This window comes from Staurois parvus, unplaced genomic scaffold (assembly GCF_062004578.1).
Source record: "Staurois parvus isolate SC_StPar_1 unplaced genomic scaffold, SC_StPar_1.0 ptg000609l, whole genome shotgun sequence".
Taxonomy (NCBI): domain Eukaryota; kingdom Metazoa; phylum Chordata; class Amphibia; order Anura; family Ranidae; genus Staurois; species Staurois parvus.
In genome coordinates, this window is record NW_028318405.1 from 802,007 (window position 1) to 946,185 (window position 144,179).

The 144,179-nt window shown below is 42.7% G+C and overlaps 4 protein-coding genes, 1 non-coding gene and 1 pseudogene across 5 annotated transcripts; 4 read left to right on the top strand and 2 right to left on the bottom strand.

The window, feature by feature from the left end:
• Positions 1-15,715: 15,715 nt before the first annotated feature.
• On the bottom strand, positions 15,716-30,654 carry LOC149449639 (olfactory receptor 5AP2-like). Its single transcript, XM_089693004.1, has 3 exons — positions 29,737-30,654; positions 26,581-26,702; positions 15,716-16,283 (listed from the first exon to the last, which is right to left on the bottom strand). Exons 1-3 carry the CDS (start codon positions 30,646-30,648, stop codon positions 15,716-15,718), a joined length of 1,602 nt encoding a protein of 533 aa, XP_089549130.1. The 5' UTR covers positions 30,649-30,654.
• Positions 30,655-42,954: 12,300 nt separating this feature from the next.
• LOC149449640 (U6 spliceosomal RNA) lies at positions 42,955-43,062 on the bottom strand. Its single transcript, XR_016315385.1, has one exon. It is a non-coding gene; the product is annotated as a U6 spliceosomal RNA (small nuclear RNA).
• A 27,408-nt stretch (positions 43,063-70,470) lies between these two features.
• On the top strand, positions 70,471-71,418 carry LOC149449641 (olfactory receptor 5AP2-like; annotated as a pseudogene).
• Positions 71,419-88,511: 17,093 nt separating this feature from the next.
• Positions 88,512-92,400, top strand: LOC149449642 (olfactory receptor 5AR1-like). Its single transcript, XM_089693005.1, has 2 exons — positions 88,512-89,416; positions 92,355-92,400. The coding sequence occupies exons 1-2, from the start codon at positions 88,512-88,514 to the stop codon at positions 92,398-92,400; spliced, it is 951 nt and encodes a 316-aa protein (XP_089549131.1).
• Positions 92,401-102,490: 10,090 nt separating this feature from the next.
• Positions 102,491-103,738, top strand: LOC149449643 (olfactory receptor 5AP2-like). The gene is made up of 2 exons (XM_089693006.1): positions 102,491-103,399; positions 103,700-103,738. The coding sequence occupies exons 1-2, from the start codon at positions 102,491-102,493 to the stop codon at positions 103,736-103,738; spliced, it is 948 nt and encodes a 315-aa protein (XP_089549132.1).
• Positions 103,739-122,274: 18,536 nt separating this feature from the next.
• On the top strand, positions 122,275-123,233 carry LOC149449644 (olfactory receptor 8U3-like). The gene has a single exon (XM_089692978.1). The coding sequence runs from the start codon at positions 122,275-122,277 to the stop codon at positions 123,226-123,228; it is 954 nt and encodes a 317-aa protein (XP_089549104.1). The 3' UTR covers positions 123,229-123,233.
• Positions 123,234-144,179: the final 20,946 nt, after the last annotated feature.

The window sequence follows — 144,179 nt, forward strand, 5'->3', positions numbered from 1 at the left end:
CCTGTGCCCTGCTGATACCCTGTCCTCTGCCCAGCTGACCCCTGTACACTGCCCTGCTGACACCCTGTCCTCAACCCTGCTGCCCCCTGTATACTGTACCCACAAACTAAAGGCCTCTGTGCACTGCCCTACAGATGGCTGACTCTATCCTCTGCCCTGCTGATACTCTGTCCTCTGCCCTGCTGACTGCTGTACACTGCCCTGCTGACACCCTGTCCTCTGCCCTGCTGACCCCTTTACACTGTACTTACAAACTAAAGGCCTCTGTGCACTGCCCTACAAATGGCTGACTCTGTCCTCTGCCCTGCTGACCGCTGTACACTGCCTTGCTGACACCCTGTCCTCTGCCCTGCTGACCCCTTTACACTGTACCCACAAACTAAAGGCTTTTGTGCAATGCCCTGCAAATGGCTGACTCTATCCTCTGCCCTGCTGATACCCTGTCCTCTGCCCAGCTGACCCCTGTACACTGCCCTGCTGACACCCTGTCCTCTGCCCTGCTGACACCCTGTCCTCTGCCCTGCTGATACCCTGTCCTCTGCCCTGCTGCCCCCATATAGGCTAAAATGGGAACTTGATTGTAACACAGTGTTTTCGGATGACAATTGGGACACCATGATGGATAACATTTGTGTACGGAACACTCATAGATGTACAGGTGTAACAATAATCCACAAAACTAACCCACACTTTTCAGATATGGAAACATAGGACATATATGCCTTGAGATGATACTTTTGTCTTGCACTTCATAGTCCTGTTATTTGAGCTCTCCCTACATAGAGACTAGTGTATACCGTATTTATCTAAATTACATATTGTTATCAGTACTGCTATGGTTATATCTTTTGCATCTGCCTTACTGTGGGACTTCGTTTCATGATGATCTACAATTTAATCGAATGTCCTGATCCCGTCTGCGTTACGGGAGAACATGTAAGAGGATGTGCACCGACTGCGATCCGTATCTGTCTATGACTTGTTTTGCCTTTCATACTTTAATAAAACTTTTTTGGAAAAAAAAAAAAAAACATTTGTAGGGACTCTTGATCTCTTTCTGTTCGAGAGACGGCCCTTAAGGTTCTTACCCGTCGGTACTATACCCCGTCTAGGCTTCATGTTATGTTCCCAGGTGTTTCACTCCTCTGTTTTAGGTGTTGTGGCCTATATGGAACTCTTGTACACATGTTTTGGGATTGTCCTGGTCTATCCCTGATATGGTGTAAGATTTCAGAGGTAGCATCTGCATTGGCGCATTCTCCCATTGTTCTATCCCTGCAGGTGTGTTTACTAGGTTTCGCCCATTCCAGGGGTTCCCACTGGTCTGTTGAGATTAATTCATACTATCTGTGTATCTACCCTATGGGTGATAGCTCTGCATTGGAAATCACCTGTGGTTTTTTGGCCTCTGTATTACAGAGAATTGATACGGTTATGCTCATGGAACGTATATATTATACTTTAATGGATAGGATGTGTTTATTTGAAATTAAATGGGATAGTTGGAAGTTACATCGTCATTTATTGCTGGACTGAATATTTGCGGATGTTACTAATTGTATATTACGCTGTTGATATGCTATGTTGCAATGTCACTTATGTGCTTGGTTCTCGCTTTCTGATTGTCTTTACTTAATCTACATTCATTTGTCTCTTTATATCACTGCTAACTGTGACATAATTGGTAAATTGATGTTCCTTTCTTTCTTTTCAATAAAAAAAGTTTGTAAACAAAAAAAAAAGAATGTATGTGGAATACTAAATAAACAGATAAAATAAAATAATTGAAAAATAACAAAGAATCTGAGCTACTAAAAGAAAAACATGTCTACTGGTAGGGTCACCAGGTAATACTATTATATTATGCATGAAAAAACAAAAACAAAGACTGCTTTGTTACTGCTACTGTGATTTCAGAGTATATTTGGACATTTAACTGCCAAAATTATTAAGAAAAACTCTAAAACTTCTGTCTGGTATATACAGTATCCCTGATGATGTCAAATGGTACGTGACGAAACGCGTGGGGAGGAGTCAGATGACGTCAGCGCTTCTACACTCTTCTGACAGGCAGGGTCTTGCTCTCCATTGTTTGATTCTGTCCGCTGCTTTATGCATTTTTAATACCAATATCATGTGAGTTTATATGCTTTAATCAATATTTGCCTTTTAATGAAGCCTACTGCACTATGGTCTACTTTGTGGTTGTCAAGCTTCATTCACAGGGTTGGCTGTACTGAAATTGGGGGCCATTTGTGAAGGTCCAGTGGTGATTCATAAGGGGAAGAGTGCACAGAGGAGCAAGTTATGTTACCCCCACTAATAGGGGAGATGCTTTGTTTGACCGGTGTCCACATACAGGTCCATGTGAGAAGGTGAGAGTCCACCTGGAAGTCTATGTTCATTGTGGTGATTCACATTTATTGAAGATTTACAGCACTGGGATTTTGGGTGCAATCTCCAGCAGGATATTTTTTTATTTGGATTTTTTTAACAATTGCATTTATTTATATGTTTCATCATTTTTGTTGGGACTATCAGTCACATTTTTGTTTTGTATATTTACATGTATTGATTTATGCTAGCAGCGCGACACTTTCATTTGTTTTAGTTTGTTTTCTATGTTTACACACATAACACGTGTTTGCAGCAGCTCATCTATTATTATTATTATTCTCATTATTTGGGTAAAACAAATCTAAATGCCAAAGCACAATTTTGCACCGTTGACCTGTGTTAGTAAAACCGTACATATCATCACAGCTGCTTTGTACATCCAGGTGAATTATACTGCATTTTTTTTTTCAGTACAAATTGGGCTTTCATTTGGTGGTAAATAGTAATGGATATCTCCTGGTTTTTTTTTATTATCAAAGGAAAACTGGCCCAAAATAGTAAAAAAATAAAAATATATGTTTTTTATTTAGCTGTGTGCTTCTTGTTACGACCATAACCTACCACCAATGAACAACCCAAAATAAATTCTCCAGCTCTTGACGATCGCAGCGATACCATATACAGTGGGGCAAAAAAGTATTTAGTCAGCCACCAATTGTGCAAGTTCTCCCACTTACAAAGATGAGAGAGGCCTGTAATTGGCATCATAGGTAGACCTCAACTATGAGAGACAAAATGAGAAAACAAATCCAGACAATCACATTGGCTGATCTGGAAAGAATTTATTTGCAAATTATGGTGGAAAATAAGTATTTGGTCACCTACAAACAAGCAAGATTTCTGGCTCTCACAGACCTGTACCTTCTTCTTTAAGAGGCTCCTCTGTCCTGCACTCATTACCTGTATCAATGGCACCTGTTTGAACTTGTTATCAGTATAAAAGACACCTGTCCACAACCTCAAACAGTCACACTCCAAACTCCACTATGGTGAAGACCAAAGAGCTGTTGAAGGACACCAGAAACAAAATTGTAGACCTGCACCAGGCTGGGAAGACTGAATCTGCAATAGGCAAGCAGCTTGGTGTGAACAAATCAACTGTGGAAGCAATAATTAGAAAATGGAAGATATACAAGACCACTGATAATCTCCCTCCATCTGGGGCTCCACGCAAGATCTCACCCCGTGGGGTCAAAATGATCACAAGAACGGTGAGCAAAAATCCCAGGACCACATGGGGGGACCTAGTGAATGACCTGCAGAGAGCTGGGACCAACGTAACAAAGGCTACCATCAGTAACACACTACGCCGCCAGGGACTCAGATCCTGCAGTGCCAGACGTGTCCCCCTGCTTAAGGCCAGTACATGTCCGGGCCCGTCTGAAGTTTGCTAGAGAGCATTTGGATGATCCAGAAGAGGATTGGGAGAATGTCATATGGTCAGATGAAACCAAAATAGAACTGTTTGGTAGAAACACAACTCGTCGTGTTTGGAGGAGAGAGAATGCTGAGTTGCATCCAAAGAACACCATACCTACTGTGAAGCATGGGGGTGGCAACATCATGCTTTGGGGCTGTTTCTTCGCAAAGGGACCAGGACGACTGATCCATGTACAGGACAGAATGAATGGGGCCATGTATCGTGAGATTTTGAGTGCAAACCTCTTTCCATCAGCAAGGGCATTGAAGATGAAACGTGGCTGGGTCTTCCAACATGACAATGATCCCAAACATACCGCCCGGGCAACGAAGGAGTGGCTTCGTAAGAAGCATTTCAAGGTCCTGGAGTGGCCTAGCCAGTCTCCAGATCTCAACCCCATAGAAAACCTTTGGAGGGAGTTGAAAGTCCGTGTTGCCCAGCGACAGCCCCAAAACATCACTGCTCTAGAGGAGATCTGCATGAAGGATGGGCCAACATACCAGCAACAGTGTGTGCCAACCTTGTGAAGACTTCCAGGAAACGTCTGACCTCTGTCATTGCCAACAAAGGATATATAACAAAGTATTGACATGAACTTTTGATATTGACCAAATACTTATTTTCCACCATAATTTGCAAATAAATTCTTTCCAGATCAGCCAATGTGATTGTCTGGATTTGTTTTCTTATTTTGTCTCTCATAGTTGAGGTCTACCTATGATGCCAATTACAGGCCTCTCTCATCTTTGTAAGTGGGAGAACTTGCACAATTGGTGGGGGACTAAATACTTTTTTGCCCCACTGTATGTGTGTTATTTGTTGTTTGTACCCTTAGTGCACATTTTGTTTTTGTGGTTTTTTTTTTACCTAAAACACACTGACGCTGATACTGATATTGACACTAACTGACACTGATATCATTTTTTTTTTAATCCTGACCTTTGACCCTGACCTTTTGACTTTGACCCTGACCTTGACCCAAACAATAACCCTGGCACTGAACTAGATCAAACCTTGATCTAGGTATGTTTTTCTTTATTATTTTATTTTTTAATATTTATTTATCTTTGTTATAAAAAAAAAACATTTTTTTCCCCTCTATGCCAAGAGTTAGAAAGATACAATGCGTCTCTCTTCTCCATTCATAGAGAGAGAAAAAAAACAAGGGGGCCGGGCTGCACAGTGACTGATCACTGTGATAGCCAATCAGAGGCTATCACAGCGATCATGTGACCCAGAATCGGGAGTCCCGGGTCCCGATCGTTAGAACAGGACTTGGGGCTCTCAGTGACACCGCGGTCTTTGTGCTGGGAGCGCGCCGAGCACAAAGACAGGTACGCAAATATGCGGCCCCATGGAAAAAAGCCCAATTCTGTGAGGCCGCATATTTGTGTGATGTCGGCATCAAGGGGGTACAGTATGTATTTTAACGGTGTATGTATCTGTGTGCCTGGAGTTTAAGATTTAAGACTTCATTGATGTTTTGCATTTTATTATTTATCTTGTCTTATTGAATGTATTATTTATTATTAAATTACATTTTTATTTAATTACCTCAAACATGTTCCAAGCTGTGATCCATGTAGTCGCTCTTCTCATTGGCGTACACAAGGGTCTATCCATCTTCTCACCTCTACAAATGCATTCTTTTTATATAAAACTCCATTTCCCGAGAGCCTAAATCTCTATAGCTTCAGACAAATCATTAATTGGTGTAAATTAAGAGCTAGCCAATTACCAGTTTTTTTTTTCTTTGTTTGTTCACACATTGCGCAAAGCAATGAGCTATAGAAACTGGCCTTTGTGTCAGCATAAAACAAACATTTACAGGTGAATATAATAAAATACATTTTTGTAAAAATTATATTAATGTCAAATCATATTATTGTGAATGAATGATATAATATAATGATATATATAATGATATGATATAATGATATATATAACCCTGTGTATACTCATTAACTTAATAGAATTATAAGGTGCAGTATAATCCAAAAAATAGACAATAATTGCAATCAAAGTGACCAAATATTATACCGTGACATACATAAAGTGCAAAAAGTCCCAAAAAGTGAAAAAATTATGATGCACAAAAAATAAAAATAAAAAAATATATATAACATCCAGATTTTTCAATTCTTCAACTTTATATTGCGTGCTCATATAAATGGTGCCAAATATTATACCGCAACATACATAAAGTGCAAAAAGTCCCAAAAAGTGAAAAAATTAAGATGCACAAAAAATAAAAATAAAAAAATATATATAACATCCAAATTTTTCAATTCTTCAACTTTATATTGCGTGCTCATATAAATGGTGCCAAATGTTATACCGTGACATACATAAAGTGCAAAAAGTCCCAAAAAGTGAAAAAATTAAGATGCACAAAAAATAAAAAAATATATATAACATCCAGATTTTTCAATTCTTCAACTTTATATTGCGTGCTCATATAAATGGTGCCAAATATTATACCGCAACATACATAAAGTGCAAAAAGTCCCAAAAAATGCAAAAAATTAAGACGCACAAAAAATAAAAATAAAAAATAAAAATAAAAAAAATATATAATATCCAGATTTTTCAATTCTTCAACTTTATATTGCGTGCTCATAAACGTGGTGCCAATCTATCCGTCACCTTCTGGTGTGTGCGCTCACCTCACAAATTCGACCCTCAAGGAGTCATAGAGCAATCAATATCACCGGATGATCCCAGGCTGGATGGATCACTCCCTTTAAATGGACACAGGAACAACTCCCACCGAAATCCAACAAATGGTCAAACACACCTTTAAGGGGTCTTCAAATGGCTCAAAAAGAAGTCAGAAAAAGAACTTCCATAGTGTAGTAATTATGATATTTATTGTTAAAAAGATTCAATGCCAAAGGGCTACTCACATTAAAAACAAGGGAGACCCATCAAGCATGTACTGTGTAACCCACAGTCAGGTGTACATACTAGGAGTCCCAAGATAACGATTGCCGTCCTTACGTAATGACGTCACCAAGCACAGTTCCAAATTGCATGACAAGTTGCACCCTATTGTCGGTAATGGAACTGTTCAAATCGGTGCAACTCCAATGGTGCTGCATCAATTTGGAAAACAGGTTCCTTCACTTTTTTTGCGACTTGCATAGACATCTGTGCATGAAGTCGCATAGATGTCAGACAAGTTGCTCCTGAAATCGTGCTCATCTGCTGCTTTGGAATCGTGCGACTTTGCTAGATTTCAAAGTCGGATTCAGTGTGTACCAGGGCTAATACACATACTCAAGTAAATACATTGTCTAAGGCTGAAGTCTCCAAACTTTCTAAGCAAAGGGCTAGTTTACTGTCCTTCAAGCTTTGGAGGGGGGGGCAGCCTGCAGCCAGTGAAAGTAGAAAATGACCCGACATCAATTCCCCATCATTGGGAGTAATAGTGCCTGATTGTTGGTATCAATGGAAGGAATAGTGCCCCATCAGTGGTATCAATGGGAGGTATAGTGCCCCATCAGTGGTATCAGTGGAAGGAGTAGTGCCCCATCATTGGTGTCAGTGGGAGGAATAGTGCCCCATCATTGGTATCAGTGGGAGAAATAGTGTCCCATCATTGGTATCAGTGAGAGGAATAGTGCCCCATCATTGGTATCAGTGGGAGAAATAGTGCCCCATCATTGGTGTCAGTGGGAGGAATAGTGCCCCATCATTGGTATCAGTGGGAGGAATAGTGCCCCATCATTGGTGTCAGTGGGAGGAATAGTGCCCCATCATTGGTGTCAGTGGGAGGAATAGTGCCCCATCATTGGTATCAGTGGGAGGAATAGTGCCCCATCATTGGTATCAGTGGGAGGAATAGTGCCCCATCATTGGTATCAGTGGGAGGAATAGTGCCCCATCATTGGTGTCAGTGGGAGGAATAGTGCCCCATCATTGGTATCAGTGGGAGGAATAGTGCCCCATCATTGGTATCAGTGGGAGGAATAGTGCCCCATCATTGGTGTCAGTGGGAGGAATAGTGCCCCATCATTGGTGTCAGTGGGAGGAATAGTGCCCCATCATTGGTATCAGTGGGAGGAATAGTGCCCCATCATTGGTATCAGTGGGAGGAATAGTGCCCCATCATTGGTGTCAGTAGGAGGAATAGTGCCCCATCATTGGTGTCTGTGGGAGGAATAGTGCCCCATCATTGATGTCAGCGGGAGAAATAGTGCCACATAATTGATGTCAGTAGAAGCAATTGTGCTCTATTATTGGTGTCAGTAGGAGGAATAGTGCCCCATCACTGGTATCAGTGGGAGGAATAGAGCCCCATTATTGTTGTCAGTGGGATGAATAGTGCCCCATCATTGGTGTCAGTGGGAGGAATAGTGTCCCATCATTGAGCACAGGTGTGTCCGGCTGTCAGGTGCTCCAGCATGTGAGAGGGGAGTGTGGTAAAATCTTTCCCAGGCCTTCTGGCTCCTTACTGGGGAAGCCATGAAGGCCAGCTGGGCTTCTCCTGCTGGGAGCTCGCAGCCATCCTTTGGGCTGCCAGGTGACATGTCTGCCTCAGTACAAGCCAGGGATGCTGATCTATCGGCCCCGGGTGAAGATGAAGGTGCAGAGTCCATTCAGGAGAGAGTGGTGGCTGGGATTAAGGTCCTGAATAAGAAGCAAAACAAGCGCTACAAACTGAGAGCGGAGTTGAAGCGACTGAGAAAGCAGCATGAGAGTATGTACAGCCGGAACCGTGATCCATGAATACTGAAGTCCAGCTGGCTAAGTTCCGGGTGGAACACCAGGAAACCATTGTGATCATGATGGAAGAGAGAGATGGGCCTTTCAAGGAGAAGTTTTCGAATGAGAGAAGGTTTGCAAGGATGGCAAAGATGGAGGTGGAAGAGGAGACCCTCGGTTCTGACCCCCTGCCCCCTCAGGGTAAGGTAAGCAGCCCTATGCCTTCTCAGGAGGCATTTTGAGGGTGATCCAGTCAATGGAGTCTCCAATGTGGGGGAATCAGCTGGTGTTTGATGGTGAGGACATCCCTGACAACGGGCCTGATAAGGTAAAGCCTATCAAGCCCCAAACTGTGAATAAGACAGCATTAGTTGCTGTGTTAAATGGCACAAAGACAGACTGTTTGCCTAGTGACACACAGCCTGGTGTCCCCATGTCCAGAAAGGCTTTGATGGATGGTGTTATAAGTCAGCAAAACGTGCATTTAAAAAAAAAAAAAAATTTTTGCAGAGGGACTACAAGTGCCAGCAGAACCCATTAACCCTTCTTTGGCCAAATCCAAAGCTGCTTGCCAAGTCACAGCTGCTGAACAAGGTTCTATAGTGCAGCATCAGTGACCCGTGGTATTTCAGTGGAGACTGTGGCTACACCTGATGAAAGGGTTAATGTATGTGTGATGGACAATGCCGGTGCAGGTGTGATGAACAATCCTACCAGCTCAGATCAATCTGTGAATATTAATGTGCAGACTAGTGCTCTATCAGTGTGGGGCCTTGGTCCTGATAAGCCTACCTTTGGTCATATGGTAGGCTGTGCCATCAAGCCAGGGCTGCAGTCAAAGGGGAACTCCACTTTCAAGCAAGTTGTTCCACCAAAAACCACCACTTTGAGTACCCCAGGGTCGGGTCTAGGATCTCTGGCCTCTGCCGGGGGTCCAAGGTGAAATGTCATCATACTTAAATGGGAAGGGGGTGCAGTCCCTCCAGCAAGGCGAGTGGTGATGGATTTGACCTTGGGAATGGGGTTCAGGGCAAATGACCTCTATACCCTCATTCATGTAGCTGGGAGCCAGGAGTCAGAGGGTCTGGACCTTTTTTGGGAACGGTATGAGGCTCAGTGCAGATCAAGCCCCGAATGGGAAGGTCTGGCACCAGTTGCTGTCTCACAGAGGTCAACCGTGAAAAAAATAACCATCATCCTCAGTAATAAGAGTGTTCCTGCTCGGGATCTAGAGGTCTGGTTGAGACATTATGGGGAGCTTTTGACAAAACCGGATAAAATTCATGATGAACGCAACATCTGGACTGGGGGTTGGTCAGTGACAGTCATATTGGCCAGGGATAGGAACGTTGTCCATCACCTGCCCTCGTCTGCTTTTATAAGGAGGGACAGGATGACTATTTTCTATCCTGGTCAGCAAAAACTGTGTCACTGGTGTGGAGAAAAGGGGCACTTTAGCTCCTCCTGTTCAGCTTTGATATGTTCAACGTGTCGGGGTAAGGGTCATGTAGCCAAGGACTGCACCCAGATAAGGTGCAACCTGTGCCTACGTCTTGGCCACCCCTACAGCCAATGTCCTGAGGCTTGGCACAATACAAGGGGGAAAAAGTCCTCTTTTATGGTGGGACTTTAACGGCACAATTTACTTGTATGATAAATTTCAACAATTCAAAAGAGATTTTTTATATAAAAACAGTATGACATTTTATTTTTACAATCTTCAAAAATAAATATAAAGCTACAATACATATTGCGGCGGTGTCATCAGAGATGGTATTGCAAATCTAATCATGGATCATGCATGGTTTGCATTTGACGTGTTTTGAGATCAATAAAAATCTCTTCTTCAGAAGTGATCAAGAAGGCATGAAGTATGATTCCATGTGAAGTAAAAACCGCCATAAAATATTAAGAACAAATTGTTATGTGAACACAACTATGGATTTCTCATATACCTCAGGCAAAAATGATGAAACAAAAAATAAAAAAAAAACTGAAACCAGTGGATGAAGTGCCGCCCAAACGCTTCCTGAAGGGCCCCGCCCAAATGCACCATCAACAAGATTACCTGCTGGTTGGTACTGATAGGGCAGTGCTACTCTGAGTGTGAAGCAATGACCATAAGGAATGAGAAAGTGTTGATGACCAGGTCTATCCAAAGAAGCTTGCTTGATGGCTATGGGCTTGGCACATTGTGGAGAAAGAGGGGATGGATGAGCTCTTGAGGCTGAACAGGATGGAGGGTGAGGCCCCTGGTGTAACATCCTCCTCTCCGGTGACTGACTCCCCTGGTTCTGTTCAGGATCCCTCCCCAGTTCCACTGGCCACCTCTCCTGTGTCTGTAAGTATTCCTTCTGTTCCTGTCTCTGTCTCCCCCCAACCTACTGTGCCTGCTCCCCTTGTGTCAGAACCTTCCAAATCTGTGCCCACTGAGTCAGTTATCCCCTGTGAGTCTTCTCCTCTCAAGTCTGACTTGAAGGAAGGTCCACCCCCCCCCACCAGGAATGGTGGAGGGTGGCAAAAATTGTGCTGCCATCTCTTTTGATAAGAAGTCTTCTGTGAAGAATTCTAAAAAAAGCAAGAGATGAGAGCATCTCTGAGTCTGACTGGCAGTACTTAGAGGGGAGAAGGAAGGTTGTGAGGCAGAAGAGGCGGGCGGTGGGGACGGAACAGGGATGGGAAGCTCCAGTGCTCCAACCAATTTTCCAATTTAGATATTTCCTCATCAGGCACTTCTTCTGAATGTATCTCAGAATTTGAAATGGAGTTTGAGGAAGCCTCAAGAAAGAGAGAGGCTTCTGGTGATGAGCAGCAGAGGGGAGCTAAGAAGCAATCCACCCAATAACCCAAATGGCGGTTCCCCCTCCACTAAAAGTGGCAACAATAAATGTCGCCAGCATTAAGTCGGTAAGAGCTCGTTCTATGGCCTTCTTTTTGTTCAGCCAATTAGATGCTGAAATTTTATTTTTTGCAAGAGACTAGGCTCACTTCCTTGGCAGAGATTCATATGGCCAAGAGAGAGTGGAGGTCCATCTTGCTGGTCTCTTCCAGCTGAGCCTTACAGCGGTGTGGCAGTGTTGTTTAAAACCGGCATGGTAACTGTCATTATTGAGGTGGAGATTGAGAGATGTATGGTCTTAGACATCCTTGTGGGAGGACAGGACCTGCGCCTAATTAATGTTTATGGAGCGCACACAAAGTGGGACAGGAAATGCCTTTTTACAAGGATCAAGCCATTTCTTTTACATCCCAGCAAGTGGTTTTTGGAGGTGACTATAATACTGTCACTAGGCCCAAGGATAGGAAGGACTTCAAAGACAAGCTTGGATATGATAGCATTTTTTTGAATAGTATGGTTAGGGATGCTGGTCTTGTGGATGTGCACATTAAGCACCTCCCAGACAACACAGGGTTCACCTTTTCATCGAGGTAATAGCCAGAATAGGATAGATGTTTTTTTTTTAAAGGAGACCTCTGCTTTCTCTCCCCCAGTGGTGCAGGCAGTAGAGTTCTCTGATCACTGTATGCTATCTGTGGTCTTGAATGCTTTAGACTCCCCTCGGTGGGGCAAGATTGAATTCGACTCTCCTCGAGGAAGAACACATTAGACAATCCTTTGAGGAATTCTTTCAGGCACAGGTGACCATCCTGGACTTTTGTAGCAGCAAGGCTGAGTGTTGGGACCAAAAAGAGCATCGCTGGATTCTTCAGGGGCCTAGCTAATAGAAAGCAATAGAATAGAAAGCAGTTTGATAGACACCATAATCTACCAAAGGTTGTGGAGGAAGCTGAATATTCTTGTCTCGAGAGGAGGAGATTTTGGGGCAATCTCTGAGGTGAAACTCCTCCTCAGGAAGTGTCAATATGACAAACATGCCTCTTTGGTTTTGGAGAGGGGCTATGGGAAGTACCAACCTTACCAGAACTGCAAACAAGGTGTAGCAGTTAAGACAGTCGTTGGCCTTAAGGATAGTACAGGTTCCTTGACAAAGTCCAGGTCAGGGATCCTGGAGGTCGTGGGGTCCTTTTATGCTGAACTTCTTTGTAGGAAAGAGCTTAATCAAGGCAAGATGGAAAGCATTTTGGACTCTACTCCAGGTCTAAATGGTGGAGATATTCCATTGATAAATTTTACATGGGGAGACTGGATATAGTGAATGCAGGGTCCGGGGAGACTGGAAATAGTGAATGCAGAGTCCGGGGAGACCAGATATAGTGAATGCAGTGTCTGGGGAGACCGGATATAGTGAATGCAGGGTCTGGGGAGACCAGATATAGTGAATGCGGGGTCTGGGGAGAGCGGATATAGTGAATGCGGGGTCTGGGGAGAGCGGATATAGTGAATGCGTGGTCCAGGAAGAGCGGATATAGTGAATGCGGGGTCCAGGGAGAGCAGATATAGTGAATGCGGGGTCCGGGAAGAGCGGAGATAGTGAATGCGGGGTCCGGGGAGAGCGGATACAGTGAATGCAGGGTCCAGGGAGAGCGGATATAGTGAATGCGGGGACCGGGGAGAGCGGATATAGTGAATGCGGGGTCTGGGGAGAGCGGATATAGTGAATGCGGGGTCTGGGGAGAGCGGATATAGTGAATGCGGGGTCCGGGGAGAGCGGATATAGTGTATGCAGCGTCCGGGGAGAGCGGATATAGTGTATGCAGGGTCCTGGGTTTAGTAACACTGTAAGCTCCCGAAGATTTTACCCCCTTCCTGACCAGCCCATTTCTTTGCTATATAGCACTGCGGCTTTTTTTTTTAATTTTTTGCTAAATAAACAAAAAACTGATAATTTTGAAAAACAATGTCTTTTACTTTCTGTTATAAAACATATCCAATAAAATTCATGAATTCAGACCAAAATGTATTCTGCTACATGTCTGGGATCCTCTCAGAGACCTTGGCTTTGTTCCTGACCATGCTCCTATCTACCCCCTGGCTTGCCTCTCCATGTATGACCTTGGCTTCCATCCCGACTATGCTTCTTCAATCTGGTCTTGCTAGTCTGACCCCTCTTCTATTTTTTTTTTATTAACTTTCCTTTTATTTGATTGTCCAGTAAAAAAAAACATTTTAATTACAAAAAAATATTTCATATATACATCCATTTTACCTCAACATTAGCCCCACCCCCACCCACCTACCCACCCTCCCCTCAACCCAATGACCCCATCCATATCCTCCTTCCTAATCTATATCTTCTCTTCTAATTATCTGTCTATATCTGAATCTACTCACTCTCAGATTCTCCATTAAAGCTCTCTTCTACCTCTCCCTCAGCTCCAACCAATTCAGTGTATCTTTTAGAGGTTTTAAATTTTGACCAACTATACCACTTTTTCCTACATTTTTCTAATTGTTCCTCCTTTATGTGATATAATGCTTCCATCCTACAGATATTTTCTACTCTATTTATCCATTCGTTAATTTTTTGTGCTTCCTGAACCTGCCAAAACTTGTGGATTAAACCCTTAGCTGCACTGATTAGGTGATAAAGTACCCTGTTTTTATATAGTTTCACTGAGGGCTCAAAAATATATAATAGACACCTCCACAGATCTCTCTGTACAGTCATCCCACATATTTCCTGAGTGTATTGAATTATTTCCTTCCAGTACTCCTGTATTTTCGGGAAATCCCAGCATAAGTGTTCCATTGTTCCCTTTTCTCCACATCCCCTCCAGCACAAAGGTGAGGTATTTACTTGTTGCTTGTGTGCTACACTTGGTGTAATATACCATCTAGCCAGATATTTGTAATTCATTCCCACTGTGCTCATATTTATCACCTCGTGGTGTGTTAATTTAAAAATTGTAATAGTTTGTTGTGCATTCAATTCTGTTTCAAGCTCCTTTTCCCATTTTTCCAAGAACCCCGGAGGATCAGTTCCTTCCATAACCATGAGGATCTTATATATCCTAGAGGTGGCTCGTTTTGGGGCCATATTCTCATTTAACAAATTTTCAAGTGGATACATGTCCTCCGACATCCTCAGTGGTTGTGGAAGCCTTGAAACAGAATGATTTAATTGACAATTAATCTTTTTTCTTCTTTAACTGTGCAGTTTCCCTTCATTCAATATATCCTTCAAACATGCATTATTATCTTTTATCCATTTCCCAGAAATATTATCCTTTCCTGGGGGGAAATACTCTGTTCCCACCAATGGAGTCAATATTGAATTATATTCCCATCCTTTTTGCCTATACATTCTATCCCAAATACTCAAAACTTTCCTTGTCAGTGAACTAGTGTTTACATCCAATGTGCGAAACTTATGTGATATCCAAACCATATTCTCTAACTGTGTCTTACTTAAAATTTCTTCCATATTTACCCATCTCTTCGCTTGTGAATTAAATGTCCAGTCTACTATTCCTGATAAAATCACTGCTAGGTAATAGTTCCTCACATTAGTCAATCCCAAACCTGCATTCCCTTTTGGTCTACTCAGGACCTCATAACTGATTCTCGGCTTCTTATTCGCCCATATGAACCTGTATATCATCTTCTTTAGTATCCCAAAAAAATACCCTAGAAGGTGAACCGGATGCATGTGGAACTTATACAGAATTTTTGGCACAATCACCATCTTTATCAGATTTATACGCCCTATCCAAGAGGCTCCTCCTTTTGAAAGTCTCCTCATCTCCTCCCTAATTTCATTTATTAAGGGGACATAGTTTGCCTGATATAGACCTTTTATTGAGGGGGTTCATTTTACTCCCAAATAGATATTTCCTTTTCCCTCCAGATAAATGGGAACTCTTTTTGTAAGCTCAACTTCTCTGACATTGAAAGATTGATAGTTAAAATTTCTGACTTTACCAAATTTATTTTCCAATTTGATAGCTCACTGTACTGTTTTAATACTCTCATTAGATTAGGCAATGTTATTCTAGGATTAACCATATAAAACAACATATCTGTATATGCAGCTACTTTATGTTCTACTTCACATATCTTTATTCCTGCTACACCTACACATTTCCAGGTTGCAAGGACAGAAAAATATCAAGGGAGAAAGGGGGCATCCTTGCCTATTGCCATTGTACATTCTAAAAAACTAAGAGAGGGATTCATTAACCTTAACAGCCGCTGATGGAGTGTTATACAACCCTTTTATCCATTTTACCATTTTAGACCCTATTCCTAGTGCCTCTAGCGCATCAAACATAAATCCCCAATTAACCCTATCAAAAGCCTTTTCGGCATAAATCAATAGGAGTATTGCCAGAACTTTCTCTATTAGCTCTTTGTACAAGAATCAAGGATCTCAAAACATTATCTCTACCTTCTCTTCCAGGGATGAAGCCCACCTGAACAAGATGTACCCATTCCGGCATCAGATCCTTCAGTCTCATTGTCAGTTCTTTAGAATATAGTTGTGTGTCTATATTTAATAAAGATATAGGTCTGTAGCTGGCAGACTGTGAGCTATCATTCCCTTCTTTAAGGATAATCGCTATATGAGCTTGCAAAGACTCCTCCCTCATTTCCAAACCCTCGCCAAGTGCCTTCATATAGCTGCACATTTTTGGAACAAGAAGATCTCTAAATTTTTTAAAGTATCCCACTGTGTATCCGTCCAGGCCTGGGCTTTTATCTCCAACCGTGTTCTTTAGGGCTAAGTTAATTACCTCCAGAGTGATAGTTCTCTCAAGGGCCACTAATTTTTCTTCCGCTAATCTTGGCAACTCATCTGACCCCTCTTCTGCCTCAGGTGCCATCTTTCTTGTGATGGCTGCCTTGGTTCTGCTACATCTCCAAGAGCAATAGAGATCTTGACAGACCAGCTGATGGCTATCCAGTGGACTCCAGCAGATCTACCTAAATGGCACCCATACGTCTTTGAGCCTTGCACTCCCTGTTCTCACCTACAGGGGTGCTCAGCTGAAAGAGAAGCCCCCTCGTCAAGTCTGTCTCCAACCAGGTAAATGACACCTATGATTGACAGCTCTGTCTAGTGGCCATAATGCAGTATTTTCCTGAAAAACCTCAAACAAGAAAATACTGCACTATGACCACAAATGGAGCTGATGATCCTAAGAAATAAACATATTAAACACATTATAGTGATTATTCCCGACATCTGAGCGAATTTCTTTATAAATAGACCCCTTAATGTAGTACATATCAAATTCGAATCAATCCCTCCTTCACTTATGATATTGTGAGACAGATTTAATAGACATGAGAAGTCTAACAGTCTATGGAAAAAGCTACTCCGCAGTCAGGAGGTACGGCAGCTGTATCATTTGCCTTACCTGGCTGATGGGAGCAAGATAAATAGGCTTGCCTCGGGGGAGTTCTGTCTATTAGAATTCTGTGGGCTCTGTCCAGTCACCTCATCTTTTCAATTTCCTTGATGCTGGGTAACTGGGTGCCAGTAATGTTCTGTGTAGTTATTACCCACTGAAGAACTTTACGGTCCATACCTGTGCACATTCCACGCCACATGTCACAATACTCTCTACTGACCCTCTTTAGAAGCCAAAAAGGACCTGTTGTAGAAGTTTGGCCTTCTTAAGTTTTCCTAAGAAGAACAACAGTTGAGGAGCTTTCCCACCCAAGGCAGAATTATGAGCTGTCCATGAATGGTCTTATGTAATACTTCTTCCCAAAAATCTGAAGTTGCTTACCAGTTCCACCTCCGTTCCATTGATAAATAGAGGAATGTGTAACTTATTGTCTTTATTCCTGAAGTTAGCAGCTAGCTCCTTAGTAAGGATGAGTTCTTACTGACCCGAGTTCAGTTCAAGCAGGATTTGGAAAACATCGAAGATATCCAGATTCCGAACCCAATGAAATCATTGTGAGCCAAATTTATCACATAAAAACACCCATTTTCTGGGCTAATAGACAAGAACATGTAAAAAACAGCATGGGGGTGGGAACTTCCCTGAGGAATATTGTATGTACCGATGCAAACATTTTTTTTAATATAAAAATGATCCATTTGACTAGGAGCAGTGATTTTTTTAGATGTCTAAAGTGAAACATTAAAAATGCCTAATTCCTTTTTGGTGCCAACGGTATGCAGATATGCAGCCTATCAGCAGCTGGGTCTTGACATCGAGCAGCCACATATTTGCATACCAAAAGTAAAAAAAATATATGCTGAGAGTGCATGCCCTACACAATCCCGACATATTTACTGGCGCCTCACCAGCACCTTTCCGATCACGTTGAGGATGGTGGAAAGACAGCACTAGACCCGCAGGTGCACTCCACTAGTATTGTTACTAGAGATGAGCGAATTATTCAAAAATTCGATTCGGCTGATTCGCCGAATTTGAGGAAGAAATTCGATTCGATGCGAATTTATTCGCTACGAATTCAACTTATAAAAAGGCTTTCTAGGCTTCAGAGAGCCTTTATATTAGTGCAGAACACTGTACCTTTAATTTAAATGCCCTTGGAGATGAGGAAGGAGAAGGAGAAGGAGAAGGATGAGAAGAAGGAGAAGGATGAGAAGAAGGAGAAGGATGAGAAGAAGGAGAAGGATGAGAAGAAGGAGAAGGAGAAGGATGAGAAGAAGGAGAAGGATGAGAAGAAGAAGAAGGATGAGAAGAAGGAGAAGGATGAGAAGAAGGAGAAGGAGAAGGATGAGAAGAAGGAGAAGGATGAGAAGAAGGATGAGAAGAAGGAGAAGGATGAGAAGAAGGATGAGAAGAAGGAGAAGGATGAGAAGAAGAAGGATGAGAAGAAGAAGAAGGATGAGAAGAAGGAGAAGGATGAGAAGAAGAAGAAGGAGAAGGAGAAGGAGAAGGAGAAGGATGAGAAGAAGGAGAAGGATGAGAAGAAGGAGAAGGAGAAGGATGAGAAGAAGGAGAAGGAGAAGGATGAGAAGAAGGAGAAGGATGAGAAGAAGGAGAAGGATGAGAAGAAGGAGAAGGATGAGAAGAAGGAGAAGGAGAAGGATGAGAAGAAGGAGAAGGATGAGAAGAAGAAGAAGGATGAGAAGAAGGAGAAGGAGAAGGATGAGAAGAAGGAGAAGGATGAGAAGAAGGAGAAGGAGAAGGATGAGAAGAAGGAGAAGGATGAGAAGAAGGATGAGAAGAAGGATGAGAAGGAGAAGGATGAGAAGAAGAAGAAGGATGAGAAGAAGAAGAAGGATGAGAAGAAGGAGAAGGATGAGAAGAAGAAGAAGGATGAGAAGAAGAAGAAGGAGAAGGATGAGAAGAAGGAGAAGGAGAAGGATGAGAAGAAGGAGAAGGAGAAGGATGAGAAGAAGGAGAAGGAGAAGGATGAGAAGAAGGAGAAGGATGAGAAGAAGGAGAAGGATGAGAAGAAGGAGAAGGATGAGAAGAAGGAGAAGGATGAGGAGAAGAAGGAGAAGGAGAAGGATGAGAAGAAGGAGAAGGATGAGAAGAAGGAGAAGGAGAAGGATGAGAAGAAGGAGAAGGAGAAGGATGAGAAAAAGGAGAAGGATGAGAAGAAGGAGAAGGAGAAGGATGAGAAGAAGGAGAAGGATGAGAAGAAGGAGAAGGATGAGAAGAAGGATGAGAAGAAGGAGAAGGATGAGAAGAAGGATGAGAAGGAGAAGGATGAGAAGAAGGAGAAGGATGAGAAGAAGAAGAAGGATGAGAAGAAGAAGAAGGATGAGAAGAAGAAGAAGGATGAGAAGAAGAAGAAGGATGAGAAGAAGGAGAAGGATGAGAAGAAGAAGAAGGATGAGAAGAAGAAGAAGGATGAGAAGAAGGAGAAGGATGAGAAGAAGGAGAAGGATGAGAAGAAGGAGAAGGATGAGAAGAAGGAGAAGGATGAGAAGAAGGAGAAGGATGAGAAGAAGGAGAAGGATGAGAAGAAGGAGAAGGATGAGAAGAAGGAGAAGGATGAGAAGAAGGAGAAGGATGAGAAGAAGGAGAAGGATGAGAAGAAGAAGAAGGATGAGAAGAAGGAGAAGGATGAGAAGAAGAAGAAGGATGAGAAGAAGAAGAAGAAGGATGAGAAGAAGAAGAAGGATGAGAAGAAGGAGAAGGATGAGAAGAAGAAGAAGGATGAGAAGAAGAAGAAGGATGAGAAAAAGGAGAATTCCAAGCCGGTAAAAAGTGTATCTGCAGAGCTCCGCTATTTCTTAGCGGAGCTCTGCAGATACACTTAGCGGAGCTCTGCAGATACACTTTTTGCCGGCTTGGAATTCTTCTTATTTTCATCCTACTTCTTCTTCTTCTTCATCCTCATCCTCATCCTCAGAAGAAGAAGAAGAGGATGAGGATGAGGATGAAGAAGAAGAAGAAGAAGAAGAAGAAGTAGGATGAAAATAAGAAGAATTCCAAGCCGGCAAAAAGTGTATCTGCAGAGCTCCGCTAAGTGTATCTGCAGAGCTCCGCTATTTCTGACAGTTCTCTGACATTCACTCCATACAGCGGTTGAAACATTGTATCTATTTGTTTCCATAAATGGAAACAAATAGATACAATGTTTCAACCGCTGTATGGAGTGAATGTCAGAGAACTGTCAGAAATAGGCTATTTCTGACAGTTCTCTGACATTCACTCCATACAGCGGTTGAAACATTGTATCTATTTGTTTCCATAAATGGAAACAAATAGATACAATGTTTCAACCGCTGTATGGAGTGAATGTCAGAGAACTGTCAGAAATAGCGGAGCTCTGCAGATACACTTAGCGGAGCTCTGCAGATACACTTTTTGCCGGCTTGGAATTCTTCTTATTTTCATCCTACTTCTTCTTCTTCATCCTCATCCTCATCCTCAGAAGAAACAAATAGATACAATGTTTCAACCGCTGTATGGAGTGAATGTCAGAGAACTGTCAGAAATAGCGGAGCTCTGCAGATACACTTAGCGGAGCTCTGCAGATACACTTTTTGCCGGCTTGGAATTCTTCTTATTTTCATCCTACTTCTTCTTCTTCTTCTTCTTCATCCTCATCCTCTTCTTCTTCTTCTGAGGATGAGGATGAGGATGAAGAAGAAGAAGTAGGATGAAAATAAGAAGAATTCCAAGCCGGCAAAAAGTGTATCTGCAGAGCTCCGCTAAGTGTATCTGCAGAGCTCCGCTATTTCTGACAGTTCTCTGACATTCACTCCATACAGCGGTTGAAACATTGTATCTATTTGTTTCCATTTATGGAAACAAATAGAAACAATGTTTCAACCGCTGTAAATGTGAATGTCAGAGAACTGTCAGAAATAGAGGAGCTCTGCAGATACACTTTTTGCCGGCTTGGAATTCTTCTTATTTTCATCCTACTTCTTCTTCTTCTTCTTCATCCTCATCCTCAGAAGAAGAAGAAGAATGAAAAGAAGAAGAAGTAGAATGAAAAGAAGAATGAAAAGAAGAAGAAGAATGAAAAGAAGAAGAAGAAGAATGAAAAGAAGAATGAGAAGAATGAAAAGATTCTTCTTCTTCTTCTTTTCATTCTTCTTTTCATTCTTCTTCTTCTTTTCATTCTTCTTCTTCTTCTTTTCATTCTTCTTTTCATTCTTCTTTTCATTCTTCTCATTCTTCTTTTCATTCTTCTTCTCATTCTTCTTTTCATTCTTCTTCTTCTTTTCATTCTTCTTTTCATTCTTCTCATTCTTCTTTTCATTCTTCTTTTCATTCTTCTTCTCATTCTTCTTTTCATGAAGAAGAAAAGAAGAATGAGAAGAATGAAAAGAAGAAGAAGAAGAAGAAGAAGAAGAATGAGAAGAAGAATGAGAAGAAGAATGAGAAGAAGAATGAAAAGAAGAATGAAAAGAAGAATGAGAAGAATGAAAAGAAGGAAAAGAAGAATGAAAAGAAGATGAAAGAAAAGAAGAAGAAGAATGAAAAGAAGAATGAAAAGAAGAAGAATGAAAAGAAGAAGAAGAAGAATGAAAAGAAGAATGAAAAGAAGAAGAAGAATGAAAAGAAGAAGAAGAAGAATGAAAAGAAAAAGAAGAAGAATGAAAAGAAGAATGAAAAGAAGAAGAATGAAAAGAAGAAGAAGAAGAATGAAAAGAAGAAGAAGAATGAAAAGAAGAATGAGAAGAATGAAAAGAAGAAGAAGAAGAATGAAAAGAAGAATGAAAAGAAGAAGAAGAATGAAAAGAAGAATGAAAAGAAGAAGAATGAAAAGAAGAATGAAAAGAAGAATGAGAAGAATGAAAAGATTCTTTTTCTTCTTCTTTTCATTCTTCTTTTCATTCTTATTCTTCTTTTCATTCTTCTTCTTCTTCTTTTCATTCTTCTTTTCATTCTTCTCATTCTTCTTCTCATTCTTCTTTTCATTCTTCTTCTCATTCTTCTTTTCATTCTTCTTCTTTTCATTCTTCTTCTTCTTCTTTTCATTCTTCTTTTCATTCTTCTCATTCTTCTTTTCATTCTTCTCATTCTTCTTCTCATTCTTCTTTTCATTCTTCTTCTCATTCTTCTTTTCATTCTTCTTCTTCTTTTCATTCTTCTTTTCATTCTTCTCATTCTTCTTTTCATTCTTCTTTTCATTCTTCTTCTCATTCTTCTTTTCATTCTTCTTCTTCTTTTCATTCTTCTTTTCATTCTTCTTCTCATTCTTCTTTTCATGAAGAAGAAAAGAAGAATGAGAAGAATGAAAAGAATGAAAAGAAGAAGAATGAAAAGAAGAATGAGAAGAAGAATGAAAAGAAGAATGAAAAGAAGAATGAGAAGAATGAAAAGAAGAATGAGAAGAATGAAAAGAAGAAGAAGAAGAATGAAAAGAAGAAGAAGAATGAAACGAAGAAGAATGAAAAGAAGAAGAAGAATGAAAAGAAGAATGAAAAGAAGAAGAATGAAAAGGAGAAGAAGAAGAATGAAAAGAAGAAGAAAAAGAATGAAAAGAAGAAGAATGAAAAGAAGAAGAAGAAGAATGAAAAGAAGAATGAGAAGAATGAAAAGAAGAATGAAAAGAAGAAGAAGAAGAATGAAAAGAAGAATGAAAAGAAGAAGAAGAATGAAAAGAAGAAGAATGAAAAGAAGAAGAAGAATGAAAAGAAGAAGAAGAAGAAGAATGAAAAGAAGAATGAAAAGAAGAATGAGAAGAATGAAAAGATTCTTCTTCTTCTTCTTCTTTTTATTCTTCTTTTCATTCTTCTTCTTCTTTTCATTCTTCTTCTTTTCATTCTTCTTTTCATTCTTCTCATTCTTCTTTTCATTCTTCTCATTCTTCTTCTCATTCTTCTTTTCATTCTTCTTCTCATTCTTCTTTTCATTCTTCTCATTCTTTTCATTCTTCTTTTCATTCTTCTCATTCTTCTTTTCATTCTTCTTTTCATTCTTCTTTTCATTCTTCTTCTCATTCTTCTTTTCATTCTTCTTCTTCTTTTCATTCTTCTTTTCATTCTTCTTCTTCTTCTTTTCATTCTTCTTCTTCTTCTTCTTTTCATTCTTCTTTTCATTCTTCTCATTCTTCTTTTCATTCTTCTCATTCTTCTTCTCATTCTTCTTTTCATTCTTCTCATTCTTCTTTTCATTCTTCTTCTTCTTTTCATTCTTCTCATTCTTCTTTTCATTCTTCTTTTCATTCTTCTTCTCATTCTTCTTTTCATGAAGAAGAAAAGAAGAATGAGAAGAATGAAAAGAAGAATGAAAAGAAGAAGAAGAATGAAAAGAAGAAGAAGAAGAATGAAAAGAAGAAGAAGAATGAAAAGAAGAAGAAGAAGAAGAATGAAAAGAAGAATGAAAAGAAGAATGAGAAGAATGAAAAGATTCTTCTTCTTCTTTTTATTCTTCTTTTCATTCTTCTTCTTCTTTTCATTCTTCTTCTTTTCATTCTTCTTTTCATTCTTCTCATTCTTCTTTTCATTCTTCTCATTCTTCTTCTCATTCTTCTTTTCATTCTTCTTCTCATTCTTCTTTTCATTCTTCTTTTCATTCTTCTCATTCTTCTTTTCATTCTTCTTTTCATTCTTTTCATTCTTCTTCTCATTCTTCTTTTCATTCTTCTTCTTCTTTTCATTCTTCTTTTCATTCTTCTTCTTCTTCTTTTCATTCTTCTTCTTCTTCTTCTTTTCATTCTTCTTTTCATTCTTCTCATTCTTCTTTTCATTCTTCTCATTCTTCTTCTCATTCTTCTTTTCATTCTTCTCATTCTTCTTTTCATTCTTCTTCTTCTTTTCATTCTTCTCATTCTTCTTTTCATTCTTCTTTTCATTCTTCTTCTCATTCTTCTTTTCATGAAGAAGAAAAGAAGAATGAGAAGAATGAAAAGAAGAATGAAAAGAAGAAGAAGAATGAAAAGTAGAAGAAGAAGAAGAATGAAAAGAAGAATGAAAAGAAGAATGAGAAGAATGAAAAGATTCTTCTTCTTCTTCTTTTCATTCTTCTTCTTCTTTTCATTCTTCTTCTTTTCATTCTTCTTTTCATTCTTCTCATTCTTCTTTTCATTCTTCTCATTCTTCTTCTCATTCTTCTTTTCATTCTTCTTCTCATTCTTCTTTTCATTCTTCTTCTTCTTTTCATTCTTCTCATTCTTCTTTTCATTCTTCTTTTCATTCTTCTTCTCATTCTTCTTTTCATTGTTCTTCTTCTTTTCATTCTTCTTTTCATTCTTCTTCTTCTTCTTCTTTTCATTCTTCTTCTTCTTCTTCTTTTCATTCTTCTTTTCATTCTTCTTTTCATTCTTCTCATTCTTCTTTTCATTCTTCTCATTCTTCTTCTCATTCTTCTTTTCATTCTTCTCATTCTTCTTTTCATTCTTCTTCTTCTTTTCATTCTTCTCATTCTTCTTTTCATGAAGAAGAAAAGAAGAATGAGAAGAATGAAAAGAAGAATGAAAAGAAGAAGTATTCCAGTACAGCAAAAAGTGTATCTGCAGAGAGCTCCGCTATTTCTGACAGTTCTCTGACAGTTCCTTCACATTTACAGCGGTTGAAACATTGTATCTATTTATTTCCGAATAAAAACATCTGTATCCTAAATGGAAACAAATAGATACAATGTTTCAACCGCTGTAAATGTGAAGGAACTGTCAGAGAACTGTCAGAAATAGCGGAGCTCTCTGCAGGGACACTTTTGCCGGCTGATCGGGAAAAATCCGATTCGCGCACCCGAAGTATGCTAATATTCGGAATCGCCGCGATTCGAATTTTTCCTGAAATTCGAAACGAATTCCACTTCGCCTGGTTCGATTCGCTCATCTCTAATTGTTACCATAAAGTCAGTGTGCTGCACAGGGGTGGACTGACAACTCATGGGGCCCCCGAGGCAATAGGGGATCGTGGGGCCCCTGTGTCCTTGCCCAAAATGAAAAAGGCCTATGACAAAGGTACCAGGGGCATCTCATGGGGCCCCCTACTGACCCCGTGCCCTCGGGCAGTGCCTGAGTTTCCAAATGGTGAGTCTGCCCCTGGTGCTGCAAAATACATAGCAGACCCTTGGAGGGGTCAGTGTGCTGCAAAATACATAGAAGACCCTTGGAGGGGTCAGTGTGCTGCAAAATACATAGAAGACCCTTGGAGGGGTCAGTGTGCTTCAAAAAAAACAAAGAGTCCAGAAAGGAAATGTCATTTGCCAGCTATTTAATGTCTTGCAGTCCGGGGCAATTATGAGATTTTTCACATACATATTAAAATCAGCATTTTCTTACTAGATAATTACTTGGAACCCCCAAACATTATATATTTTCTGACAGCAGAGGCCCTAAATAATAAAATGAGGGTAGTTGCAATTTTTCATATCAAGTAATATATGCAAAGCCAATTTTCAGGACAAAATAAATGTAAATGAATTTTAATGCACACAGACACCAATGTAATACTCATTTTTTTTTTAGAATATAAGTAATGATGTTGCATCGAGTAAATAGATACCAAACATGTCAAGATTATAAAACACCTGCAAAATGGTGACAAACTATGGTACCTAGAAGTTCCAAAGGTGATGCTTTCAAGACCTTAACAAGTAGTCAGTTTGGTGTTAATCATGAATTATGCAATTATTGTTTCACTCCAATGTTCAGAGATACTGAACATGTGTGGAAAAATCACTTACTGTACTTATGTGTGTCGGGCCAATGTGTGTGTGTGTGTGTGTGTGTGTGTGTGTGTGTGTGTGTATATGGGTGGGGGGGGAACACTTTTTAATTTTTTTTTTATTAACTTAAATTAACTTGAATTAAAAAAATTTCTATCACAAGGGGGCAAATAAGGTTTGAGTGACAGTGAATCCTCAGTATTTAGCAATCACCATCAGGACTGTCAGATGGAAATCTGGCACTCAGTTGCTAAATCTACTATAAGGATGGTGTATGCAGTACTTACACCTAGGTGTAAGTGTGATATTGTATTTTTCTCATTAAAAATACTTGTTTTTAACACATTCCATCTTTGCTTGTATCTTTCTCCATAAGCTGGATCACCACTGATCTATACTAGGAGCTGCAGGAATCAATGGTTCTCTCACTATGGGCTTTATGGACATTTAAGACTTGTGAAGTTTGCAGCTTATATTATATTGGCTACTTTTTATATGTTTTATGTTTCATTATATTCTCTATTTTTCATACACTGCTCAAAAAAAATTAAAGGAACACTATTTAATCAGAGTATAACATCAATTAAATGAAACTCCTGGGTCAGTTAGCAGAGGGGGTTGTTAATCAGTTTCAGCTGCTTTGGTGTTAATGAAATTAACAACAGATGCATTAGATGGGCAACAATAAGACGACCCCCAAAACAGGAATGGTTTTACAGGTGGACACCACTGATATTTTTTCCCTACTCATCTTTTCTGACTGTTTTTCACTAGTTTTGCATTTGGGTAGGGTCAGTGTCACTACTGGTAGCATGAGGTGATAACTGGACCCTACAGAGGTTGCACAGGCAGTCCAACTCCTCCAGGATGGCACATCAATATGTACCATTGCCATAAGATTTGCAGTTACTCTAGGAGAGATGGACAAGGCCATAGAAGGTCCTTAACCCATCAGCAGGACTGGTATCTGCTCCTTTGTGCAAGGAGGAACAGGATGAGCACTGCCAGAGCCTTACAAAATGACCTCCAGCAACCCAGTGGTGTGAATGTCTCTGACCAAACAATTAGGAACAGACTTCATGATGGTGGCCTGAGGGTCCCGATGTCCTCTAGTGGGCCCTGTGCTCACTGCCCGGCACCTTAGAGCTCGATTGACGTTTGCAATTGAACACCAGATTTGGCAGGTCCACCACTGGCACCCTGTGCTTTTCACAGATGAGAGCAGGTTCACCCTGAGCACATGTGACAGATGTGAAAGAATCTGGAGAAGCCGTGGAGAACGTTCTGCTGCCTGTAACATTGTTCAGCATGACCGTTTTGGTGGTGGGTCAGTGATGGTCTGGGGAGGCCTATCCATGGAGGGACACACAGACCTCTACAGGCTAGACAATGGCACCCTGACTGCCATTAGGTATCTGGATGAAATCCTTGGACCCATTGTCAGACCCTACGCTGGTGCAGTGAGTCCTGGGTTCCTCCTGGTGCATAACAATGCCCAGCCTCATGTGGCAAGAGTATGCAGGCAGCTCCTGGAGGATGAAGGAATTGATACCACTGAATGGCCCCCACGCTCGCCTGACCTAAATCCAGTAGAACACCTCTGGGATGTCATGTTTCAGTCCATCCGACACCGCCAGGTTGCACCTCAGACTGTCCAGGAGCTCAGTGATGCCCTGGTCCAGATCTGGGAGGAAATCCCCCAGGACACCATCCGTGGTCTCATTAGGAGCATGCCCGGAAGTTGTCAGGCATGCATACAAGCACGTGGGGCCATACAAACTACTGAGGACCATTCTGAGTTGCTGTAATGAAATTTCAGCAAAATGGACTCACCTGCTGCATCATTTTCTCACTTTGATTTTCGGGGTGTCTCTGAATTCAGTCCGCTGTAGGTCGATAATTTTCATTTCCATCAAACGATGGGACATCCTTACATTCCTAACACATTACCCCATCCATGTCAGTATAGACATCCAGAAGGAGATTGTTCCCCATTGAGATCTGATGAGTTTTCAAAGTGTTCCTTTCATTTTTTTTGAGCTGTGTACATGCAATGGCCCAGAGAAATGTGAGGGTTTCCATTATAAGTGGATGCAGTGAGGGTTTCTTCTAGTTCATAGGGCTCTGGCAGGGATGACCCCAGTGTAAGGTAAGCAACAAGTTTACAAAAAAAAAAAAAAGACTCCTCCATGTGTCTAGGACACTGTCCTCATCCCCAGCAAAGACATGGAGGATGTATTATAGGGTCAGGTTGCACCTCAGACTGTCCAGGAGCTCAGTGATGCCCTGGTCCAGATCTGGGATGAAATCCACCAGGACACCATCCGTGGTCTCATTAGGAGCATGCCCGGATGTTGTCAGGCATGCATACAAGCACGTGGGGGCCATACAAACTACTGAGGACCATTCTGAGTTGCTGCAATGAAATTTCATCAAAATGGACTCACCTGCTGCATAATTTTTTCCCTTTGATTTTCGGGGTGTCTTTGAATTCAGTCCTCTGTAGGTCGATCATTTTCATTTCCACCAAACAATGGGGCATCCTTACATTTCTAACACATCACCCCGTCCATGTCACTATAGAGATCCAGCAGGAGATTTTCCCCCATTGAGATCTGATGGGTTTTCAAAGTGTTCCTTTCATTTTTTTGAGCAGTGTATATAAATCAAACCTGTGACCTTTGATCAGAATATGACATCAGTTAAGGAAAGCATATAACTTTATTTAAAAAATGTATTTCTAAATAATCTCTTATTACCCTCAGTTAACCCATAACAGCCTCTACATAGCTTTTTTCTTTTTTTTTTTTTTTTTCATTTGCAACTAATTTTACCATGTTTCGAAAAGAAACATCATTTTAGTGTCCTTTGAAATTAAACACATTGTAGAATTTTATGAACACTATAACTACTTAAAACAAATAGACAACACTGGTCTAAATAGAAAAAAACACTTTATTTAATGTGAATATGACACAGCTACTGTATGTCTATAAATAACGCTCAAAGTGAATATCAAACACACAAAATACAGTGCTGAAATGGAGAGATGGAGATTGAGGGCTGTGTCTTTAATCTCCTTTCTCTGTCTCAAAGGTGAAACATCAGAGGTCTGTTTAGACCCTCTATATTTCACAAAAGCACCCCAACAGGGCTCCTAAAAAATTGGAAGAAAAAAAATAATAACATTATACAAATAGAATAAAATGGTAAAAAAAAATAATTAAAAAATGAAATAACTAAGTTAAAGAAAACTACTGACCTCATCCACTGCCCTACTGACCACATCCACTGCATTTCTGGCAAAGTCCACTGCCATACTGACACTGTCCACTGCTCTACTGACTGACACCATTCACAGTTCTACGGACACTAGCGGCAGGATCGCAATGGTCGCATTTGCGTCCAGGCCCTAGCGTTCTGCCACCATGGGGGGGCCTAAGAAAGCAGGAAGGGGACTCACTGCAAAACATGTGAAAGGGTCCCATTGCCAGACTGTAATAAAGGACCCTGAGATAGGAGTAAAGGTCCCCGGAATCAGTGGGAAGGGCCTTGAGCTCAGAAGGAAGGGCCCCAACCTGGGGTCAGGGGGGCCCATCATGGTTTGTTTCTGCAGGGCCACGAAGGTTCTAGCTACACCACTGCACCAAGTGTTTTTTCTCAAGTGCTTGAGTTGTTACACCAAAAAGTGCTCCCTCGTCCACAATCAAGGGTTGCACTTACCAGATCCATATGCCTATCTAGGAACAGATTAGGCAGACAAGGCCCATGGCAGGTGCTAAGACTATTGTCCACCATTTCCTCAGCTCTCCCTTCACAGGTTCATAGACTGCAAGTAAACGGGCACGTCAAACAAGATTTCCAGTGGAGAATGTACTCAGCAGCAGGATGTTGTGATCCACCAGCCAGCCCCTCAAATCCTCAGACTTCTCACAACCCTTCCGCTGCTTAAGAGACACAGATCCAAAGCTCTTCCCAGCATCAGGCTCTACCCTCAACGTTTCGTTTGTAAAGGGGCAATGCTGCTCTGTAATATATGAGACCAGGGGCAGACTGACAACTCATGGGGCCCCCTGGGCAATAGGGGATCATGGGGCCCCTGTGTCCTTGCCCAAACTCAAAAAAGCCTATGAAAAAGGTACCAAGGGCATCTCATGGGGCCCCCTACTGACCACAGGCCCTCCAGGCAGTGCCCGAGTTTCCAAATGGTCAGTCTGCCCCTGTATGAGACTAGCATTGAGCATGTCTAATGGAATGTCTACAATGTTTTATATACATCAGCAACACTTTTTTACCGCTTTTAAAATGAGCCTTTTTACCTCTTGGTTCCTCAGGCTGTAGATGATAGGGTTCAGCATTGGTGTTACTACTGAATAAAAAATAGAAGCCACCTTATCCTGCTTACTGAGGACTCGAGTGTCAGAACGTAGATATATAAAGAAAATAGTCAAGAAATAGATAGAAGAACATATGAGATGTGAGGAACATGTGTTAAAGGCTTTCAGTCTGACCTGCACGGACTTCATCTGTAGAATGGACAAAATTATGAGCGTGTATGAGACCAGCATTGCTACACAAGAACATATGCCTAAAGTGCTTACAAAGAAAAATGTAACAATGTCACACCGATGTGTACCGGAGCAGGACAACTTAAGTACTGGAGGTATCTCACAGTAGAAATGCTCTATGAAGTTAGACCCACAATACTCGAGACTAAATAAACAGCTGGTTTGTGCTGCTGACTGGAAAAAGCCAACAGCGAAAGACAGGAGGACCAGTCCAGTGCATTTAGGTTTGGTCATTATTAAAGCATAGCGGAGAGGGTGGCAGATAGCTGCATATCGGTCATACGCCATGCTTGACAGAAGTACAACTTCAACACCTGCCAAAGCAGCATAGAAGTATACTTGAAAGGCACAACCAATGAATGAAATTGACTTCTTTGATGAAATGAGGTCAACCAAAATTTTAGGAGTTATGGTAGAGGAGTACAAGAGGTCCACCAAAGAGAGGTAATTCAGGAAATAGTACATTGGAGTATGAAGACTAGAAAACACTTGGATAATAGCCATCATCCCAACATTACCCATTATGGTGACCACATATACAGCCAAAAAGAATAGAAAAAGGAACGGAATGAGGTTCTTGTCATTAGTTAGTCCAGCCAATTCAAACATGGTCAGTTGAGTCTTGTTCATGGCGATCATATGATCTTTGATGTTGTTCTCTACAATAAAAATGTAGAAACCATAAAAAGTCAAAGCTCACATCTATGAATCATGGGTCAAGTGAATTTGTTAAACAACTAAACTATCTCTCCGAGCATAGAGGTCATCCACTTGTATGGGTTCTTAAGAGCTGGTGTTTTCTTTACATGTAGCGCACCCCTGAAAGAGCTGGTGATGAACCTGTTTTCTTTCCCCCTAATTACACACACAGCCAGACACACAAGCATTTTCTCCACTCTCCATGCTCAAATGAACAGTTTATGGGTATCTTTTTTTTGGGGGGGTTTTATTGGATGGGGTGAAGGGAGCATGGGATACTGAACACTTTGAGGACTCCTCTCTAGATTACTTGAGATGGACAGAAACCATGTCCCACAAAGTCTCTAATGCTGATGGTGACTAAAGCTTGTCTTCAAAGGACCAAAAGTTACATACAGTCACTATTTTCCAGCAATCGGGTTATCTACTCACATGGCCACGGATCATCGGTTCCCTCTTTCTGATATCCACAAGGCTCATCTCAGTGAGGGGGATTCAGACTCTTGCCAATGAGTTTCTCTAGACCCAAACTGATTCAAGGACTGGGCTTGCAAATAGACCCTCCAGCTAAGGCTTTTACCTAGGACCTTAATGTCTTCTGAAGGACACCTCCGATATTCCTGTCCCAGGGGCAGAGCCCTTACACAGGGAACTCCTCCAGCAGGACTGGACCCAGGAACTCTGCTGCTTCTATCTCAGGTCCCCTACTATTTATGGGCTCTGCAACCACCTACTGGGCACACCTCACCAGGGATTGGTTGCAGACCCATAAATATTCAGACTGCTTACTCTGTTCTTCCTCCCACTATATTTTGAGAATCCTCTAGAATACAGGGGAAAGCAATTGGAGCAGCATCATGTGAGACACTGGACAGACCCAAAAAATCAACCCCCCTGCTCCACTGAGCTAACTAAATTTTCCTAACAACTTACACTGCTCTAGGAGGGCACTACATACTTTAGGTATATGAATATATGAAACTTCTATACAGTTATGGGATGTTAATATTGAAAATTATTTGCCTGTTTAGGACAAGGTGACAGAATCTCCTGACAGCTAATCTTTACCACTCCCTTATACTTACTTGGCTATACCACCAATCCATCCTCTGTGAAGCACTTGGGAAATACCTGGTGCATTGAGCTGTATAGGAGAGCATATGACCTCTTCTTTCCTTCTAGGATACAGTGCTCAGGTCTGAGTGATGAATTACAAGGCCCAGACATGTCACATGAGGAAAGCATGAAGCCATTCCTACAGACACACTCCACGGTCTTGTGGAAAGCCTTCTCAGAAATGTGGAGGCTTTTTGAGCTACACATGGGAGCCAACTTCACACTAATTTATCCCATGGTTTTAAAATGAGATATTACCCCTCACCTATCGGGCACTTATACCCCCTTCCTGCCCAGGCCAATTTCCAGCTTTCAGCGCTGTCACACTTTGAATGACAATTGCACAGTCATGCAACACTGTACCCATATGAAATTGTTATAATTTTTTTTAAACAGATAGAGCTTTCTTTTGGTGGTATTTAATCCCCTCTGGGTTTTCTATTTTTTGCTAAACAAACCAAAAACCACTGAAAATTTTGAAAAAAAAAAGTTTTTTCTTAGTTTTTGTTATACAATTTTGTAAATAAGTGATTTTTTTCCTTCACTGATGTGCGCTAATGAGGCTGCACTGATGTGCACTGATAGGCTGCACTTATGGACACTGATAGGTGGCACTGATGGGCACTGATGAGGAGGCACTGGTAGGTGGCACTGATGGGCATTGACAGGCTTCACTGATGGGCATTGACAGGCATCACTCAAATATGGCACTGACTGGCACTGTTAGGTGGCACTGACTGGCACTATTAGGTGGCACTGACTGGCACTGTTAGGCAGCACTGATAGGCAGCACTGATGGGCACTGGTGCGCACTCATAGGCGGCACTGACTGGCACTGGTAAACAGCGCTGACTTGCACTGATTGGCAGTACTTATAGGTAGCACTGACTGGCATTGATAGGTGGCAGTGACTGGCACTGATAGGTGGCAGTGAAAGGCAGCTCAGATACCTGGATAGGTTCTCCACCTAACTGGCACTGATATGTGGCATTGATGTGGCACTGATGGGTACTGGCAGGTGGCATTGATGAGCACTGACAGCTGGCACTGTCTGGCAACGTCAGGTGCATTGCTTTGACCAATCACAATGTACTGTCGGAGCACGGACGGCCCATGTTCGAGTCGAACTTAGGTTTGACTCAAGCATGAAGCCCATCCCTAATGGTCAGGTGTCCACAAATGTTGGATATATTGTGTGTGTATACAGTATATGGAGTAAATACAGTATACTATGGTGCTCTGGCATACTATAAGAAAGGTTATGTGTCATCCAGACAAGTTGAGGGGCTCCTGGATGCTTGTGTCATACAAAGAAAACTAGATTTTCAGTTTTCTCAAAGATTAGTAACAATTGAGTCCTGTCCGTGATACTTTTTTTATTTGCACTAACATACAATTTTGAGGACAAGCTTTCGGGGAATGTACTTTCGTACTCAAGTACTGCTAGACCTGAAGAAGGGGACATTCCCCGAAAGCTTGTCCTCAAAATTTTATGTTCGTGCAAATAAAAAAAGTATCACAGAAAGTATTCAATTGTTCCTGTCGCCAATGCACTAATATGGCTACAATCACCTCAAGCTCAAAGGTTAGTAGAACCCAATCAAGATCCTGGAGACTTCCTAGAGACTTGAAAGGGATGAAGTCTTCAAGTACACTGATTGTGCAGGTGCGTGTAGGGTGTTTGTTAGCGAGATGACTAGTGTTCGGGAATCCACCATCTCCAGGAGTCCATGAGGCTGCAAAAACCTATGGCTCCACGCACACGGGGCGTTTTAATAACGCTGGTAATGTTAGCTGTGTAAAATCACGTTAAAAACTTGAGTTTTTCAGCGATTTTTAGCGTTTTTGTATTAGCATTTTTTTTTGCGTTTTTTCACAATTGCATTTTTTAGAGGTTATTTTTAGCCCCCCAAAATTTTTTGGGGGTCAAATAAAGTACCAATTTACCTCGTTTTACCATGTTTAAACCCGTTTTTCAGCATTAGAGCATTTTTACAGCTAAAAAACTCCTCTAGAAACCCACTAGTTCTGGGGTTATTTTTCCAGGCAAAAAGCGCCCCTGCCAAAAGAAGTTGATTACAGTCTATGTGTATATGGAGCAGGGGCGGACTGACAACTCATGGGGCCCCCGGGCAATAGGGGATCATGGGGCCCCTGTGTCCTTGCCCACACTCAAAAAAGCCTATAAAAAAGGTACCAGGGGGATCTCATGGGGCCCCCTACTGACCCTGGGCCCTCGGGCAGTGCCCGACTGCTCGAATGGTCAGTACGCCCCTGATATGGACACAAAGGATAACATGCTGGGGGGTTTACTGGCTGTAGAAAAAAAGTCACATGCCAAAAAAAGCCACTGTAAAAACGTCCCGTGTGCATGAGGACTTAATTAAAGATTTGTCAAGTGGCGGTGTTCTTGAACCTGCTACACTTGAGCTGAACCCCACAATAAATGAAAAAATATTTATTTTATGTTTTTCTCAGTACAGATTCTGATGTCCTATTACAGTCCTATAGACAAATGCACACACACAGACAAATCCATTCAAAAGTGAATTATCTTACCAGTATATTATTAGTGTTTGAGCACCTAGAAGAAACCCAGACTAACAAGGAACCTACATTGTATTCCAAATACCAACCTTATGCATATATAGTCCTGATGGGTATGTAGTCTTGAGACCCCCATAATGCTTGCAGTTACATTAAGCACTTAGAGCCATCGTATAATATAAATATAAGATAAACTCCTTTTGTGAACTCAGCTCTCTTAGCACACTTGGGTGAACAGTTGACAGCGCACAATGGTGCTTCACCGTTTTGTCTGTTGAGAAACTTAATAATGTCAATTTTTATTTAATTTGCTTTAAGTTGAACATAATTGCAACCATCCGACTCTATGTAGTACTGGAAGAAAACAAAGTCATAGATCTTATGGTTTACATCTTAATTGCACTACAAAGATGACCAATTTTGTAGAATTTGCCTGTGTTTATTAAACAAAGGTGTGGCATTATCAGGGATACACTCATTTTAAAGATGCAATTTGTTTCACAGTATATACAGTGAAGGAAATGCATATTTGCTCCCCTGCTGATTTTGATTGTTTGCCCACTCACAAAGAAATGATCGGTCTAATAATCGAATGTTCGGTGTATTGCAACACTGAGAGACAGAATAGCAACAACACATTCAAAAGAAATGCATGTCTAACAAATGTTCATGGGAAAATGAGTATTTGATCCCCTATCATTCAGCAGGGTTTCTGGCTACCAGGTGTCTTTCATACAGGTAACAAGCTGAGATTAGAAGCAGTCTCTTAAAGGGAGTGCTGCTAATTTCATTTTGTTACCTGTATAAAAGACACCTGTCCACAGGCGCAATCAAACAATACGATTCCAAACTCTCCACCATGGCAAAGACCAAAGAGCTGTCCAAGGATGTCATGGACAAGATTGTAGACCTGCACAAGGCTGGACTGGGCTACCAAACTATGGCCAAGCAGCTTGGTGAGAAGGTGACAACAGTTGGTGCAATCATTCGCAAATGGAAGAAACACAAAACAATTGTCAGTCTCCCTAGGTCTGGTGCACCATGCAAGATCTCACCTCGTGGAGTGTCAATGTTCATGAGAACAGTGAGGAATCATCCCAGAACTACACTTGAGAATCTTGTCAATGATGTCCAGGCAGCTGGGACCACAGTCACCAAGAAAACAATTGGTAACACACTACGCCGACAAGGATTGAAATCCTGCAGTGCCCACAAGGTCCCTCTGTTCAAGAAGGACATGTCCAGGCCCATCAGAAGTTTGCCACTGAACATCTGAATGATGCCAAGGAGGACTGGTTGAAAGTGTTGTGCTCAGATGGGACCAAAATCGAGCTCTTTGGCATCAACTCAACTCACTGTGTTTGGAGAAGGAAGAATGCTGCCTATGACCCCAAGAACACCATCCCAACTATCAAATGTGGTGGTGGAAACTATCTGCTTTGAGGTTGTTTTTCTGCTAAGGGGACAGGACAACTGCACTGCATCAAATGGACGATTGACGGGGCAATGTACCGTCAAATCTTGGGTGAGAACCTTCTTCCCTCAGCCAGGGCTTTGAAAATGGGTCATGGATGGGTGTTCCAGCATGACAATGACCCAAAACACACGGCCAAGGCAACAAAGGAGTGGCTCAAGAAGAAGCACATTAAGGTCCTGGAGTGGCCTAGCCAGTCTCCACACCTTAATCTGACTGAAAATCTGTGGAGGGAGCTGAATTTCGAGTTGCCAAACATCAGCCACCAAACCTTATTGACTTTGAGAGGATCTGCCAAGAGGAGTGGGCCAAAATCCCTCCTGAGATGTGTGCAAACCTGGTGGCCAACTCCAGGAAACGTTTGACCTCTGTGATTGCCAACAAGGGATTTGCCACCAAGTAGTAAGTCATGTTTTGTGAAGGGGATCAAATCCTTATTTCGCTAATGAACATGCAGATCAGTCATCATTTGTTAGACGCATTTCTGCTGAATGTTTTGTTGCTATTCTGTCTCTCAGTGTTACAATACACCGAACATTCGATTTTTAGACCGATCATTTCTTTGTGAGTGGGCGAACATTCAGCATCAGCAGGGGAGCAAATACTCATTTCCTTTGCTATGTGTGTATATATACAGTGTATGTGTGTGTATATGTATATATGTATATATATATATATATATATATATATATATATAAAAACAAACTTTACATGTTATGATGATATTCTTACCTGTAAGGCTTACCACTATTCATACATCACATACAGTATGAAGTCATGTACATCTTGACTTCTAAGGGCTTAGTTTTTATAAAATCCCTTTTCCCCTTGGAAATGGTTTCTATTTGCTCCAGAGAGCTTCAGAAACAATGTAAATTAGAAACAAACCAATTAGCAAACAATTTTACTTGTTGCGTATATTATTCTTAGAACATAATTGGAAATACCATTACAAACAATAAGTTAAAAAATATATACTGTATACAATATATACAATTCTATCTATGTATTAGAAAAAAACATTGTAAACTCTTCATATACATATTCATCACCTGGTTTCTTCTTAGTGGGAATGAACAAAAACTTGCAGTTTACGATTTTCCAAAATTTAGGAAAAGTTCAGTTGATTATTGATTATCCCAATATGATGGCCATGTCAACACACCTTGGTTGGTCAAGTTTAGGAACAATAGTCACTTTCTTGACCTGCTGATCACGTCACATTTCAAAAAAACGGGGGGCCATTTTTTTTTTGTGTGCAGCTCAAAAAAGGACAAGAAGCCAAAAAAAAATCCTTTCTTTTAACAAATTTAAAAAAATGTAATTTCTTTTGTGCTTCTTCTCTATCAACCTAAAGAAAAAATTCAAGAAAAATTTTTTGTGATGAATTTCTTTGGGTATTAATTGATTTTTTTTTTAACATGCAATAATGAAATATAGCAAAAATAATGCCAAAAAAAAGGGGAAAATGAACTGTTTAAAATATTTTTGTTGCTATTTTTCCTTTAGTCTCAAATAAACAAAATTAAACAAAAACATGAAAAAAAGATATTTATGAAAAAACTGTATTTTAGAAAAGAAAACATTTTAAAACTCTCTTTTTACTAATTTTACCTAACAGTTCTGGTGTTGCCAAGTAAAATTAGTGGGCAACTTAGGCAACAGTTTTTGGAAAATGTGAAAATGTCAGTTTTTCACTGTAAAATCAAGTTTGCAGAAATTCAGGAATCAACCCTAATTTGGACCCTATTAATCAATAGGGGAGATTTACTAAAACTGGTGCACACAAAATCTGGAGCAGCTGTGCATGGTAGCCAATCAGCTTCTAACTTCAGCTTGTTCAACTAAGTTTTGACAATAAAACCTGGAGGCTGATTGGTTTCTATGCAGGGTTGTACTGGATTTTGCACTCTCCAGTTTTTTTTAAATTCTTTATTTAAAGCTACAGATTATATTACAATAATATAGACAGTCACATTCCTTAATGCACAAAAATGCCAATAGATATCTAACATGTACAATATTATTGTACATAATTAGAAATTAAAACATACACCATATTGCCAAAAGTATTGGTCCAGCCCTCCAAATCATGTGATTCAGGTGTTCCAATCACCTCCATGGCTACAGGTGTATAAATTCATCACCTAGGCATGCAGACTGCTTCTACAAACATTTGTGAAAGAATGGGTCGCTCTCAGGAGCTCAGTGACTCCAAGTGTGGTCATGTGATAGGTTGGCACCCGTGCAATAAGTCCATACATGAGATTTCCTGGCTACAAAGTATTCCACGCTCAACTGTTAGTGGTGTTATAACAAAGTGGAAGCAACTGGGGACAGTAACTGAGAGAGGGGTCAGTGCATGCTGAAGCACACAGTGTGCAGAAGTCACCAACTGTCTGCAGAGTCAAGACCTCCAAACTTGGTGTGGCCTTCAGATGAGCACAACAACAGTGCATAGAGAGCTTCATGGAATGGGTTTCCATGGCCGAGCAACTGCATCCAAGCCTTCCATCACCAAGTGCATGTCTGGGTTTGGCAGTTGCCAGGAGAATGGTACTTGCCTGACTGCGTTGTGTCAAGTGTAAAGTTTGGTGGAGGGGAATTATGGTGTTGGGTTGTTTTTCAGGGGTTGGGCTTGGCCCCCTAGTTCCAGTGAAGGGAACATCAAACCAAGACATTTTGGACAATTTCAAGCTCCCAACTTTGTGGGAAGAGTTTGGGGATGGCCCCTTCCTGGTCCAACATGACTGCATGGCAGTGCACAAAGCAAGGTCCATAAAGACATGGATGAGCATATTTGAGGTGGGGGAACTTGACTGCCCTGCACAAAGTCCTGACCTCAACGTGATAGAACATATTTGGAATAAATTAAAGCTAGACTGTGAGCCAGACCTTCTCATCCGACATCAGTGCCCGACCTCACAAATGTGCTTCTGGAAGAATGGTCAAACCTTCCCATAGACACCCTCCTAAACCTTGCGGATGTCCTTCCCAGAAAAGTTGAAGCTGTTATAGCTGCAAAGGGCGGGGCCAACTCAATATTGAACCCTACGGACTAAGACTGGGAGGCCATTAAAGTTCATGTGTGTGTAAAGGCAGGCGGACCAATACTTTTGGAAACGTAGTGTATATTCAGTGAATATGTTCAGCTCAATACCTTGGAATACTTTACCAATTGGAACTACCAAATTCAAATATATTTATATAGTAATAGGAAATGTATGTAGTTGGCAGACATGTGGTTGCAGTGTTCCACCAAGTGTTTTTTTTTTTCTTTTAAAAGAACCTAAGAGGAATTAGAATAAAAAGAATTTAAAAAAATAGAGAAAAGAAAAAGGAAAATGCAGTGTCCATTATATTACTACTAATACATCTACGAGTTTGCAGAAAAGTCTGATATCTCACAGACAACGTAAAGTGAGTCCACTGGAGTCACATTTTTTTAAAAGCAAGCTTCCTGTCTTCTCAACTATATCTTCAACTCACCTGATATAATTTACTGTTCTAATCCAATGACACATGGTGGGGGGAAGGGGATTTCCAATGGCTGGTACACAAGCCCTAGCCACGGAGGTGTCTCACTAGAGAATAGCGATATTTATGTTCGGAGAGAGGGCAAAGGTGTAACAAACAGGCTGATCGGTCATAAACAAGGGAAAAGCCCGTAAGATCCTTGATCAAAGCACATACACCCTGCCTGTAAGGACAAATTCAAGGGAAAGTCCAAAAAAGTATAATAAAGCATTCCCCTTTCTTCGCCACATAGCCAACAAGTGGGGTCACCAGCAGGACATGCTCAATGTAATTTCCTGCTTCTATAAATTGATGGAATATGGAGCCATATAGCCCTGGTGAAAAATCTGGTTTTCCAATCCCCGGCATCAAAGGTGATGTTGATGAAGAATTTATCACCCTGGGGCTAGTCCTATGAGTAATTTTGTAAGTGGTGCCCAGAATAGGATGGCCTTTTACTTGGGTGGGGCATCCTTTATGAAGCCATGGAAGTGCCCTAAGTGGTATAGGGGACATATACTGTTCAAGGCGAATTCAACTCTTCATGTGATTATAATTATACCAATCCAGGATCCGAGATATATGTGTGACCTGGTAATACCATACTGCATCTAGGAATCCTATACCCCCGCAACATTTAGGCAGCAATAAGTGTGTCTACCCAGGGGCGGACTGACAACTCATGGGGCCCCCGGGCAATAGGGGATCATGGGGCCCCTGTGTCCTTGCCCAAACTCAAAAAACCCTATGAAAAAGGTACCAGGGGCATCTCATGGGGCCCCCTACTGACCCTGGGCCCTCGGGCAGTGCCCGAGTTTCCAAATGGTCAGTCCGCCCCTGTGTCTACCCTAATCCTGGGCAGGCAGTCAGCCCATAGAAATTGTTTGAGTTCACGTTAAATTTGTCGAAGAAAATTAGTCGGTACTGTCACTGTAAGGGTTTGGAATAGATATAGTAACAATCAAGGAACTATATTCATGTTTAAAATGCAAAGTCTACCCAACCAAGTATGCGAAAGATGATGCCAGCGCAGGAAATCACATCTGATACTAGAAAACAATTGTGGAAAATTACTCTGAAATGTATTAGCTAAAGAATGTGTAAAACAAATCCCTATATACAATACTTAAGCTTCCCCATCGCCCATTTGAATGAGGGAAGCTCAATTTCAAAGTAGGTAGTCTAACTGCAGGAATTGTGAGGTTCAATACTTTAGATTTTGCAAGAATTATAATTTGACAATTACGAATAGAAAGCCAGTTCTTTGATTAAATTGGGTATAGATGTTTCTGGTCTGGTAACAAAAAAAGTAAGTCATGTGCATATGCAGCTACTTTATTAGACATCCTTCTAGCTCATATGCCTGTAATATCCAGATTAAGTCTGATGTGTTTTAACAGCGGCTCCAAGGTAAGTGTCACGTACCTGATAGAAGTAAGAACTGACGGGGTCGGCATCTCCAGCCCAGACCCCACTGAAGGTGGAACAGATGGTGCCAAAGGGACAGGAGGAACACGAGTGCCTGCAAATGTTGATTGCAGAATTTGCGTCTGGAGGTTTAAACTTGGTAAATCAATCAGGGCATCTGGTGAGGAACAGAGGAGATGCAGGAACGACCAGCTGAGGTTAAAGGAGCATTCCACCGGAACTGCAAGATGTGGATGCATGGCTTGCCAGAACTTCTAACAAGCGTGAGGCTGGAACACACCGTGACAACCGGAGCTGAAATGATAGATAGCCAGGGCAAGCACTCAGCAGGACTATAGAGCCAAACTGGAGCCATAAGCGTAGCCAGAGTGATAGCGAGGGTCAGCAACGAGCAGGCGATGAGGTACATCAGACAGGAACATGGTCAGGAGGAAGCCAGGATCCGAAACTGATGAGGAGAAGCATAAACAGGATCCAAGAGTAGGTCAATGGCAAGTCGGGTCAGTAACGGATAACACACAGAATACCGCAGGACACAAGGAAATAGCTGAAGACCAGTCAGCACTAACAGAGAGTAAGAGCCTCCTTTAAATAGTCCATCTAGTGCCAGAAACTGTGGACACGCTCCCACGTGAGTGCACACGTGAGCCTATGCTCATTCTTATTAGCAATGCGCCTGTGCTCATTTCTATGCGCAATGTTTTAGTTCTATGCGCCAGTCACTGTACAGGAGTTCCCTTACAGCAGTGTTTCTCAACTCCAGACCTCATGGACCCCCAACAGGTCATGTTTTCAGGATTTCCCTCAGATGAAACAGCTGTGGTAATTACTAAGGCAGTGAAACTGATCAAATCACCTGTGCAAAATAATGGAAATCCTGAAAACATGACCTGTTGGGGGTCCATGAGGACTGGAGTTGAGAAACACTGCCTTACAGTGAGTATAAAAATAAGAGGTGAGAGGAGGCACCCCTGGCGGGTAGCATTTGACAGGGCACAATTGGTAGATAGGCCACCATTAGAATTAACTGCAGCTTTTGGATGATCATACAAGGCATCTATCCACTTCATCGCATTTGCACCAATCCCAATGTATTGGACAGTACACCTCATAAATCTCCAACTCACCATTAAATGCCTTCTTGGCATTAATAGTTAAAAGGAGTACAACAAGTAAAGTGGGATTGCAAAAATGGAGAGGATTAAGTAATGTTATCCCTCGCCCTCAGACTGGTCCAAATGGATAACACTCTCCAAAAAAAGGTAAAAGTCTTAATGCTAATATTTTTGTAAACAAATAAAATCGATGTTCAAGAAAGAAATCAGCCTGTAGCTGGTACAGAGTGGGGGATCTCTAGTTTTGGAAGAACAGTAATATGCACTTCATAAGTAAATGGTGAGCGCGAGAGATTTGGAGCTGCTTGCACTAAAAGGGGAGTGACAAAAACCCAAAATATAAATAGACAGAACAGTGCAGCACATAAAACATATGTCAAGAATATGTGCAAATAAATATATGCTGACCAAAATAAATAAATAAATCAAATATTATAAATCAATATTAATATACAAATAATGCACATTAAAGTTCCAAGTGCAGTGATATAACAAAAGGCCTCCTGATAACAGTCCTATAAAAATCTCCAGCTGAATACAAAACAGTGCTCCTCTCTTGTTCAAGGTCCTCCACCACCATGCACTCACCAGAAAACCAACTGATCAATAGCCCATAGTTCAACAAATAGGGAACCTCCATCTCTCACTCCTCAAAACCAGATCAACTAGGGACCTAAAGGAAAACGCTCAGCACACAGAGCCCGGAGGATCATGTATAGTGTAGTATTTAATGAATATAAAATAGTTACAAACGATAAACAATCTTCCAAGTGGAAATAAAACAAACAGTCGTGGTTGGCCCGACCAAGATGGCCACTGATCTGGAACTCGGAAATGGCGGCATGAAGTCAGCACATAGGCTCCACCCCTGTTTTATTTCGTATGCACATGAGAGGTGTCCTTTGGGAGCGGTTGCTCCTGCAATGTGGAATTGAAAGTAGACACAAATTTAGGGGCCAACATTTGTTGAAACATCTTACAATAAAGTAATATAAAACTGTCAGGGTTTGGCGCTTTGCCTGTCGGCATACTTTTTAAAATTTTTATTTTAAAAATATAAAACGCTTCACGAATTTGAGTGTCATCCTTGCGTAGGGGCCATACTAATCTTCTCTGTATCATTCCAATTTTTAGTATATGTGCTGCCAAAGCAAGCACACCCGACGGCATACTTTTGAGTGCCAATTGAAAATCCTCCCCTGAAATGTGTATGTTGAGCACTGGTTTTTCAGCTCATGATAATTTTTGTAAAGCAGAGTCTGCAAGATATTTACCTGTGAGATTTTTTTCTTTCAATCAAAGAAAGATGAGGCAATGCATCTTAAAGATTATATACTGTAACTCAGAATAGAAATCTTTAAAACAATTTGCAGTTTCTGAAGATTTGGCATATTTATAACTTGTGGAGGAGACAATCCATAGGAGTAAAAACCTGTAAGGAAGGAGTATGAAGAGGACCCGCAAAAATTTGTCCTGCCTTATTTCCAAATTCATAGAAAAGGCACCTACTGTAGAGTAATTTTGTTAGCCTTTTTTGACCAATATATTTTGTGATTCCCTAGAATGACGATTCTGCTGTTTTACAAGTCTACAAGTGGACATAGATCCTTTCTTGATCGATGATCATTATTTGTAGTCGTTGGAGGCCCCCCTCTGTCCATCCAGATACGATTGACCTATATTTTGCATGAGCCATCTGGGAATGTGCTGGTATCATCAACTGATAATTGCTGTTAAACTTTTTCTTTATTTATTTTGCTTTCTGTATAATACTGCATGACTACATATTGATTATATGTTTTCAGTTCTGTCTTTGCTTGCTGTAGGAATTTGTGTTTTGTTTTTCCCTGAAGAAGCGGGCCTTGTCCCGTGAAACGTGTTGGATTTTTGAAACAAATGCCCACTCATGGTTCCAAGTGGAAACTACATGTCTATATTTTCATTAACACCTATGATACTATATGTTTAGGTGTTCTATATAAACCCATATACAATTACGTTTCCATTGTTAGCTATGTGTCATCATGTCTATCCTTGTCTACAGCTTAGCCTTCATGTCCTGAGGCTTTAGTTGTTGGTTGTATGTAGCTGATGCCCATGACAATCCTTTGCGCCTAAGACATCAGCAGCATTTATTGTGGCCAGGTCTCATTTATTGTATTTTATTTTATGATTTTCTATGTATTTGTCTGATTATTATTATGCTCCACCTCTTGGTGGTTTTTTTAACCTAAAAAAAGGTGTTCAATTTTACAAACTGTTATTACATTTTTGTTGAATTCATGTTTATTGATATGGTTTGGTACCTCTAAAGTCCCACTAGCGTTTCTTGGTTAGGGGCTTATTTAATACTATTGTATCTTCACCGCTAGCTGCACCACCTGTGACTTTTTATGTTGGACTTCAGGGATATGAATACGTGAAATTAATTAAGTCAAAGTTAAATTTACAATATTCATTTTTATGTCTGGAATCCAGCCTAATGAAAGTTCCCCGAATAGAACATTTATGTGCTTCCCAAAACTGAAAGTGGCCTTTCATCAGTGGACTCATTCACTTTGAAAAGGTTCAACTTGAAGTTCCACCCGAAAACTTTCATCCTGTTGGACACTTTCATTGTTCACATTGAGTAGTTTGTAAGGAAGAAACTTTGTTGCACACTAGGGAGAATAATAGGAAGCAGAAAATCCGTACAGGTGATGACCACCCCAATAGAGCAGAAAAATACCAAAAAGCTTCCTAGTGCCCCATCCTCAAAAATGTATATAGAAAATGTATTGCCAAACACAGTGCGGCCAAACTGGCAGATTCTTTAGGCACAGCGAGAGACCAGACAATAATGTAGATACAACAATTTATTGACATAAAAGGATCATATGACAATGTCAGTACATACATAGCCCCCCTAAAAAAGCAACAAGGGGGAATAAAAATAGGTTGCATAATTACTCCCTTACATGTACCATTGTCACCTAGAATGTTCGTTTCAAATATAGAGTAAGAAGTCAGAGCATGGTCAACGCGTTTCGCCTGTAAATTCGGCTTTCTCAGGACTGTAACTTCTGTATAAGGGAGAGCAGTACTAGTGTATATAAAATATAAAAATTATGTTTAGACACAATTATACAATAACTTGCAAAAAGGAAAAAAAACTGTATAATAGGCAAGAACAATATTTATTGGGCTTACATAGGAGCGCGGCAACCAACAGTAAACAGTCTAGGGTGCGAACATAGGAGACCGGAATACAGAATAAATAAGAGACCCAAAGACCAGATAGCATATAAATGAAACCTATACATAGAAACACATAGCACCACCAGCAAGTAATATATTTATTTAAGTCTATCAAATAACTGAACTAAATATAGGAGCCAATACTCACAATAATCAACCAGGCCCACATATAGCAGAAACAGAAGAGACTCAATACGTAAGAGTTGGAGGAAAAATAGACTAGGGCTCATAAAAGCATTGACAGGCCTAAAAAGAACAATCGCATGTCAGTAAACTAGACCAAATTGGGGCCATATATTATCTATCAAAAAAGCCACACACTTACTGGTCTAGTGGAGTAACAATAAGAAGCTGGTATAAAAAGGGAGGCGAACCAGATTTTTTATACATTGTCATATGATCCTTCTATGTCAATAAATTGTTGTATCTGCATTATTGTCTGGTCTCTCACTGTGCCTAAAAAATCCAACAGTTTGGCCGTACCTATTGTGTCCAGCAACACATTTTTTTATATACATTTTTTAGGATGTGGCACTAGGAAGCTCTATGGTATTTTTCTGTTAGGTTGTAAGGAAAATAGGACAGACAAAGTGATTGGGGTATTTTTAGATACAATCATAGGCTCAATGGTAGTCTCCACTACTTCCTCAAGAAATGCATGGGAGATTAGAAAATAATAAATCCTCGAATAGGATTAATGTACTGAAGAAAAGTACTGTATGGGTAATCCGGTGTATTGTGATGTTGAAGTTGGCATACATCTCCTAGCTAAGCCTCATGTCAGTATTTCTGTGCTCAAAGCGGTACATTTTTTTGCATGGAAATATGTCTTTTTTTTATTGTAGGCCTGTAATTTTTAGGAATAACTCACTGAAATCTGTCCGAACAAGAGTCTATTAAACATCCCGGGTATAATAAAACTTGAAACATAAAATCATAAATTATAATATAATAAATAATCATAAAAAATAATAATAGGGGGCGTGGCTTGGCGCCGAGCGGAATGGCCGCATAATACAGGAGCTCCCGCCGGCCGGATCGGATTGCCAGACAGCGCGGTCGGGAGGGGTAAGATAGTCCCCTCTCATCATGGGGAAACACGACCGGACGCTCTCCGGCACCCGATCGCGATCCCCAAGGGGCCACAAGCCAGCTGGGAGACACATTAAGGAGCTCTTTAGCTCCCAGGCTCAGAGAGCAGGGCCGCAGCCACCTCAATCTCTCTCTCAATCCCCCTCTCCCCCTCCCTCTGCAGCCTCAGCCTCAGCCTCTGACACAGGCTGCTCTTCCTGCATGGCTATGCAGGCTGGACGTGACACAGTGCCACAGCATGATCTCTCTCCTGCCACACAGTCCTTGTCCCTCAAAGATTTACATGCTGTGGCCTCTGATATAAAGGCCTCTCTGGCTACTACCCTGACCACTGCCCTACATGATTTAAGGGAAGACATCCGCGCAATGGGCTCAAGACTGGCTCAGGTAGAAACGGTCTCCAGTAGCAACAAGAATGCTATACTCCACTTACAGCGACAGTCAGGGGTCCACACTGCGACTATCAGAGAGTTCTACAGGCAGATTGAAGACTTGGATAACCGTGGCCGTAGACATAACATTAGACTCCGCGGTGTACCAGAATCTGTGGAAAACCCTGATATACCTAAGGCGGTGACAACCATCTTTAACGACCTTCTGGGTCGCCCGCCGGCGACCCCTATTGAGATCGAGCGTGCACACAGAGCAAGTCGGCCCAGGGGGAGCGATGTGGATCCACCCAGAGATATCATTTGCTGCATTGTTAACTTCCCGCTCAAGGAAGATATACTTCGATGCGCTAGGATCAGAAGACATCTGTCATACGAAGGAGCGGATATACAACTGTACCAGGATTTATCCAGCATGACCCTACAACAAAGGCGAGCTTTGAGGCCACTACTGGAGTCGCTCCGTTCCCATAATATTCTATACAGATGGAGATTTCCGTTTTGCCTTTCAGCTCGGGTTGGTGACCACACATATGACTTGAGAATTCCTGAAGATCTACCATCTTTTTGCTCGTCACTGAATATCCCATTGATCGACCTGCCTGATTGGCAGGGGTCTCTGAGAGGGCTTCCGACCCTGACCCCAGATTCAGCAGATGGTGCAATGGACTGGCAGGGCCACTCCCTTCGTAGAAGACGGACTGTCCCTTCGACTCCTCCAAGACCTCCCATTGGAGGCGCGGTGGCCGCTTCTAGCCCATCGACCTCCCCCGCGCACAGAAAGCAACGGCACGAGCCTTAAACGGCTCCCGCTCCCCTTCCATCGGGCCACTTCTGTGTAATTTTTTTCAGCTGCCTGTGGTTCATTATATTTCTTCTGTTGTTCCCATGGCCTTCCCTAAGGAACTCCGAATGCCTCCTCTCTCACAACTTGTTTTGCGCTGGACTCCCTTCCCAGTTGACACGTCATTTTTTAGCTCTTTGGGGAATCTACGCCTCTGGACTCTGACCAGCACCCACTAAGGGAAAGACGCCCTGCAGGTGTCTCCACTGTACCCCTGCCTCATTGGTTCTAGAACCTGCTGCGAGTGATAATCGGTTGCTCCGGTGTGGATTTCTTGATCCTCGGCTCGCCCGCTACTGCTGAGATTTGGCTCCCCGGATCCCCCAGCTGAACTTCTGTCCCCTCCTCACCTGGAACCCGCCCAGTGAACTGTTCGCTCAAGTATCCGCCTTAGTGGTCAGCTTCCGGATTGTCCGCCCACCTTTTGCCGCATCCTCTTCGTACCCAAGGGTCCTCATCCTGCCTCAACGTCTGACGCTCTGTTATCTTTGAAGAAGCTCCCAGCTGAACTCAGCCTCTCCCTGGTGTTCTGTGATCGGCTATGCCCAGTTGATTTCTTCAGTGCTGGCGCAAGAGGGCTGAGTATTTTATGCACTGTATTTGGGTCTGTGGAGGTGGGCGGGTGGCGGGATGGGGGGTGGGTTTGTGGTTGGGTGTGGTGGGGGGAGTTTGTGGGGTGGTTCCTGGGGTTAATGCTTCTTCCCTGTGGTTGGATGACTGAGCATCCCCTTCCCTGCTTCCTATAGGGTTGTCCCGCCTGGCCTTGCCTTCTTCTCATTGGGTTATTCCTGTTTCCTGCTCTTGCTGTCAAGCGGCTTCTAGGGATAATAGCTTGGGCGGGGTCCCCTTGAGGTTCATTTCCCCTTTTGCTCTAAGGATCTTAGTGGCCGTGCGGTTGTGGGGGAGGTGATGCTCGTCCCTTTTGTGATGATGGGGGCATTGATTATATTACTTATAAACATTTGCAGTATAGGGTCAGTGTTTTGTTTAGTATCGGCTTCACTGGTGTTGACCCTGGGATGTTTAGTCTGTATTTGCTAACCACTTGGGGTTCCATTGTGTTTCTCATTGTTAATGCCTGATTTTCGTTTGTTTTGCCTCTGCTAACCCGTTGATAACTTTGTTTTTTGTTAAGGAGATGCTTGCAATACTCGTCTTGGCCCTCCACTCTTCTACATTTGTCTTCCCTCGTTTCAGGCCTTGAGACCGTCTCCACATTCTCCAACCCTTCCCTTATATATGGGTTCTGGAGTTAACCAGACACTCGGGCTTGGACAGCGTGGAGACGGTTTTTTGACCTGATTTATGCCTCTCCGAATTTATTCCTGTGCCAGCCTGCGCTTTAGTGCCCCACACATGACTTACACTTTGCCACTTCATGAAGTTGGTATGCGACCCTTCCTACGTGCGTTTTTTCTAGAACGTCCTAAACCTTCTGTCACTACCAACCTCCTCCCGCCTCTTCACATATTTTCTCACCTGATTCCATATTTTGGCGTGACCACCGGCCGGCGGTGGCGTTTCTTCTCGTTTCGGCGTCCTCCTCGTTCCCCACACAGTGGGCTCTGTGAGCTCCTACTGATCGTCTATACGGCGCGTTTCACTATATAGTTTGTTTCCATTTCTTGCTTCTCTCTCTTCTCTTTCTCTTTCCACCTCCTTCTTACTTTCTTTCCTAGTTATCTTCCCCCCCCCCCCTTTTTTTTTTTTTTTTCTTCTCATAGGGAACAGCGGGTCTCTTCCCCAAGCCGTTTATTTTTTCCACTTTTTCTTCTTATTCTCCCCCCCCCCTTTTTTGGTTTTGTTTTGTTTTTTTTGTTTTTTTTTTTTCCCTTCCCTTTCCCCTCATCCCTAGTGCATTTTACTGACGGGTTACCATGTCGGCCTCCACCTCAGTCTCAGGATCATTGTCCTTGAAATGCCTTTCACTCAATGCCAAGGGCCTGAACGTGCCCGAGAAGCGTTCCATGTTGCTCTCCTACGTGCGTAAACAAAAAGCGGATGTGGTCTTTCTCCAAGAGACGCACTTTCGCCAGGATTCTATACCCAAACTTTTCAATTTCCATTTCCCTACAGTTATCCATGCTACTGACCCTCTAGCCAAATCAAAGGGTGTTGCCATCTTACTCGCTAGACATTGTCCTTTCTCGGTGTCGGACTCCCTTGTTGATCCAGAAGGCAGATACCTGTTTGTAAAGGGTTTTTGTGCTAAGCGACCTGTTACACTGGCCAATGTATATGCTCCTAACACCAAGCAGGTTTCTTTCATGCGCTCAATTACCACCGCCCTGGCTGGGTTCCAATCCGGAATGTTGATTTTAGGGGGCGACTTGAATGTCCCACTTAGCCCGCTGTTAGACTCCTCTTCAGGTAGCTCCTTTCTGCCGTTCAAGGCCCTTAAGCAAATACGCACACAACTACAACATCTACAATTGCATGATTCCTGGAGAACCCTTCACCCGTCGGTGAAAGACTACACATTTTACGCTGCTCCCCATAATAAATATTCCAGGATAGATTATTTCTTCCTGTCGCAATCGGATCTCCCACTCCTCCATGCTGCTTCGATAGAACCTATGGTTCTTTCAGACCATCACCCCATCACCATGATCTTGCGGTTCCCTGATGTGTTCATTCGCTCGAAATTTTGGCGCCTGGATGCTTCCCTTCTTGCAGATCCCGCTATTTTACAGGAGATACGCTCCAATCTGACGGAATATTTTTCCCTAAATTCCTCTCCTGATATCTCCCCCCTTACGCTGTGGGAAGCCCACAAGTGTGTTATCCGTGGCTTCCTCATTGCAGCGGCGACAAAGCGCAAAAGAGATAGACAAGAACATTTGAAATTCCTCAAGGGCAGGATACACTCCTTGGAGAGGGCGTATAAACGGTCTCTGGCCACGTCGACCTTATCTGAGCTAACGAGTCTACGCTCACAACTTCTTACTGAACTGGGTAGGGTGGTTAAGAAACGATTCATTCTTTCACAAAAGCTGTATTATGAATTTGCTAAAAGAGTGGGAAGTTTCTCGCCAGAGCTCTCCGTGAACAAAGATCCAGCATGACGGTGCACAGAATTAGGGGTTCTGATGGCACTATGGCCACATCTAACCCTGACATTGCCACCCACTTCGAACAATTTTACACTTCCTTATATAATCTCCCTCCGGAACATCCCCCTCTGCCCACTGACAATTCCAGGGCCTCCCTGATTTCCGAGTTTCTCCGCCGTCACGGCCCGGCGGCCCTCTCGGAGGACTTGGCTGCATCGTTGGAAACAGACCTGACACTGAATGAGGTGCAGTGTGCTTTGCAACGGATGAAACCGGGTAAGAGTCCGGGCCCGGACGGCTTTTCGGCGGCCTATTACAAATCTTTCCTTGACATCCTGGGTACCCCTTTCCTATCGGCATTCAACACTTTCTCTCAAGACCCTCCACCTAAAAATCGCCTTCTGGAAGCCCATATCACAGTTATTCCTAAAGGTGACAAAGATGCCACACAGGTTTCTAATTATAGACCCATCTCCCTGCTGAATGTGGACATTAAAATCTTTGCGAAAATCCTTGCCAATCGACTTCTTCCTCTGCTCCCCTCCTTGATCCATTTGGACCAAGTTGGATTTATCCCGGGTAGGGAGGCCAGGGATAATACCATTAAGGCCCTCAACCTCCAACATTGGCTCTGTAAATCTAACTTTCCCGGTTTCTTCCTTTCCCTGGATGCGGAGAAGGCCTTTGATAGGATCGCCTGGGACTATTTGCAGGAGTCTTTGGTGCAATTGGGTCTGGGTGAGAAGATGCTCAATTTTATAATAACCCTGTATTCAGGCCCTACTGCGCGTGTCCGGGTCAATGGCCATTTGTCAAACTCTTTTCCTTTGGGCAACGGTACGCGTCAGGGTTGCCCCCTTTCTCCACTCTTGTTCGTCCTTTCCTTGGAGCCCCTTCTACGGAAGTTGCGCTCTAACCCCGACATCAAAGGAATTGCGGTCTCGGATAAGGAATATAAGCTTGCGGCTTACGCGGACGATATTCTTCTTTTCCTTGCCGAACCGCATATTACTCTGCCAAATTTACTAAAGGACTTTGCATTTTTTCATTATTTGTCGAACTTTAAGATTAACTTTTCCAAGTCTTTCGCTCTCAACATCACCTTGCCATCGGAAGTAGTTTCTGATTGTGAGTCGCGTTTCCCGTTTCATTGGGAAAGGGACTCACTTTCTTATTTAGGTGTGCAGCTTACCCGCAACCCTGATGATTTATATGCTAAGAACTTTTTACCCACTCTTCGTTCTCTCCAAGGGGATCTGAATAAATGGCACCGTCCTTGCTTTTCGTGGTTCGGAAGAGCTGCGATAATTAAAATGAACATCCTTCCTCGCCTTCTCTACCTCTTTCAAACTCTGCCCATCCACATACCGCTTGCCTTCTTCACATCCTGTAGGAGGCTCTGTTCTCTATTCCTATGGAACCATAAACGCCCGCGCATTGCTTATTCCCAACTGATTCTCCCTAAACTTAGTGGTGGTATTAGCCTTCCTGACCTTCACCGTTACTATTTGGCGTGCCAGCTCTGCCGTGTAGTGGATTGGCATGTCCACTCTGCTTCTAAAGACTGGGTGCAACTAGAACACGCCTTCTCGTCCGCACCCCTGATTTCGATCCCTTGGCTGCCGCTGAAGCATACGCCTCAGGTCCTTCTTAGTCACCCTTTGGTAGGCCCTACCCTGAAAGCCTTCCGCTATACCTGCAAATCAGCATCTATTTCTGCGTCTCCGAATTGTCTCACTTCCATCCGACTCAACCCTGACTTTCCCCCTGGAATGCACAAGAACTTTCTATCTGAACATTGGCCGCATGATCAAATTTTGGCCAAACACTTTCTCCACGAAGGCAAGATGAAATCACTCCACGAACTGCGTGACAGCTTGGGTACCCGCGATTTTCCTCTCTGGGTTTATTTGCAAATACGGCATTATCTGCTCTCGCATAAACCTTTCCGTGATTGGACCCGCCCTCTTACCCCTTTTGAGGATATTTGCTCGAAAGGAGAACCGCGTAAGCATTTGATTTCAGAAATTTACCCTCTCTTAATTGAGAATAGGGCCTATAACTCCCTGCCCTCCTGTCAGGCCTGGAATAGAGATTTGGATGATAATTTGGCGGATTCCGACTGGGCACGTGTATTCAAATATTCTCATAAATGCTCCCTTAATGTCTCGACGCAGGAAAACGGTTACAAATTGGTGTCGAGGTGGTATCGCACCCCTTCACGAATTTCTCATTTCAATCCTTCTTATCCCAATACCTGTTGGAGGTGTGGGGCTGCGGACGGATCATTTTTACACATCTGGTGGTCCTGTTCGAGGATTCAACCGTTCTGGAAAGAGGTCCATAGGATTGTAGTATCGGTGACGACCGTGCCTCTGGATCTGTCTCCGGCCCAGTTTCTCCTCCATCATTCCTCCCTTCCGGAGAGACAATATCATAGATCTTTGGCCATGCACATGGTCAACGCGGCCAGACTCTGCCTTCCCGTCCTTTGGGGCTCTTCTCGCCCCCCCTCTGTTCGTGATTGGCTTGTCCGTGTGGGTAAAATGGCAGACATGGAGGAACTAATTGCGTCGGCCCTTGACACTCCCACTAAATTTTCCCACATTTGGGCCTGCTGGATCTACTTCACAACTACTCCTACGTACAGGTCTCTTATGGACCATCAGGTCTGACTTGGTCCGGCTTTCCTGCTGATGTTACTTCTTTACAGTAGTTTTTGTGATAGGCACTGAGACTCTTTTCGACAATGTATCCCTTCCCACGTGACTCTGGCGTTAGCTTAACTCCTATCCCCATGCATGAGTAACCCCAGATATTGCTGTCATTACTCACCCCATATGTTCCCCCCCCCCCCCCCCCACTATTAATTTATTTTGCAAATTTTTTTTTTTTTCCTTTTTTTTTTTTTTTTTTTCTTCACCTTCCACCCCCATCCCTCTCTTTCTGTTTCTATCACTTTTCTCTCTATTTTCCTTTCTCTCTTTTCTCCTTTCTCTTTTCTTCTCGCCTCTCGCTTTGCTATGCTACCTGGAACACTAGACATGCCATCCTATCACTCTCCCCACTTCCATCAACGGCTCCTACCGCAATATATGCCGATTTTGTAACTCTCCACCTTGCCATAAGTTTTTTGTCCAATTCCTACGTTCAGATGCCATGACCACTCTTCCTATCGCTACAGCCCTGCTTGGCGAAGCACGAGCGCAGGGGATATTATAAGATGCAATTACACCCCATACTATACTATATTGGCTCCGGTTTGTTGCAAGCATTACCTTATTGTAGTCGGGTTTTGTATTATTGCATTATCATTATCTGTATTCTCTTGTTTGAGTTACTGCTGTATTGCTGTAGGTTGTGCCTGCTGTTTCGCTTAGGCACCCTGTACATGTCTTTTGTACCATTATGTTCTCTCTTAATAAAGGCTTTCTTTTTGGAAAAAAAAAAAAAAAATAATAATAATAATAATAATACATTTAATTCAATAATGGCATCAAACCAAAAACACTGAAATGTGAAATATAGCGCCAAGTTCGCACATCACTGAGCAAAGTCACAGAATCGTTTTCAGTGTCTGATGAGGAATTTCCCCACGAATCATTATCACTCAATTCTGCAAGTGGTTCTGATTTACTATCGCTGTTCTCTAGCCGGTCTAAAACCGCTTTTGACCTAAAGGGACGCTTTTTGGACGCCATAGACGTTTCTCAGTTTCCAGGCAGAAAGAACAGTAAAAATGCAGGCAGGGCGCCGGACAAAGCACTCGGGACAAAATGTATGTGAAATGGTTTGATACAGGAATGTTATACTATGTGATTTTAGTGAATATCACTTTTAACATTTTTTAATTTCCAGCCAGTTCCGGCCCCAGTACGTCCTCGCAGGGAACGGAACCCGGAAAACGGATTCCTGCATCGGCCGGAGGACATTGCCGGGGACACTGCAGGGGGGACATCGCAGGAGCTCAGGACAAGGTAAGTGCTGGAGGGATCCTGGAGCAATGCTGCAGAGTATTCCCGAGTGTAGCTCGGGGTTACCGCTTCTGGTACTGAAACTTTACCCCAAGCTACACTCGGGAATACCTCCAGGGGGGGTTAAATCCTGCTAAATAAGCATATGAAAAATGCCAGGAACCCCTGCAGGAGTCTACCAGGTGGTCTAAAGCCAGATTGAAATCCCCACCCAAGATGATATTCCTTGTGGTAAAATGGCAAAGATCAGCTAAACAAGACTCCAAAAAAAGTTAGCTGAGATGTGTTATGACAATATACATTGGCCAGCATAACATCCTGTTCGCCAGCCTTACCAGGTAGAAAAAGATATCTACCTTGAGGATCAGAAAGTTGTTCCTCCAGCATCCATGGCAAGTTTCTAGCCAGCACAATCAAAACCCAGCTGATTTATGATTTTCAGAGCAACTCTGATAGGAGACAGGATATCTTACATCCCTAAATGAAAATATCACATATCTATGAAATATCACACTTTCGAAAGCCCCTGACAAACTTAACCATGCACACGATACAAGAACAAAAATGGAGCAAAAGAAGCTCCATACAATAGAGACAGTATAAGAGGAGGTAGAAAGAGAAAAATTAGGAGGCAAAGAGGGAATTTAAGATGTGTACTAAATAAGGGGGTAGTGTCTTAACCACAGAAAGAAGTAGACGCTATTTGCTGGACCATCATCAAAAATCATGCCAAAAATTTACAAAATAGAACCAAAGGACAAATTTGCCTTTACTACAATAGGGGACCCCAAAAAATTAATGTCAATATTTTTTTTTTTCTCAAACATCCCTTTGCTATAAAGGTAATGAATTAAATTCTCGGTGATCATCTCCATCCACCATGAAATAATTGAGTAAATATTACTTCGAAAGAACAAGTAATAATATGTATATTACAGTGGCTCCAAAAACACACAACACTTGCAGAAATGGTCATTCAGTGACCATGCCCAAACCCACCATTATGACAAATCAAATTGTGAATATAATTGTTCCCAATATAAGAACAGGCAAATATCCCTGGCTATAGGTCAATGACAAACACTAAATCGCCAAAAGGTGAGAAAAAAAAAAAAAAAAGGGAGTCTCCCATCCTCTGATTATATACCTATATATTCAATCCATTCAGGATCCACTAATGACTACAAATGGGCAATCCTTGGACAGAAGCTAACACTAGTGAACCAGAACAAAACAAAAGTTCACAATCCCTTAACTCAGAGGGGGCCTGTAACTAGTAAAGTCAAGTAGGCCTTCAACTCTGTGGCCTGATGGACGTTTAGCAGATGAGTTCCTAAAGCCAGCTACTCTGTGCACCCTGTCCAATTCAATAGAGTCATCAACTGGCTTCTCCAGAACTTTATTCAAGATCTTCAAGACCATAAATATAGAGATTGGGACTTGTGGTGGTCTCATATGAAAAAGTACATGAAAAGGTTGTGGGGGTGTCTTTTGCAAATCTGAATTCATTTTAATGAAAATTCATATTAAAACAGAAACTAAAGGATGTATTCCTTAATGGCACATGAAATGATTCCTTAAAAAGCCAATTAGTTTGTTTCTCAATGAAAATCAATAATGATATGCTCTGGGATGGGTGAGAATTGCTCCCATGGTAAAGCAATATCTTATATAAAGGATTTCCCGAGAACAGAATCCTAACGTCAGAGAGATGGGAATTCAGAAGTGAGGAAATGACGCAGCAATTGGTAATCAAACATGGATTATCTATTGTTCAGTTTTGAAACAGAATGAAGACAATTTCCATCATGATGCCCCAGAGTTTTAGCTGCTGCAGTATTTTTTAAATTGTTATCAAAGGGAAAGTACAGTGTAGTTTTAGTGAGCACATATTTGGTGTTATAAAGGCTCTATTTTTTATTATTATTATTATTATACAGGATTTATATTGCGCCAACGGTTTGCACAGCGCTTTACAAAATGACGGCAGACATTACAGTTACAATACGATTTGGCACAAGAGGAAACAGAGGGCTTGGCTCCTTAGAGCTTACAATCTAGGAGGAAGAGTTGAGTGATACAAAAGGTAATAGCTGTGGGGAATGAGCTTACATAGTTACATAGTTAGTCTGGCTGAAAAAAAGACAAAAGCCCATCAAGTTCAACCATTAAAAAGTCATAATCCTACACCCACAGTTGATCCAGAGGAAGGCAAAAAAAAAAACAGCAAAGCACGATCCAATTTGCTCTTACAGGGGAAAAAATTCCTTCCTGATCCCCCGAGAGGCAATCGGATATTCCCTGGATCAACGTCACCTATAAATGTTCTATCCAGTTATATTCTGTGTATCCAAGAAAGGATCCAGGACTTTCCTACAGCAATCCACTGAGCTGGCCACAACCAACTCTTGAGGGAGTCTATTCCACATTTTCACAGATCTTACTGTGAAGAAACCTTTCCGTATTTGGAGATTACATTTCTTTTCCTCCAGACGTAAAGAGCACCCCCTTGTCCTCTGTGATGACCTCAGGGGGAATAACTCTACACCGAGTTCACTATGTGAACCACTGATGTATTTATACATGGAGATCATATCCCCCCTTATGTATTATACATGGTGGTCATATCCCCCCTTATGTATTATACATGGAGATCATATCCCCCTCTTATGTATTATACATGGAGATCATATCCCCCTTATGTATTATACATGGAGATCATATCCCCCCTTATGTATTATACATGGAGATCATATCCCCCCTTATGTATTATACATGGAGATCATATCCCCCCCTTATGTATTATACATGGAGATCATATCCCCCCTTATGTATTATACATGGAGATCATTTCCCCCCTTATGTATTATACATGGAGATCATATCCCCCCTTATGTATTATACATGGAGATCATATCCCCCCTTATGTATCATACATGGAGATCATATCCCCCCTTATGTATTATACATGGAGATCATATCCCCCCTTATATATTATACATGGAGATCATATCCCCCCTTATGTATTATACATGGAGATCATATCCCCCTTATGTATTATACATGGTGATCATATCCCCCCCTTATGTATTATACATGGAGATCATATCGCCCCTTATGTATTATACATGGAGATCATACCCCCCCTTATGTATTATACATGGTGATCATATCCCCCCTTATGTATTATACATGGAGATCATATCCCCCCTTATGTATTATACATGGAGATCATACCCCCCCTTATGTATTATACATGGTGATCATATCCCCCTTATGTATTATACATGGAGATCATATCGCCCCTTATGTATTATACATGGAGATCATATCCCCCCTTATGTATTATACATGGAGATCATATCGCCCCTTATGTATTATACATGGAGATCATATCCCCCTTATGTATTATACATGGTGATCATATCCCCCCTTATGTATTATACATGGAGATCATATCCCCCCTTATGTATTATACATGGTGATCATATCCCCCCTAATGTATTATACATGGAGATCATGTCCCTTATGTATAATACATGGAGATCATATCCCCCCTTATGTATTATACATGGTGATCATATCCCCCTTATGTATTATACATGGAGATCATATCCCCCCTTATGTATTATACATGGAGATCATATCGCCCCTTATGTATTATACATGGAGATCATATCCCCCCTTATGTATTATACATGGAGATCATATCGCCCCTTATGTATTATACATGGAGATCATATCCCCCCTTATGTATTATACATGGAGATCATATCCCCCCCTTATGTATTATACATGGAGATCATATCCCCCCTTATGTATTATACATGGTGATCATATCCCCCCTTATGTATTATACATGGAGATCATATCCCCCCTTATGTATTATACATGGTGATCATATCCCCCTTATGTATTATACATGGAGATCATATCCCCCCTTATGTATTATACATGGAGATCATATCGCCCCTTATGTATTATACATGGAGATCATACCCCCCCTTATGTATTATACATGGTGATCATATCCCCCCTTATGTATTATACATGGAGATCATTTCCCCCCTTATGTATTATACATGGAGATCATATCGCCCCTTATGTATTATACATGGAGATCATATCCCCCCTTATGTATTATACATGGAGATCATATCGCCCCTTATGTATTATACATGGAGATCATATCCCCCCTTATGTATTATACATGGAGATCATATCCCCCCCTTATGTATTATACATGGAGATCATATCCCCCCTTATGTATTATACATGGAGATCATATACCCCTTTATGTATTATTCATTGAGATCATATCCCCCCTTATGTACTATACATGGAGATCATATCCCCTCTTATGTATTATACATGGAGATCATATCCCCCCCTTATGTATTATACATGGAGATCATATCCCCCCCTTATGTATTATACATGGAGATCATATCCCCCCTTATGTATTATACATGGTGATCATATCCCCCCTTATGTATTATACATGGAGATCATATCCCCCCTTATGTATTATACATGGTGATCATATCCCCCCTTATGTATTATACATGGAGATCATATCCCCCCTTATGTATTATACATGGAGATCATATCCCCCTTATGTATTATACATGGAGATCATATCCCCCCTTATGTATTATACATGGAGATCATATACCCCTTTATGTATTATTCATTGAGATCATATCCCCCCTTATGTACTATACATGGAGATCATATCCCCTCTTATGTATTATACATGGAGATCATATCCCCCCCTTATGTATTATACATGGAGATCATATCCCCCCCTTATGTATTATACATGGAGATCATATCCCCCCTTATGTATTATACATGGTGATCATATCCCCCCTTATGTATTATACATGGAGATCATATCCCCCCTTATGTATTATACATGGTGATCATATCCCCCCTTATGTATTATACATGGAGATCATATCCCCCCTTATGTATTATACATGGAGATCATATCCCCCTTATGTATTATACATGGAGATCATATCCCCCCTTATATATTATACATGGAGAGCATATCCCCCCCCTATGTATTATACATGGAGAGCATATCCCCCCCTTATGTATTATACATGGAGAGCATATCCCCCCCTTATGTATTATACATGGAGATCATATCCCCCCTTATGTATTATACATGGTGATCATATCCCCCTTATGTATTATACATGGAGATCATATCCCCCCTTATGTATAATACTTGGAGATCATATCCCCCCTTATGTATTATACATGGTGATCATATCCCCCTTATGTATTATACATGGAGATCATATCGCCCCTTATGTATTATACATGGAGATCATATCCCCCCTTATGTATTATACATGGAGATCATATCGCCCCTTATGTATTATACATGGAGATCATATCCCCCCTTATGTATTATACATGGAGATCATATCCCCCCTTATGTATTATACATGGAGATCATATCCCCCCCTTATGTATTATACATGGAGATCATATCCCCCCTTATGTTTTATACATGGAGATCATTTCCCCCCTTATGTATTATACATGGAGATCATATCCCCCTTATGTATTATACATGGAGATCATATCCCCCCTTATGTATTATACATGGTGATAATATCCCCCCTTATGTATTATACATGGAGATCATATCCCCCCTTATGTATTATACATGGAGATCATATCCCCCCCTTATGTATTATACATGGAGATCATATCGCCCCTTATGTATTATACATGGAGATCATACCCCCCCTTATGTATTATACATGGTGATCATATCCCCCCTTATGTATTATACATGGAGATCATATCCCCCCTTATGTATTATACATGGAGATCATATCCCCCCCTTATGTATTATACATGGAGAGCATATCCCCCCCTTATGTATTATACATGGAGATCATATCCCCCTTATGTATTATACATGGTGATCATATCCCCCCTTATGTATTATACATGGAGATCATATCCCCCCTTATGTATTATACATGGAGATCATATCCCCCCTTATGTATTATACATGGAGATCATATCCCCCCTTATGTATTATACATGGTGATCATATCCCCCCTTATGTATTATACATGGAGATCATATCGCCCCTTATGTATTATACATGGAGATCATATCCCCCCTTATGTATTATACATGGAGATCATATCCCCCCTTATGTATTATACATGGTGATCATATCCCTCCTTATGTATTATACATGGAGATCATATCCCCCTTATGTATTATACATGGAGATCATATCCCCCTTATGTATTATACATGGAGATCATATCCCCCTTATGTATTATACATGGAGATCATATCCCCCCTTATGTATTATACATGGAGATCATATCCCCCCCTTATGTATTATACATGGAGATCATATCCCCCCTTATGTATTATACATGGTGATCATATCCCCCCTTATGTATTATACATGGAGATCATATCCCCCCTTATGTATTATACATGGAGATCATATCGCCCCTTATGTATTATACATGGAGATCATATCCCCCCTTATGTATTATACATGGAGATCATATCGTCCCTTATGTATTATACATGGAGATCATATCCCCCCTTATGTATTATACATGGAGATCATATCCCCCCCTTATGTATTATAAATGGAGATCATATCCCCCCTTATGTATTATACATGGAGATCATATCCCCCCCTTATGTATTATACATGGAGATCATATACCCCCTTATGTATTATACATGGTGATCATATCCCCCTTATGTATTATACATGGAGATCATATCCCCCCCTTATGTATTATACATGGAGATCATATCCCCCCTTATGTATTATACATGGTGATCATATCCCCCCTTATGTATTATACATGGAGATCATATCCCCCCTTATGTATTATACATGGAGATCATATCGCCCCTTATGTATTATACATGGAGATCATATCCCCCTTATGTATTATACATGGAGATCATATCCCCCTTATGTATTATACATGGAGATCATATCCCCCTTATGTATTATACATGGAGATCATATCACCCCTTATGTATTATACATGGAGATCATATCCCCCCTTATGTATTATACATGGAGATCATATCCCCCCCTTATGTATTATACATGGAGATCATATCCCCCCTTATGTATTATACATGGTGATCATATCCCCCTTATGTATTATACATGGAGATCATATCCCCCCTTATGTACTATACATGGAGATCATATCCCCTCTTATGTATTATACATGGAGATCATATCCCCCCTTATGTATTATACATGGTGATCATATCCCCCCTTATGTATTATACATGGAGATCATATCCCCCCTTATGTATTATACATGGTGATCATATCCCCCTTATGTATTATACATGGAGATCATATCCCCCCTTATATATTATACATGGAGAGCATATCCCCCCCTTATGTATTATACATGGAGAGCATATCCCCCCCTTATGTATTATACATGGAGATCATATCCCCCTTATGTATTATACATGGTGATCATATCCCCCCTTATGTATTATACATGGAGATCATATCCCCTCTTATGTATTATACATGGAGATCATATCTCCCCCTTATGTATTATACATGGAGATCATATCCCCCCTTATGTATTATACATGGAGATCATATCCCCCTTATGTATTATACATGGAGATCATATCCCCCCTTATGTATTATACATGGAGATCATATCCCCCCTTATGTATTATACATGGAGATCATATCCCCCCTTATGTATTATACATGGTGATCATATCCCCCCTTATGTATTATACATGGTGATCATATCCCCCCTTATATATTATACATGGAGATCATATCCCCCTTATGTATTATACATGGAGATCATATCCCCCCCTTATGTATTATATATGGAGATTATATCCCCCCTTATGTATTATACATGGAGATCATATCCCCCCTTATGTATAATACATGGAGATCATATCCCCCCTTATGTATTATACATGAAGATCATATCCCCCTTATGTATTATACATGGAGATCATATCCCCCCCTTATGTATTATACATGGAGATCATATCCCCCTTATGTATTATACATAGAGATCATATCCCCCCTTATGTATTATACATGGAGATCATATCCCCCCTTATGTATTATACATGGAGATCATATCGCCCCTTATGTATTATACATGGAGATCATATCCCCCCTTATGTATTATACATGGAGATCATATCGCCCCTTATGTATTATACATGGAGATCATATCCCCCCTTATGTATTATACATGGAGATCATATCCCCCCCTTATGTATTATACATGGAGATCATATCCCCCCTTGTGTATTATACATGGTGATCATATCCCCCCTTATGTATTATACATGGAGATCATATACCCCTTTATGTATTATTCATTGAGATCATATCCCCCCTTATGTACTATACATGGAGATCATATCCCCTCTTATGTATTATACATGGAGATCATATCCCCCCCTTATGTATTATACATGGAGATCATATCCCCCCCTTATGTATTATACATGGAGATCATATCCCCCCTTATGTATTATACATGGTGATCATATCCCCCCTTATGTATTATACATGGAGATCATATCCCCCCTTATGTATTATACATGGTGATCATATCCCCCCTTATGTATTATACATGGAGATCATATCCCCCCTTATGTATTATACATGGTGATCATATCCCCCTTATGTATTATACATGGAGATCATATCCCCCCTTATATATTATACATGGAGAGCATATCCCCCCCTTATGTATTATACATGGAGAGCATATCCCCCCCTTATGTATTATACATGGAGATCATATCCCCCTTATGTATTATACATGGTGATCATATCCCCCCTTATGTATTATACATGGAGATCATATCCCCCTTATGTATTATACATGGAGATCATATCCCCCCTTATGTATTATACATGGAGATCATATCCCCCCTTATGTATTATATATGGAGATCATATCCCCCCTTATGTATTATACATGGAGATCATATCCCCCCTTATGTATTATACATGGTGATCATATCCCCCCTTATGTATTATACATGGAGATCATATCCCCCTTATGTATTATACATGGAGATCATATCCCCCCCTTATGTATTATATATGGAGATTATATCCCCCCTTATGTATTATACATGGAGATCATATCCCCCCTTATGTATTATACATGGAGATCATATCCCCCCTTATGTATTATACATGAAGATCATATCCCCCCTTATGTATTATACATGGAGATCATATCCCCCCTTATGTATTATACATGAAGATCATATCCCCCCTTATGTATTATACATGGAGATCATATCCCCCCCTTATGTATTATACATGGAGATCATATCCCCCTTATGTATTATACATAGAGATCATATCCCCCCTTATGTATTATACATGGAGATCATATCCTCCCTTATGTATTATACATGGAGATCATACCCCCCCTTATGTATTATACATGGAGATCATATCCCCCCCTTATGTATTATACATGGAGATCATATCCCCCTTATGTATTATACATGGAGATCATATCCCCCCTTATGTATTATACATGGAGATCATATCCCCCCTTATGTATTATACATGGAGATCATATCCCCCCTTATGTATTATACATGGAGATCATATCCCCCCTTATGTATTATACATGGAGATCATATCCCCCCTTATGTATTATACATGGAGATCATATCCCCTCTTATGTATTATATATGGAGATCATATCCCCCTTATGTATTATACATGGAGATCATATACCCCCTTATGTATTATACATGGAGATCATATCGCCCCTTATGTATTATACATGGAGATCATATCCCCCCTTATGTATTATACATGGAGATCATATCCCCCCTTATGTATTATACATGGTGATCATATCCCCCTTATGTATTATACATGGAGATCATATCCCTCTTATGTATTATACATGGGGGATGTGAACTTGAAGGGGCCACCCTACACACAACAATCACCCCAGAAAAGTCCCAGACTTTTTTTTGGAGCGGAGCACGGTGCGTTCCTGAAGTTTTTGGTGTGTTTGGAGCACTTGGAGTCCCTTTAACATGTAATGACAACACAAACATGATGCACATTTGCAGCATGTTTCTGAAACGCATGGCAAAGCATGCATTTTCTGTGCAGATCGCTGTGCGTTCGGAAACACAGATGTGAATGGGGCCTCTTTGTTCTAGGTAAACACAATTTCACTTTCAGGCCCCATTCACACCGAGAGTAGCGGGAGCACATGTTTTGGCTAGTTTTTCCAGTGACACACATAGGGCGGCCCATTGATTTCAATGGACCGCGCTGCATGTGGCAAAGTAGCTCATGGGACATTTTGGCATGATGCGAGTTACACCTTTTTTGCTGCACATTTTGCAGCATTTGTCACCCATTATTTTCATGTGCCAAGACACGTACTTGTTTCTGTATTTGGTGTGTCGTTAACAATGATGACACTGAACTAGTTAATTTTAGGTGTATAAATGTGGCCATACTATCTACAATCTGATTGTACAATCTCCTTTAGATTTACCAAAACAATATAATAGTAGGACATACCATCTATCCAATCACTCTGTATCCAATCAAGCAGGTCCTTGCACTACATCAGAGGTGTTCCATGGAGTTCATGCGGTCTGAGCTCGTCTGAAGGGGCGCTGGGGTAGCCAGGCAAATGGGGAGAGATCCCGGGGATGCTGTGAAAATATAGTTGATGGGTGGAGGGTGCGTAATAATGAGGTCAGTGCAGGTTGGGCGTGCTAATGAGGTCAGCTGGTAATCTGCTTCTGGGGTCCTACTAGCTTCTCTGTCCTCTGTCTACATTCCAGGAATTGAAAAAGCCTTCTAAGAAATTTACCAAAGGCTAAGGTAAGTCCTTGTTCTCCAGATCAGACAGAGCTTGAATATTTTTGAAAACGGAGGTACATTATTGGTGCATAGGGGAGCTGGATTGTATTAAAAGTGAACTCAGCCTTTAAAAACAACTTGCCTACAGGGCACTTTTACCCCCTTCCTGCCCAGGCCAATTTTCAGCTTTCAGCGCTGTCGCACTTTGAATGACAATTGCGCGATCATGCAACACTGTACCCAAATTACATTTTTATCATTTTTTCACACACACAGAGGTTTCCTTTGGTGGTATTTAATTCTCCTTGGGGGTTTTATTTTTTGCACTATAAACAAAAAAAGAGCAAAACATTTGAAAAAAAATCATTTTTCTTTGTTTCTATTATAAAATTATAAAAGCAGGTAATTTTTCTCCTTCACTGATGTGTGTTGATGAGACTGCACTGATAGGAAGCACCGATGACCACTGATGAGGTGGCATGGATAGGCAGCACCGATGGGCACTTATAGGCTGCACTGATGAGGTGGCACTCAAAGGGCATTGATGAGGAGGCACTGATGATGCTGCACTGATGGGCACTGATAGGCTGCACTGATGGGCGACACTGACGGGTGGCGCTGACTGATGGCACTGACTGACAGCACTGACTGGTGGCACTGATGGGTGCAACTGCTGGGCAGCACTGATGCGTGGCACTGATGGGAGGCACTGTTGGGCACTAGTGAGTGGCACTGCTGGGCACCAGTGGATGGTACTGCTGGGCAGCACTGATGATCAGTGCCGATCTGCTCTATGACAGCTGTCAGTTATTGGCAGTACTTTCCTCATGCTGTAACTATGTGAGGAAAGTGCTGCCGATAACCAGCAACTGTATTTACTCTGTGATCTGCTGTGTCATTGGACACAGCTGATCACATAATAAAAGGCCACTATGATTGTCCCTTTACCTCATCATGTGTTCAGCTGTGTCCGTAGGACACAGCGATCACAGCGATCACTTGGTGCACGCCGCTGGAGGGCGCACGGGAGGGCGCTTTTCTGGGAGGACGTCCCAGAACTGGACAATCATGCTCTAGCCATCATTCGACTATAGCGTGGTTAGCAAGTGGTAAAGGTCTGTACACATGCCGCAGCTGTGATGCTCCAAATATTAAACAACATGCAATATTCGGACAAATGTGACCCATTTGAGTGTATGGGGATGTGCAGTAGTCCCTGAGAAAGTGCTGCAAGCCTGTACTAGAATCTCTTGCTCTGTAATACTCTTCAAAAGACAGCCAGGTGAATGGGTATTTTCTAGCTGGGGTCTGAAGAGGTTCACTTAGAGGGGACCAAGAGCTCCTCACAGAGACTTTGTTACTGGTCCTTGAAGAGATTGATGCCACTCTGGAGGGATTAGGAAGTCCAGGATCCTACATTTTGTGAGGTTTGTCCTCAGAGTTATTAGTGTCAGGTCAAGGTGGGCATTCCATGTGGCCCCAGAGCCTATCCAAGCTATTTATCACCAAATAAAACAACAAAAACAAGCCCATGGATGGGTTACTGACTCTGAATGAAAGTTGGAAATATGTGTAGCCTGATCATGCAAGAAAAAAAGGGGACCCAAAACCAGCGGCTCTCAAGGGGGTAGTGCTACATATTTATGCACTGGTTTATGGTACATGCTTTTAAAATAATTATTCACACTGGAACTGGACAATGGAGCAAAAATAACAATGGGGGAATATTTTTGGCCATGGTTATAAAAAGAAGATTGATCCAGACAAATGTGCTTAGGTTTGATTACTTTCACTGCTCACTTAGAATTAACAAATCGACAGATCTTGCTTCCTTGAAAATTAGAACATTTGGCCAAAAATCTGCCATTTTGGCAAACTACATTAGAATTAATAGGAAAAATGAAACTGGGTTGTATTGTGATGTTTTTAAGGTGCACAGGATGCCAGGAATGGGTCTGGATGGCATTTTTCCCCCACTATTTGGGCTGTCGTCCTTTTTAAGGGTCATGGTTTGAAGACATTATAAAGTACTCAGGGGTTCTCACCCATACAGGGTGAAGAGTTCCAGGGTAGTCCGGTTGGAGAGGAGAGGGCTAATTTGTAATACTCTCTGATTTGGTAAGTCCTCATTATGGACTCAAAATTTTCAAGGTTCGAAGAGTTTTGGGAAGGAAGAACCTCCAAACCCTGGCTATGGAGGCAAACCACATGAGAGGGAGGATTAACAAGCAGCAGAAAGGAAGCAGCAGAGGTCTGTAAGGTAGTGTGCAGTGGTTCACAGCTGCCAACAAGGGTGGACTCACTGAATAACTGATACTCTGATTTTACTGAACTCCTTTGGCTTGTCACGTACCCCAAAAACAGGTGAGAACCCTAAACCCCAGTGTGGGAACAAGAAACTGGCAGGGAGTTGTTTGGGTTTCTTTATGACAGGAATGTGAATTGTTTGCTTTTCTTTTGCTGAAGAAAGCAATTTGTATTTACCTGTCTTGAAGAGACCAGTAAAGAATATTTACTTTTACAAGTGGCTTGCTGGTGACAAAGGATACATGGGGTTGTATATGACTCCCAAGCAGGGGCGGACTGACCATTTGGAAACTCAGGCACTGCCCGAGGGCCCGGGGTCAGTGTGGGGCGCCATGAGATGCCCCTGGTACCTTTTTCATAGGCTTTTTTGAGTTTTGGCAAGGACACAGGGGCCCCATGATCCCCTATTGCTTGGGGGCCCCATGAGTTGTCAGTCCACCCCTTCTCCCAAGGGTTATGGAATCTACTATGGAAGTTGACCTACATCAGTCTCATTATTTTACATCTTTTTACAAAAAGAAATCCATCATTCCAAATCTCTCTCCTTTCTGTATCCGGCCAACTGTCCTAGTTTAGTCACCATTGAATTTTTTTGTTTGCATTTAATTTTTTTTTTGTTTTCAGAGTTTGTCTTCCTTTACATTTTAAAACCTCCTGAAAATTTGAATGTTAGGTTAAAGAATAAAAAAGTTTTTGCTGACAGGACTCAATTTTTGTTGGCAAAAAGTAAACATTGCCAGCTGAAAAAAAGTAAAAAAAAAACTGACATAACATAAATTCAAAGAATACAAAATGAAATGTAATAAACTAAACTACCCAAAATGTAAAAAAAAATAAAAAAAATCCTAATTTAAATAAAAAAAATGTCAAGTATATTTTTTTAAGCAACACAATGAGTGAAATTAAAGTGGTGGTAAAGAGCATCCATTACAAAAAAAATCCCCTGCAAGGTAAAGACATAATGTGCTAGTGTAAGGGTGTGGAGGCATGGATAAATACTGATGTATAATGTTAAACTGTAATATGCCTGCAATATGCTCTTTGGTCAGTAGATAGCAGCAAAGTACAAGAATTGATTTTGCAGTGACGTTTGCTAAGACAAAATAAATGCTTATTTACCCTATAAAGTTTAATGAATGCTAATTTGGGGGTTGAGTAGGACCCTCAGAAGGGTCATAGTGAACTGTAAATATAGGTTTGAGGCTGCAGTTAAGAAATTGCTTACTGCATCACAAACTCTATGGGAAGGGGAGGAGTTCCTGTGCAGAGGAGGAAGTGAGGGAGTCTGTGTCTGGCTGGTGTATGCTGAGGACGTCTGGAGAATCTGTGTGGGGCCTGGAAGAGGATTTACAGCTCACAGTAGAGTCTGGCGACGGCACCTAGGGAAGATTCACCGCGATGAGACCGGGAAACAAGTGACTGTATGGTCCGGTTCTGGAGTGGATCAGTGGATCAGGAAAAAGCACCAAGAGCCTGCCAAGGAACTGTAAGTGCGGCTTTACTGCAGCACATCGCACCACGTGTGTTCAGTGACATTTTGGATATACCAGAAAGCTACAAGAGACATACTCCACTTTCCTTTGGATTACAAATAGTATTGCGCAATACTTAGGGTGCACCCCAACGTTATATCTTGCTCAGGAACATTCAGGCGCAGCCAGGCTGCTTTCTGGACATTGGGGAAAAGTCTGCAGGTATGGGGTTAGTGTTAGACAGTATTATTCTTACTGTACGGTTCTGCGCTGTTATCATTCTGTTTGTGTGCTGAACTACTTGTTCACTATAACTGTTCAGTAAACGTAATTGTTGTAAAAGAACCGCTGTCTGTGTGGCATCGTGTACCCTCTGAATCTGTGGGCCAAGCCCTCGGTTTTCCTTCACTAGTAGGCATCGCATACTAGCACATTATGCAAAATTTACCCTAAAATGAAGCCCTCCAGTGGTGCGCTGTCACTGCTGTAGAGGCTTCCATCTTCCCCCATCTTCCTTCCGGGTTCGTGAGCCCTGGCCATCTGACTGGCTGGGACGCGATGATGATGCATGGGAGGTTTGGGACACGGCACAGGGTGCCCGAAGGAACGTCACAGATATGTCATTCCCTTAGAGCGCATGTGCCGGCTTAAAAAAAAACTTGCATATATCCTAAATGGTGCACGTTTAGGAGATATTCATTTTACCTACATGTAAGCTTTATATAAATAAAAAATATACAAAGTGGGTATTCTTCCACTTTAAAGGGCACATTTTAAAGCATAAAGCAAGTGGCATTTTCCAAGCATTCACTGCATGGGAATCAAACAATGAAATTTAAAACAAATACATCAGGTAGGCACATCTTTCGTGAATGTTTGAAACCACTCCACTTCTCTCTAGCTGGAAATATGATGTTAAATATTGAGGAACACTAATGCAACCATTTTGTTTTCTCACAAAAACAGCTGCACTGCTGGAAATATACAGCAAGAACACCTTTACAGAGAGAAATGAGATGGCAATCATTCTCTTTTTCTTCTGAAAATTATAGTTACCTGGTTATCATGAGGATACAATGTCTTCAATGCATCCTGATGTGGAACAAGTATACTGACCAAAGATGTTTACTTTCTACATTCTACTGACCGAGAAGGTAATGAAGCTACAGTCAGCTAGATAATTATTCTTTTTTCTTTTATAAAGAGGTTGGCTTTGACAGCCAATGGATTTCTCTCGGCATAGGTTTCATGAAAAAAAAAAACATATCCATATTATCCAACTTTTAAGTTCATTAAGGAAGAGCTCAATGGCTATGGAAAACAACACACATGTGGCAATGTTTGTTTTTTCTGGACTAACCGATAATGCTAAACTCGTCCCGTTCCTCTTCGCTTTTTTCTTGGTGGTGTACCTTGTGACCATAGTCGGAAACATTGGCTTAATTATTCTTGTCCTTGTTGCCTCCAACCTCCACACTCCAATGTATTACTTCTTGAGTTTCCTCTCTACTGTTGACCTCTTCTACTCTACAGCTATCACTCCGAAAATGTTGTCTGACCTTCCATCCATCAAGAAGACCATCTCGTTTATTGGTTGTGCCATCCAATTTTTCTTTTTTGCTGGCCTTGCAGGAACTGATGTTCTCCTACTCTCCAGTATGTCATACCACGGCTACTCTGCTATCTGCCACCCTCTTCACTACGTTTCCATCATGACCAAAAGAAAATGCTTGATTCTTGTCAGTCTGTCGTTTTCCATGGGCTTCTTCCAGTCAGCTATGCAGACCAGATGCTTGTTCAGTCTCCAGTACTGTGGACCGAATCTTATAGACCATTTCTACTGTGACGCCCCTCCCTTACTCCAATTGTCTTGCTCTAAAACACTTCATTGCAACATGTTAACTATTCTCTCTGTCGGTTGGTATGGTCTTTATCCACTTTTAACAATCCTGGTCTCTTATGTTTTTATCTTTACCACCATATTACGTATAAAATCTTCTGAGGGATGACAGAAAGATTTCAGTACTTGTTCATCCCATCTCATGTGGGCCAGCGTCTTCTTTGTTTCAGTTTTCATTACTTATTTGCGCTCACCTTCCAGTGCCCTGAAAAAAAGAGACAAAGTGCCCTCTGTGTTTTATTCAGTAATGACCCCAATGTTGAACCCTCTTATCTACAGCTTGAGGAACCAAGAGGTGAAAAGGGCCATCATGCAAGCAATACATAGTATGTCACAATTAATTAGAACTTGATAAATGTTTAAGGTTAAAATATATATTTTTTAATTGTATATGGCATGGGGTAACCCATGCTAGCTTGTTACTGCTGTGTGTGTCCCCTGGGGAGAATAACACTTTGTGTCCTGAAAACCAATATCACTATGACAGAAAATGATAAGGAATCCAAAACTTTACACTTGTCAATGAAACAAGAGAAACAAAGGAAATCTCCCAATAGGGACCCCTTTTCAAATGACAACTGACCCTTTAGAGGAGGATTTCCCCAAACTTTCTCCTGTCTCTGGGACAGGAAGTAAAGAAATCTCCCAAATAAGATTGGTAAAAAATAAAAAGAAAAGGAAAATATTCTTTCGATAACCTTTAAGATTGTTAGTCTTTCTTGCATATTTAATAACAAATGTAATTTACAGTTAGAAGCAGCAAAAATGGAATGAGGATAGGACTGCTTTCTTAAAATTTTGTTTTTATGGGTTGTTTTTTTTTTTTTTTTTTGAACCCTCTTTTCTACAGCTTGAGAAAGGCCATCATGCAAGAAAAAAATAATATTTCATATGTAATTAGAATGCTATAAATGTTTAGGTTTTTGAGTATGTATTTTTTAGGTTTGGGTAGCAGGGGAAGGTTACAACCCACATCAGGTTGTTTTTGTTGTCTGTGTCCCCATTAGGGTAAGTATTAAATGAAGGCAAATAGAATATTTACTTTGTGAGAAAAGTTTTTATCTTGCAATCTTCCCCCGAGTCTAGTGAATGGGGTTTTCCCTTGATTTCCCTTTGCAAAGCATACACCATCAGTGCAAGAAAAAAAATTGTTTGCACATGATTGGATGATGAAAGTCAGTGAGGTTTTACCTCATTCATTAACCTCTTCGCGCCAGCGCCTCCTGGCCCTTTAAGGGTTTCAGAAGCCGGGAGGCGGGGTGGGGTTTAGGGTCATGTGACCACTGTGACACCTCGTCACGGTGGTCACATGATCGGGAAAGGTCGCGATCGAAAGAAGAGATCCGGACATTTCCTTGAGTACCGGACATGTGTGCTGGGAGCACGCAGGGCGCACGCTCTCAGCACATATGTCTTTTTTTAATAGAACGCAAATGTGCGGCCGCTCGGCGTCTAGGCCCAGACGCCAGGAGGACGCACATTTGCATTCGGCCGGCATGAAGAGGTTAAGCTCTAGGGAAAGTTCCCTTAAACAAGGGAAAATAAACCCCTATGTGTCCTGGTAACCAATGGAACAGAAATTGATGAGCCATCCCACATTTTACAGTCATCACTGAAACCGGAAGTTAGGGGAAATCTTCCAATAGGGACACCTGTTCAAATGACAGGAAGTAAAGAAATCTCCAAAAAAGACAGCTAAAAAAAATTACAAATAAAAAAATAAAATATTTAATAAGTTTTATCTAAGGATAAACAATTAGTTGTTATTCTTTCTTTTGTACCCAACACAGGCTCAAAAAAGTGTGCAGAAATTTTACGAAATTGTGCAGAATGGTTTTTGGAAACTCATAGTGGTCTGGTCTGATGAGTTGATGGATCCAAAAGCAGCCTGGGGCATGTCTTTTAAAAATTGTACCAGGTGCATTAAGGTTGAGGGGTGGGACCCTGTGGCAATGGCACTAGAGTTGTACAGTAAGGGACCAACAGCCTTTGAAGTAGCCTTTGGTCCCAAATCTGAACTACCAAAATAATACTGACAGTTGGGCTGGGATCTGGCTATCCAAATTCATAAAATTTGGTAGGAAAGAAAACATTAGGATTAACTCTAGATCTCACTTCCCGTATTTCTAAGGAGTGGCCCTCCAGTGGAATAATATTTGTAGAACAAGAATTGATATGGCCTTACACAAATAAATGCTTTATAAAATGCCCTGCCAGCCTCAAAAATATAGGAGGGGACAGCACCTAAACAGCAAACAAAATTGTTTCTAACCAATACAAAAAGGTAGTCCTAGAAAGGACTGTTGAGTCTATGCACTGTGAACCAAGGGAATTACACACTAATATGTACCCCACCACACTGCACACACAACAGTAACAGAACTCAACACAGTAAAGCACAGTAGGACACATTTTATAGCAGAGGCCAGGAAGAACATTATTGGTCATTGGCTTCTATGAGGGTGAAAGGACACATTACTTTGTCATTTTTTCCAAACCATGAATGACTTGGCTTTGCCTTGAACTTGATTGAGCCCAAAGCTCAACTACTGTATACCCAACAACATACATATCAGATTTCACAGGAATTAGCAGCCACTAACCCCCCAGCAACACAGGAGAAGGACTGAGTGAGTAGACCTGCACCCCCTGGGCCAGATAGGGGAAGGAGCGTTCTGGCGGGAAACTGGATTAGCTGTCTACCCAGGACTGTCCTCCCTTACCCTCCCTGGAGGTATTCCCGAGTGTAGCTCGGGGTAAAGTTTCAGCACCACAAGTGGTAACCCCGAGCTACACTCAGGAATACACTGCAGCGTTGCTCCGGGATCTCTTCTTCACTTACCTTGTCCTGCGCTCCCGCGATGTCCCTCCTGCAGTGTCCCCGGCAATGTCTTCCGGCCGATGCTGGCATCTGTCTTCCGGGTTCCGTTCCCTGCAACGTCGGGGAACGGAACGGCTGGAAATTTAAAAATGTCAAAAAGTGACAATTACGAAATACACTAAAATCACATAGTATTCCATTACTGTATCAAACCATTTCACATACATTTTGTCCCGAGTGCTTTGTCCGGCGCCCTGCCTGCATTTTTACTGTTCTTTCTGCCTGGAAACTGAGAAACGTCCATGGCGTCCAAAAAGCGTCCCTTTAGGTCAAAAGCGGTGTTAGACCGGCTAGAGAACAGCGATAGTAAATCAGAACCACTTGCAGAATTGAGTGATAATGATTCGTGGGGGAAATTCCTCATCAGACACTGAAAACGATTCTGCGACTTTGCTCAGCGATGTGCGAACTTGGCGCTATATTTCACATTTCAGTGTTTTTGGTTTGATTATATTATTGAATTAAATGTATTATTATTATTTTTTATGATTATTTATTAAATTATAATTTATGATTTCGTGTTTCAAATTTTATCCTCCCCGGGATGTTTACTAGACTCTTGTTCGGACAGATTTCAGTGAATTATTCCTAAAAATTACAGGCCTACAATAAAAAAAATACATATTTCCATGCACAAAAATGTACCGCTTTGAGCACAGAAATACTGACATAATCAGACCGCTAGGGAGGCTACAGTGACAGGCACTGGATCCCCTGCTCAGGTATTCCCCTGGAACAGCAGAATTAAGAGAATCTAGGGTCTATCGGTGGTACAGCCAGAGATGCTGCCTAGCTCTCCAAGAAGAGGATTTTTAGTCCGCAGTTTTGTATATAGTTCAGGAAGCTGTCCTTGGTTTCACAGTTCCATTGGGCATCCCGTATACCCCTTACCCTATTCAAGTTACAATCCCCTTATAAAAATCCAAAAACAAGCTCAAGGACTGGTTACTGTCTCCTGAATGCAAGTCTGAATGGAAAATGTGTGTTGCCTGATTGTGCAAGACTATAGAGGGACCCAAAGCTTCTGCAACTCCTAAGGGAGTAGTGCTACATATCTAACTATGGACTTTGTATCCAGGGGCGGACTGACAACTCATGGGGCCCCCGGGCAATAGGGGATCATGGGGCCCCTGTGTCCTTGCCCAAACTCAAAAAAGCCTATGAAAAAGGTACCAGGGGCATCTCATGGGGCCCCCTACTGACCCCGGGCCCTCGGGCAGTGCCCGAGTTTCCAAATGGTCAGTCCGCCCTTGTTTGTATCTCTCTGTCCTGAATCTGGACAATGTTTATAGGACATTCCGTCTTTGACAGCTTCTACAGTTGCTATATTTATACAGTAACTGCTGGCTATCATATTGACAGCTGGGAATTGCCTGCAGGTCTAAGAGAAACAGAAAGACTTGACCGTTTATACTTGCCCTGTGTGTTTTGAGGACTTTTCTATGATGAGTGTAGAGTGCCCACAACTGCTGAAACATGCCTACACAAAAGGTTGAAAAAAATGGAACTTGACCTATTTCTGTCATCAGTCTTCTATGTGTCTATAGGAGGGTCAGGGGTACCAAATCTGAGTTCAATTTAATATTTTCTCACACTACTCTTAGTGGTGGGATTAACACATGAAACACAAACTAATGGATGTAATCCCTAATGTTACATTAAATTAATACACAAGAAACCAGTTAGTACCGGCCTGGTCTGTTGATGAAAATAATGATATGCTCTGGGATGGATGAGAATTGTTCCCAAGGTTCAGCAATATATTTTAAAAAGGTTCCAGACTCTCACGAACAGATTTCTATCACCAGATAGGTGGAAATTCAGGAGAGGTGAGGAAATAAAACATCTAATGGTAACCAGGCATAGATTATTTATTGTTCAGTTTTATTTTCGAGTCCATCACGAGGCACCAGTTTAAAGGTCACGTATAGAGTATTTTTAATAAAACATATTTTAGCAATGCAGCATTTACCTGAAAGTAGTTTTTGATATGGCACTTTTTTAAAATTGTGTGCTTCTTTTGTAAAAAAAATGTAGAGAATTAAAATAAGCCTAGGGCTACACAGCAATGGCATGTCTCGTAACCTAATATACGTAAATCAGTGTCCCAAAAATTCTTAAACTCCTAAACCCTGTGAAAAACACTTTAATCTTTGAAAGTATAAATTTATTAATAAATATCCTTCTTAGTGTTCATATAAACAATCAAAAATATCAAAATAAAGTCCATAAATTATTTCTTCCAAAAAAACTCACCATGTAAATCCAGTATGTGCCGTATACCTCAAAATAAAAGAAAACTCAATAGTGTATTATCCTCACATTAACTTCATCCAAATCCCACAATTAGTTATTACATTACATTACATCGAGTTTATATAGCGCCAAAGGGTTTGCTCAGCGCTGTACAATAGAGGGGGGACAATACATGAAACAGTACAGTAACTACAAACAGCACACGAGGGGTTAGAGGGCCCTACTCTTTCGAGCTTAGGAGTTATACCAAAAAACCTTGTAAATCTCATGCAAAAAAATGCATAAAATGTGCAAACACATTAGATGTGTACACTGAGTGTTCACAGAAGTACTATATAGCAGGGGTGGACTGACAACTCATGGGGCCCCCGGGCAATAGGGGATCATGGGGCCCCGGTGTCCTTGCCCAAACTCAAAAAAGCCTATGAAAAAGGGTACCAGGGGCATCTCATAGGGCCCCCTACTGACCCCGTGCCCTCGGTCAGTGCCCGAGTTTCCAAATGGTCAGTCCGCCCCTGCTATATAGTAATAATACACAGAGTGGTTCACTATCACGTGTTTCACAGGTCACCACGTGTTTGCACGTTTTATGCGTTTTTTGCATGAAATTTACAACATTTTTGGGTATAAGTAATTGTGGGATTTGGATGAATTTAATGTGAGGATAATACACTATTGAGTTTTCTTTTATTTTGAGGTATACGGCACATACTGGATTTACATGGGGAGTTTTTTTGGAAGAAATCATTTATGTCTTGTAACCTCTTCATGATGGAAGGTAAAAAAATCTTAACACCTCAACACAGTTTGTGCAATTTTGGCATATATTCGTAAAGCTGTACATGACTAGTGCACCAGAGATAGGTTCATCCAGACCCCACTACACCACCATTACCCTTCCATACCAATCCCCTTTACTTACTATACTTACAGAAAACATAACACCATTTTTGGAGTAAAATGGCCAACACAGCCTTTTATTAACAAATCAAGTTTAAACACATCAACCATTCCTTATAACAGAAACATAAAGAGTTGTTGTTGGTCTTTGAAGGCACCCCCAAAATGATCCAAAATGCACCTGCGGACAACCATATTGCACTAGGCCTCCAGCCGCAACCAACCAGCTTGGAGACAACCATACCGTCCGCAGTGCAGCACCACCACCTTCCAGTTAAACCTTGGTTAACTGGAATGTCCCCGGGCACACCATACCAATAATGGGTCCCACACCATTTTTGTACCTCCAAGATAAGAACCGCCTCCAAAGACCAACCACCGCCCCCCCCGGGAGGAACACAATACTCACCAAACAGGGAGGATGGGAGGGAAACTCTCTCTCCTACGTCCAGCTCCGACTGCCGCCCCTCACCAGGACACCCCACCCTAAGGTGCAGAAGACCCCACCTACACTCTCCCTCTACCAACCAGATCCCCCAGCTCTCCTTTACCAACCCCCTAATACTATCATTAACCCTTACACGTCTTCCTTCCCACTCTGGGCCTAGTCATGCCTGCCCTGCGCTAATTCTTTTCTTCTTTTCCCGCTACAGGCATTTCTTTACAACTACTTAGTGTATCTAGGAGAATTATACCTTCATTCGGTGCTAAATGGTAATGGGTATCTCCTGATTTTTTTTTATTTAAAGGAAAATTGACTCAAAATAATTCAAATAAAAATATATATTTAAATTTACCTACATACAGGTGCATCTCAATAAGTTAATTTATTTCAGTAATTCAGTTCAGTTCAAAAAGTGAAACTTGTATATTATGTAAAGTAGATTCATTACACATAGAGTGATATATTTCAAGCACTTCTTTTAATTTTGACAATTATGGTTCACAGCTAGTAAAACCCCAAAATTCAGTATCTCAGAAAAGGTGAATATTGTGAACTGTAGTTTTTTGGTGATATTGTGGGCATGCGCCATTTTAAGACATGGGATGTTTGGTATCAATTTACTTGATACAACCTCATATTTTTTTTTTCCCATAAATTTTTTATTGAGTTCAACAGCATAAAACAAATGCCAACAAGGCGCAGTAGCATAAGGTACAGAAAAAGAAAAAAGGCGATCAATGACATTAAGCAGGTATGGCAATACCAAAAAACAGGCATATCAGGGAACAAGGAATGTTTTGTATAAAAAATAAAAAGAGAAGGGAGAGCGTATCAGCACGTCCTAGTTCAAAGGTCGGGAGATGGATTAGAAGTAGCTGTAGAACCACCTCAATAGCGACTGAAAAGGAGCCTATCAAGTTATAACCTGCTTACACTCAAAGAACATTGCCCAACTAAGAACCGACTGTCATGAAAAAGAGAAGCAAAAACGGAGAGAAGAAAAGTTAGATAGCAAAGTAGTAAAAGTGAGGGAAGAGAGAAGGAAGAAAGAGAGAAAAAAAAGGGGGGGGGAGAAAAAAAGGATCAGAGGAAAGGATGGGGAGGGAGGGGTAAAGGAAAGGACCAACTGCTCGCGTCATGTTCCGACCCCCCGCAAGAACGAGTGCATGCACACGGGAGCGTGTCCACAGTTTCTGGCCCCAGGCGGGCTATTTAAGGGAGGCTCTTACTCTTTGTCAGTGCTGACTGGTCTTCAGCTATTTCCTTGTGTCCTGCTGCATCCTGTGTGTTACCCATTGCTGACCTGGCTTGCCATTGACGCTGGGTCCTGTTAATGCTTCTGCTCAAGGGTGTCTGATCCTTGCTTACTCCTGACAATGTTCCTGTCTGATGTTTTGGTAGCTCATCGCCTGCTTATTACTGGCCCTGGCTACCCCCTGACTACTCTTCTGTCTCCAGGTCAGCTTTACAGTCCTGCTGAGTGCTTGCCCTGGCTGTCTATTATATCAGCTCCAATTCTCATGGTGTGTTCCAGCCTCAAGCTTGTAAGAAGTTTCGGCATGAAACACACCCAGATCTTGCAGTCCCAGTGGCGTGCTCCTTTAACCTCAGCTGGTCATTCCTGCATCTTCTCTGTCCCTGGCCCAATGCCCTGCCAGATCTACTGAGTTCACACCTCCAGCCACAAGTTCTGCAATCAACATCTGCAGGCATTCATGTTCCTCATGTCCCTCGGCATCATCTGTTCCACCTTCAGTGGGGCCTGGTTTGGAGATACAAGAGAGGCTGACCACGCCAATTCATACTTCTACCAGGTACATGACAGGAGGTAAGGACGAGGGGCATAGAGGACTGTGGTTACACCAAGAAGGAGTGAGAAAGGGGAGACACACTAGACAGGGGTAGTTAGATCTCTTACCCCAGAGTGAGAGTGCAATGGGGAAAAGGGATGTATAGGGAGGAATGAAAGGCTAGGTTAAGACATGGTGAGAAGAAAAAAGGGGAGAGGAGGGAGACGTCAGGGGCAGACTTGATGGTTGGTGATCCTTGGAGCTGGATAGGGGATAAAGCTACACATTTTCCAGGGTGGAGGGGTCCCGAGAGGGATTATGTGGGGTTAGATCAGAGAAGAATTGCTTATATTCCTCTTTAAAAGTGAAATCTATCCAGGGAAACTATGTGGCTCTAATGTGAACTAATTAGGTCTTCATACATTAAATCCATTACTGTATGGTTGGTGGAGAAGAGGACTTCTATAAGGCTGGGATACAGGAGTGTGCAGAATTAATTGGATGCAATATAACTGATTTTTTATTGACTTGCAGAAGAACTTTTGAAGGTTCCTTGGGAATACAGTGATCAGCACATTTTTGATGTGTATTAGTTAGGGGCCAGAGGTAATGGTAGAACTGAATAATCTGGAAAGGACCTAAAGAGGGAAAGTTACGTTGTATTAAGTGAACTAGTCAGGTCTTCCCACATCAAAGCCATTGCTGCATGGTTGGTGGAGAGGACTTCTGTGAGGCCAGGATACAGGACCGTGCAGAATTAATTGCACGTATAACTGATTTTTTTTTTTGTAGACATGCAGGAAGACCGTGCAGGTCCCTTGGGAATACAATGATCGGTAATTTTTGAAAAAATGGTATGAAATTGTGTCCAGAAAGTCTATAAAACTGGGTAGGACCAGAGAACATCCAACATATCAACAAGCTGATACGAACCATGGAGCACTATTCCTCCTGCTGACACCAATGATGGGGCACTATTCCTCCCACTGACACCAATGATGGGGCACTATTCCTCCAACTGATACTAATTATGTGGTACTATTCCTCCCACTGACACAAATGATGGGCACTATTCTTCCAACTGATACTAACCATATGGTACTATTCCTCCCACTGACACCAATTATGGGGCACTATTCCTCCCACTGACACCAATGATGGGGCACTATTCCTCCCACTGACACCAATGATGGGGCACTATTCCTCCCACTGATATCAATGATGGGACACTATTCCTCCCACTGAAACCAATGTTGGGGCACTATTCCTCCCACTGATACGAACCATGGAGCACTATTCCTCCTGCTGACACCAATGATGGGGCACTATTCCTCCCACTGACACCAATGATGGGGTTCTATTCCTCCCACTGACACCAATGATGGGGCACTATTCCTCCCACTGACACCAATGATGGGGCACTATTCCTCCCACTGACACCAATGATGGGGCACTATACCTCCCACTGACACCAATGATGGGGCACTATTCCTCCCGCTGATACTAACCATGTTTGTTTTGTTCCTCTTACTGACCACATAATTATGTAATTTGTTTACTCCCCCTGATTCTGGGGCATTTTCTAATTTCACTGGTGACAGCCCACCCCCCTAAAGTCTAAAGGACAGTAAAATTGCCTTATACTTAGAAAGTTCGAAGACTCAGATCCATAAAGTGAAAGGGGAGTCTCTAGGCGAAGCAATTGTAGGTATAGGAGAGAGCATGTTGAACAGGTCTACAAGTCCAGCAATAAATACATGAATACATGACTCTCCATTATTCAGCTGCCATTTAATGGTTTATATATTCTACTTATGACCAGCAGGAAACTCCTTTCCCATTTCCAACATAGAGTCACCTTTAGGTATTTTAAAAGAGCCTAGTAATTTGATATTAAATCTGATTAAACCTGTTGCTGTCCGTGCAGCCACTTTTAGCTTTCCTATCTGCGTCTTTAAACCAAACACATCTCCTGATCCTTCAGAATTCTAGGACTCTCCTATATGAGTCTGAATTTGTTCATTACATTATGAAGGAACATAGGAGAGAAAATACTGTTCTATTTCAGCCTTGTCCTGTATTTTCAGTTTGGACATTCATAGATATTTTGAAACATATTCTTTTTTTCATCCTATGGTAGAACACTTTTAAGAATTTTTTAACCTATTAAAAACCCCAGTAGAAGGTTATACAATTTGAGGTTTAGGAGTGAAGAAAATAGGAGCACAAATACACCATATAGCCAAAAGTACAGGCCAGCCCTCCAAATCATTGAATTCAGGTGTTCCAATCCCTTCCATGGACACAGGTGTGTACAATCAAGCCCCTAGACATGCAGACTGCTTCTACAAACATTGGTGAAAGAATGGGTTGCTCTCAGGAGCTCAGTGACTCCAAGCGTGGTCCCATGATAGGTTGCCACCTGTGCAATGAGTCCATCCGGGACATTTCCTGGCTACTAAATATTCCACGCTCAACTGTTAGTGGGATTATAACAAAGTGGAAGCAACTGGGAACAACAGCAACTCAGCCACCAAGTGGTAGGTCACATAACATGACAGAGCGGGGTCAGCAGAAGTCACCAACTGTCTGCAGAGTCAATAGCTAAAGACCTCCAAACTTTGTGTGGCCTTCAGATGAGCACAACAACAGTGCATAGAGAGCTTCATGGAATGGGTTTCCATGGCCGAGCAGCTGCATCCAAGCCTTCCATCACCAAGTGCAATGCAAAGCGTCGGATGCCATGGTGTAAAGCATGCCACCACTGGACTCTAGAGCAGTGGAGATGTGTTCTCTGGAAAAACAAATCACGCTTCTCTGTCTGGCAATCTGATGGATGTCTCTGGGTTTGATAGGAGAATGGTACTTGCCTGACTGCATTGTGCCAAGTGTAAAGTTTGGTGGAAGGGGGATTATGGTGTGAGGTTGTTTTTCAGGGGTTGGTCTTGGCCCCCTAGTTCCAGTGAAGGGAACTCTTAAGGCGTCAGCATACCAAGACATTTTGGACAATTTCATGCTCCCAACTTTGTGGGAAGAGTTTGAGGAAGGCCCCTAACTGTTCCAACATGACTGCACACCAGTGCACAACACAAGGTCCATAAAGACATGGAGGAGCCAATTTGGGGTGGAGGAACTTGACTGGCCTGCACAGAGTCCTGACTTTAACCCGATAGAACACCTTTGGGATGAATTAGAGCGGAGACTGTGATCCAGGCCTCCTCCCCCGACATCAATGCCTGACCTGACAAATGTGCTTCTGGAAGAATGGTCCAACCTTCCCATAGACACCCTCCTAAACCTTGTGGACGGCCTTCCCAGAAGAGTTGAAGCTGTTATAGCTGCAAAGGGCGGGGCCAACTCAATATTGAACCCTACGGACTAAGACTGGGGGGCATTAAAGTGCATGCGTGTGGAAAGGGCGGGGCCAACTCAATACTGAACCCTTTGGACTAAGACTGGGGGGCCATTAAAGTTCATGTGCGTGGAAAGGCCAGCATCCCAATACTTTTTGTAATATAGTGTAGGATCCATTTCTTCATGTCTTAACCCATATCGTAATTTTTGTAATTTATTTTCTGCTTCCGCATGCCTCTATTCAATTATGGCTTGTTCTAAAGCCCTCTGTATAGTTTTAAAGTCATTTTGCAAAGCTTCAGCTTCACTATAAAACAGAAGATAATAAGTGAGCGCTTTAAATGTACAAACAGCTAAGGCACACAGGATAACCAAAATAATCCTCACATGAAAATAAAATAAAAGTGCAGCACTAGAAGAATATATAAATGTGTCACAATAGATAAAAGTGATCAAAAAAAGTCCCAACAACGGTGACCTAGGGTAACAATGCACACTAACCAGAAGTGCACATTATAAGTGCAATGTAGAAATGATGGAGTTCATAGAGTAGTCATCAGCATGGAAAGGGTAGATGCATTCCCTTGGTCAGAGAAGATCCTCACGATGGTACAGAGCTGGGCAGAAGAAATCCACTAGATGGTAGAAAACGATCACTGCTCCACCAAAAGAGCACTGTTCCTCCACAAGATTCTCCAGCTCTGGGCTGACACAAATGATGGAGCACTATTCCTCCAACTGACACAAATGATGGAGCACTATTCCTCCCACTGACACCAACGATGGGACACTATTCCACCCACTGACACCAATGATGGGGCACTATTCCTCCCACTAATACCAATGATGGGGCACTATTCCTCCCACTGATACCAATGATGGGGCACTATTCCTCCCACTGACACCAATGATGGGGCACTATTCCTCCCACTGATACCAATGATGGAGCACTATTCCTCCCACTGACACAAATGATGGAGCACTATTCCTCCCACTGACACCAATGATGGAGCACTATTCCTCCAACTGACACAAATGATGGAGCACTATTCCTCCAACTGACACAAATGATGGAGCACTATTCCTCCAACTGACACAAATGATGGAGCACTATTCCTCCCACTGACACAAATGATGGAGCACTATTCCTCCAACTGACACCAATGATGGGGCACTATTCCTCCCACTAATACCAATGATGGGGCACTATTCCTCCCACTGATACCAATGATGGGGCACTATTCCTCCCACTGACACCAATGATGGGGCACTATTCCTCCCACTAATACCAATGATGGGGCACTATTCCTCCCACTGACACCAATGATGGGGCACTATTCCTCCCACTGACACCAATGATTGGGCACTATTCCTCCCACTAATACCAATGATGGGGCACTATTCCTCCCACTGATACCAATGATGGGGCACTATTCCTCCCACTGACACCAATGATGGGGCACTATTCCTCCCACTGACACCAATGATGGGGCACTATTCCTCCCACTGATACCAATGATGGGGCACTATTCCTCCCACTGACACAAATGATGGAGCACTATTCCTCCAACTGATACCAATGATGGAGCACTATTCCTCCAACTGACACAAATGATGGAGCACTATTCCTCCAAGTTTTTTTCATCCATCCATAATTTGCTTACAGTTCTCTCCACAATCCCAGTCAAGGCGTCCTCTTGGAAGCTTTGCTCAAGATCTTGAATTTTTTCAGCAATGCAGGATCTTTAGCTGGAGTAAATCTTTAAAGATCTGGGCTCACATTCTTCCACCAAGTTTTAAGAACGTCTTCCTTGTAGTAAAGGCTGGATATCTCGCAGCTTGTTACGATGTACAGGAGAAATGTTTATTTTGAGTAAAACAGCATACAAGGAATGTCAAATATTCAGAAGGAAAGAGGTCGAATAGTATGTGCTTTCAGGGTGTAAGATTTTCTCTGAAGGTCCTTCCAGTCTAGTTGTTCTTTTACATACGAACATGATATAATACAACGTACACATTATCCAAGTATAGGAGTAAGCGAAATATAAAAGTAACACCCACTCTCGAATATATGGTTTTTAATCTATAGTAAAACACATAACTCCTCCCAACATGCTGACAGAAAGTTTCGAAATAGAAATAGACATGCATGCATAATGTGTAGTAAAACTGACTTTTAAGTCAAAGACAAACGGGGCGGACTGACCATTTGGAAACTCGGGCACTGCCCGAGGGCCTGGGGTCAGTAGGGGGCCCCATGAGATGCCCCTGGTACCTTTTTCATAGGCTTTTTTGAGTTTGGGCAAGGACACTGGGGCCCCATGATCCCCTATTGCCCGGGGGCCCCATGAGTTGTCAGTCCACCCCTGAAGACAAATATATACAGTCAGGTCCATAAATATTGGGACATCGACACAATTCTAACATTTTTGGCTCTATACACCACCACAATGGATTTGAAATGAAACGAACAAGATGTGCTTTAACTGCAGACTATCAGCTTTAATTTGAGGGTATTTACTTCCAAATCAGGTGAACGGTGAAGGAATTACAACAGTTTGCATATGTGCCTCCCACTTGTTAAGGGACCAAAAGTAATGGGACAGAATAATAATCATAAATCAAACTTTCACTTTTTAATACTTGGTTGCAAATCCTTTGCAGTCAATTACAGCCTGAAGTCTGGAACGCATAGACATCACCAGAAGTTGGGTTTCATCCCTGGTGATGCTCTGCCAGGCCTCCACTGCAACTGTCTTCAGTTCCTGCTTGTTCTTGGGGCATTTTCCCTTCAGTTTTGTCTTCAGCAAGTGAAATGCTCAATCGGATTCAGGTCAGGTGATTGACTTGGCCATTGCATAACATTCCACTTCTTTCCCTTAAAAAACTCTTTGGTTGCTTTTGCAGTCTGCTTTGGGTCATTGTCCATCTGCACTGTGAAGCGTCCAATGAGTTCTGAAGCATTTGGCTGAATATGAGCAGATAATATTCCCGAAACACTTCAGAATTCATCCGGCTGCTTTTGTCAGCAGTCACATCATCAATAAATACAAGAGAACCAGTTACATTGGCAGCCATACATGCCCACGCCATGACACTACCACCACCATGCTTCACTGATGAGGTGGTATGCTTAGGATCATGAGCAGTTCCTTCTCCATACGCTCTCTTCCCATCACTCTGGTACAAGTTGATGTTGGTCTCATCTGTCCATAGGATGTTGTTCCAGAACTGTGAAGGCTTTTTTACATGTCGTTTGGCAAACTCTAATCTGGCCTTCCTGTTTTTGAGGCTCACCAATGGTTTCCATCTTGTGGTGAACCCTCTGTATTCACTCTGGTGAAGTCTTCTCTTGATTGGTGACTTTGACACACATACACCTACCTCCTGGAGAGTGTTCCTGATCTGGCCAACTGTTGTGAAGGGTGTTTTCTTCACCAGGGAAAGAATTCTTCAGTCATCCACCACAGTTGTTTTCCGTGGTCTTCCGGGTCTTTTGGTGTTGCTGAGCTCACCGGTGCGTTCTTTCTTTTTAAGAATGTTCCAAACAGTTGTTTTGGCCACGCCGATTGTTTTTGCTATCTCTCTGATGGGTTTTTTTGTTTTTTCAGCCTAATGATGGCTTCACTGATAGTGATAGCTCTTTGGATCTCATCTTGAGAGTTGACAGCAACAGATTCCAAATGCAAATAGCACACTTGAAATGAACTCTGGACCTTTTATCTGCTCATTGTAATTGGGATAATGAGGGAATAACACACACCTGGCCATGGAACAGCTGAGAAGCCAATTGTCCCATTACTTTTGGTCCCTTAACAAGTGGGAGGCACATATGCAAACTGTTGTAATTCCTACACCGTTCACCTGATTTGGATGTAAATACCCTCAAATTAATGCTGACATTCTGCAGTTAAAGCACATCTTGTTCGTTTCATTTCAAATCCATTGTGGTGGTGTATAGAGCCAAAAATGTTAGAATTGTGTCGATGTCCTAATATTTATGGACCTGACTGTATATATTCAGAGACTTTTATCATTTAGAACAAAATTAAACTTTGATACTCAAACAGCGCTGATGTGTTGCAGCTCTCAGGACCAACCATTTTCTGGGCCATTTTGTTTAAATCCATAATTTTTTATAGAAAGTTACTCATAACCCCCAAAATTGTACATATATTTTTTAGCCAAGACCCTAGAGAAGGAAATGGCGATCATTTCAATTTTTATGTCACATGGTATTTGAGTAGCGTTTTTTCAAATGCAATTTTTGGGGAAAAATACATTTTAATGAATTATTAAAAAACAAATCACAATATATAAACAGAAAACAGTGCAGCGCTGAAATATGATAAACGTTGAAATAAATATTAAATATTAATAATAATAAAATATAATTAATAGATCATTATTCGTGATAAAATATATGTGGATGAAGCACTATGAATGGCGCCGTAAAAAGAAATTAGTGCAACTGTGAAAGTTTTAAAGCAAGGAGTGTTTATAAGGTGGTGCAGGCATGACACAATTGGGTGGTCCTGTTGCACAGATTGTGTCAAATTATTCCGTGTAGCTTTATCCGTGCAGGAAATTGATAAAAATGCGCACTCACCAGATGCGCATAGACAAATCGCAATATGTTGAACGGTATATTACATCCAAGAAACAGCAGGAATCCCCCTTTAGACAGACCAGACACACAGCGTGGGAAAAGGATCCCTCCTCTGGGCATGAGACTCCTCTTCAACCTCAACTCCACTGGGGTCCTGGGGATCATTAACTCAAAAGCGAGCCGAAAAGGAAGGTGCTCATAGTGCAGTAATATTCCAAATTTATTGAATAAAAAATTATTACAAACTCTTCCAAGTGGAATATAGCAAGTCAGAGGTCTAGTGCCAGAATTTTTGCTCTCACTCTAAGGCTCGCGGCGATACCTCACATGTGTGCTGTGAACACAAATGACTGCACATATGAGTGCACAATTTACGTATGCATTCCCTTCTGCACGCTAGCACGGAGGCATGGGGGAGCTTTAAAAATGATTTTTTTTCTTTTGTTTTTTTTTTTTTTTACACTGTCCCTTTTTTTTCTTTATTTTTTCTTTTTGTATCACTTTTATTCCTATTACGAGGAATATACAGTAAACATCCCTTGTAAATATGCATGACGGGTCCTCTTTAGCAGAGATCTGGGGTCAAAAAGACACCACATATCTCCTTCACCTTTAAAAGCAGCAGATCATTTTTTTTTTTTACGTTTGCTTTAAAAAATAAAAAAAAATTTGTTTACAACCATCGCTGACCAGAAGTGATGTCATGATGTTGCTCCAGTCCTCCATCATGATAGAGGTGATCAAAGGCCATAGAGTCTCTTATCGCCTCCATCTTTATCTGGCCGCACTGTCGGATCATTTCTTTCTAGTAGGAAAGTTGATGTTAAATTCTGAAAAACACTAACGCAACCGTTTTTATTTTTTCACTCAACAAAAAAAAAGCTGCAATGCTGAAAATATTGAGAAAGAAATCCTTTACTGAGAGATATAAGATGGCAATCATTGATCTTCCTTTTTTTCTGAAAATTATAGTTACCTGGCCATGAGGATTTGATGTCTTCACAATGTTATGATGACCAGAGATTTTTATTTCATTCTACTGACTGAGAAGGTAATGAAGCTACAGCCCGCTAGCTGATTGTCCTTTTTTTTTGAAGGAACTTAGCTATGAGAGCCTACACATTCCTCTCGGCATAGGTTTACTGAAAAGAAAATCCATATCCATATTATCCAACATTTAGGTTCATTTTTTCCCTAACGGAAGAGCTCAATGGCTATGGAAAACAACACACAGGTGGATGTGTTTGTATTTTCTGGACTAACCGATAACGATAAACTCATCCCGTTCCTCTTCACTTTTTTCTTGGTGGTGTACCTTGTGAGCATAGTTGGAAACATTGGCCTAATTATTCTTGTCCTTGTTGCCTCCAACCTCCACACTCCAATGTATTACTTCTTGAGTTTCCTCTCTACTGTTGACCTCTTCTACTCTACAGCTATCACTCCGAAAATGTTGTCTGACCTTCCATCCATCAAGAAGACCATCTCGTTTAATGGTTGTACCGTCCAATTTTTCTTGTTTGCTGGTCTAGCAGGAACCGAGGTTGTCCTACTCTCCATTATGTCGTATGACCGCTATGCCGCTATCTGCCACCCTCTTCATTATGTTTCCATCATGACCAAAAGCAACTGTTTGTCTCTTGTCAGTCTGTCGTTCTCCATGGGCTTCTTCCAGTCACTTGTGCAGACCAGCTGCTTGTTCAGTCTCCAGTACTGTGGACCGAATCTTATAGACCATTTCTACTGTGACGTCCCTCCCTTACTCCAATTGTCTTGCTCTAATACACTTCTTTGCAACGTGTTAACTATTCTCTCTGTTGGTTGTTATTGTCTTTCTTCACTTTTAACAATCCTGGTCTCTTATGTTTTAATCTTTACCACCATATTACGTATAAAATCTTCTAAAGGACGACAGAAAGCTTTCAGCACTTGCTTGTCCCATCTCATGTGCGCCAGCATCTTCTTTGTTTCGATTTTCTTTACTTATTTGCGCTCACCTTCCAGTGCCCTGAACAAAAGAGACAAAGTGGCCTCTGTCTTTTATTCAGTAATGACGCCAATGTTGAACCCTCTTATCTACAGCTTGAGGAACCAAGAGGTAAAAAGGGCCATCAAGCAAGCAATACATAATCTTTTACATGTAATTCGAATTTTATAAATGTTTACGGTTAAAATATATATTATTATTATAATACAGGATTTATATAGCGCCAACAGTTTATGCAGCGCTTTACAACGCAAGGGCAAACACTAAAGTTCAATACAGGAGCAATCAGAGGGTCTTGCTCATTAGAGCTTACAATCTAAAAGGGGAGCGCCAAGTGATACAAAAAGTAATAATTGTGGGGGATGAGCTGATGGAGAACATAAAAGTACAGTTATTAGGTGGAGGTAGGATAGGCTTCTCTAAAGAGAAACATTTTCAGGGATCTTCTAAAAGCGAACAGATTAGGAGATAGCCGGACTGATTGGGGTCGGGAGTTCCAGAGGATGGGAGTGGCTTGGGAGAAGTCTGGGAGGAAAGTATGGGAGGAGGTGATAAGGAAACTAGAGAGCAGGAGGTCTTGGGACGAACAAAAAAAATAATTAGGTGTGTATTTTGAGCCTAGGTTGGTGATGTAGCTGGGGGCCGAGTTGTGGATGGCTTTGTAAGTTGTTGTTAGTATTTTTAATTTGATTAGTTGGGTGAGTGGCAGCCAGTGGAGAAATTGGCAGAGAGGGGTCGCAGGCACTGAGCAGTTGTTATGGCAGAGAGGGGTAGCAGGCACTGAGCAGTTAATATGGCAGAGAGGGTTCGCAGGCACTGACCGGTTGGTATGACAGAGAGGGTTCGCAGGCACTGAGCAGTTAATATGGCAGAGAGGGGTAGCAGGCACTGAGCGGTTAATATGGCAGAGAGGGGTAGCAGGCACTGAACGGTTGGTATGGCAGAGAGGGGTAGCAGGCACTGATGGTTGGTATGGCAGAAAGGGGTAGCAGGCACTGAACGGTTGGTATGACAGAGAGGGGTAGCAGGCACTGAGCGGTTAATATGGCAGAGAGGGGTAGCAGGCACTGAATGGTTGGTATGGCAGAGAGGGGTAGCAGGCACTGATGGTTGGTATGGCAGAGAGGGGTAGCAGGCACTGAACGGTTGGTATGACAGAGAGGGTTAGCAGGCACTTAATGGTTGGTATGACAGAGAGGGGTAGCAGGCACTGAATGGTTGGTATGACAGAGAGGGGTAGCAGGCACTGGATGGTTGGTATGACAGAGAGGGGTAGCAGGCACTGAATGGTTGGTATGGCAGAGAGGGGTAGCAGGCACTGAATGGTTGGTAAGGTGGATGAGCCTGGCGGTAGCATTCGTTGTACACTGAAGGGTGGGTAGCCTATGCAAAGGTAAGCCAATGAGGGAGTTGCGGTAGGTGAGGTGAGAGATAACCTGGGAGCGGAATAGGAGATTTGTGGTGTCATTGGTTAGGAAGCCAATGACAAAAAAGCTTTAGAAAGTGATTGGATGTGGGACTAAAAAGAGAGTTCTGAGTGCAGGATTACACCGAGCACCCTGGCATGCGGAAACGGGTTGATAGTTGAGCCGTTGATTTTGACGGAGAAGTCAGGGGAAGGGAGGAAATTTTATGACCTTGGTTTTGGATAGATCGAGTTTGAGGAAGTGGTGTGACATCTAGACTGATATGTCGGTCAGTAAATGAGTGATGTTGTGAGCTGAGGGGTATATACTTTATACAGTATATTTAGTTTTCTATGCCATGGGAAAACAATAGAACCCATGTCAGGTTTTCATTGCTGTCTGTGTCCCCTGGGAAGAACAGCTCCATGTGTCCTGGAAAGCAATGTCACTATGAAAGAAATTGATAGGGATTCCAAAATGTTATGGTTGTCACTGAAACTGGATTTTAGAAGAAGTCTTCCAGTAGGGATACCTGTGTAAATGACAACTGACCATGTAGGACAGGATTTGCCCTAACAAGACTACTAAAAAATAAAAAATCAAGAAATGAAGATGGAGGGCAGGATTGGTCATGTTGACAATGGTATGGATTGGAGAAAATAGAATAGGAGGTGGAAGTGATGAGCAGGAGAAGCAGGAGATGAAGGGGGAGGTGAAGGAGTAGATGGTGCAGGAAGAGAAAGAAGAGGTGGATTAGAAGTAAGACCACACATTAGCTACGTTTACAACCTACTATATCCACATGCAGGACCTTTACCTTTTCTTTAACACCATCCTTGGGCATAAGATTTTACACTTAACTTTTTGATTGTGACTATGGCCATAGGTTTTCTCCCTGTAGCTATGTCTTCAGTGCCCTTACTATAATAAATATATATATATATATACGTACCTCGGTTTACGAATTTAATGCGTTCTGTGTGACTTCCCATAGAAATGCATTGAAAACCAATTAATCCGTTCCAGAGGTCAGAAAAAAGTAAAAAAAAGTCTTATCTGTTCAAAACTCTTTAAACAGTGCACTTTAAAGGCATAAATACTTTACAGGGACATGATTAAAAAAAAATTGTAAATGCATTCAAAACCAATTGATCAGTTCCGGAGGTCAGAAAAAAGTAAAGAAAAATTCTTTTATCTGTTCAAAACTCTTTCAAAGTGCACTTTAAAGGCATAAATACTGTACAAGGACATGATTAAAAATTAATTCATAAATGCATTGAAAACCAATGAATCCGTTTCGGAGGTCAGAAAAAAGTAAAAAAAAAGTCTTATCTGGTCAAAACTCTTTATAAAGTGCACTTTAAAGGCATAAATACTGTATAGAGACATGATGAAAAATAATTTGTAAATGCATTGAAAACCAAATAATCCCTTCCGGTGGTCAGAAAAAAGTAAAAAAAAAGTCTTATCTGGTCAAAACTCTTTATAAAGTGCACTTTAAAGACATAGTACTGTACAGAGATATGATAAAAAAAAAAATATGTAAATGCATTGAAAACCAATTAATACGTTCCGGAGGTCAGAAAAAAGTAAAACAAAAGTATTTTATCTGTTCAAAACTCTTTATGAAGTGCACTTTAAAGGCATAAATACTGTACAGGGACATGATTAAAAAAGAAATTTGTAAATGCATTGAAAACCAATGAATCCGTTCGTATTGCGAAAAAAATTCGGAAACCGAGGCATTATTGTCAATGGATTTTTATTCATAACCCGAAAATTACGTTAATCGAGGCATTCGTAAACCAAGGTACACCTGTGTGTGTGTATATATATATATATATATATATATACAGTATTGTGATAGTGAGAGTCCCTGCCTGTGGAAAAGTGGGTTTAAAGTGGACACAGGACTCTCATCAGACTTCCATGTTTCTATCAGAAGGTGTGGGGAGGGGGGGCATATATCTTTACCAAATCTGAGTTTACTTTAAAAATAATTCCTCACGCTGCTCATAAATGAGGGGTTAACACATGAAACCCAAACAAATGGATGCATTCCTTAATGCCACATTAAATGAATCCACAAGAAACCATTAAGTCTGTTGATGAAAATAATGATACATTCTGGTGGATGAGAATTTCTCCCATGCTTAAGCAATACATTATAAAAAGTTTCTGGATTTTCATGAACAGATCTACAGCATCAGATAGATGGGAATTCGGGAGAGGTGAGAAAATGGCATAGCAAAATGGTAACCGGACATAGATTAGTTATTGTTCAGTTTTGAAACAAACTGTTCATCACGATGCACCAGAGTTTCACCAGAGTTTCATCAGAGTTTCAGCCCCTTTTCAAAAGATATTCAGATATTCACTTGTATTGTCCCCTTAAGGTCTTTGGAACTGTTGTCAGCATCTAAACAATGTGCCCAGTTTACGTCCTGATCGTGCCTTTCATTGACTCCACTCATTGTGTTGCTTGACTGATCACCTGCTGCGTCCTTACCAACCACTGACATCAATAGGACCATTCCTTACATAGTTGGGGATCCCTAGGCACTTAAGCAAAGAGGAGGGGATAAAGGATGACATTATTGCCTATATATGGCCACATTTAGGCAAGAATGTTGGCCAATTATGGCCATGGCCATTATTAGGCAATGATGTCACAGCTATCCCCACCTCTTCCATTAAATTTCCTTTAAAAAATAGGATTTGTCAAAAACTGTTGTAGCGATCTGCTTCCTTTTACTGTCTGAAATTTTTAACTGCCTGTAAATATATTATGTATGCACTTACTGCCCTTGATTATTGGCTTGGAAGCCCCAGAAGGAGGAAGTGAAGGGAGAGGAAGTCTCAGTCACATGTACTGTCCATGCTACTAAATGCCATTAAATCCTGGACTAGAGAAGACTGTTATACACTACTAGGGAGGGGATAAAGCACAAAGAAGATAGACTGACTCTGAGTTCCATACCACACTAACCTCAACCTTGTTTTAAGGTACATGGTCCTCCAAAAATCATTTTTCCCATTGGAGCTGGGAAATGGAGCAAAAAAACCAATGGATTAATATTTTGTAGTGCTACCACTTAAGGAGTCGCTAGTTAAAATGGGTCCTCTGTACTCTGCTGTGACCTTTTAAGAGCCTAAAGCCCCACTGACACACCAGATTAAGAAAGAGAGAGAGCTACCACAATTAATATCTTGGAGCAGACTCCAAAAGTTGTGATTAAAGCCACTATCCTTGTAAGATTCCAAATCTCCTCTTCTATACATTTGGTAGGATCACCCAGTATCCTGGTATAGGTTGATTTACTATTCTTCAAATGCCTAATGCTCTTCCATTGTGAGTGTCAGGAATGGACTGGCCAGCAATGGTGGGACTCACCTGCCTTTTGATCTGCAGTACCAGGGCTGGCCAGCGGATGCTCCCAGCAATCAGAGACTCAACTTTGCAGCCAGCTAACACCTGGAACTGATTATGCTGGGGTATTTAAGGGATGGCCAGACCCACAGACTCTGCCTTGGTGTTGTGTTTGTCCTGGGCCCTGTATCCTGTTTCTGTCCTTCATCCTGTTTCTGAACCGCTTCTGACTTCTCCTGCTCTGATCCCGGCTCGCTCCTGACCATCCCTCTGCCTGACCCTCTGTACCACGCTGCTTGCTACCTGTTCTGATCCCTGGCTTGTGACCCTGACCATCCCTCTGCCTGACCCTCTGTACTACGCTGCTTGCTACCTGCTGAACCTGGCCTGTGACCCCGACCAATCTCCGCTTGCTCCCCCTGTACCTACCTGCCCTATTGATATTGACCCGGCCTGCCTGACGACGCTTGCTTGTATGTACTGTTATCTGTGGGTGGTTGGTTTGGTTTGGTTTGGTTTGGTTGCACTGTATTATGTTTTAGTATTGCACTGCGTTTATGTTTGTATTGTTAGTGTTAATAAATTATATTGTTTATAACATATCTGAGGTCTGCGTTTCCCTGCGTCAGCCACACACCTCTGGTCACACCTGGGAGCCCTGACATTGAGGTTAGGGAAAGCATGTTTATTCTTATTAAAGATCTGGCATCATCTCTGATGGTTTTAGCTTACGTTTTAATGGTACCAAAATCTCCTGGATGAACAACAGGATAGCAACAATTGAACATCCAATTTGTAAATAAAATTGCGTTTAATGATCGATATAAAATGAAATTATTCATTTAAAAAAAAGTACTGTTTTGCCACTGGCCAATTTGTATGTACAGTGGGGCAGTGGTATTCTGATATCAAGTTGTTTTTCACAGGTCAAGGAAAAGAGGAGCTATGCTATCAGCTGCTGAGTGTTCACATCTAAAAACCCTGATATTACATTCTACAATGAAAATGTGAGTTCTGTCATTCCTCTATTTTCTTAATTCTTTAGAGTAATATAAATAAAACAGTGTTGTTTTTTAATCTAAAAAAAAAAAATTATATATATATATATATATATATATATATATACACAGTGGGGCAAAAAAGTATTTAGTCAGCCACCAATTGTGCAAGTTCTCCCACTTAAAAAGATGAGAGAGGCCTGTAATTGGCATCATAGGGAGACCTCAACTATGAGAGACAAAATGAGAAAACAAATCCAGACAATCACATTGGCTGATCTGGAAAGAATTTATTTGCAAATTATGGTGGAAAATAAGTATTCGGTGAATATCAAAAGTTCATCTCAATACTTTGTTATATATCCTTTGTTGGCAATGACAGAGGTCAAACGTTTCCTGTAAGTCTTCACAAGGTTGGCACACACTGTTGCTGGTATGTTGGCCCATCCTCCATGCAGATCTCCTCTAGAGCAGTGATGTTTTGGGGCTGTCGCTGGGCAACATGGACTTTCAACTCCCTCCAAAGGTTTTCTATGGGGTTGAGATGTGGAGACTGGCTAGGCCACTCCAGGACCTTGAAATGCTTCTTACGAAGCCACTCCTTGGTTGCCCGGGCGTTATGTTTGGGATCATTGTCATGTTGGAAGACCCAGCCACGTTTCATCTTCAATGCACTTGCTGATGGAAGGAGGTTTGCACTCAAAATCTCATGATACATGGCCCCATTCATTCTGTCCTGTACATGGATCAGTCGTCCTGGTCCCTTTGCGGAGAAACAGCCCCAAAGCATGATGTTGCCACCCCCATGCTTCACAGTAGGTATGGTGTTCTTTGGATGCAACTCAGCATTCTCTCTCCTCCAAACACAACAAGTTGTGTTTCTACCAAACAGTTCAATTTTGGTTTCATCTGACCATATGACATTCTCCTCTTCTGGATCATCCAAATGCCGGACATGTACTGGCTTAAGCAGGGGGACACGTCTGGCACTGCAGGATCTGAGTCCCTGGCGGCGTAGTGTGTTACTGATGGTAGCCTTTGTTACGTTGGTCCCAGCTCTCTGCAGGTCATTCACTAGGTCCCCCCGTATGGTCCTGGGATTTTTGCTCACCGTTCTTGTGATCATTTTGACCCCATGGGGTGAGATCTTGCGTGGAGCCCCAGATCGATGGAGATTATCAGTGGTCTTGTATGTCTTCCATTTTCTAATTATTGCTCCCACAGTTGATTTGTTCACACCAAGCTGCTTGCCTATTGCAGACTCAGTCTTCCCAGCCTGGTGCAGGTCTACAATTTTGTTTCTGGTGTCCTTCGACAGCTCTTTGGTCTTCACCATAGTGGAGTTTGGAGTGTGACTGTTTGAGGTTGTGGACAGGTGTCTTTTATACTGATAACAAGTTCAAACAGGTGCCATTGATACAGGTAATGAGTGCAGGACAGAGGAGCCTCTTAAAGAAGAAGGTACAGGTCTGTGAGAGCCAGAAATCTTGCTTGTTTGTAGGTGAACAAATACTTCTTTTCCACCATAATTTGCAAATAAATTCTTTCCAAATCAGCCAATGTGATTTTCTGGATTTGTTTTCTCATTTTGTCTCTCATAGTTGAGGTCTACCTATGATGCCAATTACAGGCCTCTCTCATCTTTGTAAGTGGGAGAACTTGCACAATTGGTGGCTGACTAAATACTTTTTTGCCCCACTGTATGTTGAGGGCTTTAGCTTTATTTTTTTTAGAGTAAATATTCCTATAATTGTTACTTCTACCATGCAATTCAGGCTTAGTCCACTTGATAAAAAAGTTGAAATAAATCAGATTGGGCCGCTGCTGTTGGTATTCTCCCACCCTCCACTGACACATGTAGCACTTTTCTGGGGGGAAGGGGGAGTGGGTACCTGGTTTTGGCAGGTACCCACTCCTACTTCCAGCTAGGTTTGCAGCAGCCTTCTCCAGCCCCTCCTTCTTCACTCCACAGCCTCCTGGGACTCATCACTGGTCCCAGAAGACTGCAGGACCAATCACAAAGCACAGCGCTACTCGGGCATGTGTTGTAGAAAACCGGCTTTGCAGCTGGAAGGCTTTACTGCTGGTTTCCCTTAGTTAAGATGCTGGTGCCTGCACCCGAATCCAATATAGGAAATCAGCTCGGGTGGGAACATCGCTGGATCCTGGGACAGCTAAATGTCCTAATTTGCAGCTGTTATCTTTTAATTTTTGGGGGGAGACCGGAACTCTGCTCTGCTCAAGATAAATGTAAAAATTAGAAAATCAATGACACGCCAAAAATATGTAATGCTAGAGTACAATGTTGCTGTCCGTGAAAATAATACTGCTTTCTAGTGCAGTGTTTCTCAACCTTTTTTCAATCAAGGCACCCTTTAAAATTATGGAAAGTCTTGAGGCGCCCCATTTTAGAATGGGGTGCCTCAAGACTGTCCATCATTTTAAAGGGTGCTTTGGGACTGTCCATAATTTTAAAAGGGCACCCCATTCTAAAATTGTGAAAAACTATTCTAATAGTTTTATATAACGCAGCGACACCCACACATGTAGGACACCCAACATTAGAGGGGATTTATTCTTCCAAAGCAAATAGACTTTTGCACACTGGTACTGACTACTATTCCAGTGTTTCTCTTCTCCCTCAGTTTTCCCCCATCACTGGGCTAATGTGACTCCAGCACTGATGGAGAGGGGCGGGGGAGGGTCAAACTAGGATGCAGTGAAGGCAGCTGACATCTTCTTTATCAAGTGATGATGTCATTGGTTGTCAGGATGCCGGAGGCTGGAAGGTCGTAAATGGTGCACAATAAAAACATTCAACTTTGTGTAACTAAAAGGCGGGCTTGTTCCACCCGCTGGCTTGTATACAAGTTTTGGGCAAATTTTAGACATTTTGCCATGGCGCCCCTGAAGAAACCTCAAGGCGCCCCTGGCTGAGAAAGGCTGTTCTAGTGTTTTGCTTTGTTAAATGTCACTGATTAGTAATTATGCATATATAAATGGAGCAGGGGCAGACTGACAACTCATGGGGCCCCCAGGCAATAGGGGATCATGGGGCCCCTGTGTCCTTGCCCAAACTCAAAAAAGCCTATGAAAAAGGTACCAGGGGCATCTCATGGGGCCCCCTACTGACCCCGGGCCCTCGGGCAGTGCCCGAATTTCCAAATGGTCAGTCCGCCCCTGAAATGGAGCTGCATCATTGTTTTCACATTTTAATACTAGGGACAAATCTGAAAGAGGCCGGTAAATAAGGTTCAGAAGAGCATAATTATTATTACAAAGATAAGATCAAGAAGACAGAGGCATGACTTCAACCTAGCTGAAGAGAAATGTCAAGAGTAATGTTGTATTCCCTTTTGCTTCATTAAATTAATTCATCAGAAACCTGTTAGTAACTGCCTTGTTTTTTGAAGACAATAATTGATAATATGCTCTGGGAAGGAAGAAAATTGTTCCCAAGCTAAAGTGATACATTATAAAAAAAGGGTTCCAGATTGCCATTGAATAGATCCCGTACATCAGACTGGTGTGAATACTGCTGAGGTGCCGTAGTGGCATATCGAATGGTAACCAGACTTTAACTGTTCAGTATTGAAACAAAATGAAGACACTATTCATCAAGATACGCCGGCCACTACACTATTTTCAAAAATGCTACTTGAGAGAAAATACAGCATATTTTTAGTAAGCACTTATTATGTGTTAAAGTTGAAGTATTGGCCTGAAAATCATTTTTGATATGGGGCTTTTTACCATATAAAAAATAAATAAAAATCAGATTTAGAGATATGTAACTCCATGTTTGTTGCAATAAGCCTGGAGATATACAGTATAGACAATTTAATCTCTTTTGAAGAACGATTTAATGATTTCAGATTGAATGTGTTGCAAATGAGATGATTGGAAACAAGCGATTTTGTTATCACGGACATATATTTGTTTTGATACATTTCAGTTTCATTATGATATGTTTGGGGCTACACTTTATGTTTTAGTTAAACCATTGAGTCTGCACCCATCCGTGACTGGGAGGAAACCCAGCATAGTTTTCATTCATAGCTAGATATTAGAAAGAGAAGAAGGAAAAGTAAGGGGAAATATTTGAGGGGTGGGGGGAGAGAAAAAAAGAGGGTGGAGGGGGGGAAATGATGAATAGGGAGGTAATATGGCCCTGAGGTGGGCAAAGATAATGCCTACGATTCCATGGGACTTACTTCAAAAAGAGCCTTACCCTCTTCCGAGTATGTGAACATATTCCATAGGGTCCAGGTTTTCAAGTAGACTTCTCGCTTCTTCTGCCAGGAAATTCACCCAATGTTTATAATTCCATTGGCAAGAAGTGTTCTGCCAAGCCATTTTCATACAGTACACACTGGGTTGATTTACTAAAACTGGAGAGTGAAAAATCTGGTGCAGCTGTGCATGGTAGCCAATAAGCTTCTAACTTCAACTTGTTCAATTAAGCTTTGCCAAAAAGAACTGGAAGCTGATTGGTTTCTATGAAGAGCTGCACCAGATTTTGCAATCTCCAATTTTAGTAAATCCGCCCAGTGTGTACTGTATGAAAATGGCTTGGCAGAGCCACCACAAGACCACAAAGCAAACTGCTTGCTAATGGGATTATAAACATTGGGTGAATTTCCTCGCAGCAGAAGTGAGAAGTTGTGATTCTATTGACTTAGCAAACTATTGTCATTCCTTCAGGCTTGTCCTCCAAGCAACACGCGGAGCTGTTTTGCTCACATCCAATCATCTGAATTCTGTTTGTTATTGGCTTATGATGCTATATAATCACCTTCGCTCCTTGCTGCAGATTGCCCCGAAAAGGGCAAAACACGTCTGACGAGTTCTCTATAGGTGGAGAACAGGAGCTGAAATCATCCTTTACCCATTTTGTTCACATTCATGCAACAGAGCGATGGTTTCTGTGTACAAGCAGCTGCCATTTTGAAAAAGATTTAGGCTGTTAATGCAGGATTGGCATTGTGGTGCATTGCAATTCCATTTTTTCCCACTTTAAATCTTTTTATTTTGAAAAGTACTGTATGAACTTATACAGAACTGCACAATGAACATATCGTCAAGAAGTCACAGCATAGCATTGTATCTATGGGTTTCCCTAAGATCTTTATTCGGTTTTGTTAGTTAGGAGGGTAAAGTCCTGTAGGTGGAAGTGGTAAAAGGAAGATGTAAAGATAACGGACCCTGACTGCACTAGGGTATTTCCGTTAGACTCCCACTTCCCTGTCCTAACACAGATCTACGGACACCACCGCTGACAACACAAGACTACAAGACACCAGTCTGTATAAACATGGAACTCTTTATTTGAAACTCGAACTGGCTTTTTATACACTCAGGGGACAAATCCCCCTTCCCTGCATAATGACACAGGGCGGGGCAATCTATACTTAGTAACAAGAGACACACACCAACAGTCCCATCAGGAGGGCTGCTGGAAACACCCCCACCAAGCCAATATACAAACATACATCCCATAATAGTTTGCTCCACAATAGAACAATGGGACCACATGGCAGTAAACAATGAACAACCCCCACACCAATATTAGAACATTTCACCCTGTACCCCTAACAAGCACAGGGTGACTTACACATAAGAGGGATATGGGGAGCTGAGACAGGGGTCTCCCCACCCCTCCAAAGTGAGCTGTGTTCCATGGGCCGACCAACCCAAAGTCACTCCTCTCACAGAAGATATGGAAAAGCTGCACTGAAACACACGCCCACTTTATTGTACTAAAGACAGCATACAAAACAGCATCCAATACACCAATGTGGAAGAAAGGTTCAAGCGCTTCTTGCTAACCTCAGTGCTTAATCATAACCCAAGTGCTGAGGCTAGCGAGAAATGTGTGAACCTTTCTCCCCCACTGGTGTATTGTATGTTGTTTTTCAGTGCAACTTTTCTGGATCGTCCTTTGACCACTAGCACAAGTGTGCAAACCCGGGCCGGCACACACATTGAAGGAGTGTGGGTTGTTGGACTAGAGAACCTACCTAGAGCAGCACTACCTTCCTCTCCAGTACATGGAAAAGAGGGAACTAGAGTCTATAACAAATGTGAATTTGCGAGAGTCGAGAGTTCCTATCATCTATGATCCGTGGACTCCATTGAGGAAGAAAATTTGGAGATTAGCTTTAGCAAAGAAATATTCCAGTGGAATGTGGTCATCAAGGATCTAAATAATACCCTGAAGGTTGGAGTGATTGCGGATTTTTCCATGTCCTTGCTATAAAGCTATGACTTGTAAATGGTTGTATGTCATGGGGCAGATCCTTTAGGTCCACTCCAAGGAGAGCATGGTGAAGATTAATGGTTAGTGGTGTCTGTGTAATTGAGGTGAGGAAATTGCAAACGTCTTTCCAGGCAATTCTGTAATTTGTTAATGGCACCCCAACATTCAAATGGGAAACACAGTTTGTTTTTCAGTCATATACCTTGGGATAGTTTACTAAAGGATGTGAAAATGTGAACATTCACTTCAATTATCCAAACATGTGGAAAGCAGATTCCTGGTCACCTGTCTCATCTACACATGACTGGAAAATTGAAATTAATGTTCACAATTTATGTGAAGGATCTCAACTCCTTTTATACATTTTGCCCAAGAAGCACAACAAGTGAAATTGAGAAATGAAAAGTTTCACTGGTTATTTTGAGGATCCAGGACTTTCAATAGGTCAATTTGTTCTGACCAGGGGTGGACTGACCATTTGGAAACTCGGGCACTGCCCGAGGGCCCAGGGTCAGTAGGGGGCCCCATGAGATGCCCCTGGTACCTTTTTCATAGGCTTTTTTGAGTTTGGTCAAGGACACAGGGGCCCCATGATCCCCTATTGCCCGGGGGCCCCATGAGTTGTCAGTCCTCCCCTGGTTCTGACCCAGAAGGTAATGAAGCCAGATGATTTTTTTTCCAAAGGAAGTTAGCTATGATAGGCTATGTGTTTTTCCCAACATAAGTTTCTTTAAAATATTCAAATCTGTAATTTAGATTATTTTCTTATATGTGTAGGAAGAAGTCAGTGGCTATGGGAAAAAACACACAAGTGACGCTTTTTGAGTTTTCTGGACTAACTGATAATGATAAACTAATCCCGTTCCTCTTCGCTTTTTCTTGGTGGTGTACCTTGGGACCATAGTCGGAAACATTGGCTTAATTATTCTTCTCCTTGTTGCCTCCAACCTCTGGCCATGAGGATTTGATGTCTTCAAAATGTTATGATGTATACTGACCAGAGATTTTTATTTTATTCTACTGACTGAGAAGGTAATGAAGCTACAGTCACCTAGCTGATTGTTCTTTTAAGGAACTTAGCTATGAGAGCCTACACATTCCTCTCGGCATAAACCACAGTAAACCACTGAAAAGAAAATCCATTATTTTTTCCCTAAAGGAAGAGCTCAATGGCTACGGAAAACAACACACAGGTGGCAGTGTTTATATTTTCTGGACTAACCGATAATGATAAACTCATCCCGTTCCTCTTCGCTTTTTTCTTGGTGGTGTACCTTGTGACCATAGTCAGTAACATTGGCTTAATTATTCTTGTCCTTGTTGCCTCCAACCTCCACACTCCAATGTATTATTTATTGAGTTTCCTTTCAGCTGTTGACCTCATCTACTCTACAGCTATCACTCCGAAAATGTTGTCTGACCTTCCATCCATCAGGAAGACCATCTCGTTTAATGGTTGCGCCATCCAATTTTTCTTTTTTGCTGCCCTTGCAGGAACTGAGGTTCTCCTACTCTCTGGTATGTCATACGACCGCTACTCTGCTATCTGCCACCCTCTTCACTACGTTTCCATCATGACCAAAAGAAAATGTTTTTCTCTTGTCAGTCTATCATTCTCCATGGGCTTCTTTCAGTCAGCTGTGCAGACCAGCTGCTTGTTCAGTCTCCAGTACTGTAGTTTGAATCTTATAGACCATTTCTACTGTGACGTCCCTCCCTTACTCAGGTTGTCTTGCTCCAAAACACTTCTTTGCAACATGTTGACCATTCTCTTTATTGGTTCTTATGGTCTTTATTCACTGTCAGCAATCCTGGTCTCATACGCTCTTATTTTTACCACCATATTACATATCAAATCTTCTGAGGGACGACAGAAAGCTTTCAGTACTTGTTCTTCCCATCTTCTGTGCACCAGCATCTTCTATGTTTCAGTTTTCTTTACTTATTTGCACTTACCTTCCAGTGACCTAGAAAAACAAAACAAAGTGGCCTCTGTCTTTTATTCAGTAATGACCCCAATGTTGAACCCTCTTATCTACAGCTTGAGGAACCAAGAGGTGAAAAGGGCTATCATACAAGCAATACATAATATTTTGCATGTAATTAACATTCCATAAATATTTAGGGTTCAAGAATATATATTTTTAAGGCTTGGATGGCTTAGGAATAGGATAGAACCCTTTTCAGGTTTTTATTGCTTGAAGGTAGTGTTGTGGTGATGTATGAGCAGGGTGTGTGGATTCTGGGCTGGATGCTTCTAAGAGGTGGTATCAAAAAGTTTGGGGACTAGTTTTGTTAAATGCCAACAGATGGCAGCACAAGGCTGCACTCATAGTCACAGGTAGCAAGGACCTTCATAATGAAGGTCTCTAGGACAGGAAGTTAAGAAATCTCCAAAACAAGAGTTAGATAGTTAAAACATTAAAGCTAAATTAAAAAAATAAAAAAAAATCTTGGTCTTTAGAAACACTTTAAGAGTGTTCTTTCCTTCATATTTAATAGCATATAAAATTACAAAATGCAAAGAGAAAATGTAAACGTAAGATAACAGATCAGAGTTTATTGTCATTTTATAAAAATATACAATGACATTCCATTTTTTCTGAATTCCCTTAATTATATACTGTAGTAATTTATTCAGCCATGTTAACTTCTTGTCACATGCTGTACTTGCCTCATTTGCTTCTCAATCCTCTGTACAAAAGATTTACCTTTTCTTCGCCAAAAGATGTCATCATGGAAATCTCAGAGATGGAAACTGCACCTCACTGGAGATGAGTGAACTTAAAAACCTGTTTAAGAATCGACAAACCTCAAAATCTGAAATTTCCTAACTGTAAGTCCTTTTAGAGAAAATGAAAATACAAACCAGGTTCACAAACATGGGTAGCAAATTGTGCAAAATAGTTTGGGAAACTGATGGTGGTCCAGTCTGATGAGATGATGAGGCCAAAAAAAAAAGTCTGACCCAGTACCTTTAAAAGATAATTATGGGTTTTGAAGAAAACAAACATTCACGCTCATCTAGGTGGATACAGCATTGATCCTCTGCTGCATCTGTACCCCATCACCCCCACATGACCACTAATCACTCAGTTCTTGGGCTTCACTGAGCAGAGAGCAGTGACTGTCAGTCACTAATTCTCTGCTCTGCCCCTCCAGTGCTCACTGGAATACCAGGCTGTAGAGGGGGCAGGAGCATGATGCTGAGAGCCTGAAAGAAAACGAGATGAGGGGCGCCAAACGAAGTGAAGTATTAAAAGGTTATTTTATTGAGCAAGGTAACTAAGGTAACTCACTAGATAACAATGGAGAAAAGGCATGTATCTCAGGATGGACATTGTCCTTCAAAGGTCCCGGAGGCTGGCGGAGAGGGTAGAATACTATCTAGGAGCCAAGGCTGCTGTGGGGGCCTGGTCTCCCAGTTCCACACTGGTGGCGTCCAGCAGCAGTGGTCTGATGAAGAAGCTGACACTTTGTAACACGTTACCACTCCCTCTTGCGGCATTACGCTCACGTGGTGACATCACATCTGCCCGGCCGCCATTTGTGTTCAAGCCTGGTTTCTATTACAGATGCTGGACGCTGGGCGCTATCAGCATGGAACCGGGAGACCAGGCCCCCACAGCAGCCTTGGCTCCTAGATGGTATTCTACCCTCTCCACCAGCCACCGGGACCTTTGTAGGACAATGTCCATCCTGAGATACATGTCTTTTTTTCATTGTTATCTAGTGAGTTACCTCAGTTACCTTGCTCAATAAAATAACCTTTTAATACTGCACTTCGTTTGGCACCCCTCTCTCATTTTCTTCTCCATGCACAGAGTTCAACTTTAATCTGAGGGTTCTGCCTCTTGATGTTGCTGATTACACTATACTCCTCATTGGAAAACAGTATAATACGGACTACTCCTCTACAATTTGGGACTTTTAGTTCTTCCTTTCTTTCCAGCGCCACTTTTATTAATTTTTGTTGCTGAGAGCCTGAGCCAGCTGCCAGTCAGGAATCTGGGTGGATCCCAGCATTAAAGTCTGGATTTCTCCAGAGTCTGCCCTAGTTGAGTGACATTAGTCTACAGCAGATTAAAGCCCACTGTCAGCTCAATCTGGGTCACAAGCGTGCAGAATGAAGTGCAATCCTGTGACCTACAGGAGAAAAATGGCCAAAAGAGCGTTGGCCATACATCTTATTTAATAATTGCACCAGGGGTCCAGGGATATTAGGATGGACAGAAAGGGGTGGGCTTTGTGGCAATGGCAGTCTAACTAAGGCTTGGAAAATGCAACCTTTGGAGCAGCATTTGGTACCTTTCTTCCAAAAGCCTTTTGGGAATACAAACTGCCAAAAATAACACAAATCTGGGTTATAATTTGGCTATCCAAATCAGTGAAACTTGTTCTGAATTCATTGTCATCCAGACTTTAGGAATAACTCTGTATATCATTGTCTGTATCTATAACAGTAATAAAAGATGCCACCCAACGACATATCTGCATATGGTTCTGGTACTTTGTGCTTATGGTCTAGAGCAGTGGTCTCCAAACTGTGGCCCAGGGGCCAGATGTGGCCCTTTGCTTGCCTTCGTCTGGCCCTTGGGGCACTATTCCACCAACTGACCCCAATGTTGGAGCTCAATTTCTCCTACTGACACCATCAATGGGATACTATTCTTCTCATTGATAGCAACAATGGGACACAATTTTCCAATAAAACCAATGATGGAGCACTGATGCCGGGATGTTTTTGGCTCCCACTAGCCAAACTTCAGCCCCCCTAAAGCCTGAAGGACAGTAAACTGGCCCTTTTCTTAGATAGTTTGGAGACCCCTGGTGTAGAGCCCTAGTTTCCAACCTGTTGTTCTTTGCTATTTCATTGCCCTTGGGGGCTCTGCAGATAGTGATCTGTTTTGTGGTTTGGTAGCACTGGAACCCCTAGTCTATTGGTTTTTCTATCCAGTAAAGTAGTAGTAGTGCTTGAACAGGGTGTGCGGATTCTAGGCTGAGGGCATCTACACATTAAAGGATTTCCACAATTTCCATGGTTTGCAATGAAACTAAATGGATTTGATTTTCAGGAGTTCCACATCATGAGTTAATATTCTTGATACAAATTTATTCCCATGTAAGATCATATAGAAAACTATACAAGAGAGCAATTGTATTCTAAGGAGTCAGAGAGCACGCAATATATCATTTTTTAAGGATGGAAAACAGTGTATTTATACTGGACTTACAGTGCTCAGCATAAATGAGTACACCTCAATAGTGATGGGCCAAACACCCCCCCCCCCCCCCATTCGATTCGTGGTCAAACATCCAAACTTACAGAATGTTCGACCGTGAACTTCAGACGTCTGAGTATGTGGTAAGATACGCTCAGCTACTAAAATACGGCATGAGTTATATTATTAAGTCATGCGGTATTTTAGCAGAAAAACATTAATTCATGTTTCAGCAGTCAGTGGGGTTCCTCTGTGACAGCTGAATGTCAAAAGAATTGTTGGCATTGGCCGTCAATGAAAAGTTTTTTTTTTTAAACGGTGTGGGGTCCCCCCTCCCATCCATACCAAGCCCTTGCGGTCTGGTATGGATTTTGAGATGAACCCCCACACCAAAATGTTTTATTAAATGGCATGGGTGTCCCCCCAAAATCCTTACCAGACCCTTATCCAAGCATGAAGCTTGGCAGGTCAGGAAAGGAGGGAGGGGGCGAGCGAGCGCCCCACCCTCCTGAACCATACCAGGCCACATGCCCTCAACTTGGGAGGTTGCTTTGGGGTAGGAGGCTCCCCCCCCAAAGCACCTTTTCCCCATGTTTATGGGGACAAGGGCCTCTTCCCCACAACCCTGGCCGGTGGTTGTGGGGGTCTGCAGGCGGGGGGCTTATTGGAATCTGGAAGTCCCCTTTAACAAGGGGACCCCCAGATCCCAGCCCCCTCCCATGTGAATGACTATAGAGTACATAGTATTGCTACCCATTCACAAACAAAAAAGTGTAGTGTAAAAAAGACAGGAGACAGTCTTTGAAAAGTCCTTTATTAAAAATAAATATTAAAAGAAATCCACCAAAATAGATCCAACGTCAATCACGATGCCAGCCACTACCACTACTCGAAAAAAGGAGAAAAAAAGCTCCTGCCATCTGACAGCTGCACCCCAGATGACAGTTCTTAATTACTGTTAAGACGTCACAAGAGGGGGCAGGGGTTCACAAGGGTGGTCCATCCTTGTCATCAACTGTCCCTATTGTGCGCTCAGACCACCCTTGTCATGAACTGTCCTTATTGTGTGCTCAGACCACCCTTGTCATGAACTGTCCTTATTGTGTGCTCAGACCACCCTTGTCATGAACTGTCCCTATAGTGCTCTCAGACCACCCTTGTCCTGAACTGTCCCTATTGTGTGCTCAGACCACCCTTGTTGTGAACTGTCCCTGTTGTGCGCTCAGACCACCCTTGTCGTGAACTGTGCCTATTGTGCGCTCAGACCACCCTTGTCATGAACTGTCCTTATTGTGCGCCCAGACCACCCTTGTCATGAACTGTCCCTATTGTGCGCACAGACCACCCTTGTTTGAACCGCCCCATGGCGTGCCCGCAGTATAGCTACCTGGACTGCCCCCCTGAGTGCTTGAGCCATCGCTACCCTTTGAGTCCCCGTGAGGCTGCTGTTGTCCCTGGAAAGCTGGGTGAGAGCTGTGCTGAGGGCAGACCCCCTAGTCAAGGTCCCGCTGAGTCCCCGTGAGCCTGATGTCCCTAGAAAGTTGGGTGGGAGCTGTGCTGAGGGCAGAGCCCCTAGTCAAAGTCCCGCTGAGTCCCCGTGTGCCTGATGTCCCTAGAAAGCTGGGTGGGAGCTGTGCTGAGGGCAGACCCCCTAGTCAAGGTTCCGCTGAGTCCCCGTGTGCCTGGTGTCCCTAGAAAGCTGGGTGGGAGCTGTGCTGAGGGCAGACACCCTAGTCAAGGTCCTGCTGAGTCCCCGTGAGCCTGATGTTCCTAGAAATCTGTGTGGGAGCTGTGCTGATGCCAGGCCCTACAGTCAAAGTCCCATTGAGTCCCCGTGAGGCTGCTGTTGTCCCTGGAAAGCTGGGTGGGAGCTGTGCTCAGGGCAGACCCCCTAGTCAAGGTCCAGTTGAATCCCCGTGAGCCTGATGTCCCTAGAAAGCTGGGTGGGAGCTGTGCTGAGGTCAGACCTCCTAGTCAAGGTCCCGCTGAGTCCCGGTGAACCTGATGTCCCTAGAAATCTGTGTGGGAGCTGTGCTGAGGTCAGACCCCAAAGTCAAGGTCCAGTTGAGTCTCCGTAAGCCTGATGTTGTCCCTAGAAAGCTGTGTGGGGGTTGTGCTGAGGTCAGACCCCATAGCTACGGTCCCTTCGAATCCCTGTGAGCCCGCTTACCGTGAGTGTTCCTACAAGCCGCATGTTGCGGAGTGCCAAGAGCTGCCCCGATTGAGTGACTTCCATAGTTCAATAAAGCTTTGTGTGTTTACCATCTTCTTTGTGTGTTCTGTCCTGCCTACGCTTCCGTCACAGGGACTATAGCCCCTTGAGATTTAGGGACTGATGCATATGTAAAGCCCTGTGTAAATTGGAAAGCTCCCGATCGCAAGTATGCACCTGGAGCCTACTGATCCCCCCCCCCCCCAGCTACCATGCTGGGAGTGTGCAGGGAGTGCGCTCTCAGCACAGTAAGTAGTTTTTTCAGAGCCACATATATGCGGCCACTCGGCATTAAGGCCCACCCACCGAGCCTGCAGCCACATCAAAAGGTTAACTCAGCGCACACAAGTATTTATTTAACCCCTTCCTGCCTAGCTCTGACATCCCTTTAAAAGTGTTTTTTTCTCCCAGGAGGTTGGAAAGGATTGCCTGGTCACATGACCACTATAATTGCGTGGGCGGGGGGTTCATGCACCCAAAAAGTGAACTCTAGCCTGTTTGCTCACTATTGCTCAACTATGCAGATGGAGGCCGTAGTTAGAATTATATGGTGGGCTTCTGAGACAATGTCGGATAACATCTTTGGGTTAGGTTTAATATATAGTGCATCCAGAAAGTATTCCCACCACTTAACTTTTGCCTCGTTTTGTTATGTTACAGCCTTATTCCAAAACGGATTAAATTCATTTTTTCCCTCAACATTCTACAAACAATACCCAATAATGACAACGTGAAAGAAATGCCCGCAGCGATAAAAGAAGAAAAGAATTAGCGCAGGGCAGGCATGACTAGGCCCAGAGTGGGAAGGAAGACGTGTGAGGGTTAATGATTGTTTAGAGTTGGTAAAGGATAGCTGGGGGATCTGGTTGGTAGAGGAGAGTGTAGGTGGGGTCTCCTGCACTTTAGGGTGGGGTGTTCTGGGGAGGGGCGTCAGTTGGGAGCTGGACGTGGGAGAGAGAGCTTAGGAGAGTCAGACACTACCCGAGGTCGGTAGGGGGCCCCATGGGATCCCCCGGGTACCCTTTTTTGTAGGCTTTTGATTTTGGGCAGGGACACAGGGCACACTGCTATGCATGGCTTTGCATGGCAGGGCCATGCGAGGGACGGGTGGGCCTGCTGCCTCCAGGGGGAGGGCCTGGCTGCAGAGCCGGGTCTCTGCTTTTCTGCAGTACCCGGGCCCTATCAGAGTTAGTTGGGCGGGAGCGCCCATGTGCTGGGAGGTCTGCACTTCCGGAGAGCTTTCCCCCGGTCTCCCCACAAGCCCCAGGGCTCGGCTCCACGATGGGAGCCCCACTCGGGACCCTCCGGCCCCCGCTGGCAGGGCGCTCTCCTGCCTCTGCTCCCGGGGAGGCCAGGAGGAATCCTTGTCCTCGGCAGAGTTCGGGGGGCGGGGTCACTCGTGGACAAAGCCCCGCCCGCACGGCAGTGAGGACGGGATGACAGCGGCTCCTCCGCTGACAAGGCACCTGTCAGGGAGGGTGCCCGGCGGGGGGAGATGTCCTGCTGCGGCTGCCGGGCTGTCTGGTGCTGCAGGCCGGCGGGCCCCCTGGCAGCATGGAGCAGCAGCTCCATTTTCCTCAGGTGCAGCGCTAGGCGGAGGGCTGGCAAGTGCCCAGGGTCATCCGGGAGTGTGGCTGGTGCTGGGCGGCAGGAGCGGCACAGACCTGCGGGACCCGTGGCTCCTGGGACTGGGAGGCCATCCAGTCATCGAGCGGAGGAGGACCAATCGGAGGGCGAGCTGTCTGAACCCGATTCGGGGGCGACAGCTGGCCGCTCGGTGCCGGTGGATTTTGGACGCGCGGCTGCTGGGACGTCTCCTGGGCAGCCTGGTGAGTTACCGTTTTTTTGGGGGGGGGTCTGCTCTCTTCTTTTCAGCTGCTCTCCGGGACCTGTTGGGGGGCGGGCTTCTGCGGTGTCGGGGGGCGGCATCATCTCATTGGGTATCGGTGCGGGGGTCTGCGATTTACGGTCCGGCTGGGGACTTGTTGCGGCGCTTTGCACTGGGCGGTAGTGGGGGCTCTGGGCCTGCTTCTGTGTGATTCCCGACTGCAGGTGGGGATGTTTGCGGGGGCCTAGGGCAGGATAATGGGGATGCCCGGGGCCTGGTGTTTCTGCTTCTCCGGGTTAGGGTCAGGGGTGGTTACGGTGGTGTCCGGTGCTCTGGGCTTGGCGGCCCCATCCACGGTTTTGGGTGAGGGTGCGGGGGGTGCCAGGGTCGGGCGGTTTCGCAGTGTGCGTGTGGTTCGAGGGCCCGTTGGTGCGCATTGACATTCGGATGTACGAGAGTAGATTGGGTGAGGTGTGTATGTCGAGGGTTGACGAGGGCAGGCGGGAGGACGCGGAGAAGTGGCGTTCTTTTCGTTTTATCCCGCGTGCTTTTGCTAATTGGTTGCAGGCTTTCGCGATTGTGGCCAGTGTCATTGGGGAAACGGCCCCTGAGCATTGCTCGGCGCTTTTCTGTTCCCTTGACGCTATTAGCAAGGCTCACTGGGTTTAGGGGGTATCGCAGGGCTACAGTGCGATGAACAGTTTCGGCAGCGTAGGACGGTTCACCCGTCGTGGCGCTGGGACGGGGTGGGCCGGTGGTTCGTTCTCCCCGGGACAATTGGCCTCAAAGCGTAGGGGTTCTGCTGGCGGTTCCATTGGGGTGCTTGTCGTTTTGGAGGGTCCGGCCGTTTTAAGCACGAATGTTCCGGGTGCGGTGACACCCATTCTTTGTGGCGCTGTTTCAAGCGGGGTAGAGGCCTTTCCAAAGAGCGTGCAGGTATAAAGGACAGGGAGGGTGAAAAGGATGCGGCCGTTCCTAAATAGATACCCTGATCAGGCACCCGCCGTGCTGCTGGCGGCAAGGTTTGTTCGGAGGGTTTCCGCATCCCGTGTACTTTGACTTCGATTCCTCCTTTTAGCGCGGAACTCACGGTTGGCCTTGCAGTATGCAGAGGTGGTTTCGGCTAAGTTGCGTAAGGAAGTGGGGTTAGACCCCTTGGGGGGTTGTGCCCAAAAAGGAGCCTCATGCGTTTCAGTTAATTCCTCACCTGTCCTTCCTGACAGTGGGGTCGGTGACCGACGCCATCAATACAGAGTCGGGTGCGGTGTATTATACGTCGTTAGAGGCGGCAGTTTTCTGGGTTCGTCGGTATGGGCGCGGTGCGCTCCTGGCGTAATGGGATGTTGAGTCAGCGTTTCGGCTGTGGTGGGTACATCCGGACGGTCTTCATGTCTTGGGTTGTCGTTGGGAGGGCTCATTTTCCGTTGTGAAGTGCCTTCCCATGGGGTGTTTTATATCCTGCGCTTTGTTCGAGCAGTTCAGTTCGTGCATGGAGTGGATGGTGCGGGATGTCTCGGGGTGAATGCGGTCATCCGTTATTTAGATCATTTTCTTTGTGTGGGTCTGCCAGCTTCCGGGGTATGTGCAGTTTTTGCTGGCCACGTTTGCAACACATTGCACAACGTTTCGTTATTCCGCTGGCGTTGGACAAGACGGAGGGCCCGGCTTCGGTGATTACTTTCCTGGGCATTGTTTGGATTCAGGAGCTGTGGAGTGCCGGCTGCCTGAGGACAAGCTGTTGGCCTTACAAGTTGAGATTCGTGGGGTGCTGGGCAAGCGTAAGTTTCAGCTGCGGGCCTGGCAGTCGTTGTTGGGCATAGCTTACCTTCGCTTACCGTATACTGCCGATGGGTTGGCGACGGTGGGGGTACCTCCCCTTTTACATTTTATTCGCTTGACTTGGGAGCATCGGGCGGACTTGCAGATTTGGCTCACCTTTTTGGATTCCTTCAACAGGCGAGCTCTGTGGATGTCTGGCCCTGGGAGCCATTTTGACCTGGATTTGTTCCCGGATGCGGCGGCTTACGTGGGATATGGGGCGTTTTGCCGGGGTCGGTGGAGTGCGGCTCCGTGGCCTGCTTCCTGGCGGGAGGCGGGGGGTTTTTTCTTCGTATCTTGGTGCTGTTGGTATTTTTTCCGGTGGTGCTGGCGGTTGCAGTGTGGGGGGAGGATTTTCGGAAGTAAGGGTTCATTTTCGATGTAACATTTTGGGGGTGGTTCAGATCGTCAATCGGGTCTCAGCTTCTTCGCGGCCGGTGGTTGGCCTGCTTCGCCATTTTGTGTGGCGTTGCCTGCAGCTGACCATTTTTCTTCGTGCTGTGCGGCTCCCTGGGGTTGAGCACACTCTGGCTGTCGCTTTGTCTCATTTTCAGTGGGACACATTCCGAGGGTTGGCGCTGGGGGAGGAGCATCGCGGGGTTCCTTGTCCCGACTGGCTGTGGGATTTTGCCTTGGGGTCGTTGCAGGCTGGATCCGGTAGTCGGTGAGTGAGGCGATATGGTCTGCATACTCGACTTAAATGGTGTGGGACCCATCGTTGGTATGGTGTGCCCGGGAACATTCCAGTTAACCGAGGTTTAACTGGAAGGTGGTGGTGCTGCACTGCGGACAGTATGGTTGTCTCTGAGCTGGTTGGTTGCGGCTGGAGGCCTAGTGGAATATGGTTGTCCGCAGGTGCATTTTGACTGGTGGGAGTGGTGGACCTGCTGCAGAGGGTCAATATTGATCCGTGGGGGCCTGAGTTGGGTTTCGTTGTGTTGTAATTTTGGCATGGAAATTAGAGCGGGGGGTGTCGGCTGCTGCGTTGGATTGCCGGTTGACTGGTTTGGCCTTCTTCTTAAGTTGCGGGGGTGTCAGGGTTTTCACGAAAGTCTTTTTGGATTCGACAGGCCCTTCGGGGTTCCCGTAGGGCTCATCGCTGAAGGGATTCACGGCGTCCGGTGTCCGTTGAGTTGTTAGGGTCTTGGTTTGTGCACCTGCGGTCTGTGTGTCTTTCGGGCTTCGAGGTGTTTGTTTCGGGCGGCCTTTGCGGTGGCCTTTTTGGGGCATTGCGTTTTGGTGAGATCGGTAGTCCGTCTCAATCAGTTATTGGGGGGATTATTGGGGGATGAGGTCGTGTGCTGGGTTTACTGGGGTGGAGGTGCTCGTCCATCGGTCTGGGACGGACCGATTGGGGTGTGGTGCATGGGTGCGGTTTTTTTTTTGCTCTTCCAGCATCTCATGTGTGCCCGGTGGGTGCGGTGCCATATTTTCTATCCTATCGTCCGGTGGGGCAGGGGTCCTTTTTTCCAGCGCGCTGAGGGGTCCTCTTATTTCACTTTCACTTTGTGTCAGTTTTGGGACGGTGTTTAAAGGCGGCTGGTTGGATGCGTCCTTGTGTGCTTCGCATTCGCTTTGGATGGGGGCTGCTACGGAAGCTGCCGGGTGGGGTTTGTTGGATATGGTTCACACGTATTAGTAGGTGGGATTCACGGAGATTTCGACTGTGCGTTCGTCCGCATCTGTTGGGGGACTGGTGGGGTCTCGTGTTCTGTTGTCATGGCCTGGGGGGAGTGTCGGTCCTGTCTGGGTGATGTATTGTCCTGGGGGCTGGATGGGTGTGCCGGGTATGTTGTGGGGTCGTGTGCTGCAGGAGGGGCAGCGTTTGAATCGACGGGATGGCCCACTGGATGTCCTGGTGCTTCCTGCGGGTGGCAACGATCTGAAGGTCGACAAGGAGGTTGGGCGCTTCTTTATCCGTAATGGGGGGCTGGTGGTCCGGCATCTGGAGCTGGAGGTGGATACTTGGAGGTATCTTTGGAGTGCTGGGGTACATCTGAATGCGGATGGATCGGATTTATGGTCTCTGGGTCTACAGGATGGAGTTCGGAGGGGTTTGTTTGTGGTGTGGCACGCATGGGTAAGGGCTCACCCAGCGTGCTGTGGCGGTGGTTGGTCTTTGGAGGCGGTTCTTATCTTGGAGGTACAAAATGGTGTGGGACCCATCGTTGGTATGGTGTGCCGGGAACATTCCCAGTTAACCGAGGTTTAACTGGAAGGTGGTGGTGCTGCACTGCGGACGGTATGGTTGTCTCCGAGCTGGTTGGTTGCGGCTGGAGGCCTAGTGGAATATGGTTGCCCGCAGGTGCATTTCGGATCGTTTTGGGGGTGCCTTCAAAGACCAACAACAACTCTTTATGTTTTCTGTTATAAGGAATGGTTGATGTGTTTAAACTTGATTTGTTAATAAAAGGCCGTGTTGGCCATTTTTACTCCAAAATTGGTGTTGTGTTTTCTGTAAGTATAGTAAGTAAAGGGGATTGGTATGGAAGGGTAAAGGGTAACGGTGGTGTAGTGGGGTCTGGATGAACCTATCTCGGGTGCACTAGTCAAGAAGTTAGTTTTGAAATCTTTGCAATTTATTAAAAATAAAAAACGAAAAAAAAAAACCCATGTACATAAGTATTCCCAGCCTTTGCTCAAACCTGTTGAAGCCCCTTTAGCACCAATTCCAGCCTCAAGTCATTTGGAGTATGAAGCTACAAGCTTGGCACACCTATTTTTGGTCGATTTCTCCCATCCTTCTTTGCAGTACCTCTCAAGCTCCATCAGGTTGGATGGGGAGCGTTGGTGCACAGCCATTTTCAGATATCTCCAGAGATGTTCAATCGGGTTCAAGTCTGGGCTCTGGCTGGGCCACTCCAGGACATTCACAGAGTTGGCCCGTAGCCACTCCTTTGTTATGTGGGCTGTGTGCTTAGGGGCGTTGTCCCGTTGAAAGATGAACCGTCGCCCCAGTCTAAGGTCCAGAGCGCTCTGGAACAGGTTTTCATCAAGGATGTCTCTGTACATTGCTGCATTCATTTTTCCTTCGACTCTAACTATTCTCCCAGTTCCTGCCACTGAAAAACATCCCCACAGCATCATGCTGCCACCACCATGCTTCACTGTAGGGATGGTGTTGGCCAGGTGGTGAGCGGTGCCTGGTTTCCTCCAGACATGACGCTTGGCATTCAAGCCAAAGGGTTCAATCTTTGTTTCCTCAGATTAGAGAGTTTTGTTTCTCATGGTCTGAGAGTCCCTCAGACAAACTCCATGCGGGTTTCCATTTGCCGTTTACTGAGGAGTGGCTTCCGTCTGGCCACTCTACCATACAGTCCTGATTGGTGGAGTGCTGCAGAGATGGTTGTTCTTCCGGAAGGTTCATTGGGTGAACCTTTGGGTGTGACCCAATGAACCGGGAGTGACCATTGGGTGCTTGGTTACCTCCCTGGGTACGGCCCTTCTCCCTCAATCGCTCATTTTGGCCGGGCTGCCCACTCTAGAAAGATTCCTGGTGGTTCCAAACTTCTTCCATTTATGGATGATGGAGGCCACTGTGCTCATTGGGACCTTCAATGCTGCAGACATTTTTCTGTACCCTTCCCCAGATCTGTGCCTTGATACTGTCCTGTCTCGGAGGTCTATGGGCAATTCCTTGGACTTCCTGGCTTAGTTTGTGCTCTGACATGTACTGTTAACTGTGAGACCTTCTATAGACAGGTTTATGTCTTTCCTGATCATGTCCAATCAACCGAATGTCCCACAGGTGGACTCCAATCAGGTTGTGGAAGGATGATCAGTGAGAACAGGATGAACCAGAGCTCAATTTTGAGTGTCATGGCAAAGGCTTGGAATACTTATGTACATGGGGCTTTTTAGTTTTTTTATTTTTAATACATTGCAAAGATTTCAAAACGAACTTCTTTCACGTTGTCATTATGGGGTATTGTTTGTAAAATGTTGAGGGAAAAAAATGAATTTAATCCATTTTGGAATAAGGCTGTAACATAACAAGATGTGGCAAAAGACTGGGATACCGGCTGCTGCATCCTTAACAACCAGTGACCGATAGCAACCAATGACTCATAAGCTGTCAGTGGTTTCCACGGACAGCTGCATGCCCAGATATGGGTCTGGTATGGATTTTGGGGGGGACCACCCCATGCCATTTTTCTTTTTAAATCTTGGGATGGGTTTCCCTTTAAAATCCATACCAGACCCAAAGGGAAAAGGGGAACCACTGCATCTTTTCAGCCCTCTCCTTAACAACCAGCTATTCTTCACACAGAATTCAGTTCGGTCGATAAATTTTCAACTGATTTGAATTCGAATTGTTTAGAAAATTTGGAATTCAATAGAAAATAAATGAAACTCAACTAAACAAATTCGAAAAGGAATCCACAAAAGGAAATTAGTAACAAGATGAACATAATGATGCGTGCTGTGGTGTACTTCATTGCCAAAAAAAAGGTCTCCTGCTTTTTTCATCCTGTAGGGTTTATAATAAATTCACTGCCTTAACTCATTGCATTGAATACATGTCCTAATGTACGGTAGTACACCACAAATGGAACACTTAAATGTGAATGGGCCCTTAATGATCATTTCTTATGCCTCTCATAGTTGTGGGGATAGCACATGAAACACTTACTAAAGGATGTAATCCTCAACATCGCATTAAATGAGTCCACAAGAGGCCACTTAGTACCTGTTTTGTTTGTTAATAAAAATAATAATGACATCCTTGGGGATGGAGGATAATTCCTCCCAAGATAAATCAATACATTATAAAAAAGGTTCCGGAGGGCCATGAACAGATCCCTGATCCGGGACAGTGGTGAATGTTGGTGAGGTGAGTGGCACAGCGAATGGTAACGAGGACATTGTTACTTTAGTGTTCAGTTTGGAGGTTAGGTCAATGTCCATCGCGGTGCTCCAGATCTTCAGCTCCAATGCATTACTAAACGGAAGGCGCAGTGTATTTTCTGTGACCCTTGGTTCACACTTATTCATTTTTTAGTGTGTTTAGAGTTTTGCAGAAACTCACTACGATCCATTTAACACGGTTTCCTACGGTTCACATCTATGCATTTTCAGCCACTGCATATTTTTGGAAAAGTTCAGGGACTCTTTTTTCCTGCTGCAGATTGCGTTTTTGGTATAATAGACATCAATGGAACTACATCAAAAAATCAAGTGTTGCGGTTTTTTATGGGTTTTTTTATGTGTTTTTGATGTTTAGCTCTTTTTATTTTTTTTGTCCAATAGGAAAGTATTGAGTGTTTGGTGTGACTTCGATGAGACACTCTCTGGCACTCAGGTTACATCAAAGTTGCATCAAAGTAGTGCAGGAATATTTTCAAAGTCACTGTGACTTTAAGTTGCAAAGATTTGAAGGGGTTCCATTGCCACCAATGGGCTGCAAATTTGTTTCCAAAGTTGTATGTCAGGGCTGGGGTTAAGGGGTAGGGTTAGGGTTAGGGGCTAGGTTAGGGTTATGGAGTAGAGTTAGGGTTCAATGTTAGGGTTAGGGTTTCTATATTAGAGTTAAGGACTAGGGCTTTATGTTAGGGTTAGGGACCAGAGTTAGGGTTAAGGGTTAGCGTTAAATTTAATGCTAACCTAGCCCCTAACCCTAACATAAAGCCCTAGTCCTTAACCCTAACATTGAACCATAACCCAAGTCCTTAACCCTAACCTAGCTACTAACCTTAACATATAGCCCTAGCCTTTAACCCTAACATTTAACTCTAACCCTAACATTTAACCCTAAACCTAGTCCTTAACCCTAAACCTAGCTCCTAACCCTAACATATAGCCCTAGCCTTTAACCCTAACCCTAACATTTAACCCTAACCCTAGTCCTTAAGCCTAAACCTAGCCCCTAACCCTAACATATAGTCCTTGCCCTTAACCCTAACCCTAACATTTAACTCTAACCCTTACATTTAACCCTAACCCTATTCCTTAAGCCTAAACCTAGCCCCTAACCTTAACCTATAGCTCTAGCCTTTAACCCGAATCCTAACATTTAACCCTAACCTAGCCCCTAACCCTCACATTTATCCCTAACCCTAGTCCTTAACCCTAACATACGACTTTGGTTGCCCATTGATGGCAATGGAACTTCTTCAAAACTATGTAGGCAACTTTCAAAAGGTTACTGCACTACTCAATCACATCAAGGTCACACTCAATACTTTACTGTTGACCAAAAAAAAATATTAAAATGTAAAACGCATCAAAAACACAAGTTCAAAAATGCAAACACACCGCAAAATGCACCTAAAAAATGCAGCAATTGCAATACGCATAGATGTGAATCTAGCCCGAGTGCATATTCTGAGTTACATTTTACCTTAAAGAGTTGGTTCACCTTTCCCCCCAAAAAAATATTATTCTACAGAATATTCAAAAGCAGTGCTCCAATTTTTATGCTAAAGCTTCTCGCAAAAGTAACACGTGTTGGCCATTATTGTCTCTCTCAAGCCTGTCTACAAAACTGTTATGTGGTCGACCCCCTCTCACCCTGCAATCATAGAAGGACACTCCAGACATTGGGTGTGCATCCCCAGTATACCTTCCTCCAACCCTGCTTTCATGGAAGGACACTCCAGACATTGGGTGTGCATCCCAAGTACACCTCCCTCCCATCCTGCTTTCATGGAAGGACACTCCAGATATTGGGTGTACGTCCCCAGTATACTTTCCTCCCACCCTGCTTTCATGGAAAGATGCACGAGACATTGGGTGTGTGTCTCTAGTACACCTCCCTCCCATCCTGCTTTCATGGAAGGACACTCCAGATATTGGGTGTACGTCCCCAGTATACTTTCCTCCCACCCTGCTTTCATGGAAAGATGCGCCAGACATTGGGTGTGTGTACCTAGTACACTCCCCTCTCACCCTAAATATCCACTTCGTCTTGGAGTTTTGAAATCTTTTAAGTGCAGAGGAGGAATTTGGGAGCCCTGATAACTCCATACAAAATACCTGGCATGTGTCTATTGCTGTCACAGGGGAGGTTTACATTCCTTGTGACAGCAATAAAATTGAAAAACTAAATTTAAAGTGACAATGTATGTGATTGCACTTTAGTTGATATCATTCCTTCATTATCTAGGCTGAGACAGTTTTGACTGTTACTTTACTGTGTGTGTTTTTTGATGTACAAAAGTTCTGTTGACTTCTATACAGCTGCCCTGTCAGATTTGTGCCACTTGATCAGTGCCACAGGCTATAGCCAATAGTGTTGATCAGTGCATTCTGATGGTGGGGAAGTCTCCCGACTGTCAGAATACAAAGGCTCATTGGGAAGGATTTCCCCATCCGCCTCAAAGATAATTTGGATCTTTTTTTTTCATTCAACCTACTGGTTAATTGAAAAAAAAAATGACTAACTATGGGCTACTTTATTCCTGTTGTGTTCTTCCCCCTTCAGCAACAGCAAATCTTTAGGCTGTCAGTAGATTGGCCTCCAGTGGCTCTGATTTTAGGCACAGTGCCGAGAACAGACAGCAACTGAGCATGTGCAGAGCAGGGTGAAACAGTGTATTACTAGATTAAAAAAAGTATAGGTACTTATTTCTAATGCTTTACATACAGAAGCTATACCTGCAAAAGGGGCCAGCCTGGAGTGATCTATCAGGATATTTCTCTTCTGACTAAAGTTCCAGTTTAACTATTTCCTACTTTATCTAAAACAAAAAAAAAAGCCTTCACATACACTTTAGTTGGAGTATATACACTTATCAGACACTTTATTAGGTCCACCTGTTCAATTGCTTGGTAATACAAATTGCTAATCAGCCAATCACATGGCAGCAACTCAATGCATTTAGGCATCTGGACGTGATGATTACAACTTGTTTAAATTCAAACCGAGCATCAGAATGGGAAATAAAGGGGATTTAAGTGACTTTGAATGTGGCGTGGTTATTGTTGCCAGACAGGCTGGTCTGAGTATTTAAAAAACTGCTGATCTACTGGGATTTTCATGCACAACCATCTCTAGGGTTTACAGAGAATGGTCCGAAAAAGAGAAAATATCCAGTGAGTGGCAGTTGTGTGGAGGAAAATGACTTGCTGATGTTAGAGGTCAAAGAAGGATGGGCAGACTGGTTGCTGAGACATTCAGATGATAGAATCAGAATTTGGCAAAATCAACATGAAAGCATGGATCCATCCTGCCTTGTATCAATGATTCAGGCTGATGGTGGTGGTGTCACGGTGTGGGGATATTTTCTTGACACTACAAGGTGTACCAAATAAAGTGGCCAGTGAGTGTAAATTATATAGCAAAATATAGAAAAAGTAAAAATGGTCCTCTGTATTTCAAAATAAAATATAAATTAATAACAAAATTCCCGTAGACACACTCCTAAACCTTGTGGACGGCCATCCCAGAAGAGTTGAAGCTGTTATAGCTGCAAAGGGTGGGGCCAACTCAATATTGAACCCTACGGACTAAGACTGGGATGCCATTAAAGTTCATGTGCGTGTAAAGGCCGGCCAACCAATACTTTTGGCAATATAGGGTAGAAGTGTCCCGGTATTACTTGAATTATAGTCCAGTCTGGCGGTCCCTTCAGATCTCAATAATGGTGTGCCACTATCTTCGCTGAGTGGTGACATCTCCACTTATTGCTTTTATCTTTCCAAGGCTTGCTTTCTCTGTAAGAAACCCGCAATACCCCTGTAGATGTGAAACACGCAATACCCCTGTAGATGTGAAACACGCAATACCCCTGAAGAAAGAGCTATAGGTCTCTGAAGCACTCTGGCTGAAGGGTGAATGAAGGCACATCATTTACATGACAATATGATTATGTATTGATAGCCATGTTACATTGTTTCTGTGATGCATTGATCTGTAAGCAATATATCTGTTTTTAAATGCATTTTAGCACTTTAATAAATATGATCTTTTTAAATGAATATACTTTTTGATATACTATGATACTAATGCCTTGAAAGTCCAACTAGCGTAAAAAATAGTTTGTTGTCATTATATGAAAGGGGGGTTGAGTTCCATTCAATTTATTTCATGAGAAAGATATGATTATGCAGTTTGGACCAATCAGAGATTCCTCAATGACAGCGAATGGAAGGAACCAGGGAATGACTGGGAGACCTGAGAGGGAGAGACTGGGCTGAGAGACACCTGGGACACATGGAGGTCAAGCACACAAGAGGGTCTTAGAGAGAGATAAACCATTGTAATAATTGGTATATATTTGACCAGTTATATATCCAGCTTATGAGGGTTTGAATGTATCATAATTTGCTCTTTAGATAGGTCTACCATGGTCCAGTGCAGGGGCGAACTGACCATTCAAGCACTTGGGTGCTGCCCTAGGGCGTGGGGTCAGTAGGGGGCCCCATGAAATGCCCCTGGTACCTTTTGTATAGGCTTTTTTGAGTGTGGGCAAGGAAACAGGTGCCCCATGATCCCCTATTGCCCGGGGGCCCCATGAGTTGTCAGTCCACCCCTGGTCCAGTGGTTTTGTTAGTTGAGTGTCAGATTGTGGTGGTTTATATGCCATTTGTTCTGCCATTTTCATATCTCCTAACCAGTGATTAAGCAGTCTATGTTTGACTCTGTATACAATATACTATTATTCACCTACAGTTTGTGATGTGTGTTTCATTGCTGACCTACCCTTATCGAATGGTGAGAAGTGGGTGTTGATTATTGATATTGCTTATTAGTGTCCATATTAATATTTGTCTCCCCCCCCCCCCATTTTCTTATAGGGTCAGCCAAGACAGCTATTACTTTCAGGAACAGGTCAAGGTTGACAGCCTCTGAATTTCTATCAGCATCAACTTCCCTTAAAATATCTACATCTAAAATTTAGACTGATTTCTTTTCCATACAAGAAGAACTCAATGACTATGGAAAACAACACACAAGTGAAAGAGTTTGTGTTTTGTGGACTAACCAACAATGATAAGCTGATCCCATTCCTTTTTGCCTTTTTTTTCATGGTATACCTTGTGACTGTGTTTGGAAACGCTGGCCTGATCATTATTGTCAATGTTGCCTCCAATCTCAAGACTCCAATGTATTACTTCTTGAGTTACCTCTCAGCAGTTGACCTCTTCTACTCCACGTCTGTCACTCCTAAAATGTTGTCTGATCTTATATCTCTCAAGAAGACTATATCAGTTCACGGATGTGCCATCCAGCTGTTAATCTTTGCTACCATGGCAGGTACTGAGGTTCTCCTACTTTCAAGTATGTCGTACGACCGATATGCTGCTATCTGCCACCCTCTTCACTACGTTTCCATCATGACCAAGAAGAAATGTGCGTCTCTTGTCAGTCTGTCATTTTTCTTTGGCTTTCTTCAGTCCATTGCACAGATTGGCTGTTTGTTTAGCCAATGGTTTTGTGGACCAAATGTTATCGACCATTTCTACTGTGACATCCCTCCAATACTTCAACTGTCCTTCTCCAAAACGCTTCAATGCACCATTTTATCCATGACCCTAATTGGTTCTTACAGCCTTTGCTCATTATCAGCAATCCTGGTCTCGTACGTTCTCATTTTCTCCACCATATTACGTATAAAGTCTTCAAAAGGGCGACAGAAAGCATTCAACACTTGTTCTTCTCATCTTCTGTGTGCCAGTGTCTTCTATGTTACAGTTCTTTTTACTTATGTGCGCTCTCCCACTGCCCTACAGAAGCAAGACAAGGTGATCTCTGTTTTCTATGCAGTAGGAACCCCAATGTTGAATCCTCTTATCTACAGCCTGAGGAACCAAGAGGTGAATAAGGCCATAATGCAAGGATTTAAAAAAATTTCACATTTACTTAAAATAAATATAATTGTTTAGGGTAATGATTATGGTTCCTTATTTCATGTTCAATGTGCAATTGTTAGTGAAAAGTTTAAGTTGCATTTGAAGAATAAGACTGTCTTTTTTGGCTATAGATACATTTTAGGCACTTCCCTTTTACCAGCAACGCCCCATATTCTGAGATACATTAGATAGAAAGGTACTAGGTGTAATCCTAGACTCCCATCTGTCCTTTCACCCCCAAATCCAATCACTGTCCAAATCTTGTAGATTTGACCTCTGCAACATCCTTAAGATACGCCCGTTCCTAACCTCGGAAACCACTAAGCAACCTATTCACTCCCTGGTTATCTCTCGTCTTGACTATTGTAACTCCCTCCTCACTGGCCGACCTCATCGCAGGCTATCCCCTCTTCAGTCTGTCATGAATGCTGCTGCCAGACTCATCCACCTTACTAACCGTTCTGTATCTGCCACCCCTCTCTGCCAATCCCTCCACTGACCTCCACTCATGTCCTCCATCCCTCTCTGCCAATCCCTCCACTGGCCTCCACTCAGTGTTCTCCATCCCTCTCTGCCAATCCCTCCACTGACCTCCACTCAGTGTTCTCCACCCCTCTCTGCTAATCCCTCCACTGACCTCCACTCAGTGTTCTCCATCCCTCTCTGCCAATCCCTCCACTGACCTCCACTCAGTGTTCTCCACCCCTGTCTGCCAATCCCTCCACTGGCTTCCCATTGCCCAACGGTTAAAATTCAAAACATTAACAATAACATATAAAGCCATTTATAACTCAGCCCCAAATTACATCACCGATCTTGTCTCCAAATACCACCCAAACCATCCTCTCCGCTCCTCGCAAGACCTCCTACTCTCTAGCTCCCTTGTCTCCTCCTCCCATGCTTGTCTCCAGGACTTCTCCAGAGCTTCCCCCGTCCTCTGGAACTCTCTACCCCAATTTATCAGACTATCGCCTACTCTGCTCACTTTTAGGCGATCTCTGAAAACCTCTCTCTTCAGGGAAGCTTATCCTGCCCTCAGCTAATAATGGAATCTTCTACTCTTCCAACCAGTCCATCCCCCACAGTTACTACCTTTTGTACCACTAGCCCCTCCCTCCTAGATTGTAAGCTCCAAGGAGCAGGGGCCTCAAATCCCTCTTGTATTGAATTGTACTGTTGATGTATTGTCTCCTGTTATATTGTAAAGAGCTGAGAAAACTGTTGGCGCCATATAAAGCCTGTATAATAATAATGGAAAATGTTGGCGTGGAGCTCCTGGCCCTGAAAGTAAGGCCCACCTTTACACTAATTCTTCCTGCAATCCCAATATTAACCTTCTCTGATAGGGGGGTACAGGCTGTCCTCCCATACCAAGTTCAGGACCTATTGGGTCGGCATGGCAGGAAGGCTGTACAGGCCCAATAGTAACAAATCTGGCCTACTCAACCACGACCAACCAAGTAGCTTGGAGGCCCGATGACCAGGCTTAAATGTCTCCTCACTATAAATCACTCTGCAGTGAAAAGCCCAGCCAGCAACTCAGTGTCATTCCCATATGAACACTTTATTTGCTACAAGGTAGATACAGAATAAAACTACTTACATGTTTCTGCCATCAAGCCTAAGATCTAACATTGCAGGCCCCATGATTTCCAATTATGGTCCTGCAGCTCCAGGGGTTCAGGGCAGTGCCTATGTTCTTCTATATTGCTGGGCATTGTGTGACCAGTATATTGAAAAGAATACAAGAGGCAGGGCAGAACACATGACCAGTTAGAGGAGTCCTAGGTAGTACAGTGGAGAGGCATGTCTATAGTCAGGGCATTGCAGTGATATGGAAACAACTATACAGTATGTGCAGGTCACCAGTACTCTGCAGTTGCCTGGACTTCCACACTGGTTGTACAGTGAAAATGTTCACCTTACATATAGAATAATGGGAACAGGACCTAATACAGAGCCTTGTGGTACATCAAATTCAGTCGCTGTTCCGAATGAACCCCAGCTACAACCACACTCTGGTATCTATCCTTTAGTCAGCTTCATGTGGGTGGGTGGGTGCAACGTGATGCGGTAGCAGTACTGAAGTGTGGTTGCAAATAAGAAAACATGTAATGAAGTAATGGCCCAAAGTTACAAAACAGCCCAGTAGGAAGACACTGAGCTGGGAACACTCACAGTTCTGTGCAAACTGGCAGATTGGAGCAGGTTCTCCAAGGGTGGAATGTGACCTAGCCAGTCTGATCCCAATGGGGAGGATTCCGATGCAGGAGGGGGTGTCCTTAGCCTGTCCCTGCCCATCAAGAACCTTTCCCTACTGCTGTTCACTCTTCTTGACAAACAGGTGAACTGTTCCTATGATATCCACTTTCAAAAAGTGTGCCAAAGCCTGGGGGCATGCACTAAAAAAGGCTCAGCTCAGCCAGGGTCACCTGGATGCAGCATAGACAACCGGAACTCTGCCTAGGGGACCAATGAAAACCATAGAGAAACTATATTTCTCTTGACTTCCTATCCAGCTATAGTACAGCTCTGGCCAAGTGCTACCTACAGTGGAAAACCGAGACTGTACTTACCTGCATGAATATCTACTGAACCACTCAAGAGTTAAATACTAGTTTGTAACTTAACTGCCAGGGAACACCTGCTGATGCTCCACTGTCCTATCACTGCTGTCACTAGAGGCTGTGAAGGGATCTAGTAGCAGTCAGATTGTCAGTGGTAGGATGAAGTGATGGGCATATGTGTGGCAAAGGGAACAGTTGTTGTTTGTCCCCTATTAATTATTAGTATGAAATAGAACTTATGATGTGGGATCCCTATTAGCTATGTGTATGAAGGCAAACAGATGCATGTTCTCTATTAAATACACACTATATTGCCAAAAGTATTGGCCCCGCCCTCCAAATCATGTGATTCAGGTGTTCCAATCACCTCCATGGACACAGGTGTATACAATCAAGCCCCTAGGCATGCAGACTGCTTCTACAAACATTGGTGAAAGAATGGGTCGCTCTCAGGAGCTCAGTGACTCCAAGCGTGGTCCCGTGATAGGTGGCCACCTGTTCAATAAGTCCATCCGTGACATTTCCTGGCTACTAAAATATCCACAGTCAACTGTTAGTGGGATTATAACAAAGTGGAAGCAACTGGGAACAACAGCGACTCAGCCACCAAGTGGTAGGCCACGTCACATGACAGAGCGGAGTCAGCGCATGCTCAAGCACACAGTGCGCAGAAGTCACCAACTGTCTGCAGAGTCAATAGCTAAAGACCTCCAAACTTGGTGTAGCCTTCAGATTAGCACAACAACAGTGCGGAGAGAGCTTCGTGGAATGGGTTTCCATGGCCGAGCAGCTGCATCCAAGCCTTACATCACCAAGTGCAATGCAAAGCATTGGATGTCGTGGTGTAAAGCACGCTGCCACTGGACTCTAGAGCAGTGGAGATGTGTTCTCTGGAGTGAAAAATCACACTCCTCTGTCTGGAAATCCAATGGACATGTCTGGTTTGGAGGTTGCCAGGAGAACGGCACTTGCCTGACTGCATTGTACCAAGTGTAAAGTTTGGTGGAGGGGGGATTATGGTGTGGGGTTGTTTTTCAGGGGTTGGGCTTGGCCCCCTAGTTCCAGTGAAGGGAACTCTTAAAGCATCAGCATACCAATACATTTTGAACAATTTCATGCTCCCAACTTTGTGGGAAGAGTTTGGGGATGGCCCCTTCCAGTTCCAACATGACTGCGCACCAGTGCACAAAGCAAGGTCCATAAAGACATAAAGGAGCCAGTTTGGGGTGGAGGAACTTGACTGGCCTGCACAGAGTCCTGACCTCAACCCAAAAGAACACCTTTGGGATGAATTAGAGCGGAGACTGCGAGTCAGGTCCCCTCCCCTGACATCAATGCCTGACCTTCTGGAAGAATGGTCAAACCTTCCCATAGACACCCTCCTAAACCTTGTGGACGGCCTTCCCAGAAGAGCTGAAGCTGTTATAGCTGCAAAGGGCGGGGCCAACTCAATATTGAACCCTACGGACTAAGACTGGGATGCCATAATAAATGTTAATGTGCGTATAAAGGCAGGTGGCCCAATACTTTTGACAATATAGTTTATGCATGAAGGGGATGTGTGAGAGATGAGAATAAAATACCAGCATTCCTGTATGAGGAGAACACTGCTGTCTGGGTTCTGCTGTGAGAGGCAAGAGTGCGTAACAGGGATCAGATGAGTCAGAACATTGAACATTTAGGGTATCTGGTGTGGACGAATGTGACATCTTCCTGCTGTCATTGGTTGTGAAGGAAGCAGTGTGTGATTGAACCCACTACCTCGTTAGTAACTACCGACATCACCTCACCCTTTTATTTCCATGGTTGGGAATCCCTGTCCTCGTAAACAAAGGGGCAGGGGGTGCCATCATTGCCTAAATATGGCCACATGGATATATTTGGACAATGATTTTACCACTCTGCCCGCCCCTTCCTTGATATTTCTATCCAATGACAGTTTTAATTTTAGCAGGTATTGGGCATCGTGATTGATGATGGATGTACATCATGGAACTTTTAATAAAAGGCTTGTAAAAAACCATGTTTGGGTTTTTTTTTTTATACTTTACCCTTTTTGTGACTGAGTAGGTGTATTAAGTGCTCCTTACTCATCCACATGGGGGACGGTATCTGCTGCCATAGTAGGTTGCATACATTGCACAGATGTACCACTTCACAGGTCGGGTAAGAGCACCTCCCAGGCATGTTATTCAATTGGCAGCACAGTGACTAAATGGTTAGCACTTCCGCCTGGCAGTACTAGGGTCGTTGGTTCGAATCTCAGCCACAGCACCTCCTGCCTGGAGTTTGCATGTTCTCCCTGTGCCTGCGTGGGTTTTCTCCAGGTACTCCAGTTTCCTCCACACTGCAAAGACATGCTGGTAGGTTAATTGTCCCTAGTATGTGTATGTATGAATGTGAGTTAGGGACCTTAGATTGTACACCCCTTGAGGGTTAGGGACTGATGTGAATGTACAATATATATGTAAAGTGCTGCCTAAATTGATGGCGCAATATAAGTACCTGAAATTAATAAATAAATTGAGTTTTGCAGTTTTAATGTTTCACTGTAAGCATTACTAAAATCTCTTATTCCCACCAGAATTTAAAATTTTCTATTTACTTATTTCGCTATTTTATCTTATTTTTATTTTTTGCTTTGGCACATATCCCCCAGGGCATTACCCATCCCCCAAGCTGTTTGGTTGCACACTTCTTTGCTTATTAGCCCCAAAAAAGGAAAGAACTATTTTTTTAACATCCATCTCTGTGACGGGAGTGACTTTTGGGGGTGGGGGGACCGCTGTATCATCTTCCCAAATTCCGATTATGTTTAACCCACCCTGTGCCTGTTTAAGGGTACAGGGTGTGTATGTGAATGTCTGAGTCTTGTGTATAGTGTGTGTTCCTTTGTTCTCGGCCACATGGCTGTCCATTGTCTGTTTGCCATGTGCTACCCCCCATTGTGCTGTGTCTTCCTGTCCAGCCAACTATTATGGGATGTACTGTTTGTGTATTGGTGTGGGGGTTGGTCAATGTCCTTTACCATGTGCTTCATCCCATTGTTCTGTGTCTTGGTGGGATGGGGAGGGCTGATGATGTATTTCCTGTTCCTGGTTGTGTTTCCCCGCCCTCTGTATATATCCTGTGTTTTGTGTTAAAATAAAGTAGAGTTGGCTTTCTGTTTTAAGAGCTGGGTGCTGTCTTTTTCCTGAGGGATTTCAAGGGCGTGGTCCGTGGATGGTGTTCGGACAGGGGAAGTTGTGCTATAACGGAAAAACTCAGTGCGGTCTGGGTTCTGGTTCCGTTACAATCTCCCAATGACTTCCATTCTATTTGAATTCAACACCTGAACTGTAGTCATGTTTGCCGAACTGAGGCCAGGTACATTCGTCTCATCACTGGTGGTAAGCATACAGTTATCTGGAGAAGGGTGGCCTGTGGTGTAATCAGGGAGTGGTAGGTTTTATCATAAAGAAGTTTGTAAGAGGGGCTCTGTGGTTGGCTAGAATTGGCACCAAGAGCACATCTTCCTACCCCTGTTCCTATCCTGCTAGAACACTGTCCCTCCTGCTTAGGCTGAACCCTCCCTTCCACCTTCTTTTGGACCACTTCAAGTCAGAGGCCTCCTTACACCATTCCTGGTCATTGACCTTTATATCCCTAAAGGAAGTAATGTGCACATATAAAAGTAGTTTGCTAAACTTTACTGATGGAATTTAGGACATGGCATAACAGTCACTTCCAGGGGCGGACTGACCATTTGAGCACTCGGGCACTGCCCAAGGGCCCATGGTCAGTAGGGGGCCCCATGAGATGCCCCTGGTACCTTTCATAGGCTTTTTTGGGTGTGGTTTGAGTTTGGACAAGGACACAGGGGCCCCATGATCCTCTATTGCCTGGGGACCCCATGAGTTGTCAGTCCACCCCTGGTCACTTCACATCGACATACATTCTAGAGTCACTTTTATTTATTTATTTCAGGTCCTTATATAGCGCCGTCAGTTTACGCAGCGCTTTACATATATTTTGTACATTCACATCAGTCCCTAACCCTCAAGGGGCGTACAATCTAAGGTCCCTAACTCACATTCATACATACACATACTAGGGACAATTTAGACAGGAGCCAATTCACCTCACAGCATGTCTTTGGAGTGTGGGAGGAAACCCACGCAGGCACAAGGAGAACATGCAAACACCAGGCAGGTGGTGCCATGGTTGGGATTCAAACCAACGACCCGAGTACTGCCAGGTGGAAGTGCTAACCACTTGGTCACTGTGCTGCCCAAAATTACACAGACAATCACATTTAGTGGACAGACCGCAGTAGTCACATGTGAAAGTATATGCAGCACCTTGATAGCCATCTTCCTTTAACAGTCTCTCCTTCACCCACAAGACTGAGCTCTCTGCAGTCACTTCCACCTTAGGTACACCTTTCCTGGGACCCTCCAGGGAAGCAGCCTCATACAGAGAGAACTCTTGGCTTGGCCTGTAAGGCCTTTTTCAATCTGCCCTAGCCCCCACCCCTATAAGAGACAGAAAGTCTACAGCTGGCTCCTGTTGGGTGCAGGTCTACTCCTCCCAGCCTCATGGGCCTCCTGTCCCAATATGGTTACATCTGCATAGGAGTGGGGTGTTTAACTTATATGCCCCATGTGTGTCTGTGCTCCTCCCTACCTGGCTTATTATATATGTGGGTGCTGACTCACTGCAGGGGGGCTCTACCTAAAAGGGGCCTAACATCTGATGACTCTGTCTGCTCTAACCAGGCACTGTTCTGGTACAGAGCCCCCTAGTGGCAAAGTATCTAACTGCTGCTGCCTACAAGTTGACTACATACAGTATGCACCAATATGTGTGTTAAGAAGGTGTGGTTAGCATATGTCATGAAGTCTACTGGAGAAAATGACCACGTATTGAACCTGATTCCAGCAAGGCATGTGACTTAAAGAGATACTAAACACACAATGTTTACATTTTTTGGGCAACGCTGCCCTTTTTCATGTGCACTGCGAACTTGAGAAAGGGCGGGGATGTACGAAACTGTTATCCCATTTTCTTCCTCAAGTACTATCTTTTATACTGTACATACCGTAGATCACAGGTGTCAAACTGGTGGCCCTCCATCTGTTGCCAAACTACAAGTCCCATGAGGCATTGCAAGGTTGACAGTTACAAGCATGACTCCCAAAGGTAGAGGCATGATGGGACTTGTAGTTTCGCAAAAGTTGTAGGGCCACCAGTTTGACACCCCTGCCGTAGATGATTTCCAGCAAAATTCGGACCCAGGACTGGAGGCTTTATCTCACCCAATACTTTACAAAGCAGCGGTATCCAGGACCTACACCTGAAATTGCTAGTCCTGGAGAAAGCGTTTTCTCTCTACAATACATGCAATTTTTTTTCCTTGAGTACTATCCACATATTCTATGTGTGTGTGTATATTGTGGCAGTGCGGTGTCCTGCCAGGGTCAAAATAAAGCTGAAAACCCTGGATTCTCAACCAGGCAGGTTGAGGGGCTCCAGAGAGTTGATGGATTGCAGAGGAAACTGGCTTTTCAGTTTCCTCATTTATTCATTAAGTCTGTTTTGGGATCTGGAGCCTGGAGATTTCAAAGAGATCTGGGAGGGATGAAATCTCCAATCCGGGGTCCGTGTTTTGAGATCCCCCAGCACACTGATTGCACAGGTGTGTGCGGGCCTTTTTATAGAGGCCTAGCCATGGTTCTGGGCTCCACCCCGGCAGACGGGAGGGCTCTGCCTTGGAGTCAGGTGGAAGCCAGACTAGCTGTGTGCTGGTGCCATATTTTGGGAAGAGTCTGCAGGAGACAGACTTAAAACTGCGTACAAGCCAGGAGGCTGAATACTGTTAATTTCCTTGATGGTGGATACCCCTGCGTGGGAAGCATTTTTGTTGAACTTTTTCTTTTAAATAAAATTGGCCAAAAAGGCCCTTAAAAATAAGCGAGTTACTGTGTGCTTTAACAAGAAGAGCTCTACCACTTTGAAGCGAGTTCCCACATATGGTGGAGGATGCAGTGGGCAGAACTAGAGATCCCAGCAATGAAGTAAGTTCATGTGTTGAACTGTGTTTGGTGCATGGCTCTGCACTATCACTGTGTGCAGGTGAGGAGATCCTGCAAGAGAAAAGGAACTTTCCTTAAAGAGACAGTGCTCCATTGTGGAGTGACTGCAAAGATGGGGCGGTCAAAACTCAAAAAAGAAGCAAGATTTTCTGAAATGAGAGACAGAGCACTGTGGCTGGAGGGGTTGTTACCACCAGAACAAGCCCCATACATGGCTGCACAGAGTTTGCCACAGTGGGAAGTGCATGCTGTTGTTCCTGGCAATGCTGGTGAAAGGAAACCAGTTTTCTGTGTGCAGAGTACTAAGCCTGAAAGAGGATGCAGTGTTGGAAGTTCGGCCAAGATACTGCCGCAAGAGCGCTGTTTGCGGTGCAGTGAATGGGGGCACACTGTCTCCAAGTGCCCTTTATCCCAGCTTCCAGTGCAAGGTGACACAACCAGACTAAGGTCTGGGTATACAATTGGGAAGCCTGCTTGGAGTTCCAGGAAGGAGCAGCAGGCTGCCCAAAAGTTTCAGAAGAATGTGGTTGCCCATAGCAACACATGTGACTTCAGGCCTGCGGACCCTGTGAGAGGAGTGTCGTCTGCAGAGGATTGTGGCAACGCAGGGATGAGAGTTCAGCGCATCTGGAGGAACCCACAAAGTTCAGCTGGGAGAGTGCCATCTCCCATAGCAACAGGAGAAAGCCTGCCAACCAGGAGAAGGGGCTACAAGGGAGATGTGATTCCGTGTCCCAAGAAGGTTATCTGTGGAACCATACCCTGCCTGGAATGTGGTCAGTTTGGCCATGGTATCTTTACCTGCCCCAGATTATGGAATACCACTGATGAGGGTGCTACTGGGCAAAAGTCTTCATCTGCAAGCCCAGATTCGTGTTTAAAAATGTTGGCAGCCACCTCTAGCAACAGTGAAGAAGTACCTGTTGTTCCTGTAGGGGGTGCCAAGGAGTCAGAAGTGCGTGCCACAGTGTCATCCTATAGCTGCATGGATGAACTGCCTGGCCAAAGCCAAGCAGAGGAGATGACAGAAAGGATCCAGATCCCACGCACTCAAGTGAAGGTGAAGCCTGTTGCAGTGGTGGGTAAGACTGGTACTTTTGAGATAAATGTGAGAGATACTAATGCAATGATTGAGACTGACTTTGAGACTCTCTGCTATAATTTTGGGATACTCCCAGTTGGGAAACCCACTGCTGGTGATTGTGAGAAAGACTTGCCTCTGTATAATGCTTTTAGTGGGGAGGCAACGGTTAAAAATGTCAATGTGAAGAGTACTGATATTGGGGTTGCACCAATGTCATCTAAAGAGAATGCTGAATTAACTGTAGTAGGGGTGAGCACTAAGCAGGATGTTCAAAATAGATAGTGCCGCGCTCCCATGTACCAATATGTATATCTTATACTTTCAAAGTGCTAATGAATAGCTTTCAAGATACTGCATGTATCAAACAATTATTACTAGTGACTCAAAACATCATTGTGAATATTAATCTTCATGCAAGTGACATTAATAACTGATAATCCTAAGGTGATAGTGCCTATTAAAGTACAGTGATATACAAATCAGAAATACTCCTCTATTCTACTGTGATCCTTATATTTATATTGTGCAAACACATATATATTATGTGCATGTGCTTATGATATATTCAATAAAAAAAAAAAAAAAAAAAAAAAAAAAAGTCTTTCAAAATAAATGTGCAGGTGGATTCTTTGTTCCCTCTCGCCGAGTGCTTAATGGTCTCCCTATGTGCTCACCTCTATATTTGCCTGAATAAATCCAGGCAAATACACTTTTTATCCTTCCAGGATAGATGGGATGGAATGATGCTCTTGAATTATCTCAGAAGGTGGATGTGGATTTATATTTGTTCTCCTGTAGCTGCTCATGAGTGGGTATACTGACCATCTCTCTGAGGATCTCCCAATTCCCCTCCTGGGGCTGTTTCCTTTTCCAGTCCTCCTTATATCAGCTCAAAGGGTGTTGTTCAATTGAGAAAGGAAGACAAACAGACCATAGTGTCTTATCCTTGTGCAAAAAGGGGGTTTATTGCTGCCAGTTGCACAGTAGTATACAATTGTAGTCCAGCATAAATGTAGTCCAGCATACCTCCTGACAGGTAGACAGCACTGCAGGAACAGAGGCAGAGCACATTTATGCTGGACTACAATTGTATACTACTGTGCAACTGGCAGCAATAAACCCCCTTTTTGCACAAGGATAAGACACTATGGTCTGTTTGTCTTCCTTTCTCAATTGAACAACACCCTTTGAGCTGATATAAGGAGGACTGGAAAAGGAAACAGCCCCAGGAGGGGAATTGGGAGATCCTCAGAGAGATGGTCAGTATACCCACTCATGAGCAGCTACAGGAGAACAAATATAAATCCACATCCACCTTCTGAGATAATTCAAGAGCATCATTCCATCCCATCTATCCTGGAAGGATAAAAAGTGTATTTGCCTGGATTTATTCAGGCAAATATAGAGGTGAGCACATAGGGAGACCATTAAGCACTCGGCGAGAGGGAACAAAGAATCCACCTGCACATTTATTTTGAAAGACTTTTTTTTTTTTTTTTTTTTTTTTTTTTTATTGAATATATCATAAGCACGTGCACATAATATATATGTGTTTGCACAATATAAATATAAGGATCACAGTAGAATAGAGGAGTATTTCTGATTTGTATATCACTGTACTTTAATAGGCACTATCACCTTAGGATTATCAGTTATTAATGTCACTTGCATGAAGATTAATATTCACAATGATGTTTTGAGTCACTAGTAATAATTGTTTGATACATGCAGTATCTTGAAAGCTATTCATTAGCACTTTGAAAGTATAAGATATACATATTGGTACATGGGAGCGCGGCACTATCTATTTTGAAAATATTATATATACACTAGCATATGAGTCAGTGCAAGTGCCAGCGAACCTCACGTGAGAAATAAGGACATCTAAAGTCACATATTGAACACCTCATTTCATAATAGCTCACAAGCATTCACCATTTATAACTAAGCAGGATGTGTTATCTCCCCTAGCAACGGTGGGTAAGGTAACCCAGGATAACTATGGTGTTGCTCTGCTGGACCAGACTGTATCTGAATTGAGTGATGAGAATTTATTTCAGTCTGGCAATGGTGAATCTAAAAGGTATGAACGTAATCATAATGATGATGGGTTAATGCAATCCACTAATGCAAAAGTTTTTGTAGTGAATGACACGCCACTAGGTCACGGTGGTGAGAGTAGGAAATTGCAACCTGCTGTGCCTAGAAAAGGAGTCTCCCAGTGTGATATGGATAATGAAGATATAGGTAATGGGTCTGATACAGAGCCACTCTGTCCCTCCTGTGTCTCCTTCAGCGGTTGGAGTGGTACTGCGTAGTACCTCTGATGGGATCACAGGGACGATGGACTGGGACAGATGGGCAACAAGCTTGTTGGTATTAATAAAAGATACCTCTGTTGCCAACAATGAAGTGGACACAACTTCTGCTGTGCTGAATAGAGTGACTGTGGAGCCGCTATTATTCCAGGGCGCTCCTGTTGCTGCCAAAATTAACCCACCGTTGGTAAAAGGCACCATTGAGGATAAACACGCAGAAGTTTTGCCCACAGCCCATAAAGGAGTTAATGGTGTGGTATACCAAACTGATATCCATAGAGAAGCCGTGGAAAAGCTCATTGACACTGAGCCTCAGAGTATTTGGGTGAATCCCACACCTGGTTACGCTCTGGGAGAGCCCCAGGTTATTGTATTGGGTACCTCCATAAGAGAGGAAGCCTCTTTAAGAAGCACCACCTCTGAGGCATCAGTAAATGAGGGTCTCCATGTCTCCAGGAAAGTCTTATGTGTAGAATCGGGCTGTCTTTTTATAACAGACCTGCTGAGGGAAATGTTGGCCTTCTGGAGTGTACAGCCGGTGTATACCTTGCTGTCTCTTCCATGTTCGGGCGAGCTGGTACAGTGGAGTCCCGCTAATCGGAGCTGGGTATTACAGGCTATACAAAACAAAGCTGGTCAATATAGGAATTCTGTGATACCATCCTTGTTGGTAATGGTGAAAATTGTCTTTCAGTGCATTGCTGGGTTGCTTCATAGCAGTAATCTGTATGAGAGGCACACCAGAGTACTGTTGGACAGGACAGAGGTTTGGGCAGAAGTGCCGGAAGACGCATGTATATGTGATGTGGTTGGGGTCGTCTACCCAAATGCAGAATTATGTAAGGATGGTTTGGCATCAGGACAGTTGCTGGCAGAGTCTTTTGTGACAGTGAAGTCGGTGGATAGTGACGTTTCCATGGGAGACACCCACTCCGCTGTGTGTAATTCCTCTCCAGAAACTGCCCTGCCAACTACTAGTGAACTGAGTTCTGACCAGAGTATTTTGGCTAATGATAAAAAGGGAAATGTGGTGATGAATTTGGATTGTCTGATTACTATGTGTGATAACAAAAACAATGGTAGACCTGGTGGTCAAGTTGACATGGTAGCTGGTCATCCTGGAAAAGGTAATGAGTGCTTAACAGACACAAGAGAGGTTAAGAGTCTGGAAATAGGCCCCCTTCAGGATCGGGAAGGTCATTTTGGGAAAGATTTCCAAAGGTCCAGGAAACTCCCAAGTTTTAAGAATGAAAGGTCTAAGGGAACGGGCCCAAAGTTTAACAAGAGGATGTTAAAAGTGTTCGATTCCCAAATAAAAGAGCCCACCTCTATTACAAAGGGTACTAGTGGTAAAAGGACTAGCATAGTCTTAAGGAAATTAGAAAGACCGCGCTTTTGGAAGCGCACTTGTAAAAAGGCATGGGGAAGTAGTAGAGCCCAAGTAAGGGGAGACAGGGGAAGTCACCTCTTGGGGCAGGGAGTAGTGTCTCCCTTTGATGAAAATGAAGTCAGCCAGGATTGGACCTTTACAGGTGATAGCCCACACAGAAGGTCTAAAGCAAGGGTTTTAGGTTTGTGTGTTCCGCCCCCTACAGGGTCAAAACAAAGGAGGGGGGATATGTGGCAGTGCGGTGTCCTGCCACGGTCAAAATAAAGCTGAAAACCCTGGATTCTCAACCAGGCAGGTTGAGGGGCTCCAGAGAGTTGATGGATTGCAGAGGAAACTGGCTTTTCAGTTTCCTCATTTACTCATTAAGTCTGTTTTGGGATCTGGAGCCTGGAGATTTCAAAGAGATCTGGGAGGGATGAAATCTCCAATCCGGGGTCCGTGTTTTGAGATCCCCCAGTACACTGATTGCACAGGTGTGTGCGGGCCTTTTTATAGAGGCCTAGCCATGGTTCTGGGCTCCACCCCGGCAGACGAAGTCGGGAGGGCTCCACCCCGGCAGACGAGAGGTCTCTGCCTTGGAGTCAGGTGGAAGCCAGACTAGCTGTGTGCTAGTGCCATATTTTGGGAAGAGTCTGCAGGAGGTAGACTTAAAACTGAGTACAAGCCAGGAGGCTGAATACTGTTAATTTGCTTGATGGTGGATACCCCTGCGTGGGAAGCATTTTTGTTGAACTTTTTCTTTTAAATAAAAGTGGGCAAAAAGGCCCTTAAAAATAAGCGAGTTACTGTGTGCTTTGAAGAAGCTCTACCACTTTGAAGCAAGTTCCCACAATATATATATATATATATATATATATATATATATATATACACACTGTATACAGTATATATTAATGGTTGCCAGCAAAATGTGGATCCAGGGTTGGAGGCTTCATCTCACCCAATACTCTACAAAGCCTCCTGGATCCAGGACCCACAATGAAATTGCTAGTCCGGGAGAAAGCTCAAGAGCCAGTTTTCTCCCTACAGTACCTGAAAAAGTTTTTTAATTTTGTTCTTTGAGTACCATCTTCTTTATATTTTGATGGTTGCCAGCAAAATGTGGACCCAGGGCTGGAGGCTTTATCCCACCCCATACTCCACAAAGCCTCCAGGACCCAGACCAGAAATTGCTAGTTCTGGAGAAAACTCAAAAGACAGTTTCTCCCTACAATACATGAAAACTGTTGTTCAATTTTATTCGTTGAGTATTAACATTAAATACTGATGGTTGCCAGCAAAATGTGGACCCAGGACTGAAGGCTTTAATCCCACCCAATACTTTACAAAGCAGCGGGATCCAGGACCTACACCTGATATTGCTAGTTCTGGACAAAGAATTTTCTCTCTACAATACATGAAAATTGTTGCTCTATTTTTTTCCTTGAGTACTATCCACACATTGTGTATGTATGTATGTATATGTATGTGTATATATATATATATATATATATATATATATATATATATATAGTATACAGTATATATTAATGGTTGCCAGTAAAATGTGGATCCAGGGTTGGAGTCTTCTCACCCAATAATCTACAAAGTGTCCTGGATCCAGGACCCAGACCTGAAATTGCTAGTCCAGGAGAAAGCTCAAGAGCCAGTTTTCTCCCTACAGTACCTAAAAACAGTTTTTCCATTTTTTTCCTTGAGTACTATCCTTATATTTTGATGGTTGTCAGCAAAATGAGGACCCAGGGCTGGAGGCTTTATTCCACCCAATACTCTACAAAGCCTCCAGGACCCAAACCTGAAATTGCTAATCCTGGAGAAAACTCAAAAGCCAATTTTCACCCTACAATACATGAACACTGTTGCTCCATTATATTTTCTTAGGTACTATTCTTAGATATATATATTGATGGTTGCCAGAAAAATGTGGAGCAAAAGCTGGAGGCTTCATCCCACTCAATACTCTACAAAGCCTCCAGGCTCCTGGACCCAGACCTGAAATTGTCAATCCTGGAAACAGTTCAAGGGTCAGATTTCTCCTTATAATACATGCATTCTGTATGAAGGAGAACCCTTGGTGACACCAAACCCATTCCAGAACACGTGATTCCTCACCTACAAAACTGCAAACAGTAGAGCTTTAAGGAACCATTCTCTCACCAATATCTTCTTTTTAGAGCTTCTTTCCCCACATTTATTTAAAGCAAGGTTCAAAGGCCACAAAAAAGGGTTACCCTTGCAGGAGTTATTCGGCATTTCACCTCCAGTGTCACCCTTCTGGCTTTTTATTGCTCTGACTTCCCGCTTCAGACTTTTGTCTGATCCCACAGACAGCACTCAAGGCTCTTGTGCACACATCCTCTGACTTAAAATGAACAGTAGTCATCTTCCCTACAAAAATCCTCCACACACCCTTACAACTGGTATGAGGGTAGCCAGCATAAGGTGGACCCAAGTCGGGAGACTTCATCCCACCCAATACTCTACAAATCCTCCAAGCTCCTGGAACCAGACCAGATATTGACAATCTCAAAGGCAGCTTAAAGGCCAGTTTCCTCCTTATAATATGTACATCCTAGAACCCATCATTCTGCATGAGTGACACAAAAAAAATATGTCCCCAAAGGACAAAAAAAAATTTCCCCAAAGGACAAAAAAAAATTAAACCCTTCAAAAAATCTTTGTCTGTACATACACTTTATACTGCATGTATTTTTAATGCAACTAGAAGAACTGGGAGGTGGAGGGGCAAAGCCATTAGCCAATCAGGTTTGCAAATTTCCTTTTTTGGGGGATATGCTAATGAGCAGATAGCTAAGGTAGGAACTACTCAGTCTGTTGCTACTTCACTGTCCAATCACAGTCCTAGGATCAGAGAGGTGTCCAAATTGCTTAAATACAGTCAAGAAAAGTCAGGTTAACAACCCGACTCTGTTGTCTGGCAGAGCTGTGCATATCTCAGGACTGGACTGATGGAGTTTTAAACCTTTTTCATTTAGAAAAACTGTGTATTTGGTTGTTTTCCCGGAGATCAACTTAAAAAAAATATATATATATATATATAAATAACAATAATAGTGATAATAATAACAATAAATAAATACAACAATAGAAAAAATTAATAAATGCATAATACATAAATATATACCTAAATAAATATTATTAACCTCAGTTTTTTTGTTTTTTTTTAATAAATAATTACTATTAAACCCCCCAGCTCCTTACAAGTTTGCTTGAATGTATGTATTTTTCAGTGAAAATATATTATTCTTTAAATAAAATTGTTATTTGTATTATTATTTTAATTGATAAGAGATTCTGGGGAAGAGGAGAATTACACTCAGGGGAACTGAGTTTTATATAAAAAGGATTCTTTCTTCCAGGGATGAATGTATGTGATTTATGGCTGTTACACAATATAAACGTACAGGTAAAACAGGGAAAGAGCATTTTTATAGTATAAGTAATGTTTTATTGCTGGGAAATCACCGAGCTTTGATTGCTGTCCTAACCGTCAATACCTGGAACAAGCTGATCAATACCTGTTCCATCCTATGTATAGCCATCAACACGCAAGGAGCCTTTTAGTTAAATTCTTAGAGGTCTCTTTATTTGTTCTAATTGAATCTAGGCCTTGAATCCCCACATGAATGTTTTATATTACTTGTTCTCTTCAATTTTGTTTGCTAATCACAGATGGAAAAAAACATTTAAAAGTAATACATATTTGAATGGTTGGTTAAAATAATAACAAAATTGATAATAATAATTATTATTATTATTACACAGTACTGTACATAGGTTTTAGGTGCCTGAGAAAATATGCTGCAAAAAAGGATGTTTTAAAAAAATAATAATGAAGTGAAAACCCTTTATTAATCCATTAACAACCTAGAAGGTGCTTAAACAGCAAACTCACCAAAGGGTCTATTTCTAAAAATTTGCTATGCAAATCTCTCAAACACAGCCAAGTCTTTTACGTAGAAGTCTTTTAATTATTAGTATTATTATTTGTACACAACACTGAAACAATGTCAGGCACCTGAGAAAAAAATGCTGTAAATAAGTTTGTTTAAAGAAAAAAATAAAGACATGAAAACCCTTTATTAATCCAATAACAACCTAGAAGGTGCTTAAACAGCAAATTCACTAAAGGGTCTATTTCTAAAAATTTGCTATGCAAATCTCTCAAACACAGACAAGTCTTTTACGTAGAAGTCTTTTAATTATTATTTGTACACAACACTGAAACAATGTCAGGCACCTGAGAAAAAAATGCTGCAAATAAGTTTGTTTAAAGAAAAAAATAAAGACATGAAAACCTTTTATTTATCCATTAACAACCTGGAAGATTCATAAACAGTAAACTCACTAAAGGGTCTATTTCTAAAAAATTGCAACACCAATCTCTCCAACACAGCCAAGTTTTTACAAAATATAGCGCATTGACATAACTTCTTACCCAGGATATATTACCACATTACACAATAATATTACATAGAACATATATGTCATGTCTGGAGAAAAAAATCCCTAAAATGGTAGAGTGAGGATCAGACTATGGGGGGGCAAAGAGACATAAACATACAGGAGCGTGACCCAAAACCTTCCTTGATATATCAAAACACCAAAAAAATCAATCTCCGCAGGACTGTAGACTAGGCTCATAGGTCCATTTTGGTCATGGGATTGTATTCTGATTTATCTTTATCTTGTCTTTTTTTTAATCTTTTTATATCATTTCATTGCCCTCCAGTTAATTGTCCGTTTTCTCTGAATCTTTGGCGACTGTGGATATTAAACAGCTGAAGCCATGTCATCACCACTCATCATTCAATCTGCATTCCCCTCGGACGCTGGCTGCATCACACTTTATAAAACATCCACTGAGTGAGTGCAAATCCCTCCTATTTACTAAACTGTTATCTCCATCTATAACTACTGCCTGGAATAAGCTATTTTCTTGGTGCTCTCTTCTTCTCAGCCTCTGTACACTTCTCATTTTTTTTTTTTTTCCAAATAAACTGATGATGTCTCTGTATTTATTACACCGCCACAAGGAGGGAGGTGTATGGAGCACCTATAGCTGTAAACATGTATCCTTGGATAGTTTATGGAGTAGAGTGAGCGTGGGTTTAGCTCTGGGCTCAGCCCTAACCTGGATTCGTCCGAAAACCGCACGTCAGCTCCCGTTAAGACATGTGCAGTTTGTTTTGTTCAGAATCGAAAACAGGGTAGAACAGAAAATAAAAGAATAGAATGGAATAAAATACAATAGAAAAGAATAGAAAATAAAAGAATAGAATAGAAAATAAATTAATAGAATAAAATACAATAGAAAAGAATAGAAAATAAAAATATTAGAATAAAATGCAATAGAAAATAATAGAATAGAAAATAAAAGAATAGAATAAAATACAATAGCAAAGAATAGAATAGAAAATAAAAGAATAGAATAAAGTAAAATATAAAAGAATAGAAAATAAAATAGATAAACCATTGCACCCTGGGCAGCCGCCCCCCTTGCCCACCCCTTTTCCTGTCCTTGGCTGCAGTCAACCTAGATCTGTTTCTAAGCACAGAATACTCTTTCTCTTGATGGTCCCAGGTGCTCCAGCATGCTTTAGTGGTGGCAACCTGTGAAATGAATATTTAATAACCCAGCAAATTGCCGGGCTTGGGAGCCTGGTGATGTGTGCTTCACGAAGATGCTGGCTGCCAGTGAATTTACTATTTGGCTTAGAGCAAGCAACCGTGGCTAGCCCCTCACAAGTGTGACAGATTGGGTAAGAAGACCAGCATGAACATTCCCAGCTCTCCTTGAACACCAGGATTAAGAAAGGCTGGTTCTGTAAGCTTGCTGGTTCTCTTCATGTGTGTTTGAGCCTTGGGTCTGGAAGAGGCAGAAATCAACACCTCTCCCAGGAGTTGTTCATGAAGATGCTGGCTGCCAGTGAATTTACTATTTGGCCTAGAGCAAGCAACCGTGGCTAGACCCTCACAAGTGTGAATGACAGATTGGGTAAGAAACCCAGTATAAACGTTCCCAGCATTCCTTGAATACCAGGATTAAGAAAGGCTGATTCTGTAAGCTCACTGGTTCTCTCCCTGTGTCTTTGAGCCTTGGGTTTGGAAGAAACAAGAGATCCCTGTGCTCAAATCCCAACAGCTAGTGCATGCATTTATCCATCAGGTGCTAAAGGGGTGTAACCACATATTAACACTAGAGATTCTGAAGACCCTCTGCACACTGGTATATACCCTGGTATATACCAGTGTGCAGAGGGTCTTCAGAATCTCTTGGGTTTGGAAGAGGCACAAGTCAACACCTCTCCCAGGACGTGTTCATGAAAATGCTGGGCTGCCAGTGAATTGAGTATTTGGCCTAGAAGAAGCAACCGTGGCTAGACCCTCACAAGTATGAATGACAGATTGGGTAAGAAGCCCAGCATGAACATTCCTAGAATTTCTTTAACACCAGGATTAAGAAAGGCTGGTTCTGTAAGCTCGCTGATTCTGTAAGCTCACTGGTTCTCTCCATGTGTCTTTGAGCCTTGGGTTTGGAAGAGGCACAAGTCAACATCTCCCAGGAGGTGTTCATGAAGATGCTGGGCTGCCAGTGAATTGAGTATTTGGCCTAGAGGAAGCAACCGTGGCTAGACCCTCACAAGTGTGAATGACAGATTGGGTAAGAAGTCCAGCATGAACATTCCCAGCTCTCCTTGAACACCAGGATTAAGATAATGCTAATAAAGATGAGGTCAGGCTTGTTTAGATCCTAGTCCTAACCCACCTGAGGGAGCCGGCCAGGAAGCTGTCATCTGTACTAGGCATAATCATAATCAGCCAAGGCATTCCCCACCTCTCATGCTCCAGATGATTGACCCAGTACAGGTAACAGCTTCTTGGCAGGCATTCAGTTGGGTTCAGACTAGGAACCAGACATGCCTGAGCTCATCCCTAATCTCTAGAACCTCAATCTCCAAGGAACCAAAGCTCTGTAGGTATCCAGGCAGCATGGTCTGTGATATGAGAATAGAGAGACTTACAGAACGGAAGGCCTTAGAAGAGGATTAGATCATAGTCTGGTGTTTAAGACCAATCCTGCGTAATAAATATGGGGTACATTAGTACTCCTTGTTAATTATTCCCCCCAAAATTTAAAAATGTAAAAAAATGCACCTACACAGCACAACGAAGTCCTTTATTAACCACTTTTGGACCTGCCCATGCTTACTGATATCTGGCACCTGATGTTGTGCATGTACAGTTGCAAGAAAAAGTATGTGAACCCCTTGGGATTACGTGGAGTTTTGCATGAATTGGGCATAAAATGTGCTCTGAATGTCATCTAAGTCACAACAATAGAAGAACACAGTCTGCTGAACATAATACTACACAAACATTAGATGTTGCCATGGTTTAATTGCACATAACATGTAAACATTCACAGTGCAGGGAGGAAAAAGTATGTGAACCTTTGGACTTAATAACTGGTTGACCCTCCTTTGGCAGCAATAACCTGAACCAGACATTTCCTGTAGTTGCAGATCA

Bases quoted from the DNA above. Each gene is read 5' to 3' on its own strand.
- LOC149449639 (XM_089693004.1), bottom strand. From the start codon at position 30,648: ATGATCGCCATGAACAAGACTCAACTGACCATGTTTGAATTGGCTGGA. The intron at 26,703-29,736 runs GTAAAAAAGTGT...CGGCTTCTCCAG, and splicing joins AAAGGCTCATTTTAAAAGCG to ATTCTTTCACATCTGTCACA. The intron at 16,284-26,580 runs GTGCCGGGCAGT...TTGCTCTTGGAG, and splicing joins AACGTCAATCGAGCTCTAAG to ATGTAGCAGAACCAAGGCAG.
- LOC149449642 (XM_089693005.1), top strand. From the start codon at position 88,512: ATGGCTATGGAAAACAACACACAGGTGGATGTGTTTGTATTTTCTGGA. The intron at 89,417-92,354 runs GCAAGCAATACA...AATACTGTACAG, and splicing joins GAGGTAAAAAGGGCCATCAA to GGACATGATTAAAAAAGAAA.
- LOC149449643 (XM_089693006.1), top strand. From the start codon at position 102,491: ATGGCTACGGAAAACAACACACAGGTGGCAGTGTTTATATTTTCTGGA. The intron at 103,400-103,699 runs GCAATACATAAT...TCTCTAGGACAG, and splicing joins TGAAAAGGGCTATCATACAA to GAAGTTAAGAAATCTCCAAA.
- LOC149449644 (XM_089692978.1), top strand. From the start codon at position 122,275: ATGACTATGGAAAACAACACACAAGTGAAAGAGTTTGTGTTTTGTGGA.